General features: G+C 37.7%; 1 protein-coding gene and 1 pseudogene across 1 annotated transcript; both read right to left on the reverse strand.

Annotated features, from left to right (window-relative positions):
- Nucleotides 1-30,372: 30,372 nt before the first annotated feature.
- Nucleotides 30,373-116,649, reverse strand: IPO8 (importin 8). Its single transcript, XM_043562585.1, has 25 exons — nucleotides 116,290-116,649; nucleotides 110,156-110,237; nucleotides 103,614-103,770; nucleotides 100,411-100,569; nucleotides 99,259-99,415; nucleotides 95,673-95,762; nucleotides 94,023-94,117; nucleotides 93,086-93,170; nucleotides 90,412-90,546; nucleotides 88,487-88,586; nucleotides 85,323-85,399; nucleotides 84,919-85,035; nucleotides 84,399-84,488; nucleotides 82,571-82,736; nucleotides 81,233-81,393; nucleotides 80,281-80,406; nucleotides 76,536-76,602; nucleotides 72,394-72,519; nucleotides 71,387-71,484; nucleotides 68,303-68,398; nucleotides 49,966-50,186; nucleotides 45,678-45,883; nucleotides 42,608-42,811; nucleotides 41,926-42,042; nucleotides 30,373-32,318 (listed from the first exon to the last, which is right to left on the reverse strand). Exons 1-25 carry the CDS (start codon nucleotides 116,371-116,373, stop codon nucleotides 32,221-32,223), a joined length of 3,114 nt encoding a protein of 1,037 aa, XP_043418520.1. The 5' UTR covers nucleotides 116,374-116,649; the 3' UTR covers nucleotides 30,373-32,220.
- On the reverse strand, nucleotides 45,890-49,954 carry LOC122472753 (annotated as a pseudogene).
- Nucleotides 116,650-127,352: the final 10,703 nt, after the last annotated feature.

Below are 127,352 nucleotides of genomic sequence, written 5' to 3' on the forward strand. Positions count from 1 at the left end.
GATCTATGTGTCTATTTTTGTGCCAGTACCACACCATTTTGGTTACTATAGCTTGTAATATATTTGAAATCTAGAATTTGAAATCCAGCCTTTTCTTTTTTCTCAAGATTATTTTGGCTATTTGGGATCTTTTGTGGTTCCATACCAATTTTAGGATTATTCATTCTAGTTCTAGATTGCATTAAATCTATAATTGAATTGCTTTGGGTACTATGGACATTTTAACAATATTAATTCTTTCAATTCATAAGCATGGTATATTTTTCCATTTATTTGTGTCTTCAATTTCTTTCATCACTGTCTTATAGTTTTCAGTGTTGTTTGATTTGCAGATATTGAACCACTCCGTATTTCAGGAATAAATCCCAGTTGATCAATGTACTGTTGGATTCAGTTTGCTTATATTTTGTGGAGGATTTTTATTTACTTACATTCATCACAGACATTGGCCTATAGTTTCTATTTTGTATTATCTTTATCTGGTTTTGGTATCAAGGTAATGCTTGCAGTATATAATGAATCTAGAAGCTTTCCTTCCTGTTTTATTTTTTGGAATGGTTGGAGAAGAGTTAATATATATTCTTCTTTAAGTATTTGGTATAATTTACCCGTGAAGCCATCTGGTCCTGACCTAAAATTGCTGATTCAATTTTATTGCTGGTAAATCAGTCTGTTCAAGTTTTCTATTTCTTCCTGATGCAGTCTGGGAGATTATATGTTTCTAGGAATTTATCTATTTCTTCTAAGTTGACTAGTTTGTTGGCATATAATTTTTCATGTCCTCCTACAATCTTTTGTATTTCTGTGGTGTTGGTTGTTATTACTCCTCTTTCATTTCTGATTTTGACTCTATTTTTTTGATAAGCTAGTCTAAAGGTTTATCAATTCTGTTGAACTTTTAAAAAACAATTTTTAATGTTTATTTTTGAAAGAGAGACAGAGTGTGTGGGGGGGAGGGGCAGAAGGGAAACACAGAATCTGAAGCAGGCTCCAGGCTCCAGGCTCCGAGTTGTCAGCACAGAGCCTGACGCAGGGCTTGAACTCACCAACCATAATATCATGATCTGTGCCGAAGTCAGATGCTTAACTGATTGAGGCACCCAGGCACCCCGATTATGTTGATCTTTTTAAAGAATCAGCTCCTGGTTTTATTGATCTGTTCTACTGTTTTTTAGTTTCCATGTTGTTAATTTCTCCTTTAATCTTTATTATTTCCTCCCTTGTACTAGTTTGGGGTTTTGTTTGTTCTTTTTTCCTAGCTCCTTTAGGTTTAAGGTTAGATTGTTTGAGATTTTCCTTGTTTCTTGGTGTAGACCTGTATTGCTACCAACTTCCCTCTTAGAACCATGTTTACTATATCTCAAAGATTTTGGACCATTGTTTTCACATTGTGTTTTCATTTTGATTTGTCTCCATGTATTTTTTTATTTCCTTTTGATTTTTTGGTTTACCCATTTATTCAGTAGCATATTATTTAACTTCCATGTATTTGTGTTCTTTCCAGGTTTTTTCTTCAGATTGATTTCTAGTTTCATAGAGTTGTGTTCAAAAAAGATGCACGTTATAACTTCAATCTTTTTCAATTTTTTGAGACTTGTTTTATGTCCTAACATGATCTGTTCAAGAGAATGTTCCATGTATACCTGAAAAGGATGTATGTGCTGCTCTTTTAGGATGGAATGTTCTGAATATATCTGTTAGATCCATTTGATCCAATGTGTCCTTCAAAGGTACTCTTGTTTGTTGTTGATTTTCTGTTTGGAAAACCTATCCACTGCTGTCAGTGGGATGTTAAAGTCCTCTATTATGCTGTGGCAAGTGACGTGGAGCCACTTTGGAAAACTCCTGTAGATGGCAGGTTAATCGTTGCTGGTCTACAGGAGAGCACAGGTGTCTCTGTGGCTGCAATATGCTCATTGGTGGCCTGCGGGGGGAGGGGGGGGGAGGAGCGGTTATCAACCTATTTGCAATTAGCCTCTCTACAACAGCTGCAGAGATATCAAACTCAGAGCTTGCTCGATGATCAGCCAGGGAGGAGACCTGGCTGCAGGTACTGCAGGCTTGTTGATGTTTGGGGTTATCTCCTCCACCATACCCTCCCTCTCATCAAGGACAGGACTGACTTTGGTATGGCACTTGTCCAGATTAGGGCTGCCTTTCAGGTGTGGTGGGACAGGAGCCATTTTGAAAGGATACTTACCGAGGTGTACAGGTCTGTAGGAAAACACTAGGGTGGGACACATGGTGCTAACAAGGTAGATGGAGAATGTTAGCACTCTCTCCCAAAAACATGCAGGATTTAGTCTGGGGGAGAAGAAAGAAATGGTTCCCACCAGCACTTTTGTTCCTGGAGAAATCTCTTACAGATCCCTGCCCCTCCAGTGCACATTCTAACGTTAGTCAATAAATCACTTCACATACACCCCAAGTGATTTTCAAACTGTTGCTTTGTGCTGTCTCTCAGGCTATTTAGTATGCTGGCTCTTTAAGGGCAAGAATTGTGTTTCCTGTTGACCTCTGGGTCTCCTGGAGTTAAGCATACTAATTTTTAAGAAGTTTTTATTTTTTTTTAAATGTTATTTAAATCCAAATTAGTTAACATATAGTATAGTAATGGTTTCAGGAGTAGAATTCAGTGATTTGTCATTTACATGTAACACCAGTGCTCATCCCAACAAGTGCCCTCCTTGATGCCCATCATTATTATTTGCCATAAATTATTATTATTTGCCATTCAACTTGGTTGCTTTCCATTACCCAGTCTTCCAGATCATTGATCTGTTCTGCATATTCTAATCTGCTGTTTACTTACACTAGTATATTATTCCACCCCCCCAACCTGCCCCCCCCTCCAGCAACCCTCAGTTTGTTCCCTATTGTGGTTTGCCTCGCTCTCTGTTTTTATCTTATTTTTCCTTCCCGTTCCCTAAGTTCATCTGTTTTGTTTCTTAAATTCCACATATGAGTGAAATCATATGATATTTACTTTGACTTATTTTGCTTAACATAATATACTCTAGTTCCATCCATATTGCTGCAAATGGCAAGGTTTCATTCTTTTTGATTGCCAAGTAATACTCTATTTTATTTTATTTTTTTTTTTAGTAATACTCTATTTTACATGTGTGTGTGTGTATACACACACAATATATTGTGTGTATATATATGTATACATATATATGTATATATATACACACACACACATACCAAACCTTCCTTATCCATTTGTCAGTTGATGGATATTTGGACCCTTTCCATAATCTGGTTATTGTTGGTAGTACTGCTATAAACACCGGGGCACATGTGTCCCTTCGAATCAGCATTTTTGTATCCTTTCGATAAATACCTAGTATAGTAAAACCTTGGATTGCGAGTAACTTGTTCTGTGAGTGTCCCACAAGATGAGCAAACATTTCTAATAAATTTTAACTTGATAAACAAGTGATGTCTTGCAATGTGAGTAATATGTGATGCCAAATGTCACATGGTCACACCTGAGCCGATGGTTCTTCTCTCTCTCACAGCAAGATTGTGGGTGATCATTTCCCACACTCGGATGCTCAGTCTCAGGCCATGGTGTTCAGTAGAAATCAGTGACTTTTCAGAACGTTGGAAGGTACCCACAACTGAGACTAGTGTATTTTTTGTCATTTCAAAGCACCTGTGGACAGTCCTTTGCTTTTCCATACAAGAGTAAGTTTACTAATGTTTTGCTTCATTCTAGGTCAGGCTGCCTGCAGATAAAGACCCTTTCCTCTGCTGCCTTATTGCCAGTTACATTAAATATCGTACATGACAAGAGTTTATTAATACTGTCTTGTAGCAGTGATTCCATTAGTGATAGTGAAAGTCGTCCTAAACAACCCTCCTCTCTCTTGTCTCCCTCATACCAGCCATTAAGGTTTTCAAAGTACAGGTTAATTTGTTTATTTTTCTTTATATTTTGTATTTTCTTTATTATTTAATATTGTATTACAGTACTGTAATCATTTTTATATGAATATTTTTGGGTTGTAGAATGAATCATCTAAGTTTCCGTTATTTCTGATGGGGACATACGCTTTGATATGCAAGTGCTTTGGATTACAAGCGTGTTTCTGGAACGAATTATACTTGCAAACCAAGGTTTTACTGTAGTGCTATTGTTGATCACACAGTAGTTCTATTTTTAATTTTTTTGAGGAACCTCCGTACTGTTTTCCAGAGTGGCTGCACCAGTTCACATTTCCACCAGCGGTGCAAAAGTGTTCTCCTTTCTCCTCATCCTCGCTAAAACTTGTTGTTTCTTGTGTTGTTGATTTTAGCCATTCTGACAGCTATGAGGTGATAGCTCATTGTAGTTTTGATTTGCATTCCTCTAATGATAAGTGATGATGAGCCTCTTTTCATGCATCTGTCAGCCATCTGTATGCCTTCTTTGGAGAAATGTCTGTTCATGTCTTCTACCCATTGTTTAATTGGATTTTGTCTTTTGGATGTGGTTTATAAGTACTTTATATATTTTGGATAATAACCCTTTATTGGATGTGCCATTTGCAAATATCTTTTCTCATTCCATAGGTTGTCTTTTAGTTGTGTTCATGGTTTCCTTCACTGTGCAGAAGCTTTTATTCTAATGTAGTGCCAATAATTTATTTTTGCTTTTATTTCCCTTGCCTCAGGAAACCTATCTAGGGAAGTATTACCATGGCTGGTATCAAAGAAGTTACTGCCTGTGTTCTGTTCTTGGATTTTTATGGCTTCAGGTTTCACAGTTAGGTTTTTAATCCATTTTGAATTTATTTTTGTGCATAGTATAAGTAAGTGGTCCAGTTTCACTTTTTTACATGTTGCTGTCCACTTTTCCCAACACCATTTGTTGAAGAGATTGTCTTTTCCCCATTGGATATTCTTTCCTGCTTTGTCAAAAGTTAATTGACCATATAATTGTGGGTTTGTTTCTGGGCTTTCTATTCTGTTCCATTGATCTGTGTGACTATTTTTGTGCCAGTACCATACTGTTTTGATTACTACAATTTTGTAATATAGCTTTAAGCCCAGAATTGTGATGCTTCCAGCTTTGGTTTTCCTTTTCAGGACATCTTTAGCTATTTGGGGTCTTTTATGGTTTCATACACATTTTAGGATTCTTTGTTCTAGCTCTGTGAAAAAATGCTGGTGGTATTTTGATAACAATTGCATTGAATTTGTAGATTGCTTTTAAAATGTATAGACATTTTAAAAATAATAGTTCTTCCAATCCGTGAACATGATGTCTTTCCATTTCTTTGTGTCATCTTCAATTTCTTTCATCAGTGTTTTATAGCTTTCAGAGTACAGGTCTATCCCCTCTTTGATTAAATTTATTCCTAAGTATTTTATCATTTTTGGTGCAGTTGTATATGAGACTATTGTCTTAATTTCTCTTTCTGCTGCTTCATTATTGGCGTAAAGAAATGCAACAGATTTCTGTACATTAATTTTGTAACCCGCAACTTTGCTGAATTCGTATATCATTTCTAGCAGTTTTTTTGGTAGAATCTGTCAGGTTTTCTATATACAGTATCATGTTATCTGCAAATAATGACAGTTTTGTTTCTTCCTTAATGATTTGGATGCACTTTATTCTTTTTTCTTATCTGATTGCTGTGGCTAGGACTTCCAGTACTGTGTTAATTGAAAGTGGTGAGAGTAGACATTGTTGTCTTATTCCTCACTTTAGGGGGAAAGTTCTGTTTTCCCCATTAACGATGGTGCTAACTGTGAGTTTTTCATGTAGGACATTTATTTATTTATTTATTTATTTAACATTTATTTACCTTTGAGAGGAAGAGACAGAGCATAAGTGGGGGAGGGGCAGAGAGAGGGAGACACAGTATCTGAGGCAGGCTCCAGGCTCTGAGCTGTCAGCACAGAGCCCAACAGGGGGCTCGAACTCACAGACCATGAGATCATGACCTGAGCTGAAGTCAGATGCTTAACCAACTGAGCCACCCAGACACCTGTCATGTAGGACCTTTATTATGTTGAGGTGTGTTCCCTTTAAACCTATTTTGTTGAGACTTTTTATCATAAATGGATGTTGTACTTTGTCAAATGCTTTTTCTGTGTCTGTTGAAATGATAGGGTCTTATCCTTTCTCCTGAGGTGATGTATCACATTGATTGATTTGTGAATATTGAACTACACTTGCAACCCAGAAATAGATCGCACTTGATTGTGTTGAATGACTTTTTTTTTTAATATTGTTGAATTTGATTTGCTAGTATTTTGTTGAGAATTTTTGCATCTATGTTCATCCGGGATATTGGCCTGTAGTTCTTTCTCTCTCTCGCTTTTTTTTTTTTTTTTTTTTTTTTTTTTGTAGCATCTTTTTCTTGTTTGGGTATACGGTAATGCTGGCCTCATAAATGAACTTGGAAGTCTTAGTTACTTTTCTATTTTTTTGAAATAGTTTAAGAAAATGGGTATTAATTTTTCCTTAAATGTTTGGTAGAATTTGCCTGTAAAGCATGTGGTCCTGGACTTTTGTTTTTTGGGAGTTTTTTAATTACTGATTTAATTTCTTTGCTGTTATCAACCTATTCAGTTTCTATTTCTTTCTGATTCAATTTCGGAAGTTAGATGTTCCTAGGAATTTATCCCTTTCTTCTAAGTTGTCCAATATGTTGGCATATAGTTGTTCATAATAGTCTCTTATGATTGTATTTGTGGTGCTGGTTGTGATTTCTCCTCCATCACTTGTGATTTCATTTATTTGAGTCCTTCCTATTTATTTCTTGGTAAGTCTGGTAGGAAGTGTATCAATTAATTTTTTCAAAGAACTAGCTCCTGGTTTTGTTAAGGTCTATTGTGGATTTTTTTTAAAAAAGTTTTTTGTCTGTTTTCTTAGTTCCTGTTATGTTTTTATTTCTGTTTTAATCTTTATTTCTTCCTTCCATCTGCTGGTTTTAGTTTTTTTTTTTTTCTAGCTCCTTTAGATGCAAGGTTAGGTGTTTATTTGAGATTTGTCTTGCTTCTTGTTGTATGCCTGTATTGTTAGAAACTTCCCTCTTAGAATGGCTTTTGCTGTCTCCCAGAGGTTTTGAACCATTTTGTTTTCAGTTTCATTTGTTTCCATGTACTTTTTAATTCTTTTTTTTTAAGTTTATTTATTTATTTTGAGAGAGTGAGGGCGAGGGCAAGAGGATCCCAAGCAGGCTCCACACTGCCAGTATGGAGCTGAATGTGGGGCTTGAACTCACAGACCACGAGATCATGACCCAATCTGAAACCAAAACCTGGGCACTTAACTGAGCCACCCAGGCACCCCTTAATTTATTCTATTTATTGGTTGACCCATTCATTGTTTAGTAGCATGTTATTTAACCTCCATGTGCTTGTGGTCTTTCCAGATTTTTTCCTGTGGTTTATTTCTAGTTTCATAGCCTTATGGTCAGAAAAGATGAACTATATGATTTTAATCTTCTTGAATTTGTTGTGGGATAATATGTGATGTATTCTGGAGAATGTTCCATGTGCACTTGAAAAGAATGTATATTCTGCTGTTTTAGGATGGAATGTTGTGAATATATCTTTTAGATCTGTCTGTACCAATGTGTCATTTAAAGCCATTGTTTCCTTGTTGATTTTCTTAGGACAATACATTGGTGTAAGTGGGGTGTTAAAGTCCCCTACTATTATTGTATTATTATTTATTAGTTCTTTATGTTTGTTATTAACTGTTTCATGTATTGGGGTCCTCCTATGTTGTGTGCTTAAATATTTACAATTGTTATATCTTCTTACTGGATTGTCCTCATTATTATATAGCAACCTTCTTTGTCTCTTGTACAGTCTGTTTCAAAGTCTACTTTGTCTGATGTAAGTATTGCTACTCTGGCTGTCTTTTAACGTTCATTTGCATGATAGATGTTTATCCTCTCACTTTCAATCTTCAGGTGTCATCAGTCTAAAATGAGTCTCTTGTTGGCAGCATTGGTCTTGGTTTTTGTTTTTGGTTTTTTTTCAATCTATTTTGATACCCTATGTCTTTTGATTGGAGTTTTAGTCCATTTGCATCCAAAGTAATTATTGATATGTATTTATTGCCATTTTATTATTTGTTTTGTGGTTGTTTCTGAAGACTATCTCTGATCCTTTCTTCTTTCTTTCAAGGTTTGCTGATTATCTTTAGTGATTTTATTTCTCTTGATCCTCTACATATTTATTAGTGGTTTTTATACATGGTTTACCATTAGGTTTGTATATAACTTCTTCTGTGTATAGCATTATAACTTATGTTGATAGTCACTCAAGTTTGAACCCATTCTCTTCTCCTCTCCTTCTCATGTTTTAGGTATAGGTTATTATCTTTTGTATCCTTTTTTGTGAGTTTTCCACTGATTTTTTTTTACAGAAATATTCATTTTTACTGCTTTTGTGTTTCCTACCTCTTTACTGTCACTTGGTCTCTTCTTTCCACTCAGAGAGTCCCTTTTAACATATCTTGCAGAACTGGTTTAGTGGTCACAAACTCCTTTAGTTTTATTTGTCTAGGAAACTCTTTATCTGTCTTTTGCTAAATGATAGCCTTGTCAGATAGAGCTGGGGGTAGGAGGCTTGAAGTTGGCTAATCCTCAGGAGAACTCATGGCCTTGGTGTACTGCTAGTGGGTTAGGTAGTAAGTTTCTGTGCAGCCCTGCCTCTCATGGGTGGCTCTGTGTTTATGCTGGGGGACAGGAGAGGAAAATGGCATCTGCCAGCTCCCTCGTTTTCAGGGAAGTCTCCCAACATGCTCCAAAATCAGATCTGTTACCTGTTTGCCCCTTGCATCCTGTGAACTGCCATTTTTATATTGCCTTTCCATGCAGACTGCTGTCTCTTTAAGGGCACTGATAGAGCTGTCACCCTCTTGGCTCACCCAGTGCTGATTCAGACCTTTAAAGCTCCAGGCTCAAAGTACCACTGGTTTTACAAAATCATGGAATTTGGCCCTTCTGGTTTTTAAAGCCAAACATTATGGGGATTAGTCTTGCCTGTGTGAGCTCCCTGGTATGAGGGCCCATTTCTCTGCCCTCTCCACACACATGCAGATCCCTCTACCTTTCTGACTTTCCTGAACTTTCAGATGCAGCTTCTTCTCTATATTTAGTTATAGAGTTTTTTCTGCCAGTCTTTGGATCGCTCTCGGGTTTGTTGACTTAGATATGGATAATATCTAGTTGAAAATGTGAAAGAGGATGCTTTCAGGGTCCTCCTGCCCCACCATCTTTCCAAGCCTCCCCTGGACCCCACTTTCTTACACTATACACAAAGATAAACTCAAAATGGATTCAAGATCTAAATGTGAGACGTAAAATCATAAAAATCCTAAAAGAGAACACAGAAGATAATTTCTCTGACATTGACCTTAGCAACATTTTTCTAGATACGTCTCCTAAAGCAAGGGAAATAAACAAAAAAATAAACTATTGGAACTACATCAAAATTAAAAGCTTGTACACAGCAAAGGACATCATCAACAAAACTAAAAAACAACCTACTGAGTGGGAGAAGATATTTGCGAATGATACATCCAATAAGGAGTTAATATCCAATAATATATAAAGAACTTCTTTGGGTTCTTCTCAACACCAAAAAAACTCCCAAATAATCCAATTAATAATTGGGCAAAAGACATGAACAGACATTTCTCCAATGAAAATATACAGATAGTCAACAGACACACGAAAAGATGATCATCATCACTAATCAGGGAAAAGCAAGTCAAAACCACAATGAGATATCAGAATGGCTAGAATCTAAAACATAAGAAGCAAGTGTTGGTGAGGATGTGGAGAAAAAGGAACCTTTGTGCACTGTTGGAGGGAATGCAAACTGGTGCAGTCACTGTGGAAAACAGTATGGAGAGTCTTCAAAAAATTAAAAATGGAATTACCATATGATCCATTCATTCCTCTACTAGGAATTTACCCAAAGACTGTGAAAACACTAGTTCAAAAAGATATATGCATCCCTATGTTTTTTGCAACATTATTTAGAATAGCTAAGATATGAAGCAACACAAGTTTTCATCAATAGATGAATGGGTAAAGAAGATGTGGTATATATGCACAATGGAATATTACTCAGCCTTAAAAAGAATGAAATATTGCCATTTATAATAACATGGATGGGTCTAGAGGGTATAATGCTAAGTTAAATAAGTCAGAGAAAGACAAAAACCATATGATTCATTCACATGTGGAATTTAAGAAACAAAACAAACAAATGGGAAAAAAGACCAACAAAAAACACTCTTTAACATAGAGAACAAACTAGTAGTTACCAGATGGGAAGCGGGGGGGGGGGGGGGGGGGGGCGGTGGATAAAATAGCTGAAGAGGATTAAGAGTACACTTATCGTGGTGAGTATTGATAATGTATAGAATTGGTGAATCACTATATTGTACACCTGAAACTAATATAACATTGTATTATAATTATACTGGAATAAATGAATGAATAAAGGACAAAAGACTTGAACAGACATTTCTCCAAAAAAGTTATACAAATGGACAACAACCATATGAAAAAATGGTTAACATCACTAATTAGAAAAATGCAAATCAAGGGGCGCCTGGGTGGCGCAGTCGGTTAAGCGTCCGACTTCAGCCAGGTCACGATCTCGCGGTCTGTGAGTTTGAGCCCCGCGTCAGGCTCTGGGCTGATGGCTCAGAGCCTGGAGCCTGTTTCCGATTCTGTGTCTCCCTCTCTCTCTGCCCCTCCCCCGTTCATGCTCTGTCTCTCTCTGTCCCAAATAAATAAATAAAAGTTGAAAAAAAAAAAAAGAAAAATGCAAATCAAAACCACAACGAGATGCTACCTTATTCCTATTAGGGTGGCCACTATTAAAAAAAATTATCAGGGGCGCCTAGTGGCTCAGCCAGTTAAGCGTCAGCTTCAGCTCATGTCATGATCTCACAGTCCGTGAGTTTGAGCCCCACTTCTGGCTTTGTGCTGACAGCTCAGAGCCTGGAGCCTGCTTCGGATTCTGTGTCTCCCTCTCTGCCCCTCCCCGACTCATGCTCGCTCACGCTCTCTCTCTCTCTCTCTCTCTCTCTCTCTCTCTCTCTCTGTCAAAAATAAATAAACGTTAAAAAAATTTTTTTAAATAAAAAAAATTCTTAAAAAATAAATAAATAAAAACATTCTAAAGTTCTACCTTTCTACTCCTCCAACCAAATTATATGTTTATTTATTTTAATTTCAGTATAATTAATATACAGTGTTATACTAGGTTCATATGTACAACATAGCAATTCAACAGTTCTATACATTACTCAGTGCTGGTCATGATAAGTGTACTCTTAATCCTCTTCACTTATTTCACCCATCCTCCCACCCACCTCTCCTCTGGTAACCACCAGTTTGTTCTCTATATTTAAGAGCTTGCTTTTAAGTTTGCCTCTTTTTTTCCTTGCTCATTAGTTATGTTTCTTAAATTCCACATATGAATGAAATCATATAGTACTTCTCTTTCTCTGACTTATTTCACTTAGCATTATATCCTCTAGTTTGATCCATGTTGTTGCATTTGGCAAGATTTCTTTTTTTATGGCTAAGTAATATTCCATTGTATATATATACCACATCTTTATCCATTCATCTCTTTTTTGTATATAATTTTTATTTTTATTTAATTTGAGAAAAAGAGGGAGAAAGAATATCCCAAGGAGGCTTCATGCTGTCAGCTGAGCTGGACATGGGGCTGGGTCTCAAAACCCATGAGATCATGACCTGAGCTGAAACGAAGAGTTGGGTGCTTAACAGACTGAGCCACCCAGTCACCCCATCCATTTATCTCTTCATGAACACTTGGATTGCTTCCATATATTTACTATCCTAAATAAGGCTGCAGTAAATATAGGGGCACATACATCTTTCTGAATTAGTGTTTTTCTATTGTTTGAGTAAATATCCAATAGTGAAATTACTGGATCATATGGTGACTCTATTTTTAATTTTTTGAGGAATCTCCATACTGTTTTGCACCAGTTTGCATTCCCATCAACAGTGCATAAAGGTTCCTTTTCTCTCCACATCCTTGCCAATATCTGTTGTTTCTTATGTTGTTGATTTTAGACATTCTGACAGGTGTGAAGTAATATCTCATTGTGGTTTTGATTTGCATTTCCATGATTAGTGATGTTGAGCATCTTTTCACGTGTCTGTTGGCCATCTGCATGTCTTCTTTGGGGAAATGTCTATTCGTGTCTTCTGCCCATTTTTTTAAAGTAGTCTTCATGCCCAGCATGGAGCTCAACACAGGGCTTGAAATCACAACCCTGAGATCAAGACTTGAGCTGAGATCAAGAATCAGATGCTTAACCAACTGAGCCATCCATCTGCCCTTTTTTTAATTGGATTATTTGGGGCTTTTGCTCTTGGGTAGTGTAAGCTCTTTATATGTTTTTGGATATTAACCCCATATCAGATATGCCATTTGCAAATCTCTTCTTCCATTCAGTAGGTTATCTTTTTGTTCTCTTGACTGTTTCCTTTGCTATGCAAAAGCTTTTAATTTTTATATAGTCCCAATAATTTATTTTTGCTTTTGTTTCCCTTGCCTCAGGAGACATAGCTAGAAAAATATTGCTACTGCAGATGTCAGGAAAATTATTGCCTGTGCTCTCTTCAAGGAGTCCCACATTTTGGGACTTTAGGTCCCACATTTTGGTCTTTAATTCATGTTGAGTTTATATTTGTGTATGGTGTGAGAAAGTGGTCTAGTTTCATTCTTTGGCATTTAGCTGTCCAGTTTTTCCAACATCGTCTGTTGAAGAGACTGTCTCTTTTCAATTTCCTGTTCTTTCCCCCATTGTATTAGATCAATTGATGATGGGTTTATTTCTGGGCTCTCTATTCTATTCCATTTCTCTATATGTCTGTTTTTTGTGCTAGGACCATATTGTTTTGATTACTACAACTTTGTAGTATAACCTGAAATCTTGGATTGTGATACCTCCTAGTTTTGTTCTTTTTCAAGATTGCTTTGGCTGTTTGGGTTCTTTGGTGGTTCTATAAAATTTTAGTATTACTTGTTCTTGCTATATGAAAAATGCTATTGGAACTTTGATATAGGGATTGCATTAGATGTATAGAGTGCTTTAGGTAGTATAGACATATTAACAATATTTGTTCCCTCAATCCATGAGTATAGGCTACCTGTCCATATGTTTGTATCATCTTCAATTTCTTTCATCAGTGTTTTACAGTTTTCAGAGTACAGGCCTTTCACCTCCTTGGTTAACTTTATTCCTAGGTATTTTATTCTATTTGGTGCAATTGTAAGTGGGATGGCTTTCTTAATTTCTCTTTCTGCCACTTTATTAGTAGTATATAGAAATGCAATAAATTTCTTTATATTGATTTTGAATCCTGCAACCTTATTGAATTCATTTTTCAGTTCTAGTAGTTTTTGGATGGAGTCTTTAGGGTTTTCTATATAGTCTTATGTCATCTCCAAATAGAGGCAATTTTACTTCTTCCTTACCAACTTGGATTCCTTTTATTTCTCTTTTTTATGTGATTGCTATAGCTACAACTTCCAGTACTATGTTAAATAAAAGTGGTGAGTGTGGGCATTCTTGTCTTCTTCCTGACCTTAGGGGAAAAGCTCTCAATTTTTCACCATTGAGCATGATGTTAGTTGTAGGTTTTTCACTGTGATCTTTATTATGTTGAGGTATGTTCCCTCTTAACCTACTTTGTTGGAGATAAATGGATATTGTACTTTCTCAAATGCTTTTTTTACATCTATTGAAACAATCATATGGTTTTTATCATTTCTCTTGCTGATATGATGTATCACATTGATTGATTTGTGAATATTGAACCACTCTTGCATCCCAGAAATAAATCCCACTTGATGGTGTTGAGTGATTTTTTTTAATTGTTGGATTCAGTTTGCTACTATTTTGGTGAGGATTTTTTGTGGTGTCTTTATCTGGTTTTGGTATCAGGGTAATGCTGGCCTCATATAATGAATTTGGAAGCTTTCCTTCCTCTTCTAATTTTTGGAATAGTTTCAGAAGATAGGCATTAACTCATCTTTAAATACTCAGTAGAATTCACCTCTGAAGCCATCTAGTCCTGGGCTTTTGTTTCTTGGGAGTTCTTTTATTACTGATTTAATTTCATTGCCAATGACACTCTTCAAATATCCTATTTCTTCCTGGTTCAGTTTTGAAAGGTTATATGATTCTAGAAATTTATCCATTTCTTCTAGGCTGTCCAATTTGCTGGCATATCATATTTCATAATATTCTCTTACAACTGTTTATATTTCTGTGGTGTTGGTTATTTCTCACCTTTCATTTCTGATTTTGTTTGAATCCTCTCTGTCTTTCTATGTTTCTCTCTCTCTCTCTCTCTGTCTCTCTCTCTCTCTCTCTGAGCCTGGCGAAAAGTTTATCAAATTTGTTCATCTTTTCACAGAACCAGCTCCTGGTTTCATTGATCTGTTCTATTGTTTTTTTAGTTTCTTTTTCATTTATTTCTGCTCTGCTCTTCATTATTTCTTTCCTTCTGTTAGAGGAGTTAGTTAGATTCTAACAGGATGCCTAGAGGCCAGCAAAGAAGTCATGGCCAGCTATTGGGAAAGCCAGAGGCCTGTCCTGGCAGCACTCCAAAACAAAACTTACCACACTGGATCAAACCAGACAGGCCAAGATGGCTCACAAAATAGGCCAGAAATCCCTGAACAAATAAGAAAGAAAAAGCTTGAAACAGTGTTTCCAAGAATTCCCTGCCTCAAGTAACAAATATTCCTCCCCGTTGCTAACAACTGTTGATAAAAGGTAGAAGAAACTCAAACCCCAGGGCACGGGATGCCTCTCTGCCTTTCTCCCTCTCCCACTCTCACATCTTGAGAGGGTACTTTTGCTTTAACAAACTTTTCTGCTTGTGTCTCTTACCCACTGTGTTGCGTCTGTCCTTGAATTCTTCCTTGTCATGAGACCAAGAACCATCAGCAACATCTTTGGGATGGGCTGTGTTGAGGCATCAGCGCCTAGAGTCTCCCCAGTTAACCTGGCAACATTTCTACTGGTTTTTGGATTTAGTTTTTTCTTCTTTTTCTTGCTCATTCAGGTTTAAGGTTAGGTTGTATATTTGAGATTTTTCTTGCTTCCTGAGGTAGACCTGTATTGCTATAAAGTTCCTTTTTAGAACAGCTTTGGTTGCATCTTAAATATTTTGGATCATTAATTTCTATCTTCATTTGTCTCCATGTATTTTTATTTCTTCTTTGATTTCTTGGTTAACCCATTCATTGTTTAGTACCATGTTATTTAAGTTCCGTGTATTTGTGTTCTTTCCAGGTGTTTTTGTTATGGTTGATTTCTAGTTTCATAGCGTTGTGGTTGGAAAGGATACACAGTATCTTTTTGAATTGATTGAGGCTTGTTTTATGGCCTAATATTGTGGACAATGTTCCATGTGCAACTTGAAGAGAATGTATTTCTGTTTAGGATGGAATGTTCTAAATACATCTATTAGATCCATCTAATCCGATGTGTCCTCAAAGCCATTGTTTCCTTGTTGATTTCCTGTTTGGGTGATCTATCCACTGATGTAAGTGGGGTGTTAAAGTCCCCTAGTATTATTGTATTCCTATCAATTTGTTCCTTTATGCTTGTTTATATATTTGGGAGCTTTCATGTTGGGTGCATAAATATTTACTATTGTTATATCTTCTTGTTGGATTATTCCTTTTATGATTTTGTAGCATCCTTCTTTGTCCCTTGTAATAGTCTTTGTTTTAAGGTATATTTTGTCCAAAATAATATTGCTACCCTGGCTTTCTTTTCACTTCCATTTATATGATAAATACGTCATCCCTTCACTTTCAGTCTGCATGTGTGTGTAGGTCTGAAATGAGTCTCTTTTGGGCAGCATATAGAGGGCCTTGCTTTTTTATCCATTCTGTCACCCTTTGTCTTTGGATAATGAGCGTTAGTCCATTTACATTCAAAGTAATTATTGATTGGTATGTATTTATTGCCATTTTGTTACTTGACTTACTGTTGTTTTTGTAGTTCTTCTCTGTTCATGTGTCTTTAGTTGCATATCTATTACTGGTTTTGATTTGTGGTCACTGTTAAGTTTATATATACATTTATACATATAGCAGTCCTCAGATTAGGGAAGTTTTTAGCTATTATTTCTTCAAATACATTTTCTGCCCCTTTGTCCCTTCTTCTCTTTCTGTGATCCCTATAATACGAATGATGTTACCATCGATGGTGTCACTGAGTTCCCTCAATCTATTCTCTTTTTTTACTCTTTTTTATTTCTCCTGGTTAGCTTGATTGCTTTCCATTTCTCTGTCTCCAGATCACCAATCTGTACTCTCTAGTCTAGTATTTATTCCATCTGGTATATTTTTCATTTTAATTATTAAATTCTTCATCTCTAATTGGTTCTCTTTTATGTTTTCTGTCTCTTTGTTGAGGGTTTCACTGAGGTTCTCCACTCTTTTCTCAAATCCAATGAGTATCTTTATGGCCATTACTTCAAATTCTCTATCAGGCATATAACTTATCTCTGTTTTGCTTAGCTCTCTTGCTCTGATTGTGTCCTGTTCTTTAATTTGAGACGTATTCCTCTATCTCCTATTTTTGTCTAACTCTCTGTGTCTGTTTCTGTGCATTAAGAAAGTCAGTTATGTCTCCTATTCTTGAAAGTAGTGGTCTTATGAAGAAAAGGTCTGTGGTGTCCTGCAATGCAATATACCCTGTTCATCAGAAACTGGCACTTCAGGGGTGTCTCCTCTGTGTGTTGCATGCACCTTACTGTTGTGACTAAGCCACATTTGCTTTCTGTCTAGTTATCTTCAATGGCTGTCTTTGCCTGTTGTGGGGAGGGTTTGGCCCCGTATTGATAATAGGCCAGTCTGGGGCTGCCTTGGGTTTGAGTTGAGTCAGAGGAGGCATTTGCCAGAACTGTGGTCACATCAAACTGCAGAACACTTTCCCTGTGTTGCCCTGTGAGAGGCTTTCACTGGTGGGCAGGGCCTGCAGTCAGACCAGGTGTCTACCCCCAGCTCACTTCTAGGGCTGCAGTGGAAATTGTCTGTGTGATATCTTCCCCTCTTCCCATGGCAAAAGCCAATTTGGGGTGGTGCTGACCAGTGTAAGGGCTGCTTGCATATTATCAGGCTTATGGCATCACTTTGGATGATCCCCTGCTGAGGGCAGGTTGGAAGAGGTGTCTTTGCAGGAGAACATGGGGGTGGGGTTCACAATGTTAGTAAGGTTTACACTTTCTACTGTGGGAAGAGTACTGGAGCTGCTTTGGGGAACTCCTGGGGAGGTGAAGTTAAAGGGGGCAGTTTCACTGGAGAATGTGGGGGTGGGACATAACAGGGTGTTAGCATTGTGTGCACAGGTCTGCTATGGGAGGGAATGTGTTGCTACCTTGGAGAAGAGCTGAGGGTTGGTTGTAGGGGTGGATCCAAAGAAGAGCATGAGGTGAGCTGCTGTTAACAAGCTAGGTGTAGAGTGTTGGCACTGCACGCATTCCCACAATTCCCGAGTCATGTATCTCGGCTGGTGGGCAGGGAGGGAAATGGTACCCACTGCCTCTTTAGTTCTCAGAGAAGTCTTCTAAAGATACCTGCCCCTCCAGCATACATTCTGAGGTTACTGAATAAATCTCCTTCCCATATACCCCGGGTGTTTTTTCAAACTACTGCTTCTATGCTGTATCTCTACAGGGCTATTTGTTATGCTGTCCCTTTAAGGGCAGAGACTCATTTTTCTATTGCCCTCTCTTTCTCCCCAAGTTGAGCCACTGGTTTTTAAAGTTCCTAGTGTTGAGCCCCACTGATTGTAAGAACTCCTTAATTAAGCCCCTCTGGTTTTTAGAGTCAAATGTTATGGGGATTTGTCTCCCCATTGTGAGTCCCTGTGTCTGGGGTGCCTGGGGTGGGATCTGCTCCTCTCCGTTCTCTGTGTCTGTGGTGTCCCTCCCTCCCACGGCCAGTCTCATAGGTCAGTTTTGTTCCTAATGATGCCTCTACCCATCAATTTGATTCCTGATCACATGTCCACCCTTCCTACCATTTTTCAGTGTGGCCTCTTCTCTATGATTAGCAGGGGAGAGTCCACTAGTCGTTTTCTAGGTTCTTGACAATGGTGTGGGTGTTATCTAGGTGTATCCATGCGACCAGGTGAACTTAGGATCTTCCTACTCCATCATCTTTTCCAGACAGACGGGTTTTTGATGTAAAACAAAGTTTTATAGCCTTGTGATATCTCAGAAAATTTTCATTTTGAACTTAAAGCCAAGAGTAGGTCATTTCAATTGATAAGCTTTAAGTTAAATACGTAGCGTGTAATTCTTTTAAATCTTCCTATATATGTTATATTCTGCATTAGCTAGTACTCATTTTAACAGAGAAGTCATAAATGACCAGATTAGAAACCTCATCATGTCTCAGTTATCCATTCCAAACTCAATGCATCACTTTTGACTAGATGACAAGGTCAGATCTGAAAGTCTTGTGCTTTGGAGAAAGAAACAACCAGCTTCTTTAGCAACAAAAATGTCAGGAAGTAGCAAATTCCTTCAAGACCTGGATTTTAGATACCCTTATAGAAGGTAGTGGAGATACAGGGATCCTTTTCATAATCCTCTGAATCACAGTGTAGGTGGTTGCCTAACAATTCTTGGTCCCTAGGGCACCTGGGTGGCTCAGTCAGTTAAGCATTTGACTTCGGCTTGGGTCATGATCTCTCAGTTCACGAGTTCAGGCCCCATGTTGTGCTCTGTGCTGACAGCTTAGAGCCTGGAGCCTGATTTGGTTTCTCTGTCTCCTTCTCTCTCTCTCTCTGCCCCTTCCCCACTTGTGCTCTATCTCTGTCTCTCTCAAAAATAAATAAAGATTTTAAAAAATAATAATAATAATTCTTGGTCCCCAAGTATAATGCTCATAGCCCCTGATAAACTCACCCAGACAAGAGGGGAAGGCCTAACACAGAATGCCAAGACGGAAGAGAGGGCAAAGAAGGGCTGCTGGGGTAATGTGATCTCTCCAGATGGATTCTTTCATCTTAGATGAAAAGGTCAGTCCTATGATCTTACTATTCTTTTGCAAACATTGCAGTGGTTGACTTTAATACAGGGATTAAGGTCTATCCTTTAAGTGATGTAATGTGAACAATTCTTTCTTAATCTTATATTGATTTAAGGCTCTGCATAGGCTTTGATTTAGTTAAGTGTGCGGAGTAGTTCACAGATAGCTGAATTCCAGCAACAACGACAATTGCTATACTTACACTGCAGCTGTTGAGCTGCTAACTTTTCTTTATAACAGTGTTATAGAATAGAAAGATAGTAGTTGTTTGAATACAACAGACATGACTCTCCATTTGTCTGTACTGTATTAAAATGTTTTAAAATCACATATTTTTTTTTATTTTGAAAACACTCAAACCTTGAGTTACAGACCAGATTGTTTCCAGACTTTTTCATGAAACTTTAAAATACAGTAAATAATATTACTCCACTGATAATTTTTTAAATAATTATTTAAGGGGATTTCATAATGTCTTAATGATAAGTGACACTTACATATGAGTGCTCCTTTTGAATTGGGCTCAGAGTCATTTAAAAAATAATATCTTGGGGCACCTGGGTGGCTCAGTTAAGCATCTGACTCTTGATTTCGGCTCATGTCATGATCTGACAGTTCGTGAGTCCAAGGCCCATGTCAGGCTCCAAACTGACAGCACAGAGCCTACTTGGGATTCTCTCTCTCTCTCTCTCTCTCTCTCCCTGCCCCTCTCCTGCTTGCTTGTTCTCATTCTCTTTCTCTCTCAAAATAAATAAATAAACTTAAAGAAATAATAGCACGGATGTTTCTCTTCCTTTACTAGCTAAATTCTGGATCAATATACTATGAGTGGCAAAGCTGAGAGAACGTAGTGGAGAGCCAGGGGGTAGGTAGGGGAAATTAAAAATAAGTGCTCTGAAGTCTTGTGATGGCTGAAAGAATGTAAAACAAAATGTAAGAACACATGAGATAGCATGTTTACATTGTGCCAAAAAAAAAAAAAAAATACCACCCAAAAACAAAAAACAAAACCCAAAAGCCAATACCACTTATTATTTCAAGGAATACATCACAATAGCAGGGTTACTTGTATCATTTGCCTTGAAGTAACAGGTACACCCACTCATTGCCCGCCACACCCATATCTCACCTCTAAAGAAAATCAGGGAGGCCAAATGCCTTTTGGGGGGTTGGGGCAAAACCATGCTCTATAGAGGAATTCCACAGAAGGTAGTGACAAACTGACCAATTTCATTCTTTGTTTATAATAGACACAGATTCAAAGAACTATGCAGAAATGGAAGTTCTGTCCTAACATTTACCAACGTATGTGCTGGTGCTCCGTGAGCCCTGCTGTGTAGCTATCTTTGGCAGCAAGGGTGAATGAGTAGCTAAGAGGGAGATGATAACCTGTTAGACCTAACATGTTCCTGAATCCTTGTGAAAGAGACCCTTGTCACTGAAGGTAACCAGGAATGTCTTTTGTAATCCTGAAAAACCAGAAACCGGGCTTCTGCTTCAGAAATGCCCACTAAGTCTGGAACAGGATGCTTGTTTTCGCCTCCCATTAATCTCTTAGAGATACCATAGTCTTTCCCCTTCCTGAAACACAGATGGTGACACAAGGTCTAATTAAAGATTAGCTGCCGATTAGGTGCATGTGAGCCCTTTGATCTCACTACAGTGCTTTTCTGTGCATCCCCTCACTCTAAAACTTCTGCACAGTAAAGCCCGAACTTTGCAGAGAATAACTATATACAGAGCCTGGATCATCTTCCACCCCATCCCCGCTGTCAGTAAGTTACCCTGATAAAACTGTGCAAATTGTATGGAGTTACCTGCTTCATTTCCGGTCTCACAGTGTCTTCTCAGTTTGGGGAACAGCTTCCTGTCCCTCCCCTACCTTCTAACGGTAGAGATGAGAGTGTTCCACAGACAACACTTCCCTCCAGCAGCAAATCATCTACTTCACCATCCAACTGTGGGGGTGGCTGCTGCTGTGGAGCTGTTTTCTCCTCCTAAAGGCCAGGTGCCTGCGCAGAAAACTACCTGTCTCTGAGATCGTATTTAGCCTCTGAGAAGCTCAAAGTTCCAACCTCATTGGCAGAACCTCAAATACCCATTTATTCATTTGTTCATATTAATCATGCTTGGTCTCCAGATACAGGGTATATAAAGAAGGCAAAATGTGTACAAAATACTATATAAAACATAGTCTCTTCCCTCAAACTTACAATCAATGGCATGAGCAATTCAAGGCAGATCAGAAAAAATACAAGTGCTGTGAAAAAGAAGAGGAAGGACCTAACAGCAAGGCCAGCGATTACCCACTGTGAAGGAATTCTAATTTGCTAACATGCACGAGGAGAGACCAGTTGGAGTCAGATGGTCTGGAAATCAGCAGTCAAGATAGAGCTGCAGAAGCTTCCAGAATGAATGACTGCCAAGCAAGAGAAATGACGGTACTGTCCTCACTCACTAGACTGTACGAATGGGAGTCACTATAAACTAAGAGAGCTGAGTTGGGGACACTGGGCCACAGCTGAAAGGTGCCCATAAGGCCTTACTGCTTAGTTCTCATCTGCCCCAGTTCTTCCCTTCATCCTCAAGGATATCTTTTGGGAAAAGGCCACTCTTGCCTCAGTTGCTCTTAGCTCCCTGCATATTCGAAACCCTTTGGAAATCCTCCAATTTCTAGCTCTTGAGGGGCATCCATCTACTTGTGAAATCTTTTTCACACAGATCTCCAGGGTGAATTTCCTCTCACATGACCTGCAGGGAGCACAGGCACTCTCTCACCTCCTCCATCCACAGCAGAGCCTCTCACTCCCTCCTCCCTTCAACACAGCCCTCTCCTCCCTCTGATGCCACTGCTGCCTGCCCCAGACTCTCCCACTGCCCAGTCACTGACTCTCTGTTGCACACACACCTCTCTTCTGGCTATGGGATCAGCCACATACACCTCTCTTCTGGCTATGGGATCAGCCACAGCTGCCCTGGTGTCTGAGCTGCGTCCAACCCTTTGTTCACTGATTTTTGTGGCCTCACTCCCTAGCAGACTGCCCAAGAAGATTCCAACCCATCCAGAGTCAGCACTTACACACTAATCTTAATGGAGAGAATGAAATGGGGACGTGAGCCATTTCAGACCCATCTGGATTTTTTTTTAACAGATGAAACATATGTGTATCTGTAGTGTTCTCTGATCACATGACCAAGTTTCCCCTTGATTTTCTCCATGGATTTTTTAGTTTTCACTCTCCCTTACTGAAGAGAAAAGTGGACTGTAATTCACTATATTGCTTAAATGACATAATTTAAAATAATGGTTTTCTACCTTAGGAATTTTCCCTGATCAACAATTTACTGGTTTCAGTGTGGTCTTAACATAAGAGATGGGGAAAGGAACTTGCTGTCATGATAGGTAAGTACATGAGAATCAAAGGGCCAGCATTTACTATTGCACTCAGCTTTCTTGTATTGTTATTCCATTTTTTTATTATCTTTTCATTATTTTTGAATTCCAGTATAATTAACGTACAGTGTTGTATTAGTTTCTGGTGTACAATATAGTGATTCAACAATCCTGTGAACACTGAATATGTATCAAGATAAGTATACTCTTAGTCCTTCACCTATTTTACTCATCCCCTCACCCACCTCCCCTCTAGTAAATACCCGTTTGTTCACTCTACTTAAGAGTTTGGGGTTGTCTTTTTTTCTTTGTTCATTTGTTTTGTTACTTAAATTCTACATATGAGTGAAATCATATGGTATTTGTCTTTCTCTAATGGACTTATTTCACTGAGCATTATACTCTCTAGCTCCATCCGTGTTGTTGCAAATGGCAAGATTTCATTCTTTTTATGGTTCAGTAATATTCCAGTGTATGGAATCCCTTCATCTAGTGATGGATACTGGACACATGAATTGCTTTCATGTATTTAGCTCTTGTAAATAATGGTGCAATAAACACAGGAGTCCATGTATCTTTTCAGATTATTGTTTTCATATTAACTGGGTCAATACCCAGTCGTGAAATTACTGGATCATATGGTTATTTTATTTTCAATTTTTTGAGGAACCTCCATACTGCTTTCTACAGTGACTGCACCAGTTTGCATTCCTACCAACAGTGCATGAGGGTACCTTTCTCTACTCATCCTTACCAGCACTAGTTGTTTCTTCTGTGTTTTGTTTTGTTTTGTTTTGTTCTGTTTTGTTTTAGCCATTCTGATAGATATGAGGTGATATCTCATTGTGGTTTTTATTTGCATTTCTCTGATGATGAGTGATATTGAGCATGTTTTCATGTGTCTATTGGCTATTTGGATGTCTTCTTTGGATAAATGTCTGTTATGTCTTATGCCCATTTTTAAAAAAAATTTTTTTTTCAAAGTTTATTTATTTTTGGGACAGAGACAGAGCATGAACGGGGGAGGGGCAGAGAGAGAGGGAGACACAGAATCAGAAACAGGCTCCAGGCTCTGAGCCATCAGCCCAGAGCCTGACGCGGGGCTCGAACTCACGGACCGCGAGATCGTGACCTGGCTGAAGTCGGACGCTTAACCGACTGCGCCACCCAGGTGCCCCTCTTCTGCCCATTTTTTAATTGAGTTGTTTGCTTTTGAGGTGTTGAGTTGTAGACTTTTTTTATATATTTTTTACACTAAACCCTTGTCAGATATATCATTTACAAATCTCTTCGTCCATTCAGTAGGTTGTCTTTTAGTTTTGTTGTTGTTTCCTTTGCTGTACAGAAACTTTTTATTTTGATGAGCTCTTAATAGTTTATTTTTGCTTTCATTTTCCTTCCCACAAGACACATGTCTAGAAAAATATCGTTACAGCCAATGTCAGAGAAATTATTGTCTGTGCTCTCTTTGAGGAGTTTTATGGTTTCAGGACTCACATTTAGGTCTTTAATCCACATTGAGGTTATCTTTGTGTGTGATACAAGAAAATGGTCCAGGGTGCCTGGGTGGCTCAGTCAGTTAAGCTTCCAACTCTTGATTTCAGCTCAGGTCATGATCTCATGGAGCCTGCTTGGGATTCTTTCTTTCCCTGTCTCTCTGCCCCTCTTCCCCCGCAAAAATAAATAAACTTGAAAAAAAAATGGTCCCATTTCGTTCTTCTGCATTTAGCTGTCCAGTTTTCCCAACACCATTTCCCATTGCATATTCTTGCCGCCTTTGTAGTAGATCAATTGACCATATAATCATGGGTTTATTTCTGGACTCTCTATTCTGTTCTAGTGATTTATGTGTCTATTTTTGTGGTGATATCACACCATTTTGATTACTATAGCTTTCTAGTATGTCTTGGAAACTAGAATTGTGATGCCTCTAGTTTTGATTTAGCTATTAGTGGTCTTTTGTGTTTCCATACAAATTTTAGGATTCTTTGTTCTACTATTGTGAAAATTTTTATTGGTATTTTCATAGAGATTGCATTAAATTTCTGTAGATTACTTTGAGTATTAACAATATTTTAATATTTGTTTTCCCAATCCATGAGCATGGAATATCTTTCCATTTGTGTGTGTCATCTTCAATCTCTTTCACTAATGTTTTATACTTTTCAGAGTACAGATCTTTCACTTCCTTAGTTTAGTCTTAGATATTTTACTCTTTTTAGTGCAATTATAAATGGGATGATTTTCTTAATTTCTTCTTCTGCTACTTCATTATTAGTGTACACAAATGCAATGAATTTCTGTATATTGATTTTGGATTCTGCAACCTTACTTAATTCATTTATCAGTTCTAGTAGTTTTTTGATGGAGTCCTTAGGGTTTTCTATATATAGTCTCCTGTCATCTGCAAATAGTGAAAGTTTTACTTCTTCCTCACCAGTTTCAATACATTTTATTCCTTTTTCTTAACCGACTGAGCCACCCAGGCACCCCGATTTTATTCCTTTTTCTTGTATGAATGCTGTGGCTAGAACCTCCAGCACTCTCCTGAATAAAAATAGTGAGAATGGACATTCTTGTCTTGTTCCTGATCTTAGGGGAAAAGCTCTCAATTTTTCACCATTGAGTATGATGTTAGCCGTGGGTTTTTCATATGTAGTCTTTATTATGTTGAGCTACTTTCCCTCTAAACCTACTTTGTTGAGGACTTCTATCTTAAATGGATGTTGTACTTTGTCAACTGCTGTTTCAGCATCTATTGAAATGATCATATGGTTTTTATCATCTCTTATTGATGATGTATCATGTTGATAGATTTGCAAATATTGAATTACACTTGTATCCCAGAAATATATCCCCCTTGATCATAGTGAATGATTTAGTGTATTATTGGATCTAGTATGCTAATATTTTGTTGAGGATGTTTGCATCAATGTTGATCAGAGATATTGGCCTATAGTTCTCTTTTTTTTTAAATAGTGTCTTTAGTTGGTTTTGGTATCAGAGTAAGTTGGTTTTGGTATCAGAGTAATGCTGGCCTCATAGAATGAATTTGGAAGCTGCCCTTCCTCTTATATTTTTTGGAATAGTTTGAGAAGAAAAGGTATTAACTCTTTTTTAGATGTTCCGTAGAATTAATCTGTGAAGCCATCTGATCCTGGACTGTTGCTTGTTGGGAATTTTCTTATTATTAACTCAATTTCATTCTGGTAATCAGTCTGTTCACATATTCTATTTCTTCCTGTTTCAGGAAGGTTGTTTGGGAGGTTGTATGTTTCTAGAAATTTATCCATTTCTTGTAAGTTGTCCAGTTTGTTGCCATTTTTCATAATAGTCTCTTAAAATTCTTTGTATTTCTGTAGTGTTAGGTGACATTTCTCCTCTTTAATTTCTGATTTTGTTTATTTTAGTTCTCTCTCTCTCTCTTTTTTTGGATGAGTTTGGCTGAAGTTTTTTCAATTTTGTTGATCCTTTCAAAGAACCAGCCCCTGGCTCCGTTGATTAGTTCTATTGGGTGTTGTTGTTGTTGATGTTGTTGTTGTTTCTATTTCATTTATTTCTGCCCAATCTATTATTTCCTTCCTTCTGCTTGTTTGGGGACTTGTTTGCTCTTTTTTCTTGTTCCCTCAGGTGTAAGATTAGGTTGTTTATTTAAGATTTTTCTTCTTTCTTGAGATATTGTTATAATCTCTCTTAGAAAAGCTTTTACTGCATCCTGAATGAATGAATGTGGACCATTGTGTTTTCATTTTCATTTGTTTCCATGTATTTTTTTATTTCCTCTTTGATTTTTTTTGGTTGACCCATTTATTGCTTAATAGCATGATATTTAAACTCCATGTATTTGTGTTCTTTCCAGATTTTTTGTTTGGTCAATTTCTAGTTTCATAACATTGTATTCAGAAGAGATGCATGGTATAACTTCTATCTTTTAAAATTTGTTGAGGGGCGCCTGGGTGGCGCAGTCGGTTAAGCGTCCGACTTCAGCCAGGTCACGATCTTGCGGTCCGTGAGTTCGAGCCCCGCGTCGGGCTCTGGGCTGATGGCTCGGACCCTGGAGCCTGTTTCTGATTCTGTGTCTCCCTCTCTCTCTGCCCCTCCCCCGTTCATGCTCTGTCTCTCTCTGTCCCAAAAATAAATAAACGTTGAAAAAAAAAAAATTTTTTTTTAATTTGTTGAGACTTGCTTTGTGGCCTAACACGTGATCTATTGTGGAGAATGTTTCATGTGCACTTGAAAAGAATGTGTATTCTATTGTTTAGGATGGAATGTTCTGAATATATGTTAAATCCATCTGGTCCAGTGTGTCATTTAAAGGCATTGTTTCCTTGTTGATTTTCTGTTTGGATGATCTGTCCATTGTTGTAAGTGGAGTGTTAAAGTCCCCTACTATTACTTACTTTGTTTGTTAATAGCTGCTTTATATATTTGGGAGCTTTCATGTTGGGTGCATAAATATTTGAAATTGTTATATCCTCTTGTTGGATTAGTCCCTTTATGATTATGTAGGGTTCTTCTTTGTCTCTTGTAAAGGTCTTTGTTTTAAGGTCTATTTTCTCCAATATAAGTATTGCTACCCTTGCTTTCTTTTCACTTCCATTTGCATGAGCATTGTTTTTCCATCTCTTCACTTTCAGTCTACATGTATGTTTAGGTCTGAAATGAGTCTCTTGTAGGCAGCATATATATGGGTCTTGCTTTTTTATCCACTCAGTCACCCTTTGTCTTTTGATATGAGCATTTATTTGGTCCATTTACATTCAAAGTAATTATTGAGAGGCATGTACTTATTACCATTTTGTAAACAACCTTAAGTTGTTTTTGTAGTTCTTCTCTTCTCTTGGCCTCTTCTCTTGTGGTTTGCTGGCATTCTTTAGTGGTATACTTGGATTCCTTTCTCTTTATTTTTTGCATATCTATTACTGGTTTTTGATTTCTGGTTTCCATTAGGTTTATATATAATATCTTATACATATAGGTGTCTATGCTAAGCTGATGGTCACTTAAGTTTGAACTCATTCTAAAAGCACATAAAGTTTTACTGCTCTCTCTCTCTCTCTCTCTGTCTCTCTCTCTGTCTCTCATGTTTTAGGCACATCATGTCATACTTTAAATCCTTTTATTTTATGAATCCTTGACTGATTTTTATAGATATACTTGATTTTACTGATTGGACTTGTGCTTTCTATTTTTCCTACTCCTGCCTATGGTCTTCCCTTTCCACTCAAAGAATCCCCTTTCAGATTTCCTCTAATGTTTACTGGCGGTGAATTCCTTTAACTTTTGTTTTTGTAGAAAACTCTTTATCTCTCCTTCCATTCTGAATTATAGCCTTGCCAGATAAGGTATTCTTGGTTGTAGGTTATTTTCTTTCAACACTTCGAATAAATCATGCCACTCCCATCTGGTCAGCAAAGTTTCTGCTGAAAAACCACCTGATAGTCCTTAAGGGGTTTTCTTTCCTGTAACTGTTTTCTCCTGCTGCTTTTAAAATTCTCTTTATCACTACTTTTTGCCATTTTAATTACTATGTGTCATGGTGTGGACCTCCTTGGGTTGATTTTGTTGGGTGCTCTCTGTGCCTCCTGGATCTGAATTTCTGTTTCCCTCCCCAGATTGAGGAAGTTTTTAGCTCTTAGTTCTTCAAATAAATTTTCTGCCCCTTTCCCTCTCTTCTTCTGGGATCCCTATAATGTAAATGTTATGCTAGATAGTGTCATTGAGTCCCCTTAATCTAGTCCCATTTTTTCTTTTTTCTTCCTCCTATTCATCATGATTGCTCTCCATCCATTACTCTGTTCTCCAGGTCACTGATCCGTTCTGCTTTCTCTGGTCTTATTCCAATTTTTCATTTCAGTTATTGAGATTTTCACCTCTGTTTGGTTCTCTTTTATGTTTTCTGTCTCTTCGTTGAGGGTGTCACTGAGGTCCTCCACTTTTTCCTCAAATCTGATGAGAATCTTTATGGCCACTACTTTAAATTCTCTATCAGGCATATTACTTATTTCTGTTTGTTTAGCTTTCTTGCTGTGATTTTGTCCTATTCTTTCACTTGGAACAAATCATCTGTCTCATTTTGTCTAACTCTCTGGGTCTGTTTCTGGGTGTTAGAAAAATTAGCTATGTCTCCTACTCCTGAAAGTATTGCCCTTATGAAAAAGAGGCCCTGTGGTGCCCTGCAGTGCAGAGACCCCACTTACAAAAACAGGTGCTTCAGGGGCGTCTCCTATATGCATTGCATGCACCCTATTGTGGCTGAGCTGCATTTGCTTTCAGTCTAGTCCGCAATGGCTGTCACTGACTATTGTGGGTAAGGTTTGGTCCCTGTGTCAATGGGCCAGTACGGGGAATACCTTGGGCTTGAGTTGAGCCAGGTGTTTGCCAGAGCTGCAGTAGCACCCAATTGCAGGGCACTCTCCCTATGTTGAACCCTGAGATGTTCACTGCGGGGTAGGGCCTGCAGTCAGACCACATATCTTCACACAGTCACTGCTGGCACATTTGGACTGGTATGTATGGTTTTCCTCACCCTTCCTCAGGGCAGGAGTCATTTCGGAGTGGTGCTGGCCGGGGCTGCTTTCATACTATCAAGCTTGTGGCACTGCTTCGGATGGACTTCTGAGTGTAGTTTGGGGGGAGATGGGTGCACTTGTTAGCAAAGCTAGATGGAGAGTGTCCATGCTACACTGGTTGCTGCAGGTATCTAGGCTAGGGGGCAGAGGAGAGAAATGGTGCTTGCTAGCTCTTTTGTTCTCGGAGAAATGTAAGATCCCTGCCCCTCCAGTACACATCCTGAGATTAGTAAATATATCTTCCTGTATATCCCAGGCATTTTTAAAACTGCTGCTTATATGCCATATCTCAGTAGGGTTTTTGCTATGTTGTCTCTTTAAGGGTGAGGACTCAGTTTCCTCTTGCCCTCTTGCTCTGAGCAAAGCCTGATGATTTTTAAAGTTCCCAGTGTTGGGGCACCTGGGTGGCTCAGTCGGTTAAGTGTCCGACTTCAGCTCAGGTCACGATCTCACGGTCCATGAGTTTGAGCCCCGCGTCGGGCTCTGGGCTGATGATGGCCCAGAGCCTGGAGCCTGCTTCCCATTCTGTGTCTCCCTCTCTCTCTGACCCTCCCCTGTTCATGCTCTGTCTCTGTCTCAAAAATAAACGTTAAAAAAAAAATTTTTTTTTGAAGTTCCCAGTGTTGAGCCCCATTGATCATAAAAACTCATAAAGTCCTCCTGGCTTTCAAAGGCAAAAATTATGGGGATTCATCTTCCCATGGTGGATCCCCCCATGCCTGGGGTGCTGGATGTAGAGTCTGCTAGTCTCTTCTATCCATGCCTGAGGTGTGCCTCCCTCCCCTCCTCAGTTTTTAGGGGGGGGGGGGTTGTTTCTAACTGCATTGCTGCCTTTCCTACACTCTGAAGTGGCCTCTTCTCTAAGCAGTGAAAGTCTGTTCTGCGAGTCTTTGGGTCATTTTCTGGGTTTACACTGATGTGGATTTCATCTAAGTGTATTCATGGTAGTAAGTGAGGTAAGGATCTTTCTACTCTGCCATCTTCCCTGGAAGTCCCCGTTCCACTCAACTTTGACCTCTCCTAATCTGATGACAGTCTATCAGAAAATGACTCTCTTTCCAGCACCTTTTTTATTTTCCTTCAAAGTCCTGCTGTGGCTTAATGGCCTTAGCTTTTTCAGAGTTTGTATCTTTCTCCTCGGGATACCACAATTTATGAGATGGGCTCTAGCTCCCAACCACTCCCCAGGCTCGCCGCTCCTGATGAGCCCTTGTTACCCTCCCAGGCCAACAGTTACCTTGCTCCACCTGCCCCCAAATAAGGATTTTTATCACCTGCTTAAAGCACCTCCACATTTCAGAAGATTTCACACAGAGGGGTTCAGAATCCTGGGAATCAGTCCATGTTTTATTTTACAGTACATTCATATAAGTTCCTGCATTTCCAAGGTAACCAGATCACATTCAGGTTAGCACTGCTGGTAACAAAATTATACAACTACCCTGGCTTCAAAAACAAGATAAGATGATACACATTAATATCTGTTTCCCTTTAATACTGTAGAAGACAATACCTCACAAAAATAAAATCACATGCCTTTTACAATCCAGTGTGAAGGCATATTTATGTTAAAAGAAACCATTTTAGACATGTGGAGAAGAGTTTCAAAGCTTAAGATATCTAAAGTGTCCCCCCAGTGCCATCTGTCTCTTCTGTCAGCTGGCACATTCAATATCAATGCCTTGGGAAGAGAGGGACAGAGGAAAGCAAGGGACCATTTAGCTCTGAAACTCATGGCTTCTTAGGCTACTTCTGTAAAAACTACTTAAATAACCTAAAATGCTAAAAAGAGTTAATATTAACAAGGGATGGTAATATAGGAAGCACCTGGAGAAAATTCCTCCAGTAACTGAGGGGAAATAGAAGCTGCAGACATTTCACAAAAATGGAAAACTGTATCACATCCAGTAATACATTAAGTTTGGAAAATACACTTTCACTTTACGAAAAGACTATGATCCATGTTCTAGTCTTGAATCTGTTCATAAAAAGAGCCACAGCCTCCATCTGCAATATTTTCTGTAGGCATCATTACCATCGAAGAGTGACCAATATCCCAACCCTTGAAGAATATAACAAGCCAAACTGAGCTATAATAAAGGCTAGAATGAATTAGGTAGGAGAAAATTCAGATGTGTGAGAAGAAGTTAAATTCATTTGGGTCATTTTTTCTAGATAAAAAAGGTTAGAAAATGTTTTGGACCCAGGTCCAACATAGCTGGAATGATAAGTTATTGAAAATGCAAGCCCCCATCCAGAAACCACGTGCTTAATGTAGCACCCTTCTCCCAGAAGTTCAATGTGCTTTTGTATTATTACCAATTCATTACATAATGAAGTACATGATTCAGAATATACTTGGACTTATTGTTAATTCCAATGACTAAAGAGTTCCTGCCACTTGTTGCCAAGAAATTTTTGAGTCCTTCACTTATTAGGTTATAAATGGAATTTATACTCATATTTTCTGACCCCAATAGAAACACCACCCCTTTCAAGGCTCAAATATATGATGGAAGAGGAAATAAGACACTTAGTAAGAAAGCCTCAAAACATACAATGAAAAACCAGAGCCAGTGCATGTTACAACCCCTGAAGACAGCCCCCAGCAGCAGGGTGAGCAAGGGGAGCAGTGATGTTTTTGAAACCAGAGTGACTTGTAACTAACTGCCTAACAGTAAAATCACACAGTAAAATGCAGAATAAGTCAACAAATAGCCAAGGTTTACATTATATCTAGAAATATGTTTTATGCTTTAAAAAAAATTGCAATGCACTCCAAAAAAATTTTTCAGATAATTCATGTACAACAGAAGGCACTGTTATCCGCATAAATCCATTGATTCTGCATGGCAAAAACCTGAGACGTGCAATTCAATCCTTTAAATCCACCTTGGTCATTCATCCTTTGGAGAATATGATTTGTCCTTTTCAGTCCACTGATTTTGTTCTTCTTTAATTTCATACATTACAGTAGCTGCTTAGAATATATATTTCAGGGTGAGAAAGGTCAAAGGGGAAGAGGGAGTGGATAAATGTGCTGCCCAATGTCAGTTATCCGGCACAGCAGCAGGGTGCTGAAAAGCAGCTCACTGTCGTCCTCCCCTTGACCTTCACATTCCCCCGGTGAAGGAAAATATAGTGATGACATTCGGTAGGGTGATGTTCCTTCTTTCAGTTGTTGCTGGGCACAGTCCCAAAGTTAAATGCGGAGAGGACTCCTTTGTTTTCAAACGTGAAGCCTCCCTGTTGTTCAATCTTCTTCTTGGCCTCTAGTATTTGTCAAGAGAAAGGGAGGGGACAAAATTAGAGTATTTAAGGTGACAAAGTTGGAAATAACCTAAAATGAGCTAGATTTATTTATACTTAGCATTGTGAAGGACTGTGACTTATGATATTAGTTATCCTGCCCAAGAAGCATTAGCCTTTTTTGGTTTTAAGTCTAGTGTAGTTAATATACAGTGTTATATTAGTTTCCGGTGTATAATATAGTGATTTAACACTTCCACACAACACTCACTGCTCATCAAGGTAAGTATATTCCTGAACTCTTTCACCTATTTTGCCCACTCCCCCCCCACCCCCCGCACCTCCCCTCTGGTAACCATCTGTTTGTTCTCTTTAGTTACGAGTGGGTTTTTTGGTTTGTCTTTTTTTCCCCTTTGTCCATGTGTTTCTTAAATTTCGCATATGAGTGAAATCATATGGCACTTATCCTTCTCTGACTGGCTTATCTTGCTTGGCATTATACTCTCTAGATCCATCCATATTGTTGCAAATGACAGGATTTCATTCTTATTTATAGCTGAATAATATTCCATTGTACATATATATATACACAATTTCTTTATCCATTCACCTATTGATGGACACCTGGGCTGCTTCTATCAATTGGCTATTGTAAATAATAATAGCAATAAACACAGGTGTGTGTGTGTGTATATATATATATATACACATATATACACATACATATATACATACATATATATACACTCATAAATATATACACACATACATATATATATACACATACATGTACACATACATGTACATATACATATACATATCTTTGATTAGTGTTTTTGTATTCCTTATAGCTAAATACCCAGTAGTGCAATTACTGGATCATATGGTAGTTCTATTTTTTCACTTTTTGAGGAACCTCCATACTGTCTCCCACAGTGGCTGCACCAATTTGCATTCCCATCAACAGTGCACAGGATTTCCTTTTTCTCTACATCCTTGACAACACTTGTTGTTTCTTGTGTTTTTTATTCTAGCCAGTCTGATAGGTGTAAGGTGATCTCTCATCATGCTTTTGATTTGCATTTCTCTGATGATGAGTGATGTTGAGCATCTTTTTACATTGTCTGTTGGCCATCTGGATATCTTCTTTGGACAAATGTCTGTTCAAGTGTTCTGACCATTGTTTAAATGGATTGTTTTCTGGGTGTTATGTTGTATGAATAACTTATACTAACCATTTACTGGACTGTCATTTGCAAATCTCTTTCCCATTCAGTAGGCTTTTAGTTTTGTTGGTTGTTTCCTTTGCTGTGCAGAAGTTTTTATCATGATGTAATCCCAACAGTTTATTTTTGCTTTTGTTTCCCTTACCTCAGGAAACTGATCTAGAGAGACGTTGGTATAGCTGATGTCAGAAAAATTACTGCCTGTGCTCTCTTCTGTAAGTTTATGGTTCCAGGTCTCCCATTTATGTCTTTAATATATTTTGAGTTTATTTTTGTATATGGTGTAAGAAAGTGGTCCACTTTTCCCAAAACCATTGAAGAGACTCTGTTCTATTACATATTCTTGCCTCCTTTGTCACAGATTTACTGGCCATATAATTATGCGTTTATTTATGAGCTTTCCGTTCTTCATCTTGATCTGTGTGTCTATTTTTGTGCCAGTACCATACTGTCTTGATTACTACAGCTTTGTAATATACCTTGGAATCTGGGATTGTGATACCTCCAGTTTTTTCTTTTTCAAGACTGCTTTATTTGGGGTCTTCTGTGGTTCCACACAAATTTTAAGACTGTTTGTTCTAGGGGCACATGGGTGGTTCATTTGGTAAGCGTCCGACTTCAGCTCCAGTCATGATCTCACAGTTCACAAGTTTGAGCCCTGCATCAGGCTCTATGCTGACAACTCAGAGCCTGGAGCCTGCTTCAGATTCTGCGTCTCCCTCTCTTTCTGCACCTCCCCTGCTCCCTTTCTCTCAAAAATAAATATAACATTAAAAATAATTTTAAAAAAAGATGGTTCTAGTTCTGTGAAAACTACTGTTGGTACTTTGATAGGGATTGCCTTAAATCTGTAGATTGCTTTGAGTAGTATGCACTTTTTAACAACATTCTTCCAATGTTTTATACTTTTCAAACTATAGGTCTTTTACCTTCTTGGTTAAGTTTATTCCTAGGTATTTTACTCTTTTTGGTGTGATTGTAAATGGGATTGTTTTCTTAATTTCTCTGACATTTCATTATTAGTGTATACAAATGCATGTTGATTTTGTATCCCACGACCTTAATGAACTCATTTATCAGTTCTAGTAGTTCTTCAATGGAGTCTTTAAGTTTTCTATGTATACAATCCCATGTTATCTGCAAATAGTGAAAGTTTTACTTCCTCCTTATGAATTTGGATGCCTTTATCCCTTTTTGTCTCAAGCTGTGGCTAGAACTTCCAGTACTATGTTGAATAAAAGTGGTGAGAGTGGACATCCTTGTCTTGTTCCTGATCTTAGAAGAAAAACTGTTTTTCACCATTCAGTCTGATGTTAGCTGTGGGTTTTTCACATGTAGTCTTTTTATATTGAGCTATGTTCCATCTACCACTTTGTTGAATGTTATTATCATGAATGGATGTTGTACTTTGTCAAATGTTTTTTCTGCATCTACTGAAATGATCATATGGTTTTTATACTTTGTCTTATTAATGTGATATATCACATTGGTTGATTTGCAAGTATCGAACCACTCTTGCATCCTGGGAATAAATCTCACTTGATTGTGATGAATGATTTTTTTTAACATAGTGTTGGATTTAGTGTGCTAATATTTTGTTGAGGATTGTTGAATCTGTCTTCACCAGAGATATTGGCCTGGTAGTTCTTTTTGTGGTATCTTTATCTGGTTTTGGTATCAGAGTAATGCTGGCCTCATGGAATGAATTTGGAAGTTTTGCCTCCTCTTCTATTTCTTTGAAAAGTTTAAGAAGAATAGGTATTAACTCTTCTTTAAATGTCTGGTAGAATTCACCTGTGAAGTCATGTGGTCCTGGACTTTTGTTTGTTGGGAGTCTTTTGATTACTGATTCAATTTCATTGCCAGTAACTGATCTGTTCAAATAGTCTATCTCTTCCTGGTTCAGTTTTGGGAGAACTGGTTCAGTACTGGCAATGTTTCTAAGAAGTTATCCATTTCTTATAGGTTGTCCAATTCATTGGCATATAATTTTTCACAATATTCTCTTACAATCCTTTGTATTTCTGTGGTGTTACTTCTCCTCTTTCATTTCTGATTTTGAGTCCTTTCTCTCTCTGATGGGTACAGCTAAAGGTTTGTTAATTTTTGTTGATCTTTTCACAGAACCAGCTCCTGGTTTTATTGATCTATTGTTTTTCAGTTTCTATATCATTTCTTTCTGCTGTAATCATTATTATTTCCTTCCTTCTGCTAGTGTGGGGATTTGTTCTTTTTTTCTTGTTTCCTCAGGTGTAAGGTTAAGATTTTTCTTGTTTCTTGAAGTAGACTGGTATCATTATTATCTTCTCTGTTGAGAATGACTTTTGCTGCTCCCAACAATCTTTGACCACTGTGTTTTCATTTTCATTTGTCTCCATGTATCTTTTTATTTCTTCTTTGATTTCTTGGTTGACTCATTCATCATTTAGTAGCATGTTATTTAATCTCCATGTACTTGTGTTCTTTCCAGGTTTTTTCTTGTGGTTCATTTCTACTTTCATAGCATTCTGCTCAGAAAAGATGCATATGACTTCAATCTTTTTGAATTTGTCAAAACTTGTTTTGTGGCCTGATACGTGATCTACTGTGGAGAATGTTTCATGTGCAGTTGAAAAAATGTGTATTCTGCCGTTTTAGGACAGAAGGTTCTGAATATATCTGTTAAATCCATCTGATCCAGTATGTCCTTCAAAGGCATTATTTCCATCTTGATTTCCTGTTTGGATATCTCTTCTTTGATATGGGGGGGGGGGTCTTGGAGTCCCTTCCTATTACTGTATTACTATCAGTTAATAACAAATAAAGGAACTAATTGTTTCATGTATTTGTGTGTTCCCATGTTGGGTGCATAAATATTTGCAACTGTTTTATCTTCTTATTGTTCCCTTTAAAATTATGTAAGGTCCTTTCTTTGTCTCTTGTTAAGTCTTTGTTTTAACATCTATTTTGCCCAATATAAATATTGCTACCCTGGCTTTCTTTTTGCTTCCATTTGCATGATAACTGTTTTTCCTTCAGTCTGCACATGCCTTTGGGTCTGAAATGAGTCTCTTGAAGGCAGTATATGGATGGGTCTTGTTTTTTCATCTGTTCCATCACTCTCAGTCTTTGACTAGAGAATTTATTCCATTTATTTTTTAGGGGTTTTTTTAATGTTTTATTTTTGAGACAGAGACAGAGCATGAGCAGGGGAGGGGCAGAAAGAGAGCAAGACACAGAATCCGAAGCAGGCTCCAGGCCCTGAGCTCTCAGCACAGAGCCCGACGCGGGGCTCAAACTCACAAACCATGAGATCATGACCTGAGCCGAAGTCGGACACTTAACCGACGGAGCCACCCAGGTGCCCCTAGTCCATTTGAAGTAATTATTTATAGGTATGTATTTATTGCCATTTTGTGACTTGTTTTGTGGTTATTTTTGTAGTTCTTCTCCATTCCTTTCTTCCCTTGCTCTCTTCCCTCCCCATTAGCTGGCTTTCTTTAGTGATATACTTGGATTCCTTTCTCTTTATTTTTTTGCATACTACTGGTTTTGATTTGTGGTTACCATTAGGTTTGTATATAACATCTGCTATAGATAGCAGTCTATGTTAAGTTGATGGTCACTTAAGTTTGAAACCATTCTTTAGTCCTGTCCTTCCCACCCCACCCCCCACCCGCATATACTAGGTATATGGTGTCATACTTTATATCCTTTTGTGAGTCTTTTACTGGTATTTACAGATACAGTTATTTTTACTTCTTTTGTGTGCTTCCTACTTTTATTACTCATGGTTTTTGTTTTCCACTAAAAGAGTCCCCTTTAACATTTCTTGTAGTGCTGGTTTAGTGGTCATGAATTTCTTTAACTTTTGTTTGTCTGGGAACCTCTTTATCTCTCCTTCTATTCTGCATGATAGCCTTGCTGGATAGAATATTATTGGTGGCAGATTTTTTTCCTTCCAGCACTCTAAATATATCTTGTCGCTCGCATCTGGCCTGCAAAATTTCTGCTGAAAAATCCACTGATAGCCTTGTACATAACTTTCTCCTTCTCTGTTGCTGCTTTTAAAATTCTCTTTGTCACTACTTTTTGCCATCTTAATTACTATGTATCTTGGAATGGACCTCCTTTGGTTGTTTTTGTTGGGAAATCTCTGTACCTCCTGGATCTGGATTTGTTTTCTTCCCCAGATTGGGGAAGCTTTCAGCTATTATTTCTTCAAATGAACTTTCTGCCCCCTTTTCTCTCTTCTTCTGGCATCCCTATAATGTGAATGTTATCAAACCTGATGGAGTCACTGAGTTCCCTAAGTCTATTCTCATTTTGCATAATTTGTCTTCCTCTCACCCGCTCACCTTAATTTCCATTATTCTGTCCTCCAGGTCACCGATCCATTCTGTTTCCTCTAGTCTACTATTTATTCCACTTACTGTAATTTTAATTTCAATTATCATGTTCTTCATCTCTGACTGGTTCTTTTTCACTGTTTTCTCTTTGTTAAAAATCCTCCACTGTTACTTCAAGTCCAGCAAGTATCTTTATGACCATTACTTTAATTTCTCTATCAAGCATATTACTTATCTCTGGCTTAGGTGTCTTGCTATTGTTTTTTCCTTTTCTTTCATTTGGAACATACTTCTCTGACTCATTTTGTGTAACTTTCTGTGTTTCTCTGTGTTAGGAAATTCAGCTACATCTCTTGCTCTTGAAAGTAGTGGGTAGAGCATGGCATGCAGTTTTAACAAGGTGGTGCTGGTCCTCTGCCAGAGGGGCTGTGTCTCTGCCCCGGAGACCATGGCTGGCCAGACCGATCTGCAAAGCATGCAGAGGCAGGGTGCACAGTGTGTGTGTGTTGGTTTTTTTTAAATTTACATCTAAGTTGTTAGCACATAGCACAACGATTTCAGGGGTAGATTCCTTAATGCCCCTTACCCATTTAGCCCATCCCCCCTACCACAACCCCTCCAGTAACCCTCTGTTTGTTCTCCATATTTAAGAGTCTCTTATGCTTTGTCCCCCTCCCTGTTTTTATATTATTTTTGCTTCTCTTCCCTTGTGTTCATCTGTTTTGCATCTTAAAGTCTTCATATGAATGAAGTCATATGATATTTGTCTTTCTCTAATTTCGCCTAGCATAATACCCTCTAGTTCCATCCACGTAGTTGCAATTGGCAAGATTTCATTCTTCTTGATTGCTGAGTAATACTCCATTGTGTGTGTGTACACACACACACACACACCCCACATCTTCTTTATCCATTTATCCATCGATGGACATTTGGGCTCTTTCCATACTTTGGTTATTGTCAATAGTGCTGCTATAAACAGTGGGGTGCATGCATCCCTTCGAAACAGCACACCTGTATCCCTTGGATAAATACCTAGCAGTGCAATTGCTGGGTTGTAGGGTAGTTCTATTTTTGGATTTTTGAGGAACCTCCATCCTGTTTTCCAGGGTCGCTGCACCAGTTTGCATTCCCACCAGCAGTGCAAAAGAAATCCTCTTTCTCTGCATCCTTGCCAGTATATGATGTTGCCTGAGTTGTTAATGTTAGCCATTCTGACAGGTGTGAGGTGGTATCTCATGGTGGTTTTGATCTGTATTTCCCAGATGATGAGTGATGTTGAGCATTTTTTCATGTGTCAGTTGGCCATCTGGATATCTCTGGAGAAGTGTCTATTCATGCCTTTTGCCCATTTCTTCACTGGATTGTTTTTGGGGTGTTGAGTTTGATAAGTTCTTTATAGATTTTGGACACTGGGGCGCCTGGGTGGCTCAGTCAGTTAAGCGTCTGACTTCGGCTCAGGTCATGGTTTCACGGTTCGTGGGTTCGAATCCTGCACCGGGCTCTGTGCTGACAGCTCAGAGCCTGCAGCCTGCTTCGAATTCTGTGTCTCCCTCTCTCTCTGCCCCTCCCCTGCTCATACTCTGTTTCTGTCTCTCAAAAATAAATAAATATTAAAAAAAATTATAGATTTTGGATGCTAACCCTTTTCTGATATGTCATTTGCAAATATCTTCTCCCATTCCATTGGTTGCCTTTTAGTTTTGATGATTGTTTCCTTCGCTGTGCAGAAGCTTTTTATTTTGATGAGGTTCCAATAGTTCATTTTTGCTTTTGTTTTCCTTTGCTTTGGAGACGTGTTGAGTAAGAAGTTGCTGTGGCCAAGATCAAAGAGGTTTTTGCCTGCTTTCTCCTCGAGGATTTTCCTGTCTTACATTTAGGTCTTTTATCCCTTTAGTTTGAGTTTATTTTTGTGTATGGTGTAAAAAAGTGGTCCAGGTTCACTTAACAGCATGTTGCTGTCCAGTTTCCCCAGCAACATTTGCTGAAGTGACAGTCTTTTTTTCCATTGGATATTCTTTCCTGCTTTGTCAGAGATTAGTTAGCCATACATTTGTGGGTCCATTTCTGGGTTTTCTATTCTGTTCCATTGATCTGAGTGTCTGCTTTTGTGCCAGATCTGTTCGTGTTATCTTGATGATTACAGCTTTATAATACAGCTTAAAGTCCGGGATTGTGATGCCTCCTGCTTTGGTTTTCTTTTATCAAGATTGCTTTGGCTATTCAGGGTCTTTTCTGGTTCCATACAAATTTTAGGATTGTTTGTTCTAGCTCTGTGAAGAATGCTGGTGTTATTTTGATAGGTATTGCAATGAATATGTAGATTGCTTTGGGTAGTATTAACATTTTAACAATATTTGTTCTTCCTATCCAGGAACATGGAATCTTTTTCCATTTTTTTGTGTCTTCTTCAATTTCTTTCATAAGCTTTCTATAATTTTCAGTGTATAGATTTTTCACCTCTTTGGTTAGATTCCTAGGTATTTTATAGTTTTTGGTGCAGGGTGCACAGTTTTAATAAGGTTCTTGCATCCTCCACAGGTGACCAGCTGCCACTGCTGGGACTGAGACCCCACAATGCGCACAGTAGAGAGGCATGGTGTTGGCAGTTTGCAATGGTCTTCTAGGGAAGGGGGCCCACAGCACCAGAACTGAGGCAGGCCCAGCTAAAAAGGGTGGGGCATAGTATAAACAAGTTACGTAGTGAATGCCGGCTCCAGGCTGGTTCCTGCAGGTGTCTGAGTGTTTATGCCGGAGGGCAAGGAAGGGAAATGGCACCCACCAGCTCCTTGTTCCTGGAGGAGTCTTCCAGCAATCTCGTCTCTCTGGGACACACAAATGCCCTCTTGTATGCCCCGAGCATTTTTCAAAGTACTGCTTCTATGCTGTGTTTCTGCAGGCTGTTGGCTATGCTGTGTCTTTAAAGGGATGAGGACTCAGTTTCCTATCACCCTCCAGACTCTCCCAGAACTGAACCTGCTGACTGTCAGAACTCATGAAATTTGGTCCCTCTGGTTTCCAAAGCCAAACGTTATAGGGATTCATCTTCCCATGCAAGCTCGCACCATGATGGTCTGTTCTCTCTCTTCTCCACACCTGCGGATCCCTCCCTCCAGTGGACAGACCCGTAGTCCATTTAGCTTCCCACTGCATCTCCACTCTTCTATCCTCTCTGATGTGGACTCTTCTCTACATTTAGTTGTAGAGTTTGTTCTGCCGTCTCTGGGTCATTTTCTGGGTTATTTACCCTGATGTGAGCGTTACCTAGTTGTATCTGTGGGGTGACGTGAGCTCAGGATCCACCCATTCCACCACCTGCCCTGGAAGTCCCTGAGTATCAGCTTTTAATAGGGCTATGTCAGTAAGTAGTTATGTTACTATTACAGAAAAACTGCTAAAAATGAACAAAATGGAAAAACTTTACCTCCCCCAACTTCCAGGAAAAATGACAAAATGAAAAGGTGCAAAGTGGTTTTTTTAATAGTTCTATAGGCTACTGCTGAAAGTGTACCCAGAATTCTCCTGATACCGACTCTGTGCAGGGCTGACAAGAGAACTCTATGCAGAAGAACTTAGGTTCTAAATTCCAGGTGCCTATTCCATGTTTTGCACTAAAGTATTTTTGTAATTACAATTTTTTTTCCACTGATTTTCTAGGAGTGACCATAATAATGTCTGCATAGAACAATTTCTCCAAGTCAAAAACTGAAAATCAACAAGAATCACTAACATGTAAATCTCAGCAAAAGAAATGAAGAGTGTTTCTTTTCCAGGAAGACAAGCTCCTTATAAGAATTCATGAAGTGAACTGGCTCCAAAACAGAGGGTAAGTACATGAATACCACCACCACTAAAAGACAACTATTAATGCACAGGGTTTTGCAGAGCTAAGATATCATGATCAGTGATTAAAAAAATCATACAATAATAATTATCTTGAAAGGCTGGCCTCTAACAATTTTTATAACAGTCTTTATGTGCCACAAGGCTCATTAAGAAGGTTAGAAGGTTGCTCATTAATAAGACTGACTACTGGCACACTGATGCCCTCCAATTTGGGAATGCAGCTGGCTGACCTGCTACTGTCCTCCGGTGCTCTGCCAGGGTATACACCTCCTGCAGCGCCCTCCTCTGGTCCTCACTGAGCGGTGCCATCAGCAGCTGGTACCAGGCAGCATCCCGATTCTGCACAGCTGTTGCATTTGGGGAGTGTGTAGAAGAAGAAAAAGATAAGAGTCTAGTGAAAATTATCATTACAGAGAACAAAAGTACATGATCAAATTACGATGAAATGATTGCAGAAAGTAAGAGACAAACTTATTCCAGCAAGGATTATTTCTGAGTACCCACTCCATATCTAACCATGTGGGGCTATCAGAGGAAGGTTAGGACATTGCAAATCTCTGTGTTGCCCCAGTTCTCGACCTCCTTCACCATCTTTTCCTCCTGGGGTTTTACTATGCTCCCTAAAATCCAGATCTTGGCAAACACCTCTATTCACATGCTACCATGTTCCGCCAGATTTTCCCCGTACCTGCAGTTTCGGCTTCACTCCCACACCAAGAACTCAAGTTAGTGCTTGAGGCAAAACCATGCTCTAAGCCTCCCAGATTTTTCCATTTGGACATCTCACCACAACTAAAACCAAACTTAACATCTAAACTGATTTTGGACAATTCCCAAAATAATTTCTAAACCGAAGGAAATAAAGAAAGAATTTAGAGAAAATATCTAAAAATTTAGGGAGTAAAGACATACTTAGCAGAGCTTGTGTAAAAATTTGATATTCATCCACACTATTGTCAAGGTCAAGTGGAGTGCTGAATCCCTCAAGGGCAGTTTCTTCCAACACTTCTTCATCCCAATCATCCTCCTCCTCCTCTTCATCTTCACCTCTTCCGTTATTCGACTGCATTGCTTGAGCGGTTACATTCGTCTCCTCTTCATCACTTGAAATCTCCTCTGGCAATACATTAATTATTTAAAAAGAATCAGAACACAAAAGGACAAAACATAAAATTCCATAGAACAAAAATTATAAAATGACATTCTGGAAATGGAAAAACTACTGCCTATTTTTACATGAAATTCTAAAAATAAAACTTTATAGTTTGTTAAATTGAAAATGACTTTAGAGGCACCTGGGTGGTTCAGTCAGTTAAGCATCCAACTTCAACTCAGGTCATGATCTCATAGTTCATGAGTTCTAGCCCCGCATCAGGCTCTGTGCTGACAGCTCAGAGCCTGCAGCCTGCTTCAGATTCTTTGTCTCCTCCTCTCTCTGCCCCTCCCTGCTCGCACTCTCTCTCTCTCTCAAAACTAAATAAACATTTAAAAAAAAAAAATGACTTTATACTCCTCACTGAAAACAATTTCCAAGTAACCCTAAATCTATAGTCCACTGGACATTACTGTTTTGCTATGGCTGTCTCATATTCATTTATATAAAGATGCTAATTAATCAGAGTCCCAAGTTTTTTGTCAAAAAAAAATTGTGCAGTCAGTACATTTTTTTTAATGTTTATTTTTGACAGATTGAGAGTGCAAGCGGGGGAGAGGCAGAGAGAGAGGGAGATACAGAATCCAAAGCAGGCTCCAGGCTCTAAGCTGTCAGCACACAGCCTGATACAGGGCTCCAACTCACGAACCGCAAGATCATGACCTGAGCCGAAGTCGGACACTTAACTGACTGGGCCCCCGGTGCCCCAGTGCATGTGTTTTAAGTAACAAGGAGTTCCCATTGAGAATTTGGGTCTCTCAACAGTTAATTCAGTTGATTACAAACTACTCAGAAGTGTTCAAATGAGGTCATTTCTGCTAATAGAAACATAAAAATACAGAAATAAAGAAAAAATAGCTACATGTGTGTTGAAAAGTGGAAAGCTGAATTACATATCACCATGGATTCTATTTTCAGGGCTGATCTGTTCTAAGCAGTTAGCCCAATATTATAAATAACTGGAAGATAGTAAATGCAGAACAAAATCAACCCAAGACAGAAAAACCTAGAGTAAAACCCAAACCAGGCAGTATTATTCCAAAACTATTTCTATAAAACATACCACACTAAAGCACCTGAATTAAATGGCAAAGTAGTTTTAGGGATAAGGCAAGAAACAGAAGTTTTGATCATACATACACACACACACATATATATACACGTATATATATGTATATATATGTATATATGACACATATATATGACAAAAATAGCAAGAAATACCTTTCCTAATTAGTCATTCTATACTTCGGCACAAATTGAACAGGAAAGTCTGGAAAATTACCAGAAATTTTTTCTCACGTCATATTAGTTATAAGCCAACAGTTTACAAAACAAAAAATTAGAACTGAAAAAAAGAATTCTATAATTGTTGGCCTATACTTAGCAAAAGAATAAAAACCTTCTAGTAAAGAAGTCCTACATAGAATTCAGGAAAGCAAATTAGATCAGAAGTTGTGCTCTATGTTAGGAGTTAGAGAAGAGTACCATTCCTCGTACCCAAACTAGGATGATGCGAATTAAATGCAAAATGTTTAAATCTACACTTGTATGTTTTACATGAAACATTCTGATTTTTCTCATTTAAAGAAATTCTGGTTTTTTTTAATTTTTTTTAATTTTATTTATTTATTTTTTTTTAACGTTTATTTATTTTTGAGACAGAGAGAGACACAGCATGAATGGGGGAGGGTCAGAGAGAGGGAGACACAGAATCTGAAACAGGCTCCAGGCTCTGAGCCATCAGCACAGAGCCCGAAGCGGGGCTCCAACTCACAGACTGTGAGATCATGACCCGAGCCGAAGTCGGCCACTTAACCGACTGAGCCACCCAGGCGCCCCTAAAGAAATTCTGTTTTTAACAGATATCGTAAGTTTCTCAAATTCCACATATGAGTGAAAACGTAATAAAGACCATGGGGGAAGGGAAGGAAACAAAAAATAGTTACAAATGGAGAGGGAGACAAACATAAGAGACTCTTAAATACAGAGCACAAACTGAAGGTTGATGGAAGCAGAGGGATGGGGAAAATGGGTGATGGGCACTGAAGAGGGCACTTGTTGGGATGAGCACAGGGTGTTGTATGTAAGAGATGAATCAAGGGAATCTACTCCTGAAGCCAAGAGCACACTGTATGCTAGCTAATTTGACAGTAAATTATATGAAGGAAGGGAGGGGAAGGGAAGGGGAAGAAATTCTGCTTTTAACTGGAAGAGGGAAAAAAACTCCATTTGGAGTTGGATTAGGTTACTTCCTGCACCCAAGCAAGTAGTTTTGCAATTATCATCAAATAAAGATCTAATATCCTTGACTCTAACAATCTTACTCTGTCAATTAAGCAAATAACCTTCATTTATGTACTTTACTCCAAATTTAATAATACGTAAACCATAAGTTTCTCCCAATTACAATTTTTAAGAACCATTAAAAAAAAAATCAGGCATTCTATTAATCTGTTATACTGATACTTCCCTTAACTAATGGTTCATTGAATTCATGCTGCCGACTTCACAGAGACTATTGGCACAAACAAGAAAATGAAATACTGGCTCCTAACTCATTGTCAAAACTATTTGATTCTGTTATAAATGTATCTGAATTTCTCAGAGTTTAACAACATTCATTAAGCTCAATAACTATTTAAATGTCAAAAAATTAACAGATTTAAATTTACATTACAGGATATGTCAACCAAACCCAAAATATTTGTTAAATGTGCAACAAGCCAAAGAATGTAACTGAATGATTCCAAATAGACTAAAATTCAGAGAAAATGCATGCTCAAATCAAAATCAATTCTAGCATTCATTACAATTAGAAGACTTTACCGTTTTCTTCCATATCAGCCTTCTCTGCTTTTGAGCGATCTTCCTGGTTTACCAGTTGTCTGGTAGCACAAACCTGCTTTAGGCCAAGGAAAAGGAAAAGAATTGAGGGTACAATCTGTCCCACCACAGCATCTACTGCAGGAGGTCGATTTTGCAATTCCAAAAGGATACTCAGTCCTATTATACACATCTTCCGGTCATGATGCCTACAAATCACAAAGAAAAAAATGTACTCATGAGAAATGAGGACAACTGAAGATTCTACAAGAACAAATGGCCAAGGTGATTTTTAAGGTTCACTCAATGGAATTATACAGAGGGATCCCCCATCTTGTACTACGTGAAATCCTATATAAACCAAGTTTTGTAAACCAACTATCATCAAAGAGCTATAAAAGTCTGTAATCAATATAGTGAATCTTACTATAGTATCAATTTATAACTGATTTAAATGCTTTATCTGTGCCTTGGCATAACAAGTTCTATTAAAGCAGGAATACCTGTATTTGACAGCATAAAATTCCTATCCAATGGAAAAAAGGAAAAATTCAGACTGTGTCTTCATTAAATTGGTCTACAAGGTTTCTCAGCACACACACTATACCCCCAGTGCCAAAAGCTATTCAGAAACTCAGCATATAATAAGCAAGCTAAACTTAATGACTATAAGTAAATCAATTAAATATACTCTGCTATAACATAAGGAAAATTTGATTCTGAAGGGAAAAAAATTTTTTTAATGTTTATTTTTGAGAGAGAGGGAGAGACAAAGCACGAGCAGGGGAGGGGCAGAGGGAGAGAGGGAGGCTGAATCCGAAGCAGATGAAATGATGAATATATTATAAGCTACTATTATTCGCATTGCTCTTTTTTTTTCCCCCAAGCTGGGCGAACACCTCTATTAAGATCCTGAGCAAACACATGGCCTGGCCCCTCAGGAAACAGGGTGGCTTAGGTGAAGAGGCAGACGGTGCCATTGGCCCCTGAGAAAACCCACAGCTGGGGCCAGGGCGGAAAGCCACATCCAGTACACCCAGGTCTTGGCTCAGCACGTGTCCCCACAGCACCTTCACAGGCACCAGCAGTTGGTTCTGCAGCAGGTCACTGGCAGACAATGACACTCCCGTGGTCAGAGCTAGATGTGAAGACCTGGTACCAAGTGTGGAAGGCCACAGCCCTTGGGTCCTCCTGTGGTGCCTCACCACCCTGTACGGCTCACCAGAAAGGTCCAGATCAAACCACACCAGCTTGCTGTCATAGCTCCCACAGATGACCTTGTCCCCTGCGGGGTGCACTGCCAGGCTGGACACCCACTTACAGTTCGGTCTCAGCTTCTGGGTGAGCTCCTGGCACAGGAGATAGTAAAGGCAGATGCTGCACTGGAAAGTCACTAACACAAAGGACGGGACAGAGTAGAAGGCCAACCCACGGCACCTGGCCATGGCTGCAGAAGGGGGTCTGCCTGCAGCGCCAGCTCAGCGCCAGCTCAGCTAGTGGATCAGCACCTGTGTGTGGCCTGCAGGGGCCAGGACCACAGCCAAGAAGTCCCCACACCCATGCCAGGTCAACAGAGTCAGGCTTCCCATGGCGGATGTGCAGCCACAGGTCCCCCCTGGCGTTTCTCCTCTGGGGCCTCCAGCCAGTAGGCAGGCTGAACGGCCGGCATCTCAGGTGGGATGAAGGCACACAGCAGCTGGTCCTCGCTGCCCACCACCAGCTGGGCCCCCAAGGCCAGGATCAGTAGCAGCACCATGTCCTCTACAGCCACAGCCACCAGGCAGATGGTGGGGTGAGTGTTCCAGCCAATACTCCTCAGCATACCCACAACGGGCACGGTCCTCGTGCAGCGGGCGGCAGCCACCTCCCAGAGTCATAGTAAGCCATCGTCAGAGCCTGAAGCCAGCCACTGGCCCTCTCCAGGATGACACTAAGGTGGTGGACAAGGTTGCTGGAGCCTCTAGAGACCAGGACCTGACATGCGAGGAAAGGCTGCGGGTCCTGCAGCTGGGACAGTTTGGGGGCGAGGTCTTCAGGGTTCACATTCACCCTCACCTTGCACGGCCGTGGACACAGTAGAGGTCAAGGCAGCATGTGAAGCATTCCTGGAGGAAACAGCTATACACAGGCACACCCCCCAGGTTTGGAAACTTGCGTGGCGGGAAGGTGGGCTTCCTCTCACCTGGCTCCCATTGCTCCCACACCTCTTCACTGGGCAGATACGCAGGAGGTGGGCCGTAGAACTCAGTGTGACCCTGAGGACCAGCTTGGGAGTGGGTATGTGTATCTTGTGCCCATCTGGCCCAACATCGGGGTCTTCCACACTCACAGATTACTGAAGCTAGGGGTGGGGTTCTGGGGCCCGTGAAGCTGCATCTGGCCCATCTTAATGGCATATGCCCCAAGTGAGAGACCCTCTCCTTCTCCACCAGGGATGGGATGAAGCTGTGCTTGTCAGCAGGTCAGCTGGTTACTGAGTGGAGCACCAGGTCCCCAGTGAAGAAGTCCAGAGCCAGCTCATACAGATTGAAGTTCATGTCCCCCAACTGGCCCCTCTGCAGCCACCATGCCAGGGCCACCTGCTCATCGGTCAGCCATAAGTTGTGCCCTGTCATCCAGTCCTGCATCATGCACTGGTAGTCACGATCATCCATTTTGTGCAGAACCTGGTCCAGCTTGTCACGAGTACGCAGGGGCTTGTAGCTGTGCCTGCCATCCATGCCCAATGCCCATGCCCACCATGTTCCAGATGTCCTCTGTCCTTGGGGAAGAGGTCCCGGCCTGCACCTGTGGCCCAGTGGTCTTCTCCATCACTGCTGATCCTATCTTCTCCCTCTGCCGAGTCATCTTCACTCCTGTCACTGCTAGAATCTTCCAACCCTGAGAACGTGCTCTCTGTCAGAGAAGCGACAATCTCTGCCATCCTGGAGGCTAGGAGGAGGGGCACAGATCAAAGAGAACTCCACCAGCTCCAACTCCAGCTCTGGCTCCAGTGGCCGCTTCCCAGGCCGTGCCTGTGTCACCGCCACACGCCTGCCACACTACCCAGCCGGTCCCAGCCCACTGCATTGCCTGATTCAAGTTACTAAAGCCAAAGGAGTATATTATAACAGGAACTGCACTGGACCTAAGGATGCCCCCCAACAGGGGTGCACATTAGGTGTCAAGAGGATCACAGCAGGAAAGATGATTATCAAGTAGGACTCTAAAGAATCCAAGGAAGCATAAGCCAAGCCTGTCCAGTCTGTGCAATAGTAGAAATGGCCTTTCTATCTTTGGAAAACTGCTTCTAGATGCTAATAAAGAGAGAAGCATTCCAACTGCATAACTGTGAGTGACAAAGCCTCTGCTCCCTAAATCTTTGTCAGAGAAAACTTCAAGCACAATTTTTTAAAGTATGTTCTTCCCTTCAAGTCTTTAATAAAAAATCTAAATCAATGACAAATTCCAGTATCCTACAAGTAGAAAAACTAGAATACACGCAGCAGCTTGTTAGTATCGTCCCCCACACCTGTTCTGCCGTGCTAATTCACACCTCTATCACTTGGCAGTGTCCTGACTACTCCTACTGGAATTCTCCTTCCTCAGCATTTCTAAATGATATCATTTCTAAATGTTCTCTTACAAAACTTAAGAAACAAAACACTAGTTGTATCTAATGTTTTAAACAAATTAATTGCAATCTAGCTCAAATTCTAGCATAACAATCACTAATAGGTGTGGGGTCACTTGAGGTGGGCATGTACCTACTACTCGGCATCTCATTTTTCTTATGTTTGAGAAGTAGGAGAGTGCTTCACATGAAGACAAACTCTCACACCAGGGAAGCACCCAAGCTACAACGAACAATCCTTCTTTCTGACCTCACATTTGAGAACAAGCTCCCTTGAGATCTGCAGAGTTCCAATATCCAATAACCTGGGCCAGTACATCTTTACCAGACTGGCATTTTCCTTAAAAACCTGACCCCATTTAGAAAGTTTTTACCTATATGCACTTAATAGTCATGGAACCTGATGGACACTTAGTTCTCATTGCCTAAAGATCTAACGCTATCATGCAAGTAAAAAACAACTAGGGACAGACTATACCTAATTTTCAGAGCCTGCATTCTTTCCACTAGATTATACTACTGAAACACAGTTTAATTCTCTAAAAATTAAAATTTATGTTTAAAATGCACTAAAAATAATCCTTAAAAATGAAAATTACCTCTTTATATGCTATTTTACATTTTTAAAATCAACGTTCCAGAAACAGAAATGTAGAGTAAAATCCAAAAGACACATACCCAAGAAAACAATCCGTATCGTTCATCCACTGATTTATAAACTGTACAGTTAACGGTCCAGGATTGTGAGGCAACTGAATTTGTTCTAAAGTATGTAGCAGCAAATCAGGGTTGTAGTACAAGGCAGCAATGGCAACCTGAAGACACATGGTGCGGAGCTCACTAGTTTTCACTCCTCGGGTTAGTCTCTCCAAAACAAGTTGAACAAAGAGAGGAATGCACTAGAGAAAACAATAAAGAAGAGAGTCAGCCATACACAGAGAAACCAGGCAACTTTTATAGAAAGCAGTATGTTGGTAGAGAGTATTCTCAAATAATTGCTTACCTTGTTCTTATGGTATTAAACAAATTTATATTCTCATAAAGCCCAGAGATTAAATGGCCAAAAAAAGGTCCTAGAGCAGTGAGAGGAAGTCTCCTTCCCTTCTCTTTTTTAATGTTTATTTATTTATTTTGAAAGACAGAGTGAAGGAAGGGCAGAGGGAAAGGGAAAATCACAAGCAGTCTCCGTGCTGTCAGCGCAGAGCCTGATATGTGGCTCAATCTCACAAACTATGATCGTGACCTGAGCCTAAACCGAATCAGACACTTAATCAACTGGGCCACCCAGATGCCCCAACAAGTCTCCTTCCTTTTTGAGTGCAGATTACAGTGAAGACTATCCCACAAGAATCCACACTCAAACGATGGCAACAATCCAAATATAGACCCAGCCACTTCCACATTTAAGGTAAAATGACTAGGTTGGAATTTTTGTGAAATCAGATTAAATGGGACTTAGAAAATAAATAAGCATGACATGACCAGAATTTCTCTTGAGAAAGAAAATTCCTAAATCACAGAATGTAAAGTACAGCATGGTGACTACATTTTCATAATGCTGTATTACAGCCACCTGGGTGGCTCAGTCAGTTAAGCATCTGACTTCAGCTCAGGTCATGATCTCACAGTTCATGAGTTTGAGCCCTGCTTTGGTTGAGCCCTGCTTCTCTCTCTCTCTCTCTCTCTCTCTCTCTCTCTGCCCCTTGTGGGATTCTCTCTCTCCCCCCCCCTGCCCCTCCCTCACTTGCTCACTCTCTCTCTCAAAAAACAATAGTAATGCTGTATTACATATTTGAAAGTTGCTAAGAGTAGATATTAACAGATCTTATCACAAAGAAAAACAATTTGTAACTGTGTATGGTGCTGGATATAACTAGACTTATGTGATCATTTTACAACATATATAAATATCAAATCATTATGTTATATTATCTCAATAAAATAAAAATAAGAAAATTCCTATTAATAAAAGACTGAAGAAAAAATTGTAGACTTCGCATTTGAAAATGAAGGCAATTCTACCATTGATGAACCACTTTCATTAGAAGTATTTCCTTTTTTTAAAAATTTTTTAATGTTTTTATTTATTCTTGAGAGAGAGAGAGAGAGGGAAAGAGTGTGAGTGGTGGAGGGGCAGAGAGGGAAACAAAGAATCTGAAGCAGGTTTCGGGCTCCAAGCTGTCAGCACAGAGCCCACTTCAGATCCTCTGTCCTCTCTCTCTCTCTACCCCTCCACCACTCACACGCTCTCTCTTGCTCACTCTCTCTCAAAAAAAATAAACAAAAAAAATTTTTTTTAAAGAACTAGTTCCTAATAGTTATTTTCACTAAAAGGGATGGGCTGAAATGATTTGTGTAAAATAAAATCCTGAGGTGTTAATATAAGCTCATTTTAAAATTAAACTTTAGCAGAAAAAAATAAAAAAATAAAAAATAAATAAAATTAAACTTTAATCCTCAGGGAGGATTGGAGGACTAGGCAGAGCACAGAGGTGGTTGAAGGCAGTGAAGACACTCTGTATGTTACTAGAATGGCGGTTACATATCATTATACATCTGTCCAAACCCATGAAATATACAACACCAAGAATGAAGCCTAGTGTCCAGTGTGGGCTCTGGGTGATAACGATGCATTATCAACATAGGCACATCGACCATAACCAATGTACCACCCTCGTGTATATGTTGATAATGGACGAAACTATGCATGTGTGGGTAAGGGGTATATGGGATATCTGTTCCATCTGCTCAATTTTGCTGTGAACCTGTAACTGCTCTAAATAATACTCTATTAAACAACAAAGTTTCACGTAGAAATTTACGAGTTAAATTTAATATTTTTTTGTGGTCCAAGTTATAAATATATTAGGAGCAGCAGAATACTAACTAGCCTTATTTAGGAGGATACATAAAAGTACCATGTATAGTTATGTGTTTTAGTTTTACGATTGAGATTTTAGGGACGCCTGGGTGTCTCAGTCTAGGTTAAGTGTCCAACTCCCGATTTCGGTTCAGGTCATGATCCCACAGTCGTGACATCAAGCCCCATGTTTGGCTCCCCACTGGTTGTGGAGCCTGCTTGGGATTCTCTCTCCCTATCTGCCCCTCCCCTGCTCATTCTCATTCTCTCTCTCTCAAAATAAATAAACGTTAAAAAAAAATTGAGACTTTATAAAGGGATGACTAGTTTGATGTTTGATTAACCCTACTGGTTTCTTCTCAAATTCCAATACAGAGCATTCAGATAGCACAACACATGTAGGATGTAGGCTACATTAAAAATTATTACTATGGGAGAAAGGGAAACCCTCTTACAGTGTTGGTGGGAATGAAAACTGGTGCAGCCACTTGTGGAAAACAGTATGAAGGTTCCCCAAAAAGTTAAAAATACAATTACCCTACGATCTAGTAATCATACTACTGGGTATTTACCCAAAAAACAAAAACACTGATTCAAAGGGATACATGCACCCCTGCTTATAGCACCATTATTTACAATAGCCAAATTATGGAAGCAGCCCAAGTGTCTATCAGTTGATGAATGGATAAAGAAGATGTGGTGTGTGTATATATATGTATACATACACACACACACACACACACACACACACACACACACACACAAATAGAATATTCAGCCATAAAAAAGAATGAAATCTTGCCACTTGTAATGACACAGATGGAACTAGAGAGTATAATGCTCAGCAAAATAAGTCAGTAAGAGAAAGACAAATACCATATGATTTCACTCATATGTGGAATTTAAGAAACAAATGAGCAAAGGAAAAAGGGACAGAGGCAAACCCAGAACAGACTCAAATATAGAGAACAAACTGATGGTTACCAGAGGGGAGGTGAGTGGGGGGATGGGTTAAACAGGTGATGGGAATTAAGGAGGGCACTTTTTTTTTTGTCCAATAACTCTTTATTTTTTTTTCACTATATGAAATTTATTGTCAAATTGGTTTCCATACAACACCCAGTGCTCATCCCAAAAGGTGCCCTCCTCAATACCCATCACCCACCCTCCCCTCCCTCCCACCCCCCATCAACCCTCAGTTTGTTCTCAGTTTTTAAGAGTCTCTTATGCTTTGGCTCTCTCCCACTCTAACCTCTTTTTTTTTTTTTTTCCTTCCCCTCCCCCATGGGTTTCTGTTAAGTTTCTCAGGATCCACATAAGAGTGAAACCATATGGTATCTGTCTTTCTCTGTATGGCTTATTTCACTTAGCATCACACTCTCCAGTTCCATCCACGTTGCTACAAAAGGCCATATTTCATTTTTTCTCATTGCCACGTAGTACTCCATTGTGTATATAAACCACAATTTCTTTATCCATTCATCAGTTGATGGACATTTAGGCTCTTTCCATAATTTGGCTATTGTTGAGAGTGCTGCTATAAACATTGGGGTACAAGTGCCCCTATGCATCAGTACTTCTGTATCCCTTGGGTAAATTCCTAGCAGTGCTACTGCTGGGTCATAGGGTAGGTCTATTCTTAATTTTTTGAGGAACCTCCACACTGTTTTCCAGAGCGGCTGCACCAGTTTGCATTCCCACCAACAGTGCAAGAGGGTAAGTAAGGAGGGCACTTTTGATGAGCACAGCGTGTTGCATGGAAGGGCTGAATCACTATATTGTACACCTGAAACTAACATTACGCTGTGAAAATTTTTAAATTAAAAAAATTTTAAATTATTATGGTAAAATAATTATAGTAAATCAATGAAGCCATAAGAAAATGTAAACTAAACTTGAAAAGCTCTTCTTGAGATACTTTAATAATAAAGTTTCATTTTAACAAATGTTTATTATTACTTGCAAAGCCATTAAGAATACAAAGAAACTCTGAGGTTTTAAAACTAATAAAACTAAAATTATCCTTTTACATTAATACACCATCAATTGTGGGGACAGATTATGCAGAATACTTCTATATACTACTATGGAGTGATCTACAGGATGGATATATCATTATGTGAAGAAGGTAAGATGGGAAAAAAAATATGTACAGTATGCGGCTGTTTAAAAGGTGAGGAAAAGGGGCGCCTGGGTGGCGCAGTCGGTTAAGCGTCCGACTTCAGCCAGGTCACGATCTCGCGGTCCGGGAGTTCGAGCCCCGCATCGGGCTCTGGGCTGACAGCTTGGAGCCTGGAGCCTGTTTCCGATTCTGTGTCTCCCTCTCTCTCTGCCCCTCCCCCGTTCATGCTCTGTCTCTCTCTGTCCCAAAAATAAATAAACGTTGAAAAAAAAAAAAAATTAAAAAAAATAAATAAATAAAAGGTGAGGAAAGAAAAAGGTGAGGAAGGAAGAATGAATACACCTCTTTGCTTACCTTTTATTTTATCTTAAATGTTTAGTTTTGAGAGAGAGAGACAGAGCACAAGCGTAGCAGGGGCAGAGAGAGAGGGAGACCCAGAATGCACAGTAGGCTTCAGGCTCTAAGCTCCGAGCTGTCAGCACAGAGCCCGACACAGGGCTCGAACCCACAAACCGTGAGATCATGACCTGAGCCAAACAAAGTCAGACACTTAACAGAGTGAGCCACCCAGGCGCCCCTGCTTACTTTTTAAAATGAAAGGATAACTAAACACTGGGGGTGGGCAGACAGGGAGAGAGAATAAGGGGAGAGGGGAGAGGGATGGAAGCCAGACTTCTCTGAATACACCTTGTTTCATAAATTAGATTTCAGAATTATGTACATGTTTTATATAGTTAGAAAAAAAATTAAAGCAATTCCTAAAAGTTAAAATAAAATGAAATAAATGAATCAAACAGCGATTATTTTAAATGACTTTAAAATTTATGATCTGACTATATTTTGGCTATATATATTCCTAGCATATGGACATACCCTGGAGATAAAAACAGCCAGTAAAAAATTTTAAACTGTTAATAATCATCATATGTTAGAGATAATGTTGGTATAATTACTCTGAGACTGTACGTCCATATTAGTGGGATAAAGAAAGTGAATACTTATGATGAGAACCAGGATTTCGGGTATGGCAGATACAGATTCAGATCAATTAGGTTAAGTAAAAATAACGCAGTCCTGAATTTGAACTGGAAATGTCTGTGTGTGCTAATGATAAGTAAATCTTAAAATGATACAATATGTATTTCTTGGCTCTCTTTGGAAATAATGACCAACTCATTAACAATAAATATCCCTTGTGTTTATAGTCTTAAATACCATTTCCCAAGGTAGGGCAGGACATGTACAAGATGAACCTGGAACATCTAGTCATACCAGACAGCAAGAAAACTACTAAACACTACTGGAGTCACTTAAGGTGGGCATGTATGCTCCCAACTGGCCCAAGTTTAAGCAACTTTGTATACCTGAAATACACGGAAATACATCAAACAAATTTGAACCTGTAAGTTCATAATACTATTTAAAAAGCAAAAAAAAAAAAAAAAATCAAAACACCTCACTGGTCATCTTTGGAGAATGTTAGGAAACAAACTTATTATCTTGAATCATAGAAAATAAAAGGAAATACTCAAACTGTTCCTCAGAGTAACCCCAATAACTGACGAAAAACATTTCATAGAAATATTTCAGCTAATAAATGAAAAAGAAATGACAGAATAATCACCACCAACAGCAGTAACATCATAAGATGAGAGACAACCAGACATTCTGTGCCTCCTGGTAGAAATAGAAACCACCATCTATGAAGCATTCTTGCCCAAAGTATCACAAATGCATCTAACCAAATCTCTAGATCTAACTACCAAGTTACAGGAAATAAGACGAATGTAATTTCAAGGCAATACAGCCGTGCAGCTCTACTTAAGTGCACCAGAACTGTAGCTTCCCTAACATTCAAGATTCCCTAGTGACCCTAACTTTCTGACATAGAAATACCAACTTTCCAATCCCTCTGGAACCCAGTTTTAGGAGCAAAAACCCACTGTATTATACTAGAAAATTTTATTTGCTAACTTCAAATGGATCTATCCAGCTAAAAGCATTTTTTTTTTCAGCTTCAGGTATAGAATTTAGTGATTTAACACTTACATACAACATCCAGTGTTCATCACAAGTACCCTCCTTATTCCCCATCATCCATTTAACTCATCTCCCTACCCACCTCCCCTCTGGTAACCATCAGTTTGTTCTCTATATTCAGGAATCTGTTTCTTGGTTTGCTTCTCTTTTTTTCCCATGTTTATTTGTTTTGTTTCTTAAATTCCAAACATGAGTAAAATCATATGCTATTTGTCCTTCTCTTACTGACTTATTTCGCTTAGCATAACACTCTCTAGCCCCATCCATATCATTGCAAATGGCAAGATTTCACTCTTCTTTTTATGGCTAATATTCCATCATCATCATATATATATATATGTGTGTGTGTGTGTGTGTGTATGTGTGTGTGTATATATGTGTGTGTGTATATATATGTGTATATATATACACACACACACAAACACACACACACACACACACCACATCTTCTTTATCCATTCATCAGTCGATGGGAATTTGGGCTCTTTCCATTGGGCTATTGTTGATAATGCTACTATAAACACTGGGGTGCATGTATCCTTGCTTCCAATTAGTATTTTTGGATCCTTTGTGTAAATACCTAGTAGAGCAATTGCTGGACCGTAGGGTAGTTCTATTTTCAATAAAAGCAATTCTTTAATTCAACTTTTTATTACCTATCAGACTCCTCCAAATGAAATTTCAACTTGTTCCACTTTCCACAACCTCTCCTACTTTACTGAAAAGATAAAGCTATTGGATTTAAGCTTCCACACCCCTTCTTTCTACCTCAAGACATCTCTCGAGCATTATTCAAACAGCACTTTCACAACATTAGATGTTCCTTGGGTTTGGAAAACAAAAACATTCCAGAGTTAAATTAATTTGGAATACACAGATACTAACACACTCTTAGACACATTTTCAGATAAAGGCACAAGAAGTCAAGCAATAATGAAATCTGTTGAATATTGTTTTATCTAGTATTTCCTAGACTTATCTGACCATTGAATACTTTTTTGTAATGAACACCTACTAATACCATTAAATGGTCACAGTTTGAGTAATATCATCACTCTATTCCCATCTACTGGTATCCATACAATCTGTAACTGTGGGAAAAGTCATCTTTATAACTTTCGAAAGAAAACCTGTGCTCTCAAGCTTTTCCCTGGCCTCCTCATCTAACACCTTGTTTTTTCAGGTGTTTTCTATGCAATGTTTGCAATGGCACCCACTATAAATCTTATTCTAGGTTTCTCTTTCCAATGCTTCTCCCCTAGAACAGAAGCAGTACCCTCAGACTGCAAGTAGCAATAGCCTCCTTGCTCCTCTTCACAGCCAGTGTATGCAGAAGACCAGTTTAGATTAAGGCTACTGCTAGCAAACTCATTATTCTAAGTCCCTAACTTTGATCATGTCGTTTCTCTGCTCAATGGATTCTCTGTTCAATTGCTTACAGCAAGGGTTGGTAAACTTACAGTAGATATTTAATAATACTTTCAACTTTGCAGGCTATACACAGTCTCTGTTGCACACTTTTTTTTTCTTTAGACATCCCTTCAAAAATGTAAAAACCACTCTTCATTCCTAGGCCATACATACAGGTCACAGGCTGGATTTGGCCCACGGGCCATAGCTTCCCTACTTCTGGCTTAGAGGAGAGATTCTGAACTCTTTGGTATGGGTATATTCCACACCTTCCAGGCATGATTAGATTCTACTGCTGAGGACTTTCCAAAAGCCAGTCAACAGAACTGAACCCTTCTCTACTTTCACTCAAGTTCCGTTCTTTACTATCTCCTTGTTCTGTTGATATCATAATGTCTTTCTACCTCACCTACATCACCTAAAACAGTACTCGTTGAAGGAGAAAATGAGCCTTCAAAAATACATGTAAAACTTTATCAACCCGGAAAGGAGGCTGGAGGGTCACTCTTCTCAAAAATAATGGAGAACTTGGTGGTAAGCAGCAAATAAGAGGAGGCTGGTGGTTCCTCCTAATTAAAATAAAAAGATAAACCGTAAGCTAGAAGTTCACATGAGAAAAACAGGAAAGAGACAGTCAAGAAGAATCCTCCTGGGGTCAGAACTAACTCAAACATGGGCTTTGAAAACCTCAAAACAGCCATTATAAATGTTTAAAAAATAAAACATTTTTTTAATGCTTATTTATTTTTGAGAAAGAGAGCATGATCAGGAGGAGGGTAGAGGGAATGGGAGACACAGAATCCAAAGCAGGTTTCAGGCTTGAACCCACAGACCACAAGATCATGACCTGAGCTGAAGTCGGATGCTAAACTGAGTCACCCAGACACTCCTAAAAGAAAACATCTTTAAAATACAGGAAGCTATGATGACCATGTCTCATCAAACAGAAAATATCTATTAGGACATGCAAATTGCAAAAAAGAATCAAATGGAAATTCTAGAGTTAAAAAATGCTATAGGGGCACTTGACTCAGACAGTAGAGTATGTAGCTCTTGATCATGGGGTTCTAAGTTCAAGCCCCACGTTCATCATGGAGCTCACTTAAAAAAAAATGAAATTAATTAGAAGGGCTCAACAATAGATCTGAACTGGCAGAAGAGAGAATAAGCAAACCTGAAGATAGATTGAAAAAGAGTATGTAATCCAAACACCAGAGAAAAGACAGAATAAAGAAAAATTATCAGAGCCTCAAAGAAATGTGGAACACCATTAAGCACACCAATGTACATGTAGAGGGAGAATCAGAAGGAGAGAAGAGAGAAAAAGAAGAAAAAATACTTGAAGAAATAATGGCTGGAAACATTCCCAGTCTGATAAAAAACAATCTATATATCCAAGAAAGTCAACAAATCCAAGTAAGATAAATACAAAGACATTTCATAGTAAAAATGGTAAAAGACAAAGAGATAACATTTATAGCAGCATGAGAAAAAACATACATAGCGACCAAGTACAAGATTAATCAATGTTAATCAATGTTTCTTATCAGAAACAATGGAGACCAGAAGGCAGGGTGATGGTATATTCAAATTGCTGAAAGAAAAAACCAAGAATTCAGTAAAACTGTCTATCAAAACTGAAAGTAAAATAAAATACTCTCAGAAAACAACAACAGAGAATTCACTGCTATCAGACCTTACCCTGAACTTACTAAAGGAAGTTCAAGCTAAAAGCAAGTGACCCAGAAGGTTATTCAAAGACACACATGCGCACACATACACACAAGCTCCCGTAAATGTAATTATGTAATTTTCAAAAATAGAAAAACACTATTTCTTTGACTTTCTCCTCTTAAATGTTTTAAAAATGAAATGCAATTAAAAAAAAAAAAGAAAAATAGAGAAGAAAAAGCAATTGCATAAAATAACATTTTAAAATTGTATTGCTGGGACTATAAAATATAGAAATGTAATATATTCAATATTAACAATACAAAGGAAATAGGAGAAACATTTTACTGGAGAAAGCAAATGACACCAGATGGTAACTCCAATCCAAAGGAACAAATGAAAAGAATTGAGAAATGGTAAATAAGAGAGTTAACATGGCAAACTCTATAAACATATACTTGGCTTGCCTTTCTTAGCTTCTTTAACATAAAATTACAAAAAATAACTATTTTTAGGTTTATAACATATATAAACGTAATATATATAACAGTAATAGTATAAAAAGGAGGAAGAAGAGATAGAGCTATATAGGAGTAATGCATCTATTTCTCACTAAAATTATGTTAACCTAAATCTGAAGTAGATTCTAATAAGATGTATACAGTAAGCCCTAGAGCAACCACTAAGAAAAAAAATTTTTTTGAGAGAGAGAGCACATGTGCACACAAGCTGTGGAGAGCCAGGGGGAGAGGGAGAGAGAGAATCTTAAGCAAGCTACACGCCCAACAAGAAGCCTGATGCTGGGTCTGATCTCACAACCAGGAGATTATGACCTGAGCTAAAATCAAGAATTGGATGCTTAACCAACTGAGCTTCCCAAGCACCCGGAAAATTTTTTAAATAGTGAAAAAAAAATTAAAGAAATTAAAATGTGACATTAGAAAATATTTACTTAGGGCACCTAAGTGGCTCAGTCAGTTAAGCATCTGCCTTCAGCTCAGCTCATGATCTCAAGGTTCGTGAGTTCAAGCCCCACATCAGGCTCTGTGCTGACAACTCAGACCCTGGAGCCGGCTTCAGATTCTGTGTCTCCCTCTCTCTGTCCCTCCACTCAAGCTCTGTTTCTCAAAAATAAATTTTTTTAAAAAAAATTTTTTAAGAAAATATTTAACTATTTCAAAAGAAAGCAGTAAAAAAAGAATGGGGGAAAAATGAGATATATAAAATAAAAAATGACAGACTAAATCCATGCATAACAATAACATTAAATATTAATAGATTAAACGATCAAAAGAGAATGTCAAGTTGGATTTAAAAAAACAAGATTCGGGGCGCCTGGGTGGCGCAGTCGGTTAAGCGTCCGACTTCAGCCAGGTCACGATCTTGTGGTCCGTGAGTTCGAGCCCCGCGTCAGGCTCTGGGCTGATGGCTCAGAGCCTGGAGCCTGTTTCCAATTCTGTGTCTCCCTCTCTCTCTGCCCCTCCCCCGTTCATGCTCTGTCTCTCTCTGTCCCAAAAATAAATAAACGTAAAAAAATAAAAATAAATAAAAATAAAAAAACAAGATTCATCTATATGCTATCTACAGGAAACACACTTTAGATTCAAAAATATAAATAGCTTAAAAGTAAAATGATGAAAAAAGATATGCAAACAGCAACCATAAGAAAGTCAGAGTGGCTATACTACTATTAGACAATATAGACATTAAAACAAAAAAAAATGTTACTAGAGACAAAGAGAAACATTTTTATTGAAAAAGGGGTGAACTCAGGAAGATATAGCATTTATAAACATACATGTACCTAAAAACAGAGCTCTAAAATATCTGAAGCAAAAACTGACAGAAAAAAAGGGAGACATAGACAAATTCAACAACAGTTGGAGACTTAACTTTCAATGATGGATAGAACAATAATGGATGAGGGATGCCTGGGTGGCTCAGTCCATTAGGCATCTGACTCTTGGTTTCAGCTCAGGTCATGATCTCACAGTTCATGAATTAAAGCCCTCATTTAGGCTCTACCAACAGCGCAGAGTCTGCTTGGGATTCTCTCTCTCTGCCCCTCCCCCACTTGTGCTCTCGCTCGCTCTCTCTCTCTCTCTCTCAAAATAAACATGAAAAAAGAATTTTTTAAATAAAGAACAATGATGGATGAGTAGGCGTGCCCAAGTGGCACAGTCGGTTGAGAAACCAACTCTTGGTTTCGGCTCAGGTATGATCTCAGGATTGTGGGACTAAGAACCACATCAGGCTCCATACTTAGCATGGAGCCTACTTAAGATTCATTCATTCATTCATTCATTCATTCTCTCTCTCTCTCTCTCTCTCTCTCTCTCTCTCTCTCCCTCCCCTCTCCCTCACCCTCTCTAAAATAAAATAAAAATATTTTTTAAAAATAATGGATAAGTAGAAGATCAGCAAGTAGATAAGACCCTTAAGCAACATTATAAATCAACTAGATCTAACAAAAATCTATACAACATTCCACCCAACAAAAGCAGAATACATATTATTCTTAAATGCAATGGAACAGTATCAGGACAAACTATATTTGGGGCCATAAAACAAGTCCCATTACATTTAAAAAGAATGAAATTATAGAAAGTATGTTCTCTAATCACAATGGAGTAAAATTAGAAATAATAACAGAGGGGTACTTGGGTGGCTCAGTCAACTGGTCAAACATCCAACTTTAGCTCAGGTTGTGATCTCACAGTTCATGAGTTCAAATCCCACACTGGACTCTCTGCTGTCAGCACAGAGCCCCCTTCAGATCCCCTGTCCCCCTCTCTCTCTGCTCCCCACCAGCTTGTGAGTGTGCGCACATGTGCTCTCTCTCTCAAAAATAAACATTAAAAAAAAATCAATAACAGAATTTGGGAAATTCACAAATACTTGCAAATTAACACACTCCTAAATAACCAATGGGTCCAGAATAAACCACCAAAAAAATGAGAACATATTTTGAGTTAAATGAATATAGCTAAAACAGCACTTAGAGGAAAATTTATAGCTGCAGATGTATTTAAAAAATAATTCAAGGGGCGCCTGGGTGGCGCAGTCAGTTAAGCGTCCGACTTCAGCCAGGTCATGATCTCGCGGTCCGTGAGTTCGAGTCCCGCGTCAGGCTCTGGGCTGATGGCTCGGAGCCTGGAGCCTGTTTCCGATTCTGTGTCTCCCTCTCTCTCTGCCCCTCCCCCGTTCATGCTCTGTCTCTCTCTGTCCCAAAAATAAATTAAAAAAACGTGGAAAAAAAATTAAAAAAAAAATAATAATAATTCAAATCATAACATAACCTTCCACCTTAAGATACTGGAAATAGGGATACCTGACCAGCTCAGTTGGCTAAGGGTCCAACTCTTGATCTTGGCTCAGGTCATGATCTCACAGTTTGTGAGTTTGAGCCCCAAGTGCAGAACCTGCTTAGGATTCTGTCTCTCCCTCTCTCTGTCCCTCCCCCACTTGTGCACACACATGTGTTCTCTCTCTCTCAAAATAAATAAATAAACTTAAAAAAATAAGATACTGGAAATAAAAGAGCAAACTAAACTCAAAGAAAATGGAAGAGAATAAATGGTAAAGATTAAACCAGAAACTAATGAAATAGAAAACAGAAAAACAATAGTGAACAAAACCATAAATTGGTTCTTTGAAAAGATCGACAAAATTGGAAAACCTTTATTTAGCTCAACTGACCAAAAGATAAAAAAGAGAGAGAGAAGACACTAATTACCAAGACTGGGAACATACTACCAACCTACAGAAATAAAAAAAATATGAACTTCATGCCAACAAATTAGTTAACATAAATTACACCAACAAATTCCTAGAAAGATGCAAACTACTGAAATTAACTCAAAAATAAATAGAAATATGAATACACCTATAATAAAGGTGTAGAAAAAGCCATTTGACAAAATTCAACATGCTTCCTGATAAAAATAGTCAACAAAGTACAAACAAACAGGAACTCCCTCAACCTGATAAAAAGCGTCTATGAAAAACCCACAGCTAACATCAGACTTAATGGTGAAAGGAATGTTTCCCCCTAAGATTAGGAACAACACCTCTCCTTTCACCACATCTGTTCAACATTGCACTAGAGGTTCTAGCCAAGGCAATTAGGCGAGAAAAATAAAAAGCACCCAGACTGGTAATCCTAAAAAGTTTACTGAAACATTAATCTAATAAACAAGCTTGGCAAGGTTGCAGGATACACAATAAATACATATTTTTAAAATGTATTTCTAAACATGGGCAATTAAACTTGAAAATGGAATTAAGAAAATAATTCCATTTACAATAGCATTAAAAAGACTAAACTATGAATATTTTAACAAAAGAACTGCAAAACTTATACTGTGAAAACTAAACATTTTTAGAAGAAATTTGACCTAAACATAAGCAAAGAGATCCCATGTTCAGGGGATAAAAGACTAAGTATTCCTAAAATGGCAGTATTTCCCAGATCTACAATGATTCTACAGATTCAGCACAATGCCTCTCACAATACCAGCTGACTTCTTTGCTGAAATTGACAAGCTGCCCTAAATTTCACATGGAAACTCAAGGAACCCAGAATAGTCACAACAGTCTTGCAAAAGAACAAAACTGGAAGACTAGAACTTCCTAATTTCAAAATTTAATAAAGATAGTGTAGTCCTGGCTTAAAGAAAAAAAAAAAAATCAATCAAATAGAATGAGAATACAGAAATGAACCCTCACCTTTATAGTCAATTCATTTGACAAGGGTGCTAAGACAATTCAATAGGGAAAGAATAGTTTTTTCAACAAATAGTACTGAGACAACTTGCTATCCACATGCAGAATAATGAATTAACTCCTTTCTCATACCACACAGAAAATTTAACTCAAAACGAATTAAAGAGCTAAATGTTGCAGCTAAAACCATAAAACTTTTCGAAGAGAACACAAGGAAATCTCTGTGAACTTATATTTAGCAACAGGTTCTTAAATATACCACCAACCACAAGCAAAAGAAAAATTAGATAAACTGGGCATCATCAAAATTAAAAACTGCTTCAAAGGACACCATCAAGAAAGTGCTAACACAACTGGGGCGCCTGGGGGGCTCAGTTGGTTGAGCTTCCAACTTCAGCTCAGGTCAGGATCTCACAGTTCGTGAGTTCAAGCCCCTCTGCGCTGACAGTGTGGTGCCTGTGTGGGATTCTCTCTTTCTCCCTCTCTCTCTGACCCTCCCCCACTTGCATGCTCTCTATCTCAAAATAAATCAAACTTAAAAAAAAAAAAAAAAAAGATTTAAGACAGTGGTAACACAATCCACAAATTGGGAGAAAATTTTTGCAAACTGTACATCTGACAATGGACTTGAATTTAGAATATTTAAATAACCCCCATAACTCAATAATAAACAAATAACCTAATTAAAATGGGCCAAGAATCTGAATAGACATTTCTAAAAAAAAAAAAAAAAAAAGATATACAAATGGCCATAGGAAAAGATACTCAACATCATTAGCCATCAAGCAAATGCAAATCAAAACTGTGATATACTACTTCACACCTACAAGGATGGCTATAAGAAAAAAAAAAACTGATCAAGAAAACAAGAGCAACAAAGCAAGAATTGATGAGGATACAGACAAATTGGAATCCTCCTCATTCACTGCTGGTAGGAATGGGAAATGGTGCAGCTGCTTTGGAAAAAGTTTGGCAGTTCTTCAAACAATTAAACAAAGAACCACCACTCCTAGATATATTCCAAGAGAAATGAAAGTATGTCCACACGAAAATCTGCATAGAAATGTGCATACCATTATTCACAGTAGACAAAAAGTGGGAATAATCAGGGGCGCCTGGCTGGCTCAGTCAGTAGGGCATATGACTTCTGATCTCAGAGTCATGACTTCAAGCCCCTCATTGGGGATGGAGCTGACTTAAAAAAAAAAAAAAGTGGATATAATCCAAGAATCCACCAACTAATGAATGGCTAAAATAAATGTGATATATCCACACAATGGAATATTTGGCAATAAAAAGAAATGAAGTACTAGTACGCATGCTACCACATGGATGAACCTTTAAACCATTATGCTAAGTGAGAAAAGTCATTCACAAAGGACCACATGATTCTGTTTATATGAAATGTCTAGAATAGACAAATCTCTAAAATAAGAAAGCGGAAAAATGGTTGCCTAGGCTGGGGGGCGGGGGGGGGTAGGTGTTAAGGGGAAATGAGGAGTTCTTTGGGAGATAGTGATGGAATGCTCTAAAACTGACCAAAGTAACCATAAAATACCTAGGAATAAACCTAACCAAAGAGGTGAAAAATCTATACACTGAAAAGTATAGAAAGCTTATGAAAGAAATTGAAGAAGACGCAAAAAATGGAAAAACATTCCATGCTCCTGGATAGGAAGAGCAAGTATTGTTAAAATGTCAATACTACCCAAAGCAATCTACATATTCAATGCAATACGTATCAAAACAACACCAGCACTCTTCAAAGAGCTAGAATAAACAATTCTTAAATTTGTATGGAACCAGAAAAGACCCCAATAACCAAAGCAATCCTGAAAAAGAAAACCAAAGCTGGAGGCATCACAATTCCAGACTTCAAGCTGTATTGCAAAGCTATAATCATCAAGACAGTATGGTACTGGCACAAGAACAGACACTCAGATCAATGGAACAGAATAGAGAACCCAGAAATGGAACCACAAACGTATGGTCAACTAATCTTTGACAAAGCAGGAAAGAATATCCAATGGAATAAAGACAGTCTCTTCAGTAAGTGGTGCTGGGAAAACTGGACAGCGACACACAGAAAAATGAACCTGGACCACTTTCTCACACCATACACAAAAATAAACCCAAAATGGATGAAAGACCTAAATGTAAGACAGGAAAATCCTAGAGGAAAAATCAGGCAACAACCTCTTTGGCCTTGGCCACAGCAATTTTTTACTTGACATGTCTCTGGAGGCAAGGGAAAGAAAAGCAAAAATAAACTATTGGGACCTCATCAAGATAAAAAGCTTCTGCACGGCGAAGGAAATAATCAGCAAAACTAAAAGGTAACCAATGGAACAAGAGAAGATATTTGCAAATGACATATCAGATAAAAGGTTAGATCCAAAATCTATAAAGAACTTATCAAACTCAACACCCCAAAAACAAATAATCCAGTGAAAAAATGGGCAAAAGACATGAATAGACACCTTTCCAAAAAAGACATCCAGATAGCTGACACACACATGAAAAAATGCTCAACATCACTAATCATCAGGGAAATACAAATCAAAACCACAATGAGATACCACCTCACACCTGTCAGAATAGCTAACATTAACAGCTCAGGCAACAACAGATATTGGCAAGGATGCAGACAAAGAGGAACCCTTTTGCACCACTGGTGGGAATGCAAACTGGTGCAGCCACTCTAGAAAACATTATAGAGGTTCCTCAAAATATTAAAAATAGAACTACCCTACAATCAATCCAGCAATTACATTACTAGGTATTTATCCAAGGGATACAGGTATGCTGTTTCAAAGGGGCACATACCACCAACGTTTATAGCAGCACTACTGACAATAGCCAAAGTATGGAAAGAGCTCAAATGTCCATAAACAGATGAAAAGATAAAGAAGATGTGGTATGTATATACACAGTGTAATATTACTCAGCAGTCAAAAAAAGAATGAAATCTTGCCATTTGCAACAGTGTGGATGGAACTATAGTGTATTATGTTAAGCAAAATAAGTCAGAGAAAGACATAGCATATGATTTCACTCATATGTGGAACTTAAGATACAAAACAGATGAACATAAGGGAAGGGATATAAAATAATATAAAAACAGAGAGGGGGACAACCATAAGAGAACAAACTGAGGGTTGCTGGAGGGGTATTGGGTATGGGGATGGGCTAAATGGGCAAGGGGCATTAAGGAGGACAGTTGCTGGGATCAGCACTGGGTGTTATAAGTAAGTGATGAATCACTAAATTCTATTCTTGAAATCATTATTACACCATTTATATTAACTAACTTGGATTTAAATTTTAAATTAATTAATTAAAAAATAAAACTGACTATATGAATAGTTGCATGATTCTGTGAATCTATTAAAATACACTGAATCCACTGTAAATGAGTGAATTATACGGTACATGAATTATAGTTCAATAAAGCTGTTACCAAAAAATACATGGAGCAAACATTACAGAACTGAAAGAAAAAAAAGACAACTCCACAATTTTACTTGAAGACTATTTTTCTCAGTATCTATCATACCATGATTACACCAAATATCAAATTAATCTTTGTTGAAAATTTAGAATACTTTTTTAAAAATTTTATTTTGAGGGAGAGAGAGCAGGGGAGGGGCAGAGAGAGAGAGAGAGGAGAATCCCAAGCAGGCTCAGTGCTGTCACCGCAGAGCCCAATGTGGGGCTCAAACTCACAAACCGAGCTGAAATCAAGAGTCGGACACTGAGCCACCGGGCGCCCCTATAATACTTTTTAAATCAGTAAAAGAAACTTTTTCTTTTTTGTACAGTATCTTCATTTCTGGTTAAAAGAACAAATCTGAGAATATTTCAATAGAATCTACAAAAACAAAGGGAAAATGCAAATCTCTGGGAAACCAATTAAGTAGAATTTACATATTCATCTCCTTCATGATTCGCTTGATAGCCTCTTAAATTATTACATATTTTTCTGTTTATTTCTTTCTCTGCTAGAATGCAAGGTGCAATTTTCAAATTGCATGGGTATTTTTCCTTGCCATTTAAATAGGATTTGTACCAGGAAGCACAAACTTCAGGCTATCTTTTTAATTTTCCATCATATAATATAAACAAAATGTCAGTCAGGTAAAATTTCAGTATAAACATCAAGTACAAACTTTCCATACATGTATTACCTGATCAATTCCCTTTCCTTTGCACTGAAGAATGATGACTTCAAGGAGTTTGGCTGCATGACATTCCGCATCTTCTCCTGCATCTCCACATAGTACCTACAGTAATCACAATTTAGCTTAGCAGTGAATGGCACTGCAGAGAATTTAATCGAGTGTACATGAAGCAAATAGCTCATAAAAATTCACACATTAGAATCGCAGCTTTGCTTTCTAAGTTTGCCCATCCAAAAGAAGGAAGGTCAAAATAAAGTACATCTATCTTCTTTATCTACTCTAATTCCTTTTAAGAAGAAAGAATTCACCTATTTAACTTTGGATTAGTAAAGTGAAGCTATAGGAATTAACTTCAGATAAACGAAGCTTCCCTTAAAGGCAACAAAACAACAAACCAATAAAATGAAATGAAAAGAAATTTTAAAACCTTACTTTTAAACAATGAAACAAACCCTGTAGTTTCTGTTTCTTTTGAGTTCTTGTCCATATATACTCACTTTTTTCAAAATAATAACCATAATTTGATATCACACACCTTTTAATTTCTCCATTTGGACTTTAAACTACAAACATTTTCCATCAATGTTATAACCATTTAGGACTGTAAGTATTACAGTAGATAAATATAACAGTTTACTAGATATTCCTCTATTGTCAATGCTGTATTTTCACTATTATAAACAATTCTACAATGCACGTGTTCATACATAAAATTTGGAATATAATTGCCTTATAATAAGGTTCCCAGAAGAGACATTCGCAGAGTAGAGGCAAGCTTATGTTGGAAATTAAGAAATATAAAAAAATTAATAAATGTTAAAACACAAGCTATAAGAAAAAGAACAGACTTAACCCAAAGAACAAAGAGGAGACAGAAATTAAAAATACAAACAATACAAATAACAGAAACAAAAAACAGATTCAATGAATAAAGACAACAAAGCAGACAGCTTCTGTCAAAATTATTCTTAAAAAGAACAAAATTTTAAAAATATTAGAAATGATAGTTGCAAACAAAATACTTAAGCTATTTGTTTAAACAAAAGACAAGAAAGACACAAATACAGATAAAGGAGAGATTAAAAATAAGTAAATATTATGGAGAACATTATATTCCTTATATATCTGAAAACTCAGGTTAATTGGATAATTTCCTAGGCAAATACAATTTAAGAAAACTGAATTAAAAAGAAATTCCAGGTAAAGAAGACAGATTGAACATTCCCATTTAATTTTATTACTTCCCAAAAGACTATTAAAATGACAGTAAAGAGATTTTAGAGGCATAAATCCACAAAGACAGAGAAAAGGAAAAAGTAGATAGCTATAAAATTTTGGAAGCTGGAAAACAGATGGATCAGTGAGCTGAATCCTAAGCAGGTAGCTGGCAACACCAAGAACCAACACTATTTACATAAAATTTAAAATTTACCTCTAGGGCAATGTATTTAGATCTAGATTCTAAATGTAAATGGGCTCTGGAACCAAAATGCTTGGTTCAAATTACAGCACTGCCACTTATTATCTGTGTTTTCAAACAAACTTATTAACCTCTGTGTCTTACTGTTCCCATCATGGCGTACAATACAGAAAGAATAAATAAATCACTCCTTTTTCCCCAAATTGTATTTGCTTGGTTTTTTGTTGGTTGGTTGGCTGGTTGGTTGTTGGTTGGTTTTGGTCCCCACCTCCAAAAGGAGAAGAAACAAAATATGTTTAGTAATTTAAAAAATGGGCTCTGGAGCCAGACCACCTGGGTTCAAATATGGCTCCAACAAAGACTAGCTCTGTGACTTAGGACAATGTACTAAACCTCAGGCACGATGCAAAAAATTATACCTTGGTCTCCTCTTTGACCAAAAGGTGATACCTTCCTCATAATATTGTAAAGATAAAATAAGTTAATATGTATAAAATGCTGAGGAAATACCTGGTATACAGGAAGAGTCCAGTAAGTATTAGTTATTACTAAAAACCAAGAATAGGACATATATTTTAACTAGTTGGTAAGTCTAAGGACATTACTGTGAGCATCACTTTTATCCCAGCAGCTATAATACAGAGCAGCTGTACTAATGGGTGTAGGACTGTTATGTTTTCTGCTTGCTGCTTTCTCTTTCCCTTTCCCTCAATAGCACTTGTCTACACTACTTAGGAGAAAATACTAAGCACTGCCAAGTGATTATGATTTAATAAGCTAGGTTATTACAGAGCTAAAGGAGTCTTTAAAAATCATGACTCTACTCCTTTCATTTATATGTGATGAAACTTAGTGACCTCCCAAAATCTCCCAGGCTCTTTACAACTGAACTGAGACTTTAATCAGATGTGCTGATTGTCAGCTCAGAGCTCTTAACATATCTTGGTACACATCTCTTTTAGTGAGAAAGACAGGTTGTAGACTAGATACTTTAGTCCCAACTCCAAGGCCAAACTTAGATATTTGGCAGCTTTATGCAACATACAGTTTTATATTTATGTGTATACAAATATTCACCTAAAGGAGAAAGGAAAACATTATTTATACTCATCAATGATTCCTAGATACAACCAATAGAGGGCAAAATCTAACCTGTGACAAAGACAACACAGTAGACATGTTTGCATGTGAATCTAACAGTAGCCAGTATATGGCTGATAAATCAACCTGTATTGAGCTAAATGATGCTGTTTTTCCAACTATTCCAATTTTTTGTCTTATTTATAATCAAAATATATACATCTAGTTGTTTCCAATATACACATTCAATTTAAAAAAATCAAGACTGACAAACTGTGTGCTTATTTTCTTAGCACTTTTCTTTCATCAAGTAGTAAGTTCGCATTTTTGAAGGAAAAACAAACAAAATTATTTACCCTGACCATTATAAAGTACACAGCTATAAAAGTGGCAAGCATTCTTAAGCACAACACAAATATAAATTTTTCAAATAATAATTTCAAGCTCTATTAGAAAATACAAAATGGCAAATATATGTTGATGAAGGCAATACAGAACTAAAGGTGTAAGAAACAAATTGAGAGTGACCAGCAGTAAAACACTCAAACATTACTAAGAACTACTACAACAACTGATTAGGACACGCTTACCTTTCTACACATTGTAAAAAGTATTTCTAAATGCTTTGGATTAGATAATAAAGTATTTGTATCTATTGTCACATAATTATGCAGGAGAGGCATCATATCTGGAAAAAAAAATTCAAAATCCCAATGAGACTTGAGCAACAGGAGTAGAAATAAATGATTCCCACGGAAGCTATATTTCTATAGCACCCACATATTACTATCTTCCTCCACAGCCACAAATGCTAGTAAGGAAAGTGACAGATCTGCCCTATTTATAGATGAGGAAAATGTGGATCAGGAAGATTAAAATGCTCACCATTTATTATAGTGATTGTTCTGAATGTTTGTCCTTTACTCTAAAGGACTCATCACCACTTCACAAAGTATGTATTTTCTTGCTTATCTGTGTGTTCCCCACCTTCCCTCCCCCCAACCAGAATGGAAGCGTCAAAAGAGCAATGCTGGGGCGCCTGGGTGGCGCAGTCGGTTAAGCGTCCAATTTCAGCCAGGTCACGATCTCACGGTCCGTGAGTTCGAGCCCCGCATCGGGCTCTGGGCTGATGGCTCAGAGCCTGGAGCCTGTTTCCGATTCTGTGTCTCCCTCTCTCTCTGCCCCTCCCCCGTTCATGCTCTGTCTCTCTCTGTCCCAAAAATAAATAAACGTTGAAAACAAAAAAAAAAAAAAAAAAAAAGAGCAATGCTGTCTATTTTGTTCACTGCTATACTGCTATACTTAGAACAGTGCTTGAAATATAGATAGTACTCAGAAAATACTAACTGAATTAATGTATGCACATTTGTTCTGACTGCAAACTAATTTGAGATACAACAGGAAACAGGCTCCTTCCTACTGCCTGTATCCCTAACTCTGGAAAACACTGCTCTAACAACACCACCCTTTACTCCACAGAGAAATAACAACTGTTTTTCTGATTAGTACCGGAATCGTATGTGTCTTTACGTCATGTGTCAAAGGAAATAATGTCCAGACACAGAAAAGCAAAAATGTTACATGGCCAAAGGCATACCTGTAAAGTATTCAAAACAATCCTGCTGAAACACCTCATATAATATACCTAGCAGCTGCCACATTTGAGGGGAAATGCCATGGCAGGTTAAACTGTAGGCCAGTGAAAGAATTTCTTCATAGAATTCTAGAAGGAAGAAAATCTCTAGTTAGAATGCTAGAAAACAGCAAAAATTAAAACACAAAGACCACAGACGGGAGGATTGAGACTATCTACCTGCATACATTCCTCGGCACCTAACATACTTGAGCACCCCTTTCTCAGCATTCCCATATTTGCCACCTTCCATCTGCCCCCTACCCAACAGGACAGGGCAAAGATTTGTTTTTACTAAATTTCCCTAGAATACTGGAAATACATATTTTCTTGATACTGTGTACTAAAATATAGTTATACTTCTAAAGCTATATTAGAAATGGGTACAAGACGGAATTGTATACCTCTTGTGCACAGTACTGTTAACTTACAAATAATTAATGTTCTTTGGAAAGCTTAATTAAGCTAGGCTACAATATCTTCTGGTCTCACATATTTTTACAAACTATGTTCTGGACCGTATTTTGTCAATTTACAAATCATGTAATACTTGTGCAGTATTTTAAAATTTATCTCAAGTCAGTGATATCCACTATAAAGTAGAAGAGTCCAAAGAGAATATTGTATTTGCATATATATTGCAAATATATTTGCATATATATGTATATATATATGTATTTGCATATATATTTCTTATTGCTCTCAGTCAAAAGTACATCATATCTAAACATACAATCAGAAAATGCAAATCTCAATAGAAAATTTTTCAAATAATTCCCACCATGTTCATCACTGAGCAAGTCTTTTAAGTTCAAAGATTTTTTCCCTCTTATTTATTTTAATTTTCAATGTTTATCTATTTTTGAGAAAGAGAGGTACAGCATGAGCAGAGAGAGAGGGAGACACAGATCCAAAGCAGGCTCCAGGCTCTGAGCTGTCAGCACAGAGCCTGACGTGGGGCTTGAATTCAGGAGCTGTGAGATTATGACCTGAGCCAAAGTAGGATGCTCAACCCACTGAGCCACACAGGCACCCCTCCTATTTAAAAGGAACTAATATTCACTCTGGAAGCTTGGAGGTTTTTTCTGTAATATAATTTTTTTAATGTTTATTTTTGAGAGAGAGAGAGAGATGGGGACAGAGGATCTGAATACTATCTATATTTCAAAGCAGGCTCCATGCTGACAGCAGCGAACCCAATGTGGGGCCAGAAACCACGAACCTAACACTGAGATCATAACCTAAGCAGAAGTCGGACATTCAACCAACTGAGCCAGCCAGGTGACCCTGTAGCATTATTTAAAACAATATACATGGGGAGCCTGGGTGGCTCAGTTAAGAGTCCAACTTCAGCTCAGGTCATGATTTCAAGGTTTGTGAGTTCAAGCCCTGCCTTGGGCTCTCCTCACCTGCTTCAGATCCTCTATCTTTCTCTGCCCCTCCCCCACTCATTCTCGTTCTCTCTCTCGCAAAAAATAAATATTAAAAACAAACAAACAATATATTCAAAAGCTGATAAGACAGATAGTTGCCTTACCAAGAACAAAATAAAATGTAAATTACAGATATTGGGAAAGAACTTGTTACATAAGACAATCACTTGAAAAACAGCATTATCTGAATATGAAACATCTGAAAGTTCTGTTCATCATTACCCCACACCTTGGAGAAAAGGAGAGCAAATGCCTCTTCCTAACTTTATAAAGGCTCAGGACAGAAAAGGAGCCCAATATTTCCTTGCACATGCTCAGCACGTGTGCACAACCCGATATTCAGATGCTGAAGACCAGGACTCTGAAACTTGACAGAGAAACTAGAAGGCACAAAGCTGTTGCAGATTACTTTTTGCAGCTGTGCTGGAGGCTGAACTGTGGTGGGCAGCAATCTAGGACCCAGTGTGGACAAAGACAGCACTGACTTTCTCAGCAGACCACTTCTATGGCACAATCATGCTGGCTCCAGCCAATTCCAGCCTTCCCACGGATTCAGCGAGCTACCAAACATCCTTCTACTACATTCCATTTATGCTTGAATTCGCCAAAAGTTATTTCAATCATTCTCAATCAAGAAGGCTCTTAGGGTGGGATGATTATACTAACTTTCACTTCCTGCATAAGATAAAGCAGATAAAGCAGTAATAGCTAAACCTAGGTTTTAATAATAAATGAAATCTTATAAGTAAATTAGCAATGAAAACAGGCAATGGAGAAAAGGAAAGTAGGACAATGGAAAGAGACTGGACCACGGGCACAAACAAAGTCAGGCTGCTGTGGTGGGGGTCCCAGAAAAACAGATTCGGCCCATGACATCTTACAGAACTATTTTTTTTTTTAATTTTTTTTAACATTTTTATTTATTTTTGAGACAGAGAGAGAGTGTGAACAGGGGAGGGGCAGAGAGAGAGGGAGACATAGAATCTGAAACAGGCTCCAGGCTCTGAGCAGTCAGCACAGAGCCCGACACGGGGCTCGAACTCACGGACCATGAGATCATGACCTGAGCCGAAGTCGGACGCTTAACTGACCAAGCCACCCAGGCGCCCCCTATTTTTTTTTTTTTAATTTTTTTTTTCAACGTTTATTTATTTTTGGGACAGAGAGAGACAGAGCATGAACGGGGGAAGGGCAGAGAGAGAGGGAGACACAGAATCGGAAACAGGCTCCAGGCTCTGAGCCATCAGCCCAGAGCCCGATGCGGGGCTCGAACTCACGGACCGCGAGATCGTGACCTGGCTGAAGTCGGACGCTTAACCGACTGCGCCACCCAGGCGCCCCACCTATTTTTTTTTTTAATCTAAGATCCTGCATGGCCAAATATTGGTTCAAAAAGGGTCATTAACATTACATCACAACTAAAAACACAAGAAAAGACCACCTGTCACCTTAAAGCTAGGAATGAGATACTAGACAGGCAACTGGAGCCATGGCTTTCTCATCTGTTCACTACACCCAAAAATAGGCCCTTTTCCTTAACATCCTGACATTTCAATTGCTCAAATCAAATAGCTGGTATAGACAGATGAAAAAGTTAGTATAAACTATTTCTCTTTATCTTACTTCACAGTGTCACTCCTCCAGATCGCTTTACTTTAAATGGAGAATTTTTGGTTACAATCTCTTCCATGAATAAAGACATAAATGAATATGTTCTTTTTTTGCTTATCAGAATCTCTAGGGTTATGGTCCAGAAATCTTCATTTGAACTAGCTCCTTGGTGATTCTTATGCATACCAAAGTTTGAGAACTACAGCTTTATAGCAATGATTTCAAAAGTAAGGGGTATGTACCCTAGGCAGTGTACTGAAATGGGAAATAATACATAGATATATGTATATAATATATACATAGTATGAAAATGTGTGTGTATATATGTATATAATGTGTATTAGAACACTTTATATAGACATTTAATCCCATCCCTTCTACATTTCTGTTTTTATATATGTAAATGTGGTTTCGTAACATATATATTCCCTGTAACTTGTATTCAAATATCATTCACATATATTAGAAATGCATGCTCAATTTTCTATCAATGGTGTGAGTGAGAAAAATTTTAGAGACAACTGCTCTTAAGCAGTAACACGCTTTTCTTTCAGCTTTCTGTCTGCACACTATATAGGCTGCACTCTTTCAGTAACACGCTTTTCTTTCAGCTTTCTGTCTGCACACTATATAGGCTGTCTCCAGGGAACAGGACTGGGGGCTGCCACCTGCAAAGTGCTTGGATACTGGAAAAACAGCCTCTTCTACAAATTCCCATCTATTGTAACATCCTGATTCTATTAGTTACTGGTTCTATTCAGAAGTTGGGCTCTATAATAAATAATGGAACAATAATTATTTCATACTTCTGAAAAGACATAGATCTATCATTTCACGTTTTTCAATTCCAAGACTAGGAATTCTTAATTGGATGTATTAAATTTTTCTCTAAATGAAAATACAGATATATAATACTCGAAAGTATATCCAAAAAACAGAAGAAAATGAAAGCTTCTCTCCCTCAAAATTGTCCATACTGTTGAATCTGAAGGGCTAAAAATGCACTTTAAGTTTAAAGTTAAAAAATATCAATTAACTTTTTTACTCTACCTCTGAACTTACCAATTACATGTTTCTGTAAAACGAGATCAATGATCCGCAGACAGATGTTCTCTAACTGCTGAGTAACCTAAAGACAAATTTAAACATTTAGTTTAAAATCCATCGTGATAACTGGGGTGCCTGGGTGGCTCAGCTGGTTGACCATCTGACTTCCAGTCAGGTCATGATCTCACAGTTTTTGAGTTCGAGCCCCACATCAAGCTCGCTGCTGTCGGCACACAGCCCGCTTAGGATCCTCTGCCCCCTGTCTTTGTCCCTCCCCAACTTGTGCTCTCTCAAAAATAAATAAACATTAAAATAAATAAAAATAAAATAAAAGATAAAATAAAATCCACCATGATAACTCTTACTCTATAAATACTAACCCAGTAAAAACATCAACAAAACTTTTTTGGAGGGATAAGTTGACAATTCTAAATTTCAAGTGAAAAAAATAACCAAGAAATTCTGAAAAGTAGACGAATGATGGAAGTGAGAGTTAAATCCATAATAAAATTATCAATTAAATTAGTTCCTAACCTCATATTTTACAACAAAGTAAGTTCCTAGTGAATGAAAGATTTCAACGTAAAAACTTGGGCCATAGAAATACGAGAAGAAATGAAAAGAAGTTGTGTATAATCCTGAAGATGGAAAATGGCTCAAAGCCCAAAAATCAGAAACAAATATATTGAGCCATTTGATTTCAAAAATTAAAAATATCTGCATAGTGTAGGGAAAAGTCAAAGATGAATGAAAAATTGAGGGAATTATTTTCAAATGGTATCACAGACAAATATCAAATTGGCTCCCGTGAAATCAAGTCAAGAGGAAAAAAAGGCAAAGGTCATGAAAAAGAAATACAAACAGACTTTAAGCTTATAACAAGATATTAACTCTCATACATGAGAAGGGTACAAATTCTAAGCCCAAGATTACCATTTTTCACCTATCAAACTGGCAATGATCAAAAAGTATTAACTGGGAAGAGAGGCACTGCTATACATTGATTTGAGGAGTGTAATGTGGCCAAGTTAGCAATTATCTCTCAAGATCCTTTGACCCAGCAAGTCCACTTCAAGGAATCTGTCCTCCAGACATATTATTACCTGTGCAAATGACATGTAACAGGCCATTCACTGCAGCAATGTTTGTGATTAGTAATAACCAAAGGTCCGTTTAAGAAGGGACAGTTAAATGATATTCATTAATGAGGGACTGGTTGAATAAACTAACACATAAAGAAAGATTATGCAACTACTAAAAATACTAACTTTAGTGGCTAATAATTATGGAAGGATCACCAAGACATAATTCAAAAATGGTAGATAAAAACTGTATACTATCATTTTCATAAAAGAAAAAAATACACGCTCATTTTTTTTTACTGAGACATTATAAGAGAAAATATCTCTGGAAGGGTACAAAAACCTAGGAGAGGAACTACCTCCTCCACAGAGGAGAATGACATCTGGGGAGCTGAGTGAGAAGGTGAAATTTCACTGAATACCTTTTCATGTCTTTTGAATTTTTCAACACAGGTTGTACTAAATATTTTTTAAACTTTTTTTTTTCAACGTTTATTTATTTTTGGGACAGAGAGAGAGACAGAGCATGAACGGGGGAGGGGCAGAGAGAGAGGGAGACACAGAATCGGAAACAGGCTCCAGGCTCTGAGCCATCAGCCCAGAGCCTGACGCGGGGCTCGAACTCCCGGACCGCGAGATCATGACCTGGCTGAAGTCGGACGCTTAACCGACTGCGCCACCCAGGCGCCCCCTAAATATTTTTTAAATAAGCAAAAATTAAACTCCATCATGGGTTACATTGTCCATCTAAGTATCCTATTTCAACTTTTGAGCATATTCTTTGAATATTCAGCTTTAAAGTACTGTGTTAAAGTTCAAATGATCCAAAATCTCCAGTTTGAAAATTTGTCAATATATTTAAATCATTAAAGAAAACTGCATATACGTAAACATCTGGTTTAGATTTCTAATTTTGTTCTGCATATACTCAGTGTGCATGTATTCATACACATGTGATTTTTCCTTTTAAGGAAAGACTTTTCTCAAAGTTTGCTTTTAATAAGCCAAAGTTCAAAATCCCAAGACAGGCAGTCAGGAGACCAAGATTCTACTCCTTGTTTTGCCTCTAATTATCTATGACCTTCGTAAAGCCACTCACTGAAGGCTTCACATTTTTTTCATAGGTAAGGAAGCTGGATTGGATTAGTGCTTCTCAATTTTAAACCATGCCTCCTTTGATAATCACAGTAAGTTCACATGCTCCTTTAACTTTATCTGAAATGCAAAATTAATATCAAGAGTAAAAATATTAAAACAAAAAGGTAAAGTACTGTTTTGTTTTCAAACTAATCCTGCTGCTCATTTTACTACTGCCCATCTTCGATACACACATATTTTAGACAACTGGATTAGGAGATTTCTAAGGTCTCCAAATTTAAAAATACAAGTTCTGCATATAAGGCAAAAGAATTATCCTTAAGTATGCTTGTTGTAATTTGGAACATCTCACTGTTCCTGGATGGCCCATACAGTTTTAACAAGAATACAAAAATAAAATAATGAATATGGGAATAAAAATTCACATTAAGCCTTTTTAGGTGAAGGAGGCCTTCCCAGGAGAAGAATATCGAACTGTTTTTAAGAATCCAGTAATTTTCCACTGGTGTGTGATAAACACAGGATAAATCAACAGCCATGGGGTTTAACAATGCTATTTAAAGAACCACCACCTGCTTCCTAAGTCCCACTGTATGAAACAGGAGCTGCCGCCATTGCTGAGCAAGTCAGCCTAAGCTCACAGAAGGAACCAACTCAAATCTGAGAGGCAATGTAATACTTGGGGAGGAGGGTGGCAGGTTTCAGGTGGAGATAAATGGATATATTATCAGAATAATCTGACTGCAAACCCAAAACTCTATGGCCATGAGCAAGACTCCTGATACTACATAAACTTGTTTTCCACTTCTGCAAAAGGACACTACCATTACCAGCTCTAGTGATCTCATGGTGACACTAGTAAAATCCTATCAGTGAACAGAGGGGAAAGCACCTAATAACTATCTGCACAAATTCTTCTCCCAATATTGTTCTGGAATTCAGTTTAAGAAAGATGATGTTTTAAGTTCTTCTTCCCTTCCATTCTCATGATGTTTGTTACATTTGAATTTTGTTCCACTACTTAATATCTGCCACTGTGATTGAATGGCTATCACTCTCTACAAGAAGACTAGACTGTGGGTTCCAAAAGGCAGAGTTCATGTCTTATCCAATTTGATATTCCCCCAAAATCTAGCCTGGAACACAGATGTGACGAACTAAACTCAGTTTAATAATACAGAGATGTCCTATATACCTTACAACAACATGTAATATTTCCCCCCTTAATCATTTTAATACGGCCTTTGAAAATTTGAAGGTAGTTTTTAAAATCTAACATATATAATAGCAATTTTAACGTTTATTTATTTTGAGAGAGAGAGAGAGAGAGAGAGCAGAGAAGGCACAGAGAGAGAGAGGGAGACAGAGAATCCCAAGCAGGCTCTGCAGCTGTCAGCACAGCTGACATGGGGCTCGAACTCATGAACCATGGATCACGACCTGAGCCAAAACCAAGAGTCAGACACTTAATCAACTGAGCCACCCAGACGCCCCTAAATAGCAACTTTAAAGTCATGCCCATTGATCATATAAATTTCAGTTAATGGTACTATAATGACATAATAAAACACAAATTCCACCTCTTTATGATCTTCTACAACTGTCAAGATAGTATCAATAGTATGTAAAATTCCCATCGCCATTACTGTTTTGTCTTCGATTTCTTCATATTCATCACTTTGAAGGACTTTGCCAAATATCTCAGCCTATGAACATAACGTAAACATATTCAACAATTAGTAATGTTATACCTACCCCTCATTGTTGTTGTAAGTTAATAAAAGGGCAGTGGCACTCATCTAGACATCAGCATTGCACAAACATAAGTTACACACTTTACCAAGTAAATCAATGATAGACTATCATGTTTTAAGTACAGCCAATTTTTCCTTATCTTGTCACTAGAGTGGAATATACATTAGTTATAACAATTAGCTATTATTTAACTTCTGGTTGTCATTAAACAAATAAGCCCAAAGTCTGAAATCTAGCAATAGTCAAGTGAAAAATTTGATAGAAGGTAGAAGACAAAGTTAAGAAATCACCTAGAAAATGAAACAAAAAAGACAGATAGACATGGAAGACAAGAGAAAAAAAGGTAAGAAAATTAAAGACTCGGTCCTGATCCAATATTCCTTATCAGAACTATAGAATAGAAAAAAAAAAAAATGGTAGGGAGAAATTAATCAAATAAGTAATGCAAAAATTGCCCACAACTGAAGGAAATGAGTTTCCAGATTCAAAACCCACAAAATGAAAATTTAAAAAGCTCACAAAGTACATCATTGTAAAATCTCAAAATATTACAGATGAAATGATCCCAATGTTATTAGATTTAAGTCTAGTTAAATATAGAAATTAACAACTGTCAGAATTACTAGAGCAAACATTTTTATATTAACATTTCAATTACATATAAAACTGAACTCCAAATTTGGGAATTCAATTTACTTAGATCAGTCAAGGCTTTTATTTTTATTATTCAAGGCTGAATTTACTTTCAAACTAACATAAAACTTTTCCCATTCTTACCAAATGTTGGGTCATATCAACAGCAATTGAAGCTACTTCTTGACTATATTCACATATCATCTTCTGGATAACATTAGTAACATCATCATTTTCTGTCTCTCTAACGATGTGCAACAGCTCCTGCATGATAGGCCTTACGTGTGGCTTCATATATTCCTTAGCTAATGCAATAAAACAAACAAAATGAGTAAAAAAATTAGGTATTCAAAATTGGCGATAGGAATTAACTTGGTCACAAGGTTAAGTGACACAGGGTAATAGGCTCTTAACAGATACTTGCTTTATGGTATAAGATACAAAGCTGTACCAGGGCACCTGGGTGGTTCAGTCAGTTAAGCGTCTGACTCTTGGTTTCGGCTCAGGTCATGATCTCACAGTTTGCGAGTTCAAGTCCCGCATCAGGCTCTGCACTGAAGCACAGAGCCTGCTTGGGATTCTTTGTCTCCCTCTCTCTCTGTCCCTCCCCACAGCACATTCTCTGTTTCTCTCAAAATAAAAAAAAATTTTTAAAAGCTATGCCAAAATAATCTTCACTAACACATCCACTTCCCCTTAATTAGAGGTAATCAATCCTACAGAGGAAAGAACTGTCCTGCCCAAAATGCCAAGATCCTTCATTCAGAAATTCTAATTATACAAATGTTCTATCATCAGGATGACTTACAGAACATGTATATATCAAGATATCAGTATAAAAAATCATGTACATAAAAACTATGCCGAATACCTCCTCCCACACGTCCTTGTACAATATTCAGTCTTCCCACTGAAACACTGTTGAACAGAAGTAAATTAGATTCATGTACTTCATAAAACTGAATTTACTTCCCAAGGTTTACTTGAACTTTGAACAGAATATTCTTCTGAACAAACAAACGAGTTATCTGTGTTATCACTCACCAGAAATTCCACTTGCTACTTTCAGAACTAGTAGAATCAGAGTCCTAGAGCTGAAAGGTCTCTTGAGGCCATTTAGTTCAATCCCCTGAATTTAAATATATGGAAAGCTAACCCTTGACAGATGGTATGCCTCTACACAGGCTTACACAGCAACCTAGTAGCACAATCAAAATTAGACACCAGGTCTCCTGATTCCCAGCCTACCCCAGCGGCCAATAACTATCAACTTATTTCCTAATCCAAAATTTTTCTGGAGACCAGTCAATAGGAACTCCTGAAAAGGGCAAGGATAAACTGCTATAAAATTCTGAGGGAACAAAAGCTCAGAAATCTAAACCTTGCACCTGAAGACTCAGAGAAATCATCCTCAAGGATAAGAAGAAAGGATTTCAAAAAATAAAATAACATAAACCCTTTAAAAGGTATTTTTGGCTTTACCTTGTGTCTGGTTAGAAATTAATGACTGAAGAGCAAGGGCAGCTTCAACTTTGACAGGCATCTCCTTATCTTCAATCAGGCTCTTCTTTGCCAGTTCGACTGCATTTCTCAGATTGAGCTCATTATGAAACTTCAAAGAACTAAACGCATGAAGTACCCAACAGGACTATAAGAAGAAATTAAGTAGGAAACTGTTAGGATTGTGGCATTCTATAATAAAGTCACGCACATAAGAACTTCTTAGTAAAATATCATTAACTCTACCAAGTACTGTTTGTTTTTGGAGGGTAGCATATTACCCATAGTTTTTAACTTCTGGACTTCCCGCTTTTTTTATTTAAAAAGGCAGTTGTTGCTTCTAAATTATCTATACGCAATTTTTCACAGGGAAAAGAAAATGGGCCTAACTGAAGCGTCTCTGAAAAAAGAAATCCTGTTTATGCTTAATAAATATTATGAGTCATAACTAATGTGTTATTTATATGTAAGAGCTACTACAAACCAACGTTTAACTTTCATTTGCTGGCCTTCCCAGCAAACAAATGAAATATTATTTTCCCTTACTCATGTAAGGACTTAGCAAACTTTTTTGCTCATATAAGGTATGAAGAATTTTAAATCTTATATAGATTACCAAACTTTAAACTATTAGACCACAGAATCATATTATTACTTTAATTCTCCATGTACATAAAACACAATTAACGGTAATTTGTTTTACTGCTAAAAGACTTTTAGCAAGAGAATTACAATTCACACAGCCTGTCAAAGGTTACAGCCTACCTATAAAAACACTTGTATGCCCTCCATACCTCTAATCTACATGTGCCCAAATACTTCTCCAGTGAATGTTGCCATCTGTTTATAAAAAGGCTTTAGTGTGTAAGACATTGTTAACGTATGTTCTTTATAGCAAGACATTTTTTGTGTTGATGTAATTATAAACACTAGGCTCTCGAATTAAAGTTCTATTTTTATTTCTCCATAAAAGATATTGATTCTAGAAGTCATATACACTTAGAACACAAATAAGTTTATGTGAATTATTATCTTCCCCATTTTTCTAAGGCATATCGACCTAATATACTATCTGTACTAATTAAGGTTTTAGCCAAACTAGAATTTCAGGCTGTTTTGGACACTGAAAATTAATCAGTTTACAAATTTACATTGTACTATTGCTATAACATTATCCCTCTCACTCCATGTTTTATGAATGCAGCAAGTGGGGCTAGAGTGAAAATTTAGAGCAGCTGAATTAGAATCCATAAATCCTTTATTTATTAGTTTGTTCTTTATTCAGCTTATGTGACCATAAGGGCAGTCTGACTGACTTCATTTTGTTCCAATACGTGGTAAAAGGTCAATTTATCCAAAAACATTTAGTTCAAAAAATATCTTACAAATGAACATTTTTTAAAGTTTATTTTTCGGGGCGCCTGGGTGGCGCAGTCGGTTAAGCGTCCGACTTCAGCCAGGTCACGATCTTGCAGTCCGTGAGTTCGAGCCCCGCGTCGGGCTCTGGGCTGATGGCTCAGAGCCTGGAGCCTGTTTCCGATTCTGTGTCTCCCTCTCTCTCTGCCCCTCCCCCGTTCATGCTCTGTCTCTCTCTGTCCCAAAAATAAATAAACGTTGAAAAAAAAAAAATTTTTTAAGTTTATTTTTCTTAAAAAAAAAAAAGTTTATTTTTCTTTATAATCCCTATACCCATCGTGAAGCTCGATCTCACAACCCCAAGATCAAGAATCATATGCTCCTCTAACTAAGCCAGCCAGGTGTCCCACAAATGAAGATTTTAAGAAACACAATGGAAATATGGAAAACTTACTCTAGCTCGAAGATATCCCAGGTTAGACAATAATAGTGGAAATACATGATTCTGTAGCAACAACTCCATTTGGTCCTTGAATAAACTCTTCTGTTAGGAGATAGATATGAAGTTTTAACTTATCAATGCCTTTTCATATATAAAAATCACAACCAAGTAAAGTGTTTATCATGACTTATGCTTAGTATACTTCTATGTGTAATTTTATAAAATTATTTGACCTACATATTGTATGTTTTAAAACAAGAAATAGTACCTTACAAAATAATTTGATACTGATTGACTTTTGCAGCAATAACACTAAAGTCATATTGCATCCTTTTTTAATTTAGCAACAGTTTCATGCTGAAAAACTGACAAAGTAAAATTTTTGTTTTAATCAAAGAAACAGGTGACAGAGAAAAGGATGTTTACAGTCAAATCAATTATGCAGAAGCAGTCACAAGTTTTAAATTATTCATAACTGTCATATCCTCTCATTTGCCTATGCTCAAGTAAATTATATTTTGAGTAGTTGAACCTTCAATAAAATATCAGCAAGGGAACCAATCACATGCAGGGCTCCATCTTTCTTCCTAGGGTCAAAGTTCGGGTCTGTCAGGATTTGGTAACAGAATGCCATCATTTTTGGTAACACCTACAGAAACAGAAGAATCTGTTTTAGTCTACGTGAGCTTTCACTGCCCAACTGCTATAGTATTAAATAGGATGTACAAATTTTCAAAACTAAAGCCATTTTACTGTGTTTTATCAAGCAATTATAATTAAGAAAACAACCCTTTTCCCTTACTAGGACAGAAAAATATTCCTAAAGTGATAGGTTATAATGAATAATATAATTTGTCAAATACTAGGGGTATAATAGAGTGTCAAATCCACACAGTGCACCTCTCAATCTTGGATTTAAAAAGAATTACTGCATACCTCTTTTCTTTTCTTTGCAGCAGTATATAAGAGAGTCTGGGCTGCTGTGGTGGGAGAAGCATAATCTTCAAAAATATCTAAGATTTTAAAAGGTTAAACCACATTAGTAAAAATACAATTACTTATTATAGATTTTAAACCTGACTGACCACTATTCCAAAACAAAAAAATAAAACAGTCCACATATGACACTGGTTTATAGCATAAAAAAAGTTAAAGGTGTATCGGTGCTCCCATGCACAACAATTATTTATCAAACTCTGTAGGCTGTCCTTTTAAACAAGCATATTAAAGAGGATAATACATGGCTGGCATATCTGTTTCACAGGAAAAGTGTTTTCTATCAAAAAACAACAATTTATTTAGTGCTTACTATGTGCCAGCACTGTTCTAGGCTCTGGGGACACAAAGATCAAACAAACAGGGCCCTCACAGAGCTCACATGGTGGAAAAAAAAGAAACCAATTATACACATATACACACATAATAAGTCAGGCTCAGAACAAATTTACAACAGGATAAGGAGAAAGAGAGTGATGGAGTATGGAGAGTGAGGGAAATGGGGTGTCAGAGAAACCATCTTTAATTCTGTTAGGGCAACACTTAAGCAGAAATTGAATGAATGAGGGAGAAAACTCTACATGGAATTCTAAAGAGAAAGCTCTCCATGCCAAGGAACCACAAGTGTAAAAGCCTTGATGGACTGCTAGGCCAGCGTTCAGCTCTGTCAACAGGTAGATTTAGCAGGTATTCAATGGGCATTTATTGAATACACACCTATTTAAAACACACTGTTTAATGTCAAGAAAAATTTCACAAATTTCAGAATAGGTAGTTATAGATAAAAATCTGAAAACTTGAAAAGTATCTTATATGCCCATATTTCAATATATAAAAAAAAAAATCTAAGTCTTTGCCAAAATATAAAATACAAATGTATTTGTATTAGTATTTGTATTTGTACAAATGTACAATGTATTTGTACAATGTACTTGTACATTTGTACAAATGTACAATGTATTAGTACAATACTAATAACTATCACTTATTGAGTGCCAGGCACTATACTAATGAGATTACCTACTGTACCAGGCACTTACTTCTTTGGCAGGCACTATGCTAAGATTTTACAACCATCTCATATTCTACTCTAAGCAGTTAAATAAGTTAATAAACTATTATCCTGCTTAATCTTCCCAACACTATTAGCATTGCTGATTTTATAGCTGAAAACACTGCATCTCAGAGAGGGTAAGTAACTTGCCCACAGTCACACAATAAGTGGCCAAGTGGGGCACCTGGGTGGCTCAGTCAGTTAATCGTCTGACTTTGGCTCAGGTCATGATCTCACAGCTCATGAGTTCCAGCCCGGCATCCGGCTCTGTGCTGACAGCTCAGAGCCTGGAGCCTGCTTCAGATTCTATGTCTCCCTCTCTCTCTGCCCCTCCCCTGCTCATCCTCTGTCTCCTTCTCTCAAAAATAAATAAACATTAAAAAAAATTTTAATAAAATTTAGAAATAAGTGACCAAGCCAGCATCACACCCATACTGTCGTAACATCAAGAACCTGTGAGCTCTCATAGTTTTTACCAAATCTAAAAACATTATTAGTATCAGTCAATGCATTTAGATAAGAATAATTTGTTCATGTAAATAACTATAAATGACAAAAATGTAAAAATAAAATTACATGATTCTATAATTATTCTTTCCTATAGCTATCCAAAAGTAAAATATATGTATCCAAAATATATGCATCCAATATATCCAAAAGTAAAAAAATAGTAGGCACTATGTTCTAGTACACAAAAGAAGATTATTTTTCAAAAAATACTTCAGTTAGTCTTGAATTGTCCGTATTATTTTAATCAATAAAATGTAAATTCTATCAATCAACACTCACAGCTCTTAAGTATTATATTTCTAAAAACTGAGATACTATCTCATTCAACATGAAAAGTGAAATAATGATAGCTTCCTGAACACTAAACAAATACTCTGCACATTAGAAAAACACACAGGTATTAAAGAAAAACTAAACACTAAATGAATATTTTGAAGAAGACAGAAGAAAGATAGGCTAATCACTCTGTTCCAGAAAACAAAAGTGTTAGGAAGGAGAAATAAATCATGCATATGTGAAATGACTTTCAAAAGGAAATGGTAGAATGGAGGGATAAAGCAGATGGTAAATACTGTTTCTCATTCATTTGCTTTTCCCATACTTTGTCTCCAAGACAAGAGGCACTCCCTCACTCAACAGACCAAACAATACTAAGTACAAAGCACTGTAAAAACAATATAACCCAATAATTTAGCATCTACACCAGCAGACTGAACTCAAGTAGCCAGAGACACCTGGCCGAACAAGGGAAAAGCACCGTGTTGTCACTATCTTCATCATGACTTGGGCAGAGCTAATTTTATCAATTATTTATTTCAACATTTACTGAAGGTAGACTAGAGCCAAATACTAGTAGAGGAATGGAGAGGTGTAGGAGGGATGGAGAATGCAACATAAAGCCAATACACAAGATAAAGTCCCTGCCCTCAAATGGCTCTAAGCTGCAGGAGAAACAGGTATTCAAACAACATTTTGCTATGTTAAGTGACAGTATTCCATGAAGCAACTCATTTAAACCAGGGTAAAAGGGAATGAACTCAGGCAACCTACACAACTCAATAACTTCTAGAAAGATCCAAGCAAAAAGAACCTCCAGAGAATGGGACCACACAGTGGTAATCTCACTCTCTTCTGGAATACTTAGCCACTAAGATAAAGAAGCATACTAAATTGGAATGCTCCTAAAATATGCAGAAATCCAAATGATCCAGACTAAGAACAACCCAATCTACAAATGGGTATTCCCAAAGGTAGAGATAAGGATGGTCCCTCCAGATCAGCATCAAAACAGAAAACGTTGTAGCTGGCTCCATGACTGCTTCAGCACCCCTAAGAGGGGTGAACAAAACAGCTTTCCATCTTCTACACGCAAAGGCCTCAAGTCCACTGGCTCAAGAGAACATCAAACTCTTCAGAGTTTATCATGTAAAGCAGAACTTTGGAAATTTAATACAGCAATAAAATCTGCTTAAAAATATAAATTAAGTTATATTACTCTACATATCAAGGGACTAATGAGGAATAAAATCATCTCGATTACCAAATTTCATTCTTATATATTCATATGGATCTTCTTGCCACAGTTCTTCATCCTCATCTTTATAACACATCACAGAAAAAATCACATCTTCAGAGATATTCTAAGAAGAGAAAAAACAAAACAACAAATGGCTATAGGCTATTCAAATTTGGGGAATATTAATAATGTATTTACTGATAGCCTTTCTGATGTTCGTTTTCCAAACTGTTAATCTTTGTGTTCAGCCTGTGTTGGCTGAGGGGAAAGCAGGAAAGCAAGAGCCTGGGGGTGTGGGGCAGACAGAATTAAACTTAAGATTGTTTTTAAACAACTGATTAAAATATAAAGAGATGAATGGAAATGCTATTCTTGGAAGCAAAAGCAGGGATAATAAAGTTTTACTAACAGATCAATATTAAACACACCTTAATTCTTTAAGGAAGAGAGATAATTATCAAGCCAAGATTATATTTATTATTGTATTTCTTATTGTGAACATTCTTACATTTCCATTTTGGTCCTAAATGTCAACGTGCCAGCAATATTAAAATTTCTTTTCCTCTTCCACTTTCAAAAACCTAACTTCCTACTCTAGAAATGCAGGTTTCAGTCAGAAAAAAAATCGTATCTGCTGCTAATGCTCTACTAAGCCCATTTAACAATTATATATGTAGAAATAGGATCATCTCTTCTCACATATTCCAAATTAAATTCTGGGAGAAAAAAATTCAACCAAGAGACTGGACTTTTCTTATTCCTATACAATGGCTATGTAAAAATAAGGCCAAAGGCATCAAGAAAAAAAAATCCACTCTTACTTTATAAGAACATAGTATATAAAATGAAATCAGTACCATTATCAACTGCAAAGAAATTATCACTATTTGATCAACAGGATTAGACAAATATTATTAAGAGGTCTACAGAAAACAAAAGATATTATATTTATAAAACCAGTAATAAGGTAATACTAAGCAAATTCCATCCTGGACACCAAAGGCAAAGTAAAGAAATGTGTTTTCCTTTTTAGGAACTATCACAGAGATTACAGAATTTAAGAATTCACAGTTTGAGAGAAAAAAAAAATTCAGTTCCTAACATCCCTGAATTACCTAAAATTATCTACATACATATAAGAATTTATTCATTAATGGCTCATAATTTTTGATTCTCATTTGTTCTTTAAATAATGAGGCTGAATTCTATCTTTAAGTAAACAATTGATATAAAACCAGAAAACTATAATTTCTGCTACAGAACTTAAGCCAAAAAGAAAAATAAAAACCTCATTAGCTTCTATCTACAAAAAAAAATGATCATGCTTCAGGCTTCATCTACTGCAAAATAATACTACCTTAGTACAGCCCTGGTGACTCTTTTCAAAATGCTATTGCATACAATACCACATCTGATCCTAGTGACCTTTAGATGAGAGGGATAGAGGGGCGCCTGGGTGGCTCAGTCAGTTGAGCGTCTGACTTTGGCTCATGTCATGATCTCATGGTTCGTGAGGTCGAGCCCCGCGTTGGGCTCTGTGCTGACAGCTCAGAGCCTGGAGCCTGCTTCAGATTCTATGTCTCCCTCTCTCTCTCTCTCTCTGCCCCTCCTCCACTCATGCTGTCTCTCTTTCAAAAATAAATAAAAACATTAAAAAAAAGAAGATAAGAAGGATAGAAAAACACTAGCCAACTGAACAGAGGAGGAACTGAGGCCACATGAGACTCCAAGAAAGACCAAATGAATCCAGGTCTTACAACTCTATTAAACTTGAAAGCTTCACTCTTCTCAAATACTTAAATTTCCAAGCCCTTCCTATCAAATGTAAGACTGCACACAATTGAAATTAATAGAAATAAAAATATATTAAATATGACATACAGGATTAGTGTCTAGAAAACCTAACTTAACCAGAGAATAATTTTGGAGAGCTATTCCCTGACACTGACCTGTATGTGTGGCTTCATCTGCTTCCAGGTGACAGAATGAACAATCCCTTGATTGAGATAGTTGAATGCTTGCTGAAGAACACGGGGGGCTACATACTCTTTCTGTCTATATTGGTCTAAAATTTTTAGTAGTACCTACAGGTAAATGGGAAAGAAAGTATAGGAGAACAAAAATAATTTTAAGGTTAAAGGGAGGGGCATTTTAGGCATGACATAAAACCCAGAATCCACAAAAATAAAAATAAACTGATTTTTAGAGAAACTAATATTTTGTGAGAAAACTTGTGGGCAGTTTTAATTAGATGGATCCAAGTTTTACTGAACTAAAGGACGTCTCACTGGGATTTCCAGCCTTTTGTCCTACTTCTAACCTGTGGAACAACGCAGAACAAGTCACAAGTCTATGCTCTATTCCATGTAACTAAGCTCTTCAAATAAGTTAAGACTCCGGTTAAGAGAAATAATAACAGACTTCACAAAATGAACACTGAAAACATGTATACAGCAAGAGATACCATTAACAGATTTTAATTATCTGATAAAGCTGCATTTCAAATTGGAAGAGAAAATAATAAATTATCCAGAAAACAGTATCAGGACAACTGATTAGCCCGATGAAAAAAAAATAAATTGGCTCCCTAACTAAACTCCATCCCAAAATTAATTCCAGATGGGGAACTATTTCAACAACAAAAACGAAAGCATAGAATGCCTAGAAGAAAATACCGAAGAATTTTATTTTATAATCCCACACCACAGAAAGTCTTTGTAAATATAACACAAAACTGAAAAGTTTTTGGTTTTTTTTTTAATTGTTTCCAAGGAAGGAACCATGCCCAAAGTGGCTTCTGACTATCCCAAGGACCTGCCCGTCAGAGGTAGCACTACAACAAAATCCAAATCTTCCAATTCCTGGTCCCAGAGCACTTCAGGATAGCAAGCTTAAGCCTAAACTGCTAAATAAATAAAGAGAGTTCTTTCAAAACATGTACAGAATTGATGAACTCAGAACATAAATTCAGCTCAAGTTATGTAAAATTAGGTTTATAAGCATTGTAAGAAGTCCCACCATCGCCTAGATGCCCTTTCTGCAATGCAGGCCAAAAGGGGATGCTATGGAACATGGGTCTTCCTAAACAGTTTGGCTCACCCAAAGAAACAACAGTAAAGGAGACAACAGTTTTTAATAAGAAAATAATTTTTAAATACTAGGAATATATATCTTAAATAACCAACGTACAAATAGTTTATGACATGGATGCAATGCCATCAAATCTGAATGTGTATGTACATACAAAACATACACACATTTACATGACACTGGAAAAACTCGGCCAAACACACTTCAAGAAGGCATCAACTTCAAGATGGTTAATGAGTTTAACTGCAGTGGAAATAATAGAAGACAGAACTGCCTGGCTTCCTGATTATCCTAGTTTCCATACTGAATGGCTGAACAGACAATTTTATTCATTATTCACTAATATTCCCTACAGACTGTCTTGTGGGCCAACAAAATAATTTGTGAGAAAATTACAGCCATAGCTTTCCTGAATTGTTGCAAGGTACTTTTTAGAAATGATAATCTATAAAATGTTAGTAGACAAAACGATCATCTATAAAAGGAAGTATTCCATCTATGATGACAGGTTTGAGGCAGTTAGCTTGATATCACTGACAATAAAGAAGACTAATATGCATAGATTTATAAAAATCTAGAAACACCCTCTATATCATTAAAGCCTTTTACTATGTCTGATTAATCTTTGCTTCCTCACTGTAGTCCTGAAACAGCCAGTGCTTGAATAGTTATTAAATTTTATTTGTTGAAATATAAACAAAAATGTGATTCAAATGGCAATACAGATCAACCAATCTTCATGCCCAAATGTCCTATGTACGTTTTAAATATTAATATCAACTTGGATTATTTCTCAAGAACTCCTAATTTGCACTGTAGAGAATGGTTCCTCAACTTCCACAAAAATGTGTAAGTTCTCAACCAAAGATCTTAATTTCTGAGCTCAAGCTCTCTTGAAATGAATCAATTCATTACATAAATCTTCTGATATAAAAGTTTAGAACAAAGAGGGGAGATCAAACGAACAGAGAATAAGAAACCCATAAGAGGTCCAAGAGTTAACAGAAGAACCCAATCTAAGCACTGGTCACTGTGACATCAGTATCAATAAACTTAAAAGCTTTGAATCTAGCATCTAGGAGTTTGGAAGGACACTTCTTATGGAAGCTGCCCTAGGACGTTTGGTTCTAAAACTGATTGCACTATATTAGATTCCCAGATCTGCCATTTTATCCCCTATAAATATATAATGTATTAATATGTTCATAATCTACTTTTAAATGAACAGAAATGACAACTATTTTCAGGAGTAACTGTCCTTCTATTTAAAAAGCATATGTTTGGGGCGCCTGGGTGGCGCAGTCGGTTAAGCGTCCGACTTCAGCCAGGTCACGATCTCGCGGTCCGGGAGTTCGAGCCCCGCGTCGGGCTCTGGGCTGATGGCTCAGAGCCTGGAGCCTGTTTCCAATTCTGTGTCTCCCTCTCTCTCTGCCCCTCCCCCGTTCATGCTCTGTCTCTCTCTGTCCCAAAAATAAATAAACGTTGAAAAAAAATAAAAATAAAAAAAATAAATAAAAAGCATATGTTTATTACCTGCTGAATTCCCACTGCATAGGTTTTCAAAAAGAATTCAGAAAATTCAAAGTATTCTTTTGTGACATTTCCTGGGCTTCCATATCTTAAAACACAAAGAGAAAATGTTTAAATGCTGTAAATTTTTAAAACAAGAGCATGCTCACTGGTTTAAATACCATCCCTTGTTGAAAGATCTATGCTATGTGGGCAGAAAACTAACACTTGCCCCTTTTCCACAAGCCCCAAGATGAAATCATAATAAGCTTGTACTTAGATTCTGGGCCATACTTAAAATTTCAGACAGAAGCTTCCACCTACTTAACCAAGAGTTCCTAAAGGGCAAATATTACAAATAAAAATATTATATATGACTCTTTTTTCTTTTTCAAAAAATGCATCAATAATTAAATTTCACTAACTTTCTTATGGAACTAAGTAGCCATGCACCTTCTTGTACAATTCCTAGGTATTTCCAATGAACTAAAAAAATGTCATGCCCATTCTTTTTTTATAGAAGAACAGAAAGACCAGAGAAGACTGTCCACATCATTATAATCTCAAAGCCAATAATCACAGTTAGGCCTACCTTAAAACAAACAAAGGGTGACTTCTTTTTGCCCACTGTGGCTTTAAAGACTAACAGTGAGGGGCACCTGGGTGACTCAGTTGGTTAAGCATCTGACTTTGGCTCAGGTCATGATCTCATGGTTCTTGAGTTTCAGCCCCGAGTTGGGCTCTGTGCGGACAGCTTGGAGCCTGGAGCCTGCTTCAGATTCTGCATCCTGCCCTGTCTTTGCCCCTCCCCCTACTCGCTCGCTCGCTCTCCCGCTCTCTCAAAAATAAAAAACAAGGCTAACAGTGATATACTGTGAAGCATCAAGGGACCTATCGAGCTTTATTATATTCAGTACTGAGGTATTGACCATAAGATCACAAATCTAGTAAACAGAATTACCGTTCAAAGAGACGAGCTACAATATGTAGTGCCCATTTCTTACACTTCCACCAGACTAGTTCTGGTCTATCATCCTCATCAATCTGCAGAGTCTCCTAAGGGGACAAAAACACCCAGATTAAATTCCTGCATGGTAAAGGGGTTTATGTAAATAACAAAAGCAAAATAAATCTTATTATAAATTAATATTATAGTGAGTTAAGGTTGCCATACAAATGCAAATTCTTACTTACGATTGCTAGGTAGGAATTAAATAAGCAAAGCAAATTTCAACTAACTAATGCTATTGTTCACATTTATCTCCTACCTTCAAAAGGCCCAAATAAATGTAAAACAAAATACACAACACCATGTCCCTTGAGGAAACTCTGGGATGACAAAAAGGTTTGATATCTTGATCTGGGAAATAGTGATGCAGGTAAATGTTTGTCAAAATTCACTGATCTGTTACCTAAATTTTGTATATTTTGTATATAAATTAAGCCTCAATATAATCTGTCCCAAGATATGGATAAAAGAAAGAATACTGCATATTTGAAGACAAGCTTACATTTAAAAATGTGTAATTTAATTTAGTTATTTTGACTAGTTATTAGGTTGACTAGTGAAATACAGCATCACTGTTATTACAGATAAAAATGATACACTGTCAATGTTAAAAAAAAAAAAAAAAAGAACTAAAATAAAGAAAAACAAGGTGGGGGGGGCCTGGGTGGCTCAATTGGTTAAGCAGCTGACTTCGGCTCAGGTCATGATCTCACAGTTTGTGAGTTCGAGCCCCGCGTTGGACTCTGTGCTGACCGCTCAGAGCCTGGAGCCTGTTTCAGATTCTATGTCTCCCTCTCTCTGACCCTCCCCCATTCATGCTCTGTCTCTCTCTGTCTCAAAAATAAATAAACGTTAAAATAAATAAATAAATAAATAAATAAATAAATAAATAAATAAATGTTTAAAAAAAATTTTTAAAAAAAAGAGACACCGTCTTTCATCTACCAAACTGGCAACCTTAGAATTTAACATGACATTCTCAGTCCCTACTTAATAAAGTATAATCCAGGACAATGTTTCTAGAGAGCATTTTGTAAGATCTGTCAAAGTCTTAAACACTTCTAGGAGTTTATCCAAAGAAAATAATAGTGTATGTACATAAAAATTTAACTACATACATCCTTATAGTTAAAACACCAACACCCTAAAGCCACCTAAATGTCCAGCAAATGAAGCATTCAACAAAAATGACAATATAAAAACATTCATAATAAAAAATATTTACAAGAGATTTTAAATGAAAAATGAATTTCAAAACAGTACCTACCTATGCCATTTTTATAAATAAAATGTGGCCATATATAGATCCAGAGGGAAAAAAAGCCCAGAAAAATAAATACCAAGTTTTAAAAATGGTTTCTCTCCTTCAAAATAAACTTAATTTTAAAAATTAAAAAAAAAATGGTTCTTATCGTCTTTAGTAGGATTAAATATATTTTATTAATTTTGCTTATCTGAACTTTATAAAAATAAGTATTACTATTTTTATGAGAATAGTAATTGTTTTTACAAATAGCAGGCTAAGATAATCAATTGGCCCACCACAAATATCCCAAACCCAAGTTTTCCCAATTTTTCTGAAGAACAGAAACCCTTCCTTACAGGAGGAACTGTCCTGTCAATAATAGTTCGAAAGATCTCCATCCACGCTGTCATGGTCTGGTTAGTCACCAGTTGAAGAGGCAATGCATACTGAAAGCAAAAGAACGATGTCATCAAACAATAATTCTTCCCCTCCAAAAAAGCCACAATTTCACTTATATTGGAAGGCTGAAATACATCCAATGGTTAACATTTGACCATGAAAATGGTAATTTCATATGGTTCAACGTAAATTTAACTTAGAAATAAGCATATATACATAAACTAAAATTTTGAAAATCTAGAAGTATACATGCCATGAATTGTTTCTCTGCAACCTTTTTAAATGAAAAAAAAAAAAACTTTATTATAGTAAGGTCTCATTTATTCAGCATGAGATTCTAGATAAGTGATTTTTACCATTTGCCCCTTTGTGTATCAAGCTTTTCCTTTTAACCACTTTTTTCCCCAGCTTTACTGAGATATAATTGACATATACCATTGTGTAAGCTTAAGATACACAATGTGATTATCTGATGCACATATATATATTTTTTTAATTGATTACCAGAATAAGGTTAACACCTCCAACACCTCACACAATTACCTTTTTTGTGGTGAGAACTCATTTTACCCACTTAAATGAAAATCTTTACCTCATGACACACTTTGTTCAATTACTTTCCTCTACGCTGCAGCATAACACCATAGCTACTCTATAACCACACTGTGAGTTACAGGAGGCAAGGCACAGTGCCTCTGCATCCATATATTTTTGAAACCTCTACACGTTAAGAACACGGTGACAGGTAAGAGGCAGTCTCTGTCCTCACAATGCTTACACTCTAGTTAGGGAAAACACACATATAAACAAGGAATTACAATATGGTATGATATATAATCCAGATAAAAAACAGTACAACATTGTTAAAGACACACATGGAAGGATCGCCTCATCCAGGCTGGTGGGATCAGGGACATCTTTCTAGAAGTGATACACAAGCTGAGACCTGGAGAAAGAGCACAAACTGCCCAGGGCATAAAGGACAAGCGTGTTCCTGTATTTTTGTACAGCATTTCAGAGGCTGAAGGCATGACGTTCTCATGAAGCTGAAAGAATTTCAGTATGGCTAGAGTGTAAAGTACAAAGGTAAGAATGGTAAAAGATAAGGTGGAGCCAGAAGGGTTTTATAAGCCATGTTAGGAAGTTCCCAGCTTAAGTGCAACGGGGAATGGTCTGGGCCTGAGATAGGGAGCAGAGGAGGAGTGGATTCAGCATTAGTGGGAGAGTGACGAGGAGTTCACTTCTGGACAAACTGAATTCTGAAGTATGTATGGAATATCTACATGCCCTGTACACAACGTTTAATAAATGCTACTTAGACAAAGTCAACTTAATTGTATCATACTCCTTAGAATAAATTTTTCTGCCTCTTCCCAAATTATCAGACATTAACTTTCTCCATACATTATCCTTGTATGGTACCTCTTAAAGCTGCCTGAATTTTTGCTTCCAGGATTCCCAGAGGGAGCATATTACTGTAGTAGCATAAAATAGATTACCAAAGTGATTAAAAATGTTGAGGGTTTGCGTTGGTTTTTTTAGGTTTGTAGCAGCAAATGTTGAGAGAAAACATTCTAGACTTTGCCCTCTTAGCAAATCAAACAGAGGTGGAGGCTTTAGGAAAATCATTTCATCAGCCTCTTACTTCCTGATTCCTACTATGCTTCTTTAGATGGGAAAGGGAAGTCCAGCCTCTGTATAAATGGCATGTTCCTCTATCTAACAGCAGAACATCTCATGGAATAAAAAATATTTCCCTCAGAGTAGAGTGCTTCTCCCAAGGAAAATTTCTGAACAGTGTTTTAATAAATAGCCAAAGGTACCATATATCTTCCTTCTCTATTAGTTTTAAAAAAGGCCAGGGGTGGGGGGGCAGAATATAGTTTCCAAGTATCCTAGTTTCTTCTCTCTTTTCAGATACACTTCCTCCTCCCTTCCATCTCCCCACAAAAGGCTAAGCTGGAAAAAAAAAAAAAAACCTTACATCAGATCATTCTCTATTAAAAGTTTAAGAGATGCTGGAGTGCCTGGGTGGCTCAGTCAGTTAAGTGACTCAGGTAATGATCTCACAGCTCGTGAGTTCAAGCCCCATGTTGGGCTCTGTGCTGACAGTTCAGAGCCTGGAGCTTGCTTCAGATTCTGTGTCTCCCTCTCTCTCTCTGCCCCTCCCTCACTCATTCTGTCTCTCTCTCAAAAATAAATAAAAACATTTAAAAAAATTTTTTTAAGTTTAAAAGATTCATCTAAAAATATAAATTGTTAAAAAAAAATAATAAAAATAAAAAAATAAAAATATAAATTGTTATTAAAGTGAAATATTCTGAAATGCTACAAAAGTACTTAATTAAGTGGCATATGGAGCCAAGAACAAAACCAACTATCTTGGCTCTCTAGCTCAACAACACTACCCTCTTGCCATGACTAACTAAAAAGTCATGTTAGAGGAGTCTAGGTGGCTCAGTTGGTCAAGCATATGATTCTTGATTTTGGCTCAGGTCATGATCTCAGTCATGAGATCAAGCCCTGTGTCGGGCTCCACGCTGAGTGTGGAGCCTGCTTAGGATTCTCTCTCTCTCTCTCTCTCTCTCTCTCTCTCTCTCTCTCTCTCTGCCCCTTTTCCACCCCACGCTCACTCTCTCAAAATAAAAAAAAAAAAAAAAGGCATGCTAACAGAGATATGACTCATTCATCTTCAAACACTTTAGAGCCTGACAATTATTCTTCCTCCACCCAGATCTAAATAATTTATCTAAATCTTTCAAGGATTAAATTAAAATATTTTTATATTTAAAACATTCCATCTCTGTCCCCTTCTAATTATGTTTTAGACTCTCATATTAATATTCTTTATAGCTTTCAGATAAGAAAAAGGAAGTAGTTTAAGTGAAGAAAAATGAGGTACTAAATCTTTTTTGTTAGCTTTAAATTGGGTCAAATTGCAAAGAAACTATCACCAGTATGATTTCCCAGTAAAAGAGGGACCCTCTTCTTTTCCTTCCTCTTCTCCCATGATCCTAATTTATCAGTACGCAGAATGCTGACAGATTAAGCAAGTAATTTAGGGGCAGTTAATTACCCTGGTTCTTCCTTACCCAGCACTTCAGACACTGGAGTGAAAGGTATAGTCAGTGACTCTGAGCTCTGACACTAAGGTAACCTTGGATGACTAAGTTAATTTCTGTGAGCCTATTCTCTCATGAGGTTGTTTTTGTTTTTTGTTTTTTTAAGAAATACATGTGAGGGGCACCAGGGTGACTCAGTCAGTTAAGGGTCCAACTCTTGATTTCCGATCAGGTCATGATCCCAGTTTTGTGAGATCAAGCCCTGCGTCAGGCTCCATGCTGACAGTGCAGAGCTTGCTTGGGATTCTCTCTCTCCTCTCTCTGTTCCCCTCATCCCAACCTCAATAAATAAAACATTTTTAAAAAATAAATAAATACATGTGAGAATAGATAATAATTTTTAATAACTGACACTTATTAAGCACTTTCCATATGTCATATTTACAAGACCCTATATTTTTCTTCTGCAGTAGAAACTTACCTGAACAAGTGCATAAAAGATTTTCAGAATCTGTTTCTGTAGTAAAACAGAATAATGTGAGGAATCAGGAAGGAGCTGCATGATTTGTTGCTGAATACGAGGCAGAAATATTTGCATTGCTGCTATAAGAGGCTCTCTTTCCTCTGCTTTCTTATATCTACATGAGCAAAGACAAAAAGACAAAAAAATCATTTCCCCCCCTACAAAAGAGCTATAAATAATGAATAAAAAATATTTTTTAAACTAGATAAAGCTAACAAAACATTCCAAACACTGGCTAACATTTTGTTTGGACTGTTAGAATAAACTTGGAAGAAACTTTGAAAGAGCACATCCCTTTTAGGCAGTGAAACTAAAATCTTTCTAGAAAGATTTAAATTGATCTAAAAGCATTCTAGACTATTTAGCAAAGTTCCTAAATGAATTTTTCTACTAAATTTTCATCATACCACAACTCTTCCTATAAAATACAAGTTGATATGCCTTTTTAAATGGACAATCCTATTATAATGTGGGGAAAAAACATTTCTTCTTATAATACATTAAATTGAGAAGCTAAAATAGCTTGCAAACTTAGGTGTTCTTAGATCATTTCAATTGTTCCCAATTTAAAATATCTTCTAAAGACTCTACAGAGTCTGAACTAACTAGTTTTTAACTATAGGACTCTGCATACCTAAGAAGGAAGCAATCCTCTTAGAAACCAGAAAGCAATGCTATTAAATGTGACACTAGTCTCCTATCTCCCAAGCAACTTTTATCGAAAAGAAGGTTACTAGCAAAGAAACTTCAACATCTTGCATCCAAAAAGTTAAATGTTTGGTTTACTTAACAATGCACTCACCTGAACACAAATGTTAAAGTACCTCTATATGAGAGTTTCCAAGGAAAGCTGTTAATAAATGGGCCTCTGAAACTGACAAATCCAAGAAACACTGCATATCTTATCACTGCCTTAGAGATTAGCAATATACAATAGCAGATTAAAGGTTCTTTGAATAACTGTAGTAAATAAACATGTTTGTGCTTAACCTAACATTTCCCAAACTAACCTGATTCTGCAGAACACCCATAGAGCAGATCTCTCTATGCAATTTAATCCTTTCTAAGTAACACAAGACTGGTATCTTCAGCCAACAGAAATCAACTTACTCATATGTCTTCACCAGTTGATACAGACATAATAAACTGCCAAGCCAGCTTCCACTGCTCTGTGATTGCAAGTAATAGTCTATCTTGTCGACTACCGCTGGCCAGTGACCAGGGAAATCATATTTAATGATGGCACGGAGACACATTGTTAACTGGACTCTATAAGGTGAGGGGAAAAAAGTCCAAAATCTAAGTAGTTATAAATATCAGGTTTCAAACACCTCTAATAATTTTCATAACAACACTCTAACTCCCATGTACCTATATTATATAGTTACATATCTGGGGTAGGCGGAAAAAAACAACAGTCCTATAAAGGAAAACCTCCTCAGTATCTTTACTTATGAAAACAAACAAAATAGGTAATTTCCTAAAATGAATGAAAACTTTCAAACAGATACAGCTTTGGGGAAAAACAAGAAATTAAAAATAAAAATTCATTTAAATTTTTGCCAAAAAAAAAAAAAAAAAACAGACAACAAATCCACCTCAGCTCTGCAAAATTTTCCAGCTTTTGGTTATTATATCCTAAGGGGAAAAAAAACAAAACAAATAAAGTATTGTATAATTTCAACTGGAAAAAGTCTAAACATAGTCAAAGTAGGTAAAACAGAGGCCGTCATAACCGTGGGAAGCATCTCTGTGAGCCAAAACCTTGAACCATCCATTATCAGTTAATAGCCAACACAGTATGCTGCTCCTATCAAAGCTTCCTGAGATAATAATTTCTTTACTTTAAGAATAAGAAACTATTAGCAGGCAATTCTTGAAGATGAAAGCTAAGAGTTATTTGCAAAGAAATGAAGAAAAAGGCAGTAAGAAAGTCATGAAACAGAATTCTCTTTAATTTTTTTTTTAATGTTTTATTTATTTTTAAGAGAGAGAGACACAGAGTGTGAGTGAAGGAGAGGCAGAGAGAGGGAGACACAGAATCTGAAGCAATATCCAGGCTCTGAGCTGTCAACACAGAGCTTGATGCAGGGTTTGAACCCACGAACCGTGAGATCATGACCTGAGCCGAAGGTGGACGCTCAACCCACTGAGCTACCCACGTGCCCCGAGAGAATTCTCTTTAATAACACCACAAAGTTAAGTGATAAAAGATGTGACCTCATAACGTTTAAGTCGGTAATCATTTGTACAATGGGATCCCTACTGTATTGAGATTGAAAAAAAAAATAAGGAAAACATTTTTCTTCTACAAACAATCAATATGTCCTTATGTGGTCATTTGCAAATGGTTAGGAAAAAAAAACTTTGTGTTCAGTTGAATAGCCAATAACTAGGATTCTCTGAAATGAAACCCACAAAATAATACCTTTACTTTATGTTACAAAATCCATTTGAAAAATTTCCTTTGCAATACTCCTAAACTTTGAAAACAGTTCTTCAAAAGTGATTACAATTAAGCCTTAAGGACATAAAGCAACTGCCTCATAACAAAGATAAAAGTCTCCTCTTGCACCACCACCAGTTGTTCCTAAACAATAAATAGGTCATATTTGTGTGCAATAAAACTGAAACTTTTCATTTTTCTAAATTTCACCTTCAGGTGACCCTCCCCCGTCAACCCTTTCTTATTCCAACCACACCAAGAATGGCAGTGAGCAGCCATCCTTTCTTCCATTACTGTGTGGAAGGATCACACAATTCAGAGAGGAAATGTAAAGATCTGACAAGACACAAACACATGACAGTAGCATAGGGGAACCACTGCCAGACTGGCGTTTGGGCACCCCACTGAGAATAATGGTGATTGTCTTTAATCAATACGCCTACTTTCTCCTCTTAACTAACAAAATAACTACACAAAGAGGAGTTCAATGTTTATTCTCCTTCCTTTTGTTCTCCTCCCACGTTTTTCCCCTACTACTGCTTATGACATAATGTACATGAGACACTCGGGGATAAAGCTATATCTCATCCCTCACATTAAACAGTTTCATTCCCCTACCTCAGGTTCACCTATTTCCCTCCTCCCTTTTCAACAGAAACTTAATTACAAGCTCACATTGAAAAAAAATCTATTTTTCCTTTTTTAAAATTGCAAAATTTTTATAACTCAAGAGCTCTGCTGTGCAATAGGGGAAGCCACGAGCTCTATGTTAACACTTTAACCAAAATTAGACGAAAAATTCAATTCCTCAGTTACAGTAGCCACATTTCAAGTACTCAATAGTCATGCCATGGCTATAGATTTCCATCATCACAAAAAGGTCTCTTGGACAGTGCTGCTCTATAGCATCCAATCTGAATTTTATTTTTTTTTATGTTTGTTTGTTTATTTATTCTTTTGAGAGAGAGAGTGTACACACCACAGAGGGGCAGAGAGAGAGAGAGAGGGAGAGAGAGAATCCCAAGCAGGCTCCATGCCATCAACCTGGAGTCCAATGCAGGGCTCAATCCCACAAATTGCAAGGTCATGACCTGAACTGAGAAATCAAGAGCTGGACGCTCAACCCACTAAGCTACCCAGTTGCCCCTCTAACCTGAATTTTAAAAACCAGGGGCTCCTGGGTGGCTCAGTGGGTTGAGCATCTGACTCTTGATTTCAGCTCAGGTCATGATCTCATGGTTCATGAGTTTGAGCCCCATGTCAGGCTCTGCACTGACAGCATGGAGCCTGCTTGGGATTCTTCCTCTCTCCCCGCCCCACCCTTGCTCATGTTCTCTCTCAAATAAAAATTTTTTTTAAATAAATTTAAAAACAATAAAAAATAAAAACCAGAGCCAATCTTCTAGCTTATACCTACTCTATCCTGTCTTCTCCAAAGGAAAAGATACTTAGTTCATAAAAAATGAGTAAAAAGACAGGTAAAGTATAAAGAAAAGTGGTAGGTTAAAATTCCCAGAAGTCAATTTCCCTGTATCAGGGTGGGGGAAGTGGCAGAAACATAGTAAAACGTAAAGAAACCATAACTAAGAACACAGACTATTTAAATAGCAAGGATTTATATAATCTTAGTTAAGTATAATTTTTGCCTTAACTCTTTGTGGCTAATTATGGCAACTAAATCTTTTCCAAAATATTCTGAGGCAAATAATTACAAATGCAAAGACAAATAAGTAAAACAATATTTTTTGAGTGCCCACCTTCATTACTTTACCTCTTTAGAAATACGAACTTGAAGCTGATGATTATATCCAACCTCTCCCATCCAAGTATTTTGTGCCTGCTACTAATCATATATAGTATAATGTACCTCACTAAATCTGGAGACCGAATTATTCCTTCCACAATGTTATCACGTATTTGCTGGCGATCATTTTCATGAATGTTGAATGGAAATACCGCTTCCCCTGGTGGAGGTTCTCGGTCAGGCCAGTACTGTGTCACCATGTTCTTCAAGTAAATGGCAGCTAAGATAGAGGAAAACAATGCTAATCTAGCAGTATTGAAAAGATGGCTTTAATTCAGCTTTACAGAGCATGCAAGGCTAAGCCTTCACTGCTAAACATGATACTCAGCAAAAATGGAAAATCTTACAATTATAAATAGCAAACTGGGGAAGGGAAAATGTGTAAGAAATGTAAGTTTCTCTTTAACTCGTAAAGCAAATTTAATCAGAAAACATTTCATTAAATCAAGCTTCCGAGTTTATATGACAGAAAAATGATCGAGGAATCAAGTATGCATCCTTAGACTAAATACCAGGTAGTCTAAATGAAACTATCTTAATGTACTTTAATATCATAAAAATCATACAGTTCATAATGCCTAATGCTGAGTTTACAACAGGTGAAATTCTACTGTCCTTCAGGTAGACTGCTTCTCCTGTTTATTTTCTTTCACTGGCTACTATCCTGCACATACTACCATATTTGAAATATTGCTAATTTTTGTCTAACCCTTCTAAAATAATTACCACTTATAAATACAATAATAGGGAAAAGGACATCAGCCTTCAAATATTTTTGTAAAACCTCAGGAAATTTCTCAGCTGTTTATTTCTATCAAAATACATAATTAATCATTTTGTTCCTATTCTTTCCAGCCATCTTCAATAGTTAGCAAAACGCTTCTGAAAGAAACAAGCTGACATACTACGACAGGGTTTTGATAGGGAAAGTGAAGCTCTCTAATTACCCCAGCTGAATACTGAATGTAAATACTCACTTATAATATCATATGCTTATATATACATAATATATAATAAAGAAATGCGAACTACAAAGACGTGTAACTTTCTTCCCTTCAATTTCTCCTCTCCCTTTTTGCCCCACCATACCCTCCCTTCATCCCAGTTTTAACATAAAACTAAATTGGTTCACAGAAGCATTATAACACAAAGAATAAACCAACATGTTCTACACTGCCTATAATACAATTGAAATTTAATGAAGCCATGAACTTGACATACTATAAGCTCTTCTTTCATTAGTTTTGATTCAACAAAGGTCTGAAAAAGACAATTCCACTTAGGATTTGCTTTTTTTTTTTTTTTTGGATAAAAACAAAAATTATTTGAGAAAGAGAGACAGAAAGGGGAGGGGTATGCCTTGAGTTTTTGTCTTAACTTGTTTTTAATTAGGTTACACAAGCTCTGGACTAAGCACCATCTTTTATCCCAGTCATTTATTATATTATTAGCCATAAAAATTTATAGACTGTTGAAAAACTGAATAAGTGATCTAAGAATATGGTCCAACCTGTCAGTAGTTCAGAATGATTTTATTAGACTAATCTTTGCAAAAAGAAAATCAGCTATATATTTTTAAACATTTATTTATTTATTTTGAGAGAGAGACAAGGAGAGAATGCAAGCAGGGGGAGGGGTGCAGACAGACAGAGAGAAAATCCCCAGCAGGCTCTGCACTGTCAGCATGGAGCCCTACATGGGGCTCAAACCCATGAACCATGAGACCATGACCTGAGCCAAAATCAAGAGTCGGACACTTAGCCACCCAGGCACCCCAAAAATCAGCTATATTATACACAAGAACAAATTTTAATCTCTACAGAACTAGCCTTGAAAATAGCACCTTTCAGACAGCAAAGATACAGACATAGTAAAATAGTGGACTTACCTATAATTTAGTCTTTAGTGCTATTAATTTTACCACAAAAAAATATTTTTATTATAGGGCTCCATACAAGATGGCCTACATAAAAGGCACACCAATTTATGTATGTTAAAATAAATCTTGGGGCGCCTGGGTGGCTCAGTGGGTTGACTGTCCAACTCTCGATTTTGGCTCAGGTCATGATCCCAGGCTCATGTGACTGAGCCCCTTCTCAGGGCACCACACTGAGCATGGAGCCTGCTTAAGCTTCTCTCTCTCTCTCTCTCTCTCTCTCTCTGCCCTTCCCCACACCCTCTCTCTCCCTCAAATAAAAATTTTTTTAAATCGTAACATAAATCTTCAATTAGTTAAAACAAAATTGAACTTAATGTAATAATTTAAAAAGAGAATATTAATTTCTCTTATGGATAATCATGGATTGCTAAGAATGATGAAGGAAAAGTACCAAAGATAATTCAAACTATCAATAACCTAAAAACCTCCCTTTAATTATTTAAAGTTATCTAACCATCTGCCAGACCTAAGAAACAAAATCAAAACAAATATCATCTTAATCCAGTCATAAAGAAATTATTAAACTTTATTTTTCTGCAAAATCTCCTTACCATTCCAAGCATCTTAAGTTTGAAATTAACTTTCTAAAGCATACACACAGTTCCCTTCTCAAGCATAATGAATCACCACTTACGCCCTATGCTCTGGACCCAGACCCACAACTACACAGGTCAGTCAGTCCCAGAATGTCAAAGGGGAAAGGATGCCACTGTGAACTCATGGAAGCAAAATGCTGTGCTTTTTGAGTTGATGTTTCTAAGCTTTTCTATTTTCATTGTAATTTAGTAGCCGCCCCCCCTCAGTTGAATCTGTTAATGGCTAGGAAATCAAATAAAGTGTGTAAATTATATCCAAAACAAAATCAAATAGATTCTAAGAACCAAGGAACTTCATACAAACAAGACCCATGAATTTTAATGGAAGAGTTTCTTGTAATGCTTCTGGACTGATCGCAGGCATATTCCTGGTTTTTTCTAGGTTCTGTATTTTAGAACATTAAGGTTAAACTTAAAGAATCACCTGTGAATTGCTTAGCTATAAGCTGAATTTTTATATCCTCTCCCTATCCATCTTTTAGAAATACATACAAAAAGCCAGGAGAACAAAAAGCAAGGAACTGACAGAAAACAGAAACCATGCTATTCTTTAAATGACAGTCCCCGCACCAGACACTAACAATGCTTCTTTGGGTCTAATGTAACACCCACTCCTCAACTACCACTTTTTTTTTTAATCTTTTTTTTAAAGATTTTATTTTTAATCTTATTAATAAAGATTATTAATAAAGATTAATCTATTTATTTTAATTTTCACACCAAACATGGGGCTTGAATTCAGAACCCCAAGATGAAGGGTCACAAATTTTAAATCCAAACTACTTTTCTGCTGACAGTAACTCCAAAATGTACTAAAGAAAAGACATTTCTTAACCTCAGTTTACATATATTAGAGGGTCTCCTCACAGGCAAGGAGTAAAAAACTGGAAGCAAAGTCACTTGAGAGATTCTTAATCATAACTGTACTAAATTTAAAATGGGTTCCTTTCTCTGCATATTACATGATAATATTAATAATGCTATTATGCCTCTCAATACCTCAAAAGGAAACAAGAGAACATCCAAATTTATTTTATTTTGCTTACCAATATCAAAATGTTACATTTTTTTTTCCTATTTCTTCACAGTAAGGTAATATAAGGGACATTCACTAATGAGCTTGATTGATGGTAGTAAGAATATTTTAGTATTGCCCACAAACCAAAAAATCAAGAACTGAATATTCTGCAGAACTATGTCTTTCCAGTTAACACTAGCATAATTTTTTACAGTGTTATGCAGGCTTATTTTTTTTTTTTTTCAAAGCAAAGATCACATCATTCTTTTTCAAATGTCATGATAACACAAGTTACTTGTCTGGGTGTCACCATAAGGTTCTTAGAGAATCCTTGTATTTTAATCACAGATTAAATAGGACAGAAAATTTATAAGTGGCATTCAAATTTAGGACAGTTATAATGTAGAATTTTACACTGTGTATTTCAGATTCTATGATAAAATGGATGCTCTAGGATAGAAAATTACCTAATAAATTAAAAAATGAACCACCAAGATAAACTCTGTCCTGTGACTAACAGATTTGAAATCTACATAAATTATGAAGAAAAATTGCCTACAAATGCCATTTACATTTTATATCAAAACTTAATTACCTAAGTTATTAAGATTCAAAGTTGCATAGAGGATATGAGGAATCTAGCATTTAATGCAGTACTGATACAAAAAGTAAGCAAAAGCAACTTGGTGAGAAGATTCAAAATTCTAAATGTTGAGGAGCCTGGGTGGCTCAGTCAGTTGAACATCTGACTCTTGATTTCAGCTCAGGTCATGATCTCACGGTTCGTGAGTTCGAGCACAGCATTGGGCTTGCTGCTGTCAGCCCAGGGCCTGGAGCCTGCTTCAGATTCTGTGTCTCCCTCTCCCTCTGCCTCTCCTCTCCTCATGTTCTGTCTCTCTCTCTCTCAAAAAATAAAATAAACATTAAAAAAAAAAAAAGATTTAAACTGAAGTACTCCCCGGCTCACACTCTCTCTCAAATATGAATAAACATAAAAATATATATATATCAAATTGTTTAAATTAACTATAGTAGTGGGGTGCCTGGGTGGCTCAGTCAGTTAAGCATCCGACTTCAGTTCAGGTCATAATCTTACAGTTCCTGGGTTCCAGTCCCGCGTCGGGCTCTGTGCTGACAGCTCAGAGCCTGCAGCCTGCTTCCAATTCTGTGTCTCCCTCTCTCTCTGCCCCTCCCTTACTCACACTCTGTCTCTCTCAAAAATAAATAAACATTTTAAAAAAAAAACTTTTTTTTTAAAAACCAACAGTTAGTTGATCATAGGTATCAATGGGGGTGGAATTAAGGGCAATCCAATGAGTTTTTGTAATGTTTATACGTCATGTAAAGAAGACATATTAAATTAACAAAATGCTTTAAGAGCTTTAAAAATACTATTTCTACAAAGCTTCACAGGAACTTCACAATGGCCCAATAAATACTTATTTAGGTTATTAGAATAGGTTCCATTTAGCAAAATTTTATTTCGGAACAGCCCTATTTTATGAAACAAAGATTAAACAACTGAGAGTTATGGTTTCAAAAAATCTACACAGAAGTCTTATAAACCTTATTAAAGTAACAAATAATTGTAATGTGTATGCTTCTCTATAGGTTTTTCCTTTGTTTTCTTTTTTTAATGTTTATTTATTTTTTGAGAGAGAGAGAGACAGAGCACAAGCAGGGGAGGGGCAGAGAGAGAGGGAGACACAGAATCTGAAGCAGGCTCCAGGCTCTGAGCTGTCAGCACAGAGCCCGATGTGGGGCTCAAACCCACCAACGGATCATGACGTGAGATGAAGTCAAACACTTAATGAACTGAGCCACCCAGGCTCCCCTCTACAGGAAATAATACCTATTGCTGTTAAATATTTTCCCAAAGCTAATGATTCCTTACCTTTTTCTTTGTTATGTTCAAGGAAAATTAAATACTTTCATCAGCATATGGAGTATAAACTCATCGCTATAAAACTGTTAATCTGTACTTCTACCTGAACATATGCAAAAATTAATGTTCACCTAATATTAACAATGGCCATTTCTGAGCAATGAAAATACTGGGCAATTTTTTTTACTTTCCTCTTTGTATTTTTCTGTATTGCCCAAATTATTTACAATGAGCATATAACAATAACATAATAAAAAAAGTCTTTTCAGATTTTTAGCATTTGTCATTTTACTCCTTTTATCTTGAAATTACTATCTTTTCAGGACTCATGACACTCCAAGGCTTTCACCAGTTTTTACTTTCTGGGCTTTAATGACCAGCTCATTAAAAAGGCAAAAAGAGGAATACACAGCATCATGGAACTACCATAAGGTCCCAGAGACTTCAAATTAAGTTTCATGTTTAAAACAAAAGTCCTGCTCCCCAAACATGTGTTTAGGATCATCTGTGCATATATTATCTCCAGGATCTGACTTATGAATGGAGCTCAAACCCACATACATAAATTCATAGTCTTAAACTGTGGGACCAAAGAGTGGGCCACCAGGAATTTTTAAAAAAAAAAAAAATTATGGAGATTAACCTATTAAAATTGTGAAAGCCAAGGGAAAAAATGGCAAAGTTACCAAGGAATCCACAGGTAGAAAGGAAAGAAGAGGAAGAGGCAGGGGAGATGTAAGAGCTCAGTATCTACCCCTAAGTTTCCAGGGAAAAAGAAAGTGAGTTTCTAAGCCATTAGAAATGCTTTATGTGTGGGGCACCTGGGTGGCTCAGTTGGTTGAGCGTCAGACTTTGGCTCAGGTCATGTTCTCGAGGTTTGTGAGTTTGGGCCCCACATCTGGCTCTGTGCTGACAGCTCAGAGCCTGGAGCTTGCTTCCGATTCTATGCCTCCCTCTCTCTCTCTGCCCCTCCCCCACACATACTCTGTCTCTCTCTGCCTCTCAAAAATAAAGAAAATTTAAAAAAATTTTTTTAATAAAAAAAAAAGAAATGCTTTGTGTGTACTTCCATTTTTTAAAGAAATCACAGATACTTAGAATTAAAATAAAACTCTAGTTGTACTTTTACCTATAAATAATTTTATAAAAGATAAAAAACCTACTCACCTGCCTGGCGTACTGGGAATTCCACATGGTCAGAGACTATAATCCGAAGTAAACTGGGGGCAAAATTGATAATCTTGTAGGACTGAAATTACAAAGAAATATTTATAAAATAGGGCAATACAAACAAATAACTGTTAACACTGTAACTGAATACATTACTATGCAAATAAAAGGAAAACTTTTAAAGTGAGAGAAATTCTCCAAGGCAAAATTAAGATTACCAAAATACTTCAAATCAAAATTGTAACAAATTGATGAATAAAGGAGTAAGAACATTTTTACAGTTTTTTTAACATACATTGTCAAAAATGCTCTCTAGAAACTATGTAGCAATTTACACAGTTTTTTTTTAACATACATTGTCAAAATGCTCTCTAGAAACTATGTAGCAATTTACACTCCCTAAAGTAGAATACCCCCACCTATCCAATACAAGGATTAGCATTATCATTCTTTCAAAACTTTAAAACCTTACTCTCATATCATTTCTGCTAGGTTGAAATTTTATCAACAAAAAGGTTGGCTATTTGTTTTCTTCTACAAATTCAGTATTCCCTTTATCCTTTTTTAAATAAAATATTTGTTTTATTCTTTAAAAATCCTAAGAGCTATTTGTGAATTTAAAATCTTAACCTTTTATTGCACCTATACATTCCAAGTGTTTCTTCCCAGCTTATTTGTGCTTCAATTTTGCTTGTATTATTTTTGACAAACAGAAACGTGGAAAACATGGGCTACAGAAAACAGGAGATCCAACGCAGGAAAACAGACAAGATAATGTTAATTATGGAGAGGAGAAGGTTATGGAGATTATGGAAGTTATGGAGAGGAACCAGTCCAGATTGGAACAATGTGCCTCACAAGACAGTGTTGAGAGGTATCATCACCATCTGCCCTCTGCTGGTGGAGCATCTTTTAAACTTGACACCCAGGGGCACCTGGGTGGCTCAATTGGTTAAGCATCTGACTTGGGCTCAGGTCATGATCTCATGGTTCATGAGTTCAAGCTCTACATCAGGCTCTGAGCTGTCAGCACAGCACAGGAGCCTGCTTGGATTCTCTCTCTCTCTCTCTCTCTCTCTCTCTCTCTCTCTCTCTCTCTCTCTCTCTCTGCCCCTCTCCTGCTCACACTCTGTCTCTCTCAAAAACAAATAAACATTAAAAAAAAGTTTTTTAATAAAAAAAATAAAATAGACTTGATGCCCAAGTGAGCCTATACTGAATGCCTGCTGCCTAGGTCCTGCTGCCTAGGTCACTTCCCACACACATGTTCTACTTTGAACTACTCCTGAGTTTGGCCATGGTGACTTTAGAAGTTAAAAAATACAGGGGCACCTGGGTAGCTCAGTTGGTTAAGCGTCCAACTTCATCTCAGGTCATGACCTCACAGTTCATGAATGTGAGCCCCACATAGGGCTCTGTGCTGACAGCTCAGAGCCTGGAGCCTGCTTCAGATTCTGTGTCTTCCTCTCTCCCTGCCCCTCCCCTGCTTGCTCTCTCTCTCAAAAATAAATAAGCAGTAAAAAAATTTTTTTTAAAAAGTTAAAAAGCACAGAGCAGCCCATTCCTTCTGACCATATTCTCTCCAGATGTCTACTACCTGGACCATGTTACCACCGTGCCACATTCCCAGAGCTTACAATTGGCCTTGCCCACAGACATTCCCAGAAAGGACTCAAATTCTCAGTGAGGCTAAAGCTGACAATGATGCAGAGAATCTGTTCAGTTTACCTTCTCCCAGGAGCCTGGATCTATGGTGGCATCCCTTTCAATATACCGTTAGGTTTATGTATGCCACTCAACTTATTAATTTATCACCTTTCTTATTCATTTATTCATAATAGCATTTATTAAGATAAGGATTTCACTAAAAAATCTGGAGAAAACCCGCATCTTTAAAATATCAATCCTTTCCATCCAAGAACATTATGCTTTCCAAATCTTTCTATAAAATTTTGAATTATCTTATAATTGTTCTCCTTTTTATCCTGTATAAATCTCAGAATCTTCAATCTGTTGTATATAAAGTAAATTCTCTTTCATTTACCACTGAAACCACCATTTTAAAGTAGTTTTTAAGAAAATAGATTTCTTTTAACAGCAGTTTACAGGAGTCAAAATTAATACAGATTTAACCCAATCTAACCTATGTTTACATTCTTATTAAACAACTCATGTTTATGATAATGAAAGATCCTTTAGTGAATCAAGATTTAAACTCTACTTGGGACACCTGGGTGGCTCAGTCGGTTAAGTGTCTGACTTCAGCTCAGGTCATGATCTCACGGTTTGTGGGTTTGAGCCTGGCATCATGCTCTGTTGCTAACAGCTCAGCCTAGAGCCTGTTTCAGATTCTGTGTCTCCCTCTCTCTCTACCCCTCCCCCACTCACACTCTGTCTCTCTCAAAAATAAACATAAAAAATTAAAAAAAAAAAAACTCTACAGTTTTACATGCCTGGGTGGCTTGGTTGTGTAAGTAGCCAACTCTTAATTTCAGCTCAGGTCATGATCTCACAGTTCAAGAGAGCGAGCTCCACACTGGGCTCTGCACAGACGACGTGGCGCCTGCTTGAGATTCTCTCTCTCACCCTCTCTCTCTGCCCCTACCCTACTTGTACACTCATCTCTATCTCTCTCTCTCAAAATGAATAAAAACAAAACAAAAAAACAAACATCTATAGTTCTAATCCATACAGTTATATACTTAAGATACAAAGTACAAAATCTTTACACTTGATTAATGGTATCTATTTAAGAAGACTTATTGTGGAGATTGCTTTTATTTCAACACTATTGCCTTTATACACATTTTGGAACTCCTCTTTTTGCAAATGCTTGCCATTTCAATGAATTTGTACAACTTTTTCTCTTCTCCTTTCAGCCCTGATTCAGCCTATGTTAATCTGGCCAGCTAAAACATTCAAGGGTAAATTCAGATAGAGTCTCATACTACTTTCCTCACAAATATTTCTCCCATTTCTTTTTCCACCTTGGGCTTCAAGAAGTTTCTAAGAAAAAAAAAATTTTCTTCATATTTACTTTGTATCTGTGAAGCTTTCTGAAAACAAAAGTTTGCTTACTGGGGCACCTGGGTAGTGCAGTCAGTTAAGCCTGATCTCAGGTCAGGTCATGATCTCATCGTTCATGAGTTCAAGCCCTGCATCCGGCTCTCTGCTGTCAGCACAGAGCCTGCTTCAGGTCCTCTATCTCCCTCCCACCCCCGCCCCTCCCCTGTTCATGCTCTCTCTCTCAAAAATAAGCATTTAAAAAAGTAAATAAACAGATAGATAGATAGATAAATAAATAAATAAATAAGAGTTTGCTTACTTACCTAAATTCTGCATCTGATGAGAACTCATTTAAAGCAACGATCTGATGTTTCCCATTCTCTGCCTCACTGTTCCCACTACATTAACTTTTCTAGTCCTCCAACATCCAAGTTGAAGTCCTTTACTGGACTTGCTCTTCATTCTGTTGCCTTCCCAGTCCTTCAGTTGCTTCACTCCTTCACAACATCTAGGTCTCTACTCAGGAGAATGACCACCCTATTTGTACACCCCAACACTGTCTCTCCAGGACTTTATTATCTATAGCACTAATGACCTGAAATTATATTATTTACTTGTCTGTAAACCCCACTAGAATGCAACCTCCGTGAAAGCAGAGCCTTGTATTAGTGCCTGCATTATAACTCAATAAATATGTTATTCATATAAGCAATCTCTCTTAAAGGGCAACAGAAATGATATAGATAGATGCACGGAAAAGCGGGGATTCCAAAGCTTGGCTATGAAAGTAATTATCTTTATTTCCCTATTAAGGCCACGTGGAGAATGCTTTTTTAGAAAAAGATACTTTTCTATATGAGTTACTGGAGCAAGATATCTACCCATTTCTACTTTCCTTTGCTGCTGCTAAAGGGACCTCTGGGTCTAGAGACAAGGAGGAATATATTCAGGATGCATTCTTAATATCATGAGAGAAAATGAAAATCCGTTTTCCCATATATACAACATCATACACGGCAATCAAGAAACCAGTCACTGGTAACAGATATATGTTGGCTACAGAAAAATATAGCTGCAAACAAGAATTTACCCTTCAGAACACAGGCTGTTGTTTTGAAACTGCCTACTCTTCTACCTAACAATTGACAAATCATCAATACACTGCTCCCATTTCCTCAGCCTATTTGCCGAGGGGGGACCTAGACTAAAATAAATGAACTGGACCCGAATCACTTATGGTAGATGACCCACCCATTTATCCAACAAAGCAAGATGTTACAGTGGCGATAAAGAATAAGCATACAAAACCCAACATTATAACCATATTTTACTATAAGGTTATGCAACATTATCCTTGTCTTCTACTTACAGACAATTCAAAACAAAACACAACTCAGAGCATATTACAATCCAAAGCATTACACAAAATATAAATACTAAACGAGTGGCACAGCAATAAGCTAGTTTTAGAAGTTGCAGAGGAAATTATGGTCTGTGATGAAATGGGTGGATATGGGGCAGGGCAGAGTCAGGACGAAATGGTTTTGGATTGAAATACCATGAAGAAAAATGCAGAACTGGGCCCCAAGTGTCTCTCCTAGTTCTGCAGGCTTTCCCACCAACCTTCTCCTTCTATACAGTCTGCACTTAAATGCTGATGAATCAGAAACAAAGCAAGGATAGGCTAACAGAGGCAGGAAGGTATAACATGACATCAAAGATACGATCCCTACTGACACTATCAAAATAACATCTGGCCTCATTGTGAAGAGAAGGGGGTCACAAACAGGCCAACTCCCCTGTTCATACTAGTAGACTGCAAGTTCAGCTCTTGCTTTGTTCCTTCTAACCAACCCCTGGATTGCTATTCTTCTGGCCAATCAACATATAGTACCTCTACTCTGCAAAGCCTGGGACAGGTACTGACTTTAACTTTCCACTAGTGAGCAAGAGTCCTTTTCTTTTTGAGGTACTAACACATTCTTTTAGGCTTCAGTTTAACTCAACCAGTGTTTTCACTCTCCCTTTTATCTCTTCAGAATCCTGAATTCACACTTACTCCAAGCACCACTCAGATTTCCCACTGGATTTCAAAGATTCAAAACACATAGCTGCACTTTGAAGTCAATTCCAACCAGGGAAAACTTGAGAGAACTCCTACAGAAACTTTTACTTAAGTTGCTCTCAAACTTCAGGAAGCACAGAATCACCTAGCCAGCTAATTAAAACATAATTAGGCCCCACCCCAGAGTTTCTGATTCTCTAAATGTGAAGCCCCATAACTTCCATTTCCAACAAGTTCCCAGGTGATGTTGATTCCTTTACATTTTAAAGAGTACCCCCCAAAACCAACCAGCTGTCACTCTTAATTCGTGAGAGGTCTATCATTATTTACAGGTGAGGAGGGAAAACATAAGGTAGATTTTGGGATCATTACAATTTCTAAATGTCAGTGGTAACGCTGGAACAAGATCAGGGCTAGTAAGAGCAGAGAAGATAAAAGAAAGTCTTACACATTTTAGCGTTTATAAGACATCCCTCCAAACACAAATTACTCGACGTGTCTTTTGTAAAGTAGTACCACCATGAAAATTGCCTGTTGTTCCCCCAGCACTCTCCCGGCAGCGTTTCCCAGCAGTCCAACAAAACTCTGCCAATCAGTGTCAAAAACAGTCCTACCAAGCCCACAGAAGCAGGCGCTGGGCAGGGTTTCCCACCGCAACACCTAAAAAGGGCTGGTCTGGAGTAAAGCCGAACTCAGATTTGAATTTTGAGTGAATTTTCCCACCCGTGTCCCTAAATCAGCGAACTTAGGGAAATCACACCCTGCAAACACTAGCAAAGCTTGCCAAAGCCTCTTTCTCCGGACCAAACGGGCTAAACAAACTGCACCGTGGAAGGAAAATGACACGAAAAGATGCAAAGGTGGCCAACAGGTGCGCGAGTTGTTCAGAAAAGATCCAGGGAGTGCCGCTAAACTGGACCCCGGGGCGGGGGGCGAGCCGGGCCGAGACCAGCGCCAGGGTCCGAAGCCCCCGTTGGGGTGGAGATCAGGGGCGCCGAGGAGGGAAAGCCGGGCGAGACCGCGGGGGGTGCCAGGGGGGCGCCGCAGGCCCGCTCCTCACCTGGTTGAGCTCATTCTCAGCTGCAATTCGCAGCTTCGGGTCGATGGTGCCCTTCAGCGCCTGGATGATTCGGTTGAGGTCCATCTCCCCGGGTGGGGGCTCCGCGGCCCCCGGACCAGTAGGCCAGACTGCAGCTTTAGTTTTTCTTTTGACCCACTCAGCCTCCTCCTCCGCGACCCCTGGACTACCTCACTCCCCACCCCCCGCCACCGTCGCCACCTGCAGCCACTTGCTGCGCCACTCTGACTCCGCGCCCCCTGTCCTCCCTTTCTACCCCCCACAACTCGCTCTCCATTCACCCTTTTACGACAGCCGGTGGGAGGCGGGAGAAGGGAGAAGAGGAAGCGGCGCTTCCTTTACGGCGGCCTCTTCCCCAGGGCGTGATTCTATGGCCGCCCCCACAGGCGGCCTCCATGCTGCTGTACGAAAAAAACAGTAGTGGCTTCTCTCCGGGAGGGAAACGGCACTTACTGGCTCCGGCAGGCGGCCGCCATGCTGCCTTACGGAAAACAGTCTGCCGCTTCCCAGATGAGGAAACCAGCAGGCTCGGTGTCTCTTTACAGCTGCTTCCTAATTAAGCATATACAGATGGAATGGCACTTTTTCTTAGTACGAAAACTGGGCATCACAACTGAACCTGTTCCAGGGCAGACTTGTTGGGACCTTAAGATCATCTAGCCCACACGAGGACAGGGTTCCCTTGGTTTGTAGAAACCATCATTCATTCATTCATTCATTCACTCACTGAACATTTGTTAAACATGTTTTTGAACCAGAGTACTGAGATATTTAGGTACCACATTACAACAAGATGAATGAGATGCAGGTTATTATGAAGGAAATTACAATCTGATAGAAGAGACAGATGTACAAACATTTGAAGTAATTGGAAATAAAGAGATCTGAGAAACTATGTGCCTGAGGGTTTCTGAAAAATGTCCTACCTTCTCAGAAAAGTAGTAAAAGGCAAGAAGGGTTATACAATTTCCACCCACTGTGGCCATACTTGACCTGATAAATTCAATGGCATAGTGGGTGGCGATATGTCTCTAAACACTTCCAGTTTTGCCCTTCTTTAATCCGTTCTCCACACTGCCATCGGAGCATTTCTTAAAGATTAATACTGTCATGTCTCTTCCTTGATGATTTCCATCAATTTCAAGATAAAATACAAACTCCTTACCACTCCAGGGTCTTAGGAAACCTAGTGCCTTTCAACTGTTCCAACCCTCAAGACTCTTCTCAAATTCCCTACCTTGTCTCATAGAGCCCTGCAAAGATGAGCAAAGCCATCAGGCTCAACTTACTCAAACACAAATTAATCTCTGCTTACCCCTCTTCACATCCTTACCTCCAGTACAAATCCAATCCTTTCCCATCTCTTCTGGGAACTTGCTCCATAAGTTTCTCTCTTTTCTATAGATTTTTCATTAAAATAAACGTTTAGTATTAGTACATGCCTGCACTTGACAATTTTGTAAAACTTTTTCCTATATTTTCAACCCCTTTCTCTCCACGGATTCAACCTCAGCCTAAAAATATCTCCCCAGGTTAAAAGACAATCTTTCTCCAGTAATGCTCTCTAATTATTATTCATTCTTTTTCACTTTTCATTCCAAAGAATGGTCTTCACTTCTTGTCTCTACTTCCTTACTTTCCACTCATGCTTCAATCAGCCATCCCCAGGCTTCTGACCTCATTTCCCCCACTGAAACTGCCAAGCAAAAATCAACACTGATCCTTTAGATACCAAATGCAAGAGACATTTTCAGTTCTTTTCCTAAAACATCTCTTTCTTTGGTATCTGGCACTATATTACGTGCCCTTCTTCTTCTTTTTTATAGGTTTCCTTATTTTCTCTTAAAGAATATATTTGTAATGTTTTCATTACTGACTTGATCACCCAACTGTTAAACACTGGTGCTTCTCAGGACTCTGTCTTCAGCCCTCTTTGTCTTCAACCTATTCTGCTTTTGTCATTTCATCCACTTATATGCTTATATCCACAAAACTGCTCCTAACCAAAATCTCTTTTCTTAAACTAGATACTGCAAATACCTACCATGTTTCTACCCAGATATGCCCAAATCCTTTAAGGCACATGTCTAAAACTGAACTCTGGTAGCACTGAAGATGGTTTGGAGTAGGGAGAGACTTGATGCAGTCATTTCAATAGCATAAGAAGAGAGAAAAGACTTTTAAAAAAATGCTGGCAAGGATGCAGAGAAACTGGATCACTCATATGTTGTTGGGGGCGGTTTAAAAGGACACCACCTCTCAGAAAACAGTGGTCAAACAAACTGGCACACCTATACCATGGAATAGTACTGAGCAATAAAAAGGAATGATACATTTAACAACCAGGATGGACCTTCGGAGAAGTGAAAAAAGCCAATTCCAAAAGGTTACATACTATCTGATTCCATTTATATAACTTTTTAAATATAACATTCTTAAAATAACAAATTACAGAAAGAACAGATCAGTGGTTGTGAGGGCTTAAATGCGGCTGGGGACAAAAGGGAAGTGGGCATTATTATAAAAGGGCAACATGAGGGATCCTTCTGGTGATGGATATGTTCTTATCTCCGCTGTACCAATCTCAATATCCTGGTTGTAATATTGTATCATCGTTTTGCAAGATGTTACCATGGAGGAAATTAAAGGGTACACAGGCTCCATCTGTATTATTTCTTATAACTGCATGAGAATCTACAATTATCTCAAATAAAAAATTTGACAAAATACATAATTAAAGAGAATTGATGCTCCCATTAAACCTCTGCAGACATTGGAAAGACTCAGTGAAGATAAATTCCTAAAAAACAATGTTGTCAAATTAGCAGTGTCTAAGGCAACAGGAAAAAAAAAACATAAGTATCTATGATTCTGCTCTCAGATTTCTTTGCAAGTATTTTAAAATAGCTTTCCCTAAACTATAACTCATATTTAAGTTCTATATGGCTCATTGTTTATGAGTCCCTTTTTTGTATTACTTTACATGAGAGGATGTCTTTATTTCTTCATACACTCACATTATTTATGGTAGAATTTGAGCCAGCTATATTGTCTTGGACCACCATGGTTTGCATATGCCTCTCCTCTTTGTACCTGTTTCCTCATCTGCTTGTGAAGACTAAATGAAATAGGCACGTTGCCCATGGTACATGCTCAGTATTAACTATCTTTGTATTCTATTTAAAAGAGAGGAGAGACCTTGTTCAACCTTTGTTGAAAGAGACATAGTGAGACCTAGTCTCACACTATGCATGGTACATAAAAAGTTATCGATAAATGGTTGAACGAATAAGTAAATGCATGTGAGAGAGGTAAGGGTTCTGAAACGGGATATCTACAATAGAAATTAAGAAAGTAAGACAGATATGAGACATTTCACAGGTTGAATCAACAGGAATTTGTGACTTACACAACATATAAAGTAACAATGGGAAGTCAAGAGTGATTCTGAAGTTTCAAGCTTTGATGACCTATGGAAGTCATTAACCAGGGAAAACAGGAGTATTAAGTTTTGGAGAGAAGATCAGTTTGCCTTTCAACATGTTGAACTAGAAGCGCTTATGAGTTCTACAGCTAGAGGTTTCCAGTGACAACTGGAAATTCACATCTAGCTCTCCCTAAAGAGCTGGGTGAGGAGGTAGGAAACTATGGCAGGGATTAGAGGAAGGAATGCAGGGATGCTGTTAGAGAACTAGGAATCATCTGTCTATATAGGTTACTTGGCACAGAAACATGGACATTACCCAAGAAATACAGCACAGAGAATCACTGGCATGATTACAACTCAAATTACAGGAAGTAGTTTTTACTCCAAGCACTGCCACTGTAGCCTTTGAGATTTAATATGTTTAGTCCTCAAAATGGAATATCACACAGCTGTCCTCCCCATCTGCTGGTCTATGTTAGTAGACTTGAATCTAGTCCATACCGTAAAGAGAAAATGGGAGTAAAAATTCAACACACAAAAATCCTGATCTGTAAGTTTAATAATACATCTTTTAAACCATGATAATCTGTAAGTGAATACCTCTACCCCAAAAGTATCTACAATGGCATGGTTCTACATCATAGCATCTGAAATATATGCAAGAGTATATACACACATTTTCTAAATATAAGACCCTTAGTATTTGGGTAATAAAAGTCAATGACAGTCTCCTTTAAAATGTCACATGTAACCAAAGGTCCTAAATGGACTTTTCTAAAAGAATGTGACAGACCTCTCAGTTTTAAAAATAAAAAATCAGGGGAGCCTGGCTCAGTAGGTTAAGCATCTGACTCTTGATTTCGGCTCAGGTCATGATCTCACAGTTTGTGAGATCAAGCCCCACATTGTCAGGCTTTGCACTGACAGCACAGAGAGCCTGCTTAGGATTCTCTCTCTCTCTCTCTCTCTCTCTCTCTGCCCCTCCTCCTGCTCGCTTGCTTTCTCTTTCTCTCTCAAAATAAATACACATAAAAAATAAATTTTAAAAATAAAAATAAGAAATCAGTGATAAATAAGCTAAAGCAATAAGGGATTAGGAAATTTCTGAAAGAAGCCAGAAACTTCCTTCTCCAAGAGACTGAAACAGTAGTGGTATGGGGAGGGATAAAGGCTAAAGATAGTAGTATTAACTAGAACTAAAGAAGAAATATTTAGTTTCAAATCAGGCATTTTTCTCAAAATGTCATTTCTTTATTTCCTCAGGCTTTCCACATTTCGCACTGGAAAAGGAGTCATCCTGTCTCAGCTTCAGAACCTACTGGAGTTACAACTTAGGACAGTCTCAACTGAGTCCAGTTTATCCGGTTCACAAAGTGCTTAATTAATTATAGCAAAACTGAGTAGTGCACCCAAAACGTGTGAGTTCAAAATGATGGGTAAAATATGGTAAAAGCAATAGCACCTGAGAACTGAAGACAAGGAAAAAATACTGTAGAAATTCTAGGCTGGGGCGCCTGGGTAGCTCAGCCAGCTAGGTGTCCAACTTCAGCTCAGGTCATGATCTCATAGTCTGTGAGTTCGAGCCCTGCGTCAGGCTCTGTGCTGACAGCTCAGAGCCTGGAGCCTGCTTTGGATTCTGTGTCTCCCTCTCTCTCTGCCCCTCTTCGCTTGCACTCTGCCTCTCTCTGCCTCTCTTCCGCTGGCACTCTGCCTCTCTCTCTCTCTCTCTCTCTCTCTCTCTCTCTCTCTCAGTCAAAAATAAATAAACATTTTGAAAAAAGAAAAAAGAAAATGCTAGGCTGAATTTGGACTTGAGAGAGCGAAGTCTGGCCCCAGCACTTCTGCTAGTGGCCTTAGAAAGTCAATCTCCAAAAGACTCAATCTTCTTATCCCAAAGCAGTGTCTACCTCACCAGGGCCACTGTGAGGATCCAATAATATCATACATGAGGGAAATGCAAATATTAGTGGAAAGCTTAATGATATAAAAACAAATCCTCAACTTCTATCCAAGACAAGGTGGTATAAGAACCATGAAACCTACCACTTTTTAACAGGGGCTTCTGGGTGGCTCAGTTGGTTAAGCATCCAACTCTTAATTTCTGCTCAGGTCATGACTTCATGGCTCATGGGTTCAAGTCCCCACTTCAGGTTCTGCATGCTAAGAGTGCGGAGCCTGCTTGGGATTCTCTTTCTTAGTCTCTCTCTGCCCCTCTCCCACTCACACCCTCTCAAACTTAAAAAAAAAATTTTAACAAGTGATATGTACATTTCAAACTCTACAGCAAGGTTCAGAATGAAAAGTAAAAGTCTTCTTCCCTCTTACAACCCCCTTTTCTTAGAGGCAACATTATTAAATTTCTTGTACATACTACCAGAAAAACTGATCCAAGTAATCATACATACATTCTTTTGGAAATGTTTACAGGAACAATATTGCACTCCATAACTTCCCTACTGGCGGGCATCTAGGTTGTTTCTCCAGATTTTGCTTTAATCGTTCATACTATACAGAATATCTATAGGCATGTATCATGGCATAATTCCAAAACTATCTGTAAGATTCCAACAGTGGAATTTCTGGGTCAAAAGGTATATGCTTTCTTATCTTGAAAGCTATTGCCAAGTTACTCTCCCAAAATACCAATTTTATTCCCATCTATAGTGTGAGTGTCCATTTCCCCAAATGCTTGCCAAAATATGCCCTTCAAAACTTTATGTATGCTTATTTCTCTGTGTATGTTTGTACAAACTGCCTCTCCACACTGTTGCCCTTTTTGGGGGGCCATCTTTTTCTTGATTTCCTCTGATTGCAGGTGGTCATTTGTCTTTTGACATTATTTCCACCAAACAGAAGTTTTGGAGAATAAATTCTATGTGTAAAATTTGTTCATCTTTTATGGCTTCTGGGTTTTGTGTCCCATTTGGAAAGCTCTTCATTCTCCCACATTAGTGCCCCCATCCTCCGCTCCAAATCACACTACCATGAAGCCCAAAGTCAACTAGTCCCACCACTGTATTCAAAGCTTCCAATTAAATTTTTGGTGCCCCACTCTTAAATATGAACAACCAATTATCACAAGGTTCTAAGCAAATATAACAACACAGATAAGAAACTAGAACCAACAGAAAAAGCATAGGGAATAAACTACACAGGGAAGAAAACTTTATCCTTAGAGTTAGAAAATAATGCAATCGTGAAACAAGAACAGAATATATACATGTAAGGAACATCCAGATAAAAGAAGTGTACTTATAAATTTTAAATGTAGCAGAAATTTAAAACTCTGTGAACAGACAGGAAGATAAAATCAAGGAAATCTCCCAGAAAGTGAAACTTGAGAGACAAAAGATGAGAAGATTAAAGAACTGGTCCAAGGAGGTCTAGCTTTTTTTTTTTTTTTTTAATGTTTATATATTTTTGACAGAGAGAGAGAGAGAGCGAGCATGAGTGGGGGAGGGGCAGAGAGAGAGGGAGACACAGAATCCAAAGCAAGCTCCAGGCTCTGAGCTGTCAGCACAGAGCCCAACACGTGGCTCGAACTCACAGACCACGAGATCATGATCTGAGCCGAAGTCAGACACTCAACTGACTGAGCCACCCAGGTGCCCCAAGGAGGTCTAGCTTCTATAGTTAAGAGTTCCAGATGTAAAACAGGAAAAAAAAAAAAAAGTGTAACAGAATCAAAGAAATAATTCGAGATTCTCCTTTGACAATATTTATAATAGCCAAGATGCAGAAGCAATCTAAGTACCCACTGATAGAGTAACAGACATACAAGTGATGTGTATATATGCCATGGAATATTACTCAGCCATAAAAAGGATCAAATCTTGCCATTTGCAACAACATGGATGAACCTAGAAAGCACTATGCTAAGTGGCATAAGTCAGAGAAAGACAAATACCATATGATTGCAATTATATGTGGAATCTAAAAACCAAAATGAAAACAGAAACAGACCCATAAATACAGAGAACTGGTGGTTGCCTGAGGGGAGGGAGTGGGAGGATCAAAGAAATGAGTGAAAGAGAGTGGGAGAAACCGGCTTCCAGTTACAAAATAAGTAAGTCATGAGATGAAAGGCACAGCATAGGGAATAGTCAATGGTATTTTAACAACATCGTATGGTGGCAGATGGCAGCTACGCTTGTGATGAGCACGGCATCATGCAAAAGAGTGATTTGCTCTCAGCAAATGAAATGGATGAAATTGATACACCTGATGTGTCTGAATATCAGAATGTCATTCATCTTTGTAGCCCCAGAGCCAGGTACAAATTACATAACCCACATACTTGAAAGATTAATCATTTATTTCAAAAAAAGAAGCCACTGAAATAAAATGAATAAAGAAATAATGTTTGGAAAATCTAGAATGAGTGAGCCTAAGGCCTCCTGGTATCGATAATGGGTTAACAGTTTATAATCTGACATTCAGCATCTTGCACTGATCACAACTGTGATAAACCTATCAGTTGTCAACAGTTGCCCAAAAGCTGAAAAATGGGGACAAAGCTATTGGCTAATCATTAAAGTGGTGATTAAGAATAACCCTGAGATAAATTATCAAGTAGAGGACCTAGGGAGACAAATCTAAGGTTTTCATCAAAATGAAGTGTATGGCAGGGAAGCAGAGTGGAAATCCTATGGAAAAACTTTGATGTCTATATGCCAACAATTATTTCACTTCATAAAATACATAAACTATCATTCTTCCTATCACGAGAATCACAATAGAACATTAGCCATTAGAGCTAAGGAATTAAAATTTGCAATCAGGAAAGATTAAAGTATAAAAACACAGTATGTGATATCAAAGCAGTGTAAAAATACAGCAATTATGGAGTTGAGAAAGTTAAAACAATCAGGTGGTTGACAATTGGTACAGGAAGCAAATATGCAAACCTGCCAAAAAAAACATTTCCTGCTTTAAATACCTGAACTTATTCATTACACCATTATAGAGAAGATAACAGTAGCTCACAATTCTTGGGGGACAGTTCATTCACAAAAGACTAAAAAATTTAAAGTCAAAGAAGAAAACTCCAGGGAGAATTCAGTACATAGAAAAACTTTCTCAAAGTCCCTGGGTGGCTCAGTCAGTTGGGTGTCTGACTGGCTCAGGTCATGATCTCAGTTTGTGAGTTCGAGCCCTGCGTTGGGCTCTGTGCTGACAGCTCAGAGCCTGGAACCTGCTTTGGATTCTGTGTCTCCCTCTCTCTCTGTCCCTCCCCTGTTCACACTCTCTCTCACTCTCTCAATAAATAAACATTAAATTAAAAAAAAAAAAAACTCTCTCTCCCACAGTTAGAGAGCTAAAAATCTATATATATTCAGGGACTACATGGTAACTATATGGAATGCTTTTCCTCTTCAGTTGTATCTACAAGAGTTTCCCAGTAAAATATAAGTTCTTTACATGAGGCCCACAAATAGGCTTTACATATCTTTCTATAAAGATATCTGGACTTTTATTAAAACCTTCCAGAAGAACGGTATCTTCCGAAAGTTATATTATTTCAGAATGAAAGATCTTTTCCATTCATTCTCAGAAGTCTAAGAATTGTCCATTTCTAATCCATTGTCTTTACACTTGGGGAAAATAGTATTCCATTTGGAATACTCTCTAAAACATGACTATCATCATAAGGGGATACCCTAATGAATCTCTTTGTCAGATACTTTCAAAAATATAAAAAAGGAGTTACTCACAATATTTTAAATAAATTAACAAAAATAGTCCTGATTGTGTGGAGAAAAGACTAAGCTTAAGATCCTAATGTGGTAGAAAACAAAATGGCTAAAAAAAGCTGATAAAGGCCTTGTTAAACTTGATCCACAACTCTTCTTAAACATCAAGTTTTCCAAAAAAACAAAAACAAAACACATCATTTTCCCCTTAGTCATTTAATAATATTTGTTTTTCCATATATTTCTTGGTTTGTATTCTGTATATAAGAGCCACTAATTTATTTAACTGGAATACTAACATCCCTAACCCACAAAATACCTACCATGAGTTTAAAAAATTCTGTTAATGACATTACATCCTCCATCTTGAGAACATTATACTAACATGGAGAGTTAAAATGGCCTAAGGGTTTAATTGATGAACCCACGCCCAGATAAAAAATATTGATTACAGGGGCCCCTGGGTGGCTCAGTCAGTTAAGTGTCTGACTCTTGATTTCAGCTTAGGTCATGATCTCACGGTTCATGATTTCGAGCCCCACACTGATAGTGTGGAGCCTAGGTGGGATTCTCTCTCTCCCTCTCTCTCTGCTCCTTCCTTACTCACACTGTCTCCCTCTCTCAAATAAATAAAATATATTGACTATAAGAGGGGCGCCTGGGTGGCTCAGTCGGTTAAGTGGCCGAATTCAGCTCAGGTCATGATCTTGTGGTCCGTTAGTTTGAGCCCCACATCGGGCTCTGTGCTGACAGCTCAGAGCCTGGAGCCTGCTTCGGATTCTGTGTCTCCCTCTCTCTCTGCCCCTCCCCCGCTTGTGCTCTGTCTCTCTCGCTCTCAAAAATAAACAAACATAAAAAATTATTTTTAATATATTGACTATAATAATTTAATGCTCTTATACCATCTCCTTGAGATTACTTACCACCTCAGAGTGAGAGGTGTTTAACAGAAAACTTTCAAAACAAGATCAAAACGAGAAATTTCTGCCTTAGCTAGTAACTTGCCTTGGTTGCAGGTTAACAATGCCCTTCTCCAACCCTTCCTATATTCCAGAATACAAAATGCTTACTTTTTTTTTTTTAATTTTTTTTAATGTTTATTATTTGAGAAAGAGGGGAGGGGCAGAGAGAGAGGGAGACACAGAATCGGAAGCAGGCTCAAGGCTCTGAGCTGCCAGCACAGAGCCCAACGCAGGGCTCGAACCCACAGACCGCAAGATCATAACCTGGGCTGAAGTCAGCAGCCTAACCGACTGAGCCACCCAGGGGCCCCTAAAAATGCTTACTTTTAAAAACTATGCTTTAGGGGCGCCTGGGTGGCTCAGTCAGTTGAGCGTCCAACTTTGGCTCAGGTCATGATCTCATAGCTCGTGAGTTCAAGCCCCGCATTGGGCTCTGTGCTGACAGCTCGGAGCCTGGAGCCTGCTTGGGATTCTGTGTCTCCCTCTCTCTGCCCCTCCCCCGCTTGTTCTATGTTTCTCAAAAATGAATGTAAAAAAAAAAAATTAAAAAAACACTATGCTTTAATAAAATTATTAAGCTCTTATTCATGAGAAACATAAATAAGCTTAAACTGTGAAGTGTGAGAATATATGCCTAAAATGGTTACTAAACTCTGTCAATGCCTGCTATACTAATACTACATCACACACACACACACACACACACACACACACACACACACACACAATTCTGTAAGTATGTGGAATGAAAAAAAAATCATAGCACCTAACATTTATTAAATGCTTACGTGCCAGGCACTGTGTTAAGTCTTTTAGATATTCTTAGTTGAACTTCACATTTGCCCTAGGAGGTCGTGGAAATGGTCTATTAAAAAAAAGAGAGAGAGAGAGAAAGAAAGAGAAGGTAGGGGGGATCTTAGAGGTAAAATAACTTGCCCAAGATCAGTAACTAAGTGGCAAAAT

Source organism: Prionailurus bengalensis, chromosome B4, assembly GCF_016509475.1.
Source record: "Prionailurus bengalensis isolate Pbe53 chromosome B4, Fcat_Pben_1.1_paternal_pri, whole genome shotgun sequence".
In the NCBI taxonomy this organism is placed as follows: Eukaryota; Metazoa; Chordata; class Mammalia; order Carnivora; family Felidae; genus Prionailurus; species Prionailurus bengalensis.

What these genes read in the sequence shown, in the direction of transcription:
- IPO8 (XM_043562585.1), bottom strand. Translation starts at nt 116,373, where the DNA reads ATGGACCTCAACCGAATCATCCAGGCGCTGAAGGGCACCATCGACCCG. An exon ending in TTTACAGAAACATGTAATTG is followed by an intron (nt 72,520 to 76,535) that starts GTAAGTTCAGAG and finishes TCTTCCTTCTAG; the next exon opens with AATTCTATGAAGAAATTCTT. An exon ending in TTTTACACAAGCTCTGCTAA is followed by an intron (nt 42,043 to 42,607) that starts GTATGTCTTTAC and finishes CAAATGCAACAG; the next exon opens with CTGTGCAGAATCGGGATGCT.